The sequence below is a fragment of the Camelus dromedarius genome, chromosome 4 (assembly GCF_036321535.1).
Source record: "Camelus dromedarius isolate mCamDro1 chromosome 4, mCamDro1.pat, whole genome shotgun sequence".
Classification (NCBI taxonomy): Eukaryota; Metazoa; Chordata; class Mammalia; order Artiodactyla; family Camelidae; genus Camelus; species Camelus dromedarius.
Genome location: NC_087439.1, coordinates 6,728,289 through 6,872,467, shown reverse-complemented (window position 1 = coordinate 6,872,467; position 144,179 = coordinate 6,728,289).

Below are 144,179 nucleotides of genomic sequence, written 5' to 3'. Positions count from 1 at the left end.
ACAACAGACAGAAAATCAGCAAGAAAATAGACTTGAACAGCACTATACACCAGCCACAACTAATAGACACCAGTAGAACACCCCACACAACAACCAAACATACATGTCTCCCTTAAATGCATGGAACATTCTCCAGGATAGACCATAAGCTAGGACATAAAATAAACCACAGTAAATAAGAAAGGATAGAAATAGTATGAAGTATATATTCTGACTAAAATGAAATAAAATTAAAAATAAACAGCAAGAAAAATATGAGACACAAAATATGTGAAAACTAAACAGCACATTTATAAATAACCAAAGGAACAAAGGCTCAGAAAATGCCATCAGTTGAAATAAAATGAAAACACATCAAAACATTTGTTAGGCATCTGAACTGGTTCGAAAGAGTAAATTTATCAATGTAAATGTCGACATTAAGATAGATTGAAAAAAAGATCTGTTAAGAAGGCAGTATCTGTGGAGGGGTTGGCTGAGTCAAGGGCTGCATAAGCTGTCTGAGTTTAGAGGTCAAAGCCAAGAAATAGAAGGACAACTGAACAGGTTATACAGGAAAGGATCAGTATCCACTGGTCCAGGCCACTCCAAGGACATGGATAAGAGAGGAAATCTACCTATATAAAAAATAAACATGGTTTTCAAATATGCAAAAGAAATGAAATGTTAGACAATAGATGAGATTGGAAAAGAATACAAAGTTTAGATGGGTATGATACAATGCACACAAAATTGCCACTGGCTTCTGACTTCTGGTGAAGAACAAAAACCTGCATTTTAGGACCCACTAAATACGCACAGTGAACCATGGGGTCTAGCTTCCTTGGAGAAGCTACTCTTAATTCTGATCTGAACTGGACATTAGGTGCCTTTCTCATTATCCATTTTGTTCTTTTAATATCCTTACTAGACCCCATTCTCTTTCTCTCTTTAATTCCCAAATTCTTCTTAGCTTTTCTTGTTTCTGGTGTTGTATATCCATGGATAGATGAACTGGCAATGCCCCTTTCCAGGACAACTTTCAAGCTCTCCTCCCACCTCCCCGTCACTTTTGTTGGCAAGTCTTCCCAGGTATTCCTGTCCTTAAAAGATGTTAATGGACTCCTGAGATTGACATGCTGCTAGTCACATTCTAGTTTGGTTAGTCTAAAAGGACACAGTGAAGTCAACATTAAGGAATATGAACTATTTAAATAGTTACTATTTACTGAAGGTTTACTGTGTCCCGGGTACGTTTAGTTATCTTGTTGCTAGTTGCAAAGGACCCTAAAAAGTATCATTGCTCAACTTTTAGAGGAGCAAGCTGAGGCTTGTAGAGGTCAAGTGACTTGATCAGGTCACAACTACAGCACAGAGTGACTCTACCTGTACCCCTTGCATTGCTTTCTCCTGAACCTTCCACATCGCTCAGGAGCCTCCTTTAGCTACTCCAGTATAGAAATGCTGACCATGTTTTCTCCAAGTTTTTCTGTTTTAACAGACCAAAGATGGTATCATTCCCTGAGCAGAAAATCACTATAAATTAATTCATTTCCTTTGTGACTATGTAAGAACTATCCATCACTTTTTCACACCCACATGTCCTTTAATAAACCTTCCTGGGAGGCGACAGAGCAGACGTAACATACTCAGGTGACGAGGCCGAGTGGTCACAAGCACATCGCGATGAGTATTATTTGCCTCAGGTGCTGCCACAAGGCACAGTAGCTGCAGACTCAGGAATTTTAACTCCATCCAAAGTGTCGTAATTTCTGCAAACGGCCCAGCCTGTCATGTTTTACTGAGATTTTGAAATAGAATTTATAAATTAAAAATAAGGCAAACAGCGGGCACCACCACATCATGGACTTGGGCATGACTTTAATGGCGGCCAATCAGAAACTTCCATTAGGCAACTCTCAGAGTTCCAAAGACGGTACCCCTGGGAGTTCTGAAAACCCTATCTTGAAATACGTATATATATAAAATAATACAAATGGAAAAGGAATCCGCTGGGTCTGAAATATGCTTGCTCTGTGCCACATAACTATTAATTTGCACAGTGACTGTTTAAAAAGACAAGTACCTTTCAGGCAGTGCCCATTTTCGTCAAAATGACTCTGTAAATTAATTGAAAACTTGGTTGATGGGGAAGCATGTGGCTTGGGTCCAATTAACGTGGTCAACTGTGTTCTTTTACAAATGGACTTGACAAATGTTGACTCTCCCCATGCCCTCAGGTTTGAACTTCTTTCTTAAATGTTCCCCTTCCTCTAGCTTCCCAAGGATCTCCCTTCCCTGTGAAATACAGATCCTGCGTAACATTGTGTCCACTGCTAACTGTCCGTGTTTTGGGAATATTTAGTTCCCATTCTCACTTCTGCATCTTCACCTGGGTTTTTTTCCTCCCACTTGGGATGTTTATTCATCTTTTAGGAGAATTACTGAATGACTGAATGAATGAATGAAACACGTGTTCATGCCTTACCTTTCCAATTTCCTCTCTATGTACCTGAAACAGTCAACTTGTACTTCCGTGTTTCTAACACACTCTTTTAACAGTAGCTTCTTGAAATGTGTTCATTGGTCTCCATTACAAAAAAAAAACCTCTGTGGAAGGCAAAGAATAAAATAAAATAAAATAAAATTGGCATTACCTCTGCCTTCTTTGAGAAGATGTTTCAATGTAATAGTTTTTCCAATGTGATAGAACTTTAGAGAAAGGATTTGGCAGGAACCAGAAAGCCTTAGAACTAATTTGTCTACTTATTATTTAATACTTATTAATACTAATACTAATTAGTTAATTATTAATATTAGTACTACTTATTACTTAGTATTTAATGGCACATTTGCTATGAAACCTCCCAGAAAGCATAAGTCACACAGTGGTTGTCTCTGCATCCACATGATTATACATGTACAAATGGAGAGTAACCACATTATATATATTGAACAAGGAAACGCAATGACTAAATGAGAAACAGAATCGTGTAGTTGAAGACCTGGGTTTTGAAGAAGAAGAAAGGAAGGAATATACCACTGGAACTTTGAAGAAACTACCTGATGCTTTGTCTGATAGAAAGGGCCTCAGAGGTCAATTGTCTTAGCACAAATAGGCTTAGAAAAAAAAGATGTGAACACCTGAAAATGTTTCTGGTTTGTCTTAGGGACAATCTTTAGGCATTACTGACTGAAGTAGGCCAATTCTTACATGATCTACATTTTTGTCACCTGGAGATCTCATTGGTGTCTCAATCTTAGTACTTCTGGAAATGAACATACCATCTTCTCTCTGAAGTACATTCACACCCAATTCCTCATACACCCAAATTATTCTTTGGGACAGTAGTAGATGGCACTCCATGCTCAGACGTTCAAAACTTTAGACCAATTTGACTTGATCATTCATGCCCATTTCCACATCCTATCAGCCCCTGAGACCTGAAATAATTATCTAATCGGATCCTACACTTCTATTTTTATCAACCTCATCCTAGGGTAGCGTGTTAAACTCACCCTAGTGTGATTTGATAGCCATCACCTAGATATTAAGAATTAATGTGGAAAGAAGGTATGGTTGTGTGGATGGATACACTAATGTACGTATTGGCTGCAAATGCCAAACATCTGCCCTCTAAGGGCATACATATTGGAAGAAGGGATCAGTCTCTAGTCTTCTAGGTACTCCACATAATATTTCCTATAGAGCCTTGTAGGTATAATCACTTGAAAGTGTTCTGTTTCTTGCTCTTCTGAGAATGGCCATTATAAGTACCATGTAAAAGTACCTTGATTCAAAGAAGATGAATCAGTGCTTTTTAAATGCCTTGAACAAACAGCTGTGAGAGCAAATATGGAACTGTATCCATATTTAAAATGGTGACATTCTGCAAGGGAGAGAAACAAATTACATCCCATGAAAGTATGGCTTTAAGTGGTCATTTGTTTGCTCAAATTGCTGTTACAGTTGAAACAAAAATCAGCAATCTGCCTGCGCTCTTTTAATAAACAAAAGTTATTTAACAAAGCTATAAATTACATTGCTGTGGCAGGAAAACGGGATCAGCCATGCTGAAATGATCCAGCTGTTTTGGGTTTTGTCATTTCAAAATATTTTGTTTCTATTTCTTCCCACATATATTTGTATTTGTTTAAATAGGGCTCATTGTGGTGCGGATTGAAAGAACAGATTCTAATTCTTTCAACACTGTGATTATGCAGCTTCTCTGCTGAGTTCTATTTGGTTGTCAAGTAGGCAAGGCTTTTTGTGTTGAGCCGTCTCTGTACAGCCAGGCTTTTAGAAAGAACGACACGGATTTCATCAGGTCTGACAAAACGCCATGCGTTTCACATCCTGGAGCTCATCAGGGCCCTACTGCATAGCATGTTTTAACTTTCAGTATATGTGTGTTACATTTTCTCACTTGTGTTCCCCCAAAGTGTTTCCATTTATTCTTTCTGTCATAGGGATAGAATTAGTTTTAACATTTGCAGATGTGATTTGAAGATGATTAATTCATTCTCCCTGTCAGCAAAGACAGAGTATAATCAGGAGGGACCATTTTCAAGGGGAATGCTTTGGTTTATGATATTTGGAGCAGTTTATTCTTAAATAAGTAAAGTGTTCTGTGGAGGTGTCAGGCAACATTAGAGTGTCCATGGGTTCTCTCATTAACTCATACATAAATAACATGTCCCCAAACCTGCTCTTTGAACTGAATCTCAGGACTAAAATCAGTTTCTCCTACATGGATTGGTCACACTCAAGGACTGGACTGAGAGGTTGTCATCTGTCTCTAGAGGAGTGTGGAACATAGGAAATCAATCCTTCTGTTCATCGATAGTCTACATAGAGATCCTTAGAATCCACCAGTACTATAAGTTAGATCTCCAGAAATGATCAGCTCTACAGTGGGACCCATCAAACAAAAATTGGCTGAGAAATTGCCAATATGTGACTATAAAAGAATATTGACAGGTAATATAGGTACCCTTGATAAGTAGGAGGTAAAGCCAAATATGGGAATCAGAGCTAGAAAGAAAGGCAGTTAAAAAACAAAAAAGCAGTAGCCAGGAAATAAAGAGAAGGAAATATGGAAAAATAGTAACGTAAAGTAAGGAAAATGAGAACACTCAAGAGAGAGGTACATAGGCAAAACATTATCTGACATACATCTTAAAAATGTTCTCCTAGAACAGTCTACTGAAAAAATAGAAATAAAAGTAAGAATAAACAAATGGGACCTAGTGAAACTTACAAGCTTCTGCACAGCAAAGGAAAACATAAGGAAAACAAAAAGACAACCTATGGAATGGGAGAAAATTTTTGCAAATGTAACCAACAAAGGCTTGATCTCCAGAATATATAAGCAGCTCATAAGACTTAATAAGAAACAAACAAACAACCCAATCCAAAAATGGGCAAAAGACTTAAACAAGCAATTCTCCAAGGAAGACATGCAAATGATCAATAGGCACATGAAAAAATGCTCAATATCACTAATTATCAGAGAAATGCAAATCAAAACTACAATGAGGTATCACCTCACACCAGTCAGAATGGCCATCGTTCAAAAATCCACAAATGGCAAATGCTGGAGAGGCTGTGGAGAAAGGGGAACCCTCCTACACTGCTGTTGGGAATGCAGTTTGATGCAGCCACTGTGAAAAACAGTATGGAGATTCCTCAATAGACTAGGAATAAACTTACTGTATGACCCAGGAATCCCACTCCTGGGCATATATCCAGAAGGAACCCTACTTCAAAATGACACCTGCACCCCAATGTCCATAGCAGCACTATTTACAATAGCCAAGACATGGAAACAGCCTAAATGTCCATCCACAGATGACTGGATAAAGAAGAAGTGGTATATTTATACAATGGAATACTATTCAGCCATAAAAACTGACAACATAATGCCATTTGCAGCAACATGGATGCTCCTGGAGAATGTCATTCCAAGTGAAGTAAGCCAGAAAGAGAAAGAAAATACCATATGAAATTGCTCATATGTGGAATCTAAAAAAAAAACAAAAAACAAAACAAAGCATAAATACAAAACAGAAACAGACTCATAGACATAGAATACAAACTTGTGGTTGCCAAGGGGGTGGAGGGTAGGAAGGGATAGATGGGATTTCAAAATTGTAGAATAGATAAACAAGATTATACTGTATAGCACAGGGAAATATACATAAGATCTTATGGTAGCTCACAGAAAAAAATGTGACAATAAATATATATATGTTCATGTATAACTGAAAAATTGTGCTCTACTCTGGAATTTGACACAACATTGTAAAATGATTATAAATCAATACAAAAATGTTAAAAAGAGAGAGGTATAAACATAGAGCTTCCAGCACAACACTGAGTTTATCCAATTTAGGGAACACTTTTCTCAGAAGTTGAGATGAGCTTGCAGAGGTGAGGTGAGGGGCTTCTTGGAGTTCCTATGCTAAGCTGATGCAAACAGAAACAGTGACAATTTCAGAATGTCAAAAATCAAACCTGGGTATTTTGTCCTACTTTTTTTTATAAGCAAAGGCATCTCAAATATATTCTATACCTTTTGGTCAGATTTTAGCATCTATTTGAAGTTTCTTATCGTGGGGAAGAGATGCACTTATGTTATCAAAGAGGACAATGGCATCCTGGTTCAGTTTTAACAGCACTTTACATAAAGTCTTCTTATTTTAAATCTTCCTTTTTAAGAACCACCCAACTTAATTTTCAATAAAATTATTTTTCCAAGTAATCTTACCGAGAATATTAGAGAAAATGAATCTTTTTGTCTTTAATTGGAAAAGCCATGAATTAAGTTACAAACAGATGTGCAGGAAATGATTTGTCACCTCCCTGCTGCCTAACTAGACCTTCTCCCACTTCATATTAGTGATGCCACATAACACATTTAAATTCCAGAAAAAAACTAAAAATGAAATTAAGAAATGGAATTAAAAAATTATGCCATATAATACTATAATCAATATAATAATATAATTAATAATTAATATAATATACATAACATTTTTTATTATAAATGTTATAATAAAATTTATACATGTTCATATCTTTTCCTTTACTGGAAAACTTTACATTTTCATATGGTTTTGAGTTACTGTCTAGAGCCCTTTCATTTCAATTTAAAGGGTTCCCTTTAGTAATTCTTTTAGGGCAGGTCTAGTGGTAATGAACTCCCTCCGCTTTTGTTTATGTGGGAATGTCTTAAATACTCCCTCATTTTTTAAAACGACAGTTTTCTGTGTCTGTGAGTTTGTTTATGTTTTGTAGATGAGTTCATTAGTAACTGACTGTACTTCAATAAAAAAAATAAAACACAAAGCAAAAACCTTGGGGGAAAAGGGACATTTTTGGTGGATATACTATTCTCAGTCAATAAGTTTGCCTTTTTCTTTTACGCTTGAATTGTATCATCCTACTGCCTTCTGGCCCCCAAGGTTTCAGCTGAGAAAGCCACCGGTAACTTTGCCGAGTACTTCCTGCACATGATGAATCACTTTCTCTTGCTGATTTCAAGGTTCTCTCTTTGTCTTTGACTTTGACAGTTTGACTGTGATGTGTCTTGGTGTGAGTTTCTTTGGACATCTTAGAGTTCATTAAGCTTCTTGTATTTGTATATCCATGTCTTTCTTCAAATTTGGAAAGGTTTTGACCATTATTTCTTCAAATAAGCTCTTGGTCCCTTTCTATCTCTTCTCCTCTGGAACTTCCACAATGCGTATATTGACCTACTTAATGGTGTGTATCATGAGTTCCTTACACTCTGATCTTGTTTTTTCTTTTTTCCTCTATATACACAATAATTTCAAATAATCTATCTTCAAGTATATTGATTATTTTTCTGCCCCTTCAGGTCTGTTATTGGATTCAATTATTTTATTTTTAGCTCCAGCATTACAGTTTTTAAATAATTTATATCTCTTTATTTATATTCTCCTTTTTATATGTTTTCTTCATATTTACTTCAGTTATTTTCCTGTGTTTTCCCTTAGCTCTTTGAGCATATTTAAGACAGATGTTTTAAAATATTTTCTAGTGAGTCTGAATTCTATGATACTTTAGAATCAGCTTCTGGAGATTGTTTTCTTCCTTTGAATGGGTCACATTTCCCTCTTTCTTTGTATGCCCCATAATCTTTAGTTGGAAATTGGGCATGCAATGGAGAACCACTAATTAGCTTATCATGAAGGCTTAAGTTCATTTTATGTCTTTCTGGGGATGCATCTTCTCTGGGCCTGTGTGTGTGTTTCCCAGTTCACCCACATACACTGTGGCTTTTAAATGTCTTGATTTCCCTAGAAGTCTTACTCTTGCTTCTTCTCAGGGCCTTAGGTATTCTATGTACTCTTCTGCCTGTAATCTTTTACTCTCAGACATCCGTGGGTCTCCATTTCCCTGGCACTTTTTCACACACTGGAATACCTTCCACTGCTGTCAGTGGTATCCAACCTGATATCCAAACTAAGTTTTCATTCCTGTCTGAGTTCCACATCAGGTAAGGCAGAAATAAATCCCCTGTGCAGCCCAATCAAGCCAAACATTGCAAACTAGCTCCACTCCTCTCTCCCATTTTGATGGAGGAACAGACAATTTGATGCATTCTTCCCAATAGTTCAAGATGTATTGCACTGAGGAGGGGGTGGGAAAAAGATGATTAAGAAAAAAACACAAACTCTTCTACTGTTTTTGTTTGTTTTGTTCTTGATTGGGACTTCATTTGTTTGTTGCAGAAACTGGAGTGGTTTCTAGGATTCCCACACAGTTATTTCAGTTAGTGTGTTGTTGTCTATTTCATTTTTCCACATGGGAGCAAGGGCCTGGAGCTTCATAGTCCGTCATGTAGCTAATATCATTCTCCTAGAGCAAATTACTTCTGAAAGCATATGAAACTTTGGGAAATGAAAGGCTATACTCCAAATTGGCAAAAGACTGATTCAGCTGGTTCTACTGCATGTTGGGAGCAGAGAGAAAAAAAAAATATGATTTCCCACATGGCCTATATAGTAGAGAAAAACTGAAGCGGCAAACCTCTCAGATAGAAAATAAAAGAGTTAGAACTTCATGTTTTCAGGAATCTCAAAAAGAGGGAAGAGGTGGAGTTCTCCATGCTTCAGATGTAGAATGTGAATTTAAATTGTTGCAGCCATAAAAACCCTTGTCATAAAAAGAGCATATACAATTTTATGGAAAAAAGCCTGAACTTCAGTGGAAAGTAAATTTAATTGTGATATTCCTGTTGGTGATGGTATATGATAACATAGGGTTCTCATTTACTGAAAATGGTAGTGTAAATTGATATAGACTTTCCTGGGAAACACTTTACAATAGAGAACCAATCTGTTGGCTCATTCATTCATTTATTCATTCATTCATTAAATATTTACTGAGTATCTGCTGTGAGTTAGGTCTTGTGTACAGCATGGGGAAATGAATGGTCTCCGTGCTATCTTTGTGCATCATCTTACTACATGTGGAAGAGAATGTATATGTTAAAGAACCACACAGTTACATATAAAATTACGTGTGAAATGAAAAAAAAAAAAAAAGATACACCAGGCTGACAAACGGTAGCATAGGAGACTCTTCCCTGAATGGGATGATCAAGGAAAACTTCCTTCCCACAGGGTTTGAGTTGAGATCTAAAAGAGGAATGCTACTTATTGTAGTAAGAAATAAAGGAAGAACTTCTAGTGAAGGGAATACTACAGTCAAAACAGAACATCACATTGAAAGATTTAAAAGTACTGAGTGACTAGAGAACATATAATAGAGGTTGGAAGAGTTGTTCTAAATGAAACTAGATTATTCAGAGTGTTGTAGAATCATGGCACTCATCCATCCTAAGTCAAATGACTAAAAGGTTCTAACTGGGGAGGAAGGTAAATGTGAGGGTAGGAATGGACCAAACATAATGAGATTTTCATTTTGCAAGTCCTGGAAATGGGATGTAGAGTGGATTTCATGGGATGGATAGCGAATGTAAGAAGTGAAAATGGAGACTGCTTTAGTCCAGGAGAGAGTTACTGGTGACTTAAGGAGAATGGGAACGGTAGACGTGGGGAAGTTTGGACAGATCAGAAAGACAGGTAAAAGATAAAACAAAGACCTGGTGATAGAATAGAACTAGGAGTTGGAAAGGAAGAGTCACGAGTTCTTAGTTTTGGGTTTGCACTACCAATTAGATAATGTCGCTAATTATCTAAGTAGGACTGAAAGAGTGCTTGACTGGGATGAAAAAGTTTTAGTATTTTGCATTGGGGTGGGGGAGGGGGTGCATTTGAGACAATATATTTATCACGTTTCCTTTCCCTCTTGAGCAACTAAGAAAAGGACATTTCCCAGCTCATTAGGATCGGAAATGCTACTTCCGGCCAACAGAATGTGAGCAGACATGCTATAGTCACATCCACTTTGGGTGTCTATCAAGTCCCCTGGGCTCATCCACTCTAAGTTTTTTCTCTTGGGCACAAGTTTGAAAGCCCAGGATTACAAAACAGCAGAGGGATACTGTGGAAAGAGACAATCCCTAAGGCAGTACGTGGAGAACATTTTCCTAATCTTCCTAATCTTGTCAAACTCCACAGATCTATGAGTTGACATGTATAACGTTAAGTGATTGTGATGGCTGAATGTACTTGCCTCATCATAGACATAGAAGGACCTCCAAGAAATTCTTATCTCATTGTTACCAACCAGGGTTCTTGGTCTCCTGAAAAGAAACTGATAAGAGGCCAGAGGAGAAATTCAGGTAGGGCTTTATTTGGACTCGTACTGCAGCACAGGGGAGAGAAAACAAGTAACAGGTGCCCTTGCTCACTCCCTGAGCGTGAGCAAACTGGTCCCTCAAATGTGGTGAGGGTAGGGACAGGTCCAGGGGTCGGGCCGGAGGAGTGGCTCAGGTGGCCTGCCCACCCCCTTGGTGGTGCTGTGTGCAGGGGCCATACGGGGTACTCTGCTTTTGCTCCCAACTCTTCAGAAGTGGCAGTTGGGTTTTTTTGGTCTTTTTGTATCTTGTTCCTCATAATTTGCCCCAACTGCACATACACACATTTATTTTTAGCCCCTTATAGATTCTTTGTATTCTGCTGCTGCAGGAGACATTTGTTCAGGTGCAAGCACTGCAGCACAGGGTCCCAGGCCCTGGGTCCCAGCCTGTCTCATGTGCATAAAATGTGTGCCTCAGTGGAGAGATTAAGGCTTAAATAATATTTGGGAGTTGTCAGTATGTGGGTGATAATTAAAATTATGAGTACAGATGGGATAGTCTGGTAAGGAATTATAGGGTGAAAGATAAGAATTCGTGTTCAATATTGTTCAAAGCTGTTACAAAGGCAAGTGAGGTGGAGTATAAAAAATATGCATTATTTTTATGGGCAAGAAGGCAATTGGTGATCTTTGGAAAAATGTGGTAATTTGGACAAAAGCAAACTGGAGTAGATTGAAGACTGGAAGATGATCAAATAGCAGCAGTATATACAGTGTTCAATGAATTTTTACCTTAGAGAGTATTCTATTTGTCATATAAGAAGAGAACCAAGGAGGTTTAAATATTGAATATTTAAAGTGGGTATAAAGGACATGGAAGAACTGGTTAACATTTCATATCACTAAGATGATAGGGAGTTATGTGATGCAAAGGCACTGTGGAAGATTGACCTCGGGTAGGAGGAAAGCAGCTTCTCCATTGCAACCAGAAGAAAAGAGGAATATGGCAAAAACATATCTTTCTCAGTAGGTTACACAGCAAAAAATGGAAGATATTCTTCCTCTCTTCTCTGTGCTTTGGTGGGACGGACATTTGCTGAGAGGAGGTGGGAACAGAAACATGATTGAAGACCCTTAAAATAGAGAAATGATGAATTGACTGGAGAAATATGGCTTGTAATGGTCAGGGAATAAAAAAATTATATTACTTCATTTAGAAATTCCTCTCTTAAGAATGAATTTTACAGAAATAATAAATGGATGCAAAACCCTATCAATAATTATGTTTTATTTTAGCATTATATAATATTGCAAAAATAGGAACATTCTAAATATTGGAGAAGGAAGACCACTTGAAGTATAGACCAATATAGATTCACTAATATATATAGGAATATTTAACATAAAGAAATGAATTTTTATTATGTTAAATACAGGGTTGAAATTTTGTATGAGCATGTATATATGTTTACATGAAAAATACAAGACTGGATTGTAATTACTAAAATGTTAACAATTAATGTATCTTGGTGATGAGATATTGGGTGTTTATTTTTCTTTTACATGATTTTTATATTTGAAGTTTTTAAAATGAGTATGCACTACAAAAGTTATAAAAATATGCTTCACATGTCTTTTATTTAACTTTCATTTTATTTTCAGACTTGCAGAAAACTAGCAAGAATAGCAAAAATAATTTTCTTAAATTGTGCATTTAGATGCCCCAAAATGTTAACAGCGTACTCCACTTTCTTTTATTTCCTTTTTCTCCATATACATGTGCATGTTTTTGAACACATGATCCCTTTTAATCCCTAACTTGTGTTTTCTAAATAGAAACTTTATTTAACTGGAGTAAAATTAACAAAATCCAAAATTAACATTGATGCAATACCATTATCTTATATAGATTATAAAAATTTAGCCAGTTGTTCAACTAGTTTTATAAAACAAAATTAACTCTTAATTTGTGTTGCATTTAAGTTCATGCTTTTTTTCCTTTATTCTAGAACAGTCCTCCAGTCTTTCTTTATATTTAATTTCGATATTTTTTGGAAGTACAAGCAAGTTATTTTACAGGATGTCCCTCAGCTTGAGAGTGTCTATTGTTTCTTTATGACAAAACCAAAATTAGATACTTTTTCAAAGATGCTACAGACGTGATCCCGTGTCTTTCTCAGTGCATCACACCAGGAGGCACATGACGTTGGCTTAACAACTTAGTTTGAGAGTGTTCCTTGGGCTTCTCCACTCTCACGTTCCTATCCATTTGTGATTAATAAACCTCTTATAGGGAGACACTTTGAGACCTTGAAAATAATTAATTTGAAAAATACTTGTTACCCCTCAAACTTTTACCTATTAGAATAATTGACTGTTGATTCTTGACTCAAACAATTATTATTATGATTGTGTCCAAATGGTGATTTTCTAATTCCATTATTTTACACATGAAGTATGAAGTCTTCCTTCTTTCAAGTTAGAAAATTAGCCCCACCACCACTTCCATGATCTCCACTTTTAGGAAAGTCTTAGATTGTCAGGTCACTGCTTGATGACTTACCATTTAAATAAATTCCAGAATTTGCGAGATGCCTTCTCCTGTGTGCACTTGATTTGGTCTGTGTGGACAGCAGTAAGGAAGTGTCTGCACTGACACCAAGACTGACCCCATCTGTCTCGTCGGTTTTCTAATAGCCACGTGTGCTTACTTCTGCCCTCCTCTGTCACCCCAGGGACTTGTCATACTTGATTCGCTCGTCTGTGCTTTTCTCAACTGTGAAGTCTGTAAGGACAGACAACATGTTTCTCTTCATCTGCAGAGTCTAGCCTGCTGCCTGGCTCTTAATGGATGGTCAGGAGATGCATACAGAAGGGACGGGCAAATGGCCTATGGACTCTAGGACAGCAGAATTCTGATTTATTTGCCAAGGGGATAACTGGGGCTGAGTGACATGAAAAGGAGAAATGAGGTAAAAGCCCATGATTAAGGAACACCAAAAAGTGGATCCTAAGAATCCAGATGTCATCCACATTGGGTGATTGGAGGTGACATGGTACCGTGGTGCACTAGAGAAGCATCAGATTGTGAAAACATTCCAACGCCAGTCTTGCCACCCACCAGCTTTGTGGCTAAGCTCTCAGGTTCCTTAGCCTGTCTCCGCTCATCTAGGTAATGTATTAGAGGACATAATATCTACCTCAGCAGTTGATTTACATTTCCAAGGTCAGGCATTCAAGAGGTAAAAGAAAGAATGTGACACACTGTACAAAGAATGTTTCACTTTACAGTAATAATTTATTTCTAATCAATATTGGCCATTCAAATAACTTACTCGATTCCTTATAATGTGCACAAATATTAAGTCATTTTTATTGAAGTATAGTCAGTTACAATGTGTCAACTTCTGGTGTGCAGCATAATGCTTCAGTCATATGTATATATATATGTATATTAAAAAGAGTAATGCAATGGTAAAGATTTCCTGATGTAATTAATATAGACGGGAAATGAGAATGTGTTTAGTGTCACCCAGAAAGAGTCTGAGACCTGATTCAGAAAGGCAATGTCTTCCTCATTCATCGTACGAAATGACAGCAATCCAAGCAGTGTCCATTTTGGGGGTGGGGGTAGTGTGGACACCTATAACTAATGTTCCATGGACGTGAATTCTAGTTCTGAAGGAAATCAAACCCAAGACTTAACGCAAATCACCTAGGTTCTTGGTGTACATGCTTACCTGTATCATTTTCACTGAATCATGAACCATCTTCCAGGAAAATGCAGAACTTAGGTAAAAATTTATTCAGTGGTGAGCAAACTTTAGGAGCCTCAGCTAGTACAAAAATCCAGAGGAGTGGTGACTATGCCTGCAGCACGAATAGGACATTCTGCTAAAAGATTTTGTCATTTGCATGCATGAGGGAGAATCAAAGCCCAGAAACAATCTGGGAATCACTCTTACAGTTCTGGTGGGACTGTGAACAAAATGACAACCCTTTAGCAAGTATCCATCCTAATGATTTTTTAACAAAACTTCATTACAGATATATCTGAAAACCAGTCGCCTCCAACTTACAAAGGTACATATTACTAATGCAGGCATGCTGAATACACATGTGCATATAAACTATCCTGGGATAACCTATGCAAAATATTCACATAATTCTCACTTTTCCTACACTAACCCATAAGGCTGACTTTATAATTATTGCATGCATGTTAGAAATTAGACAGAAGGAGGGCTGGAGGAAATCTTTGGATCTTTCCTCAAAGCTTTCCAACCTGTTACAAGGAAGTAACAGAACTGAGATAAAAAGTCTACCTGCCTGACTCAAATATAATTGCTGTACTAGGTTTATATGAATTGTTTTGTTTTTCTATTTTCCCCAAATTTATTAAATACTGTAATATTTTCAATATTGATTAAAAAGAACATAGGAGGTTACTTTTAACTCAAAACATTTTCAGAATGCATTCAGAATCAGAAGCATGCTGGTTTAAACAGATCGATGCTATAAAGGAATATGATTTTAGAAATAGATGACATTTAGAACTAAGATTGGGGGGGCAATGATCAGATATCCAATTTATAAAACATTTTGTAAAAATTGAAATGTGTCTGTGAAGTAATGACTCTTTTTTTGCTTGTTTGTCTGTGTTTCTATTTCTCCATTTGGCATACTGTTTCAAAAATTCTGTTAAAAGGGACAATCACAAATGTTTGAATAAAGTTATTTCCCAAAAGCAACATTTTTTTGAAGGAAAAATCTTATGGATGTGTAATTTCCGGGTTTTTTTTTGTTTATTTTGGGGTTTTGGGGGGTTTATTGTTGTTATTTTTTTGGTGGAGGGGTGAGGGATGATTCATACAATGAAAAGTTTGTGTTTTCAGATGAAATGAACTGGGTTCAATTCCTGATTCTTTCACCTTCTACTTCAAGCTCCAGTTTTATCTGGAAAGTGTTGATAAATAATATATACCCACAGGCCCTGGTGGGACTTAGTGATGGGACATGTAAGTCACTGAGCACAGAGCATCATCTAAACACCATACAGACATTTGTCATATTTTTAAAAATCTAATTACAGGTTTTTAAGAAAAAGTATGTTATGCTTGAAAGGTGACCCAGCTTCAGAAACAATGAGTGATAGAAACTAGTGTTTAATAACCTAAATACCCATCAACAGATGACTGGATAAAGAAATTATGGTATATTTATATAATGGAATACTACTCAGCCATAAAAAATAATAAAAATGCCATTTGCTGCACCATGGATGGACCTGGAGATCATCATTCTGAGTGAAGTAAGCCAGAAAGAGAAAGAAAAATACCATATATCACTCATATGTGGAATCTAAAAAAAAAAATCCACAAATGAACTTACTTACAAAACAGAAACAGACTCACAGACAAAGAAAACAAACTTAAGGCTACTAGGGGGAAAGGGTATGGGAAGGGATAAATTGGCAGTCTGAGATTTGCAGATACTAACTACTATATATAAAACAGATATACAACAAGTTTCTTCTGTATAGCACAGAGAACTATATTCAATATCTTGCAGTTACCTATTATGAAAATGAATATATGTATGTGTATATATGACTGAAACATAATGCTGTACACCAGAAATTGACACAACATTGCAAACTTCAAGGAAGAAAAGAAAAAAAAAAAAAGGGAAAGAAACTCGTGTTTGACCAAACCTGTAAGTCACTTAATGTTACATCTGGATTAAAAAAAAAATACAACTTGGTCAATTCCCAAAACATATGTGACTTGGATTTACTCTCTCTTTGGTAAACATGTTGATATAATGGACAGAGGGTTAAAAACTGGTTGAGCTGAATGCAATGCAATTGCCTATACGAAATCCTAATGGCGATTCAAGAAAAGTCACTTTTCATTAACATACATGGGGGAGTTAATCTTGGCAATAGGCTCTCCTTCAATAATAAAACACTTCATTGTTCTCGGTTGTTTTAAGTGTCTTCTTGTTTGTCCAGTCGAAAGTATTATTTTATTGTAGAGCTAATGCTAAAGTTATGTCCTCGGAGATTTTCCGACTAGGACAATACAGCTCAGACAAGAAAGTTGATAGCAAATCAGGTAGCACGAATGTTCTTGAATTCAAGAAATGTTTTTTAATTAATCCATTAATTAATTAATTTTAACATTTTTTATTGATTTATAATCATTTTACAATGTTGTGTCAAATTCCAGTGTAGAGCACAATTTTTCAGTTATACGTGAACATATGTATATATTCATTGTCACATTTGTTTCTCTGTGAGCTACCATAAGATCTTGTATATATTTCACTGTGCTATACAGTATAATCTTGTTTATCTATTCTACAATTTTGAAATCCCAGTCTATCCCTTCTCACCCTCTTCCCCCTTGGCAACCACAAGTTTGTATTCTATGTCTAAGAGTCTGTTTCTGTTTTGTATTTATGCTTTTTGTTGTTGTTGTTGTTGTTATTGTTGTTTTAAGATTCCATATATGAGCTTTCTCATATGGTATTTTTCTTTCTCTTTCTGGCTTAATTCACTTAGAATGACATTCTCCAGGAGCATTCATGTTGCTGCAAATGGCGTTATGTTGTCGGTTCTTATGGCTGAGTAGTATTCCATTGTATAAATATACCACATCTTCTTTATCCAGTCATCCATGGATGGACATTTAGGCTGTCTCCATGTCTTGGCTATTGTAAATAGTGCTGCTATGAACATTGGGGTGCAGGTGTCATTTTGAAGTAGGGTTCCTTCTGGATATAAGCCCAGAAGCGGTATTCCTGGGTCATACGGTAAGTCTATTCCTAGATCTCCAGAATATATAAGCAGCTCATATGACTAATAAGAAATAAACAACCCAATCCAAAGATGGGCAAAAGACCTAAACAAGCAATTCTCCAAGGAAGACATACAAATGATCAATAGGCACATGAAAAAATGCTCCATATCACTAATTATCAGAGGAATGCAAATCAAAACTACAATGAGGTATCACCTCACACCGGTCAGAATAGCCATCATTCAAAAATCCACAAATGGCAAATGCTGGAGAGGCTGTGGAGAAAGGGGAACCCTCCTACACTGCTGATGGGAATGCAGTTTGGGGCAGCCACTTTGGAAAACAGTATGGAGATTCCTCAAAATAAGTTTTTTAATTTTTGCAGTCAGAATATAGTGTTATACTTCTATTCTGCTTAACTTTAAATTCTAGGGGAAATAGGCTATCTTTAATTTTTGCTTCAGTAGAAATGATACACAGACATGACAATACAGACATGAGATGTAACTGAGACATGAACACACTTGCTAATATTTTCATGCTATATCCAGAATAAAATCTGGTCTTTTCCTCAATTTAATGTGCATTCCAGCTAAGTAAGCATTTATTGGGAGTCTACTATACTTCAAGGCTTCACCTATAAGTTGATAATAGAGAAATGCAAAGCCTTACCTTTGCAGTGGGTATATAATATAATAGATACATATTGTCTATTGTATAATATGTATATATAATCTATTATACAGTCTTATTGTATTACAATATGTACATATCAGCTATTACGTTATTATATAATAGTAATTATATTGTTATATAATAGTATTATATAGTACTATAATTATATTAAATATAATTACTATTCTATAATACTAATAATAGAAATGTTATATTCAAGCTGAAATATTCAAGGAGAAATGTTCTTCGATGTCTGGGAGAAATTTGGGCTAAAGATACCGATTAGAAATGTTAGCTATTTAGGCTAATGCGTAGCATGAAAATGGGGGAGAATAGCCAAGGGAAATATGAGATGAGAAAGCAAGAGGGCCTAGGGCTGAACTTGAAGGGAACCAATATTCAAGGGCAGGTGATGTCTACAGAGCCTATAAGATAGTGAAATAAGCATATTACCTGGGTCATGTGATGTGGCAGGTTGCAGTGGGTGGAATCTTTAAAAATCCACCTCAGTTCCTTAATTTATCTCCAAAGGACCCCAAATCTAAGTAGGTTATGTGGTTTTGCCATATTCGATCCCTGGAAAGGAAAGGAAAGAAAGAAGAACCTTCAACACCTGTGAATTTTGCTAGCCCAGTGCCTTTTTCACTTCATTGTAAAATATCTCACACCTTTATCAAAATATATTTAAGTAAATGAACTATTGAGGGTTCCAGTTTTGTGACTGCAGCTCAATAATTACTATATGCTTCAGCTTGGCAAAGATTTGGTCTAGTAATTCTCCTTAATCTTTACCCAGTCTTCAGAACCAACGCTACTGTCACTTTTCCCCAGCATGAAAAGCTACTCTCTCTGTAGGCTGTGTTAGCCATTGTCTCCATTTGGCTTCTCCACATGAAACATGTCTACCCTTGTTCAACTACCCAAAACCTGTTCATCCATCCCCACCCACGTATTCCCCAATTTTCTCCATGCCTTACATCCTAAGGCTTTTCCTGTAGAGACAATGAATGTACACATATATGTGTTTCCTCATCCAAATGTCATTGAGAACAACAACAAGAAAAATACTGTCTGCTTCTTCACAATCTACACAGAATGGGAAGTTTTTGCACATTTTGTAGACATGCCTTTTGGGGCCCAGTTTATTGATTCTCAGCAATCTAGCGCTATTCTCTTTTGTTGACAAGTCTGAATGCATATCCCACTTAATATGCTCTGGCCCTCTCAGTATTAGGAATTTTTAAGGATTTAAGATAATTTCACTTGAAATCACTTTCTTGGTTGCCTCATTACCGTTGCCACACGTGGCATCGTGAACTTCTTGGCCAAGATTCGGTTACTTTGCTCTGTCCTGCCTCCACAGAGAGGCAAGATTTCCTAAGCTGTTCATTAGCAGGGACTTAGAAATGCCATCTCTCCAATAAAACAGGGATTTTGGAAAGTCGTTACTTTACCTTTAAAATTGGAAATAATATTAAACACAATATAATTCTGTTTGTTTTCACAAGACTTCAGCATCATGACCAATATATCCATCAATATATCCTGCAATACTTAGGCTCAGATGATGCAAGACTTTTCGGTCAGGCTAGTTTTATATTTCCATCCTCACTTTGCCTCTAAAAATATCAAGGCAGCTCGGCCAACTTGTCAATATTTTCTCTAGTTTCAGGTTAGCTTGGCCAATAAGGAAAACAGCTGAGCGACCTGCAGCCTTACAGAGCTTCGAATGTGAATTCCAGACAGGGTCCCCGTTATTGATACCCACATGGTCAGCTGTACAGGAGTGCTTGCAGCTACTAAAAGTCAGAGTTTCATTAAAAAAGAAACAAAAACAAAGCGTCTTTGTTCTTTTTGTGTTATATCCCCAGAGAATAGTGCAGGCCCAGAAACTCGGCGTGCCTTCAGTGAATGATTATAGAATAAAAAGTTCACAGAGTTATTTGTGGAAACAGCTAAATCTGTCCATAGAGGAATTGGTGTTTAGACTCTAACACCCCCTAGCAAATCGTGTGCCCCACCTTTTCCCCCAGATATCAAGTTAAGGATGGTGATGTCTACTTCCTTAACACCACTAAAGATCCTAGCAGGAAAAAAATAATAGTAATGCTGATTGCTAACATGCAATGTAACAGCTTCTTTTCTTCCTTCTTTGTCTCTCTACCATTAGAAGCAAAAAACTGGATGTAGATTTTTGCTCTTTGCTCTTAATTAGCAGCATAACCTCATCTAATCTGCCCCAGAATGTTTCCTCTTTCTAACATGGAGTGTATATTAGTCTCACTTTTTTTCCTTCAGATGATTTTCTTTCACAGGTTATTATAAGATATTGTAATATTGGATATGGTTCCCTGTGTTATACAGGACATACTTTTTGCTTATTTATTTTATGTATGCTAATTTGTATCTGTTAATTCCATACTCCTAATTTATCCCCCCTTTCCCTCTTTGGTAACCAGAAGTTTGTTTTCCATATCTGTGAGTCTGTTTCTGTCTTGTATATAGATTCAGTTGTATTAATTTTTAGATTCCACATATAGATGATGTCATACAATATTTCTCTTTCTGTCTGACTTACTTCACTTAATATGATATTCTGTAGATTCATCCATGTTGCTGCAAATGGCATTATTTCATTCTTTTTTATACCAAAGTAATAATCCATTATATATATATATATATATATATATATATATATATATATATATATATATATAAAAACATCTTCTTGAACCAATTGTCTGTTGATGAGCACTTGGGCTGTTTCTATGTCTTGGCTATTGTAAATAGTGCTGCTATGAACACTGGGGTGCATGTATCTTTTTGAATTAGAGTTTTCATCTTTTCCAGATATATGACCAGGAGTGAGATTGCTGGATCATATGTAGTTCTGTTTTTAATTTTTTAAGGAACCTTTATATTGTTTATGTTCCTGCCAACAGTATAGAAGGGTTCTATTCTCACTTTTAATGTAAAGACCATATTACTTAACTCACAGGGTTTCTGTGAGAATCAAAGGAGTGGGTATATGTGAAAATACTAAATATCTAATAGCTTATTAAATGTTAGTAAATCCAAATATGTGACTGATAAATACCGGAACAAATACCATGGACAAATATTGATAGTCATGACTCATATTAATTTTGTATCTCAAGAAGTTGAAACTCAGGAGAATAAATTAAAACATGATTAATGTGACTGCTTTTTCATTAAGCTTTTTATTTTGAGACAACTGTAGATTTTCAGCAGCTGTATATAATAATACATAGGGTTCCCCTGTACTCATTACACATTTCCCCCCAATGGTTACATCTTGCAAAACTGGAGCAGGGTACCACAACCAGGATGCGGATGTTGATACAGTCAAGATACAGAGCAGTCTCATAACCACCAGGGTACCTGATATGGCCCTTTTACAGACACACCCACATCCCTCCCACCTACTTCCCTGACCTCTGACAACTACCAGATTCTCTACAAGTTTGTCATTTCAAGAAAGCCACATGTGTGGAATCATACTATATGTAACCATTTAGGATTGGCTTTCTATTTTACTCTGCACAACAACCTGGAGATTCATCCAAGTTTTCTCGTGCATCAAAGACTCATTACCTTATTTCAGAGTAGCATCCCATGATGTGGATTTACCACGTTGTTTAGCCATTCATGTTGAAGGCTTTGTGGGTTGTTTTTGGTTTGGTTCCATAATGAGTGAATTATCACTCTAACATGGTAGTTGCATGTTTAGGTTATGAGTAATTGACAAAAGTGTTTTCTATAATGGTTGTATCATTTTAGATTCCCACCAGCAATAGATGAGTGATATGGTTTTTCTGAATGCTCTACAGCATTTGGTGTTTTCACCAATTTTTCACAAAAGTGTTTTTGTTTTACGTAGTGCTATCTCATTATGGTTTTAATTTGCATTTCTCTAATGATGAATGAAGTTGAACAGCTTTTCTTGGGCTTATCTCTCAATTGGATATCCTCTTTGGGGAATTGCCTTTTCACGCCTTTTGCTCATTTTCTAATCAGATTGTTTGTTTTTACTGTCCAGTTTTGTATTCTGTATCTACTCTAGATACTAATTCTTTGCCAGATATGTGGTTTACAAATATTGTATATCAGTTTTCAGCTTGTATTTTTATCCTCTTAAGAGAGACATATAGGCACCAAAAGGTCCTTTTTTTAATTTTGATAAAGTCTAATTTATCAATTTACCACTTTTTATGCATAGTGCTTTTGATATTAAATGGAAGAGTTCTTTACCTAGCCCTTGTTCCCAAGGACACGCCCCTGTGCTTTTTCTAAAATGCTTATCGTATTAAGTTTTATATTTAAGTTGTGACCCATTTTGAGTTAAATTTTCAGGTGTGAGGTTTAAATGAAGGTTCACTTTTGTGTGTATGTTGGTCTAATTATTTCAGCACCATTTGTTGAAAATGCTAGATTCCTTCTGTTGATTTGTTTTTGCATCTTTGCCAAAAATTGGTTGAGCGTACATGAGCAGGTTGATTTCTTAGCTCTTGATTCCATTCCATTGATCTATGTGTCCATCCCTCCACTGATAACAAATTGTCTTGATTGCATAGCTGTGTAGCATTAACACGGGATCGTGGCTTCTCCCACGTACTCCTTTTTAGCCATTCTAGGGCCTATGCCTCCCTGTGTATGCTTTAGAATAAACTCATCCATCTTGTGCCACAGAGCCTCCCATGGGTCACCGCAGGAAGCTGAGGGCCCTGATTCGTGTACAGAAGCAGAAGGAGCCTGCTCAGGCTGAACTGCCTAGTTCCTCTGGGTGGAGGCAGAAAGTCTCCAGTCTGTAGGACCAAAGAGCACTTCCTGGACTAGGAGCTTATTTTGGCAGGATCACCACTGCCCGCGTAGAACAGAGGGCACTTTATGAGGCAGAATGCCCCTCTCTGGCATCCTCAGCCCTGCTTTTCTGGGTGGAGGAGGGGAGTCTCGAGGCTAGCAAAGAAAGATGTGATGGCTTTTATGATGTGTGCATTTGCGTTGGCTACAATCCTTAGTTATTGCAATCATACACTTATCTGGGTGTTGCTGTGCGTGGATTTTGCAGGTGTAATTAAAGTCCCTAATCAGTTAACATGACGAAATGGTAATTATCCTGGATGATAGGGTGGTCCTACCTGAATCTGTTGGAAGATGCCAGAGCAAGGCTTTGGTTTTCATGGGAGAAAAAAATAGAGTCTACCTGCAAATAGAAGCTTTTTTGCACATGCGTGGGGGTTCTAGTCCTGCTCAGTATCTCGCTTCCTGACTTCTCATGGGTAGCAGCTTCCGTCTGTGCCTGTGGGTGTGAACTCGCATGTGGCCTTCCCTTCAGACTGCCTGCTTTGATGGTTCTGCTTCTCTGGTTGAACCCTAATTGATACAGTCAGTGACTCTTTAATTTCATAGTTTAGGTCAAAGTGAATCCTCACATAATCAAACATTCACCTCATGGCTTAAAAATAGCCTATCCCAATTAAATAAATAAAAAGCAATTGATAAACAATGGATTTAAAGAATGCATTTCTGTCAGTTTAGCCTTCCAAAGTCCACTGAACAACCAATCTGGTACTTTCAGTGTCTTAATTGCAAGTTTAGGCAATTGCACCGTCAGTCAGATGGGTAATGTGACAGGCAGGCTGCCTTGGGAACAGCTGAGCAAGGAAATCAAGCACAATTGTTACATTGATGAATCCACTGTTGTCCTGTGTCAGAGTCCAGTTTTCTTTCTGAATCTAAGTATCTACTATTCAGTAAATAATTGGCCTTCCACTACTCTTTTTTAATTTATTAGATGCTTCCCAGGAAATAGAAGCCAACAGACAGATTTCTAGCTTCATGGAAATTTCCTTCTAACAGTGCACAAACCCAATGCTAAATGATTTCATTGCTTAGATAAAAACATTCATTGAGTATCTGCTCTCAAGGAAAAATGTCATGCCAAATGCACAAGTATAATGAGAGAGGTAGAAATAAAATTGCACCATATTTATGCCGGGTTAATTACTATTTTTAGCAGTGCAGTCATTTCCTGGATCATTCATTCATTCATTCATTCATTCAACAAAGTGGTACCTCTCTCAGCATAATCTTTGCATAATCTTGACACCTTGGGATTTCTGCAGTATAAAGTCAAAGAGAAAATTCTAGGTTTTCAGTAGGACAGGAGTATTTATTAGCCACATAACTTCTGGTAGAATCATGGAAACTTCAAGGTTGCATCAAGCCTAACTAAAAAGATAAAAGAGACTAATGTAATTTAAAAAAAACGCTCTCCAATATTGGCTGAGTCCACTAGCTCTACGCTGGTTTATTGATTGGGTTTTTTGTTTGTTTGTTTGTTTGTTAAAAAAAATGGAACTGTACTCTTGTTTGGTGCTAATTAATAGTTCAAAATATATTGGGGTTTCCTTTTTCAAATTAAGTGTGCATGATTGTATACGGGACAAATACTAAGATCCCATTGTGGGAGGGCTGGGGGAAGGAATATGGAGTTCTTACTTGACTCGAATGTGCACCTAAGGGTGTGTTGTGTAATATATCATACACTACAACGTCTAAGTTTTAGGGGTTGAGTTTCAGGAAATTGCAATATTTCACCCCCAAAAAACACTCTCCAAACTGCAGTGTTATGTTATTTACTTTCATTTCCATCATGCTTCTAAGCCTCCCCCAAACCCTCTCATCTTGACCCAGTAAGTTGTGCTATGTGACAGTTGGCAAGGGTGTCATCAGCAGATACAGGGACATTGATATCAACAATAAAATCTTGTGGAAATCTTATAATGCTGTTCTCCACTGGCTCTCAGTTTATCCACTAGCAACCACCCCTGACTAGCACAGAGCCTCTGCAGGACCCTGGGTCATACTCAATAACCACCATTAGACAAACGGAAAAATTATGCAAATCTACATAACAACCAGTGGGAAACGGTGGTTACAAACAGCACGAGAACATGCTGACTTGCCCCGGGTGGCCCTCGGAGCGGGGAAAGCTATGACAGCCAGTAATCTTGGAGAATATAAAGACATGCTGATCAAGAGTCTGGCCCCCGTGTATTGCCGTATGCTTGGGGAGATAATATAGTTCCCTTAATTTTAAGTGAAGCCATGTAAAAATTTACAGAGCATCTTTTTAAAGCCAAATTTTGATCTGACATGTGAGCAGTACACAGATTAATGAGACGATTCCTGTCCTCAGAAATCTCTTAGTGTAGTAGGGTGAGTGCCAATCTAAGTTAAGGAATTTCAAGCTGTGTAGGTGCTGCTACCGGGCTGTGTAACGGATGGATCGCAGTGTAGCGCTCGGCTCTGCGTGGAGAGGCTCACGGGAACCTGCACCGAGAAGGACCTGTTGGATCTATGGTTTGGACAATGAGCAAGACTGTTGGGAGGATGGTTCAGGCAGAGGAAATAGCAAGAGCGATTCACAGAGACGGGAAGCAGGGTGTTATCACTGCGATCATTTTAGAAGTGAAACAAACAGCCTAAAACAATTGGGAGTCTGCTGCCTTTACAATTTAAGGGGACATTTGGAAGAGCTCCCCCCAGCCCCCACTGAATTGAGGAGTTTTGGAATGCTACCATAATTTTAGCTGTGACACTTGGACAGCTTTCATTATACATCACTTGGTAAGTGAGTTAATTATCTGTTAGACAAAATGAACAATTGATGATGCTGTTTATACACATACATCTGCCAGCCCAACACAGTAACACACTGAGGCAACAGCAGATACGTCTACCTTTGACCTTTCTACCTGGAGGAACCAAAACAAAACAGAAGCTCAGGAATTACTGATCAGGTTGCACTTCTTAGTGTTACAAGGTAGGAGTATAAAGTGGTGGTCAGTCTCCAAGCTGAATATTCACTTTTTGACAATAGGACAGTGTTTGTAAAAATGAATAAATGATTTGATGATATATAACTAACAAGTAAAATGTAAAAATAGTTATTGAGTCAGAATAATAAAAACCGATGCCTGCATTTTCAGTGATAAAAAGGTACTGACTTAAGAGAAATGAATAAATATTTTGTCCTTATGAGTATATTTGAGAGGTATATGCTTATATATTTTTGAAGAAGAAATTGGTTGATAAACTCCTTAAGAGAGCAAAATTCTTACGTACTGAGATAAATTTAAAAAAGTATAACTGCTAACATAGCAATCTCACTTCAGGGAACTATCCTAAGTAAGTAATAATAAAAAATACAAGTAAAGGGAGATACAGTATTCTAATAATAGTTTTTAAAGACAGTTTTTAAATGTGATATGATTTAAAAGTCTCACAATAATAGTTTGATGAACTAAAGTGTTACCCATTAAATAAAATAGGTATATCAAAATGATACTACTATTTCTAGCAAACTTTTTACTTACTACATATCAGGAATTGTAATAAGCCCATCATGTACACATATTATGTATTTTCTCATTTGATAATCCCAGTTACCCTATAAAGAATGTATTATTTGTGCTACCATTATAAAAGGAGAAAACCGAAATTTAAACTAGCTAAAATCTTGTCCAAGGTCAGGCACAGAGTGTATGGGAAAAACTCAGATTCAAACTTGAGATTTTTATTCCCATGGCCTCTGATAATACAGAGAAAGTGTTTTTGCTTCAATACGTGGAGAAAGCTGATTATAAACCAACGTATGTGGGATAAGCACCATTCGAAAGAATATATACAAAGAGAAATATTGAAAGGAAGCAGCTTTAAATGTTAATAGTATATATTATTTTTGGAGGGTAGTATTATGAGGGTTTTTTTTCCTCCCTAACTTTTCTCAACTTTAAAAACATGTCTGCTTTAGTAGGAAAACATTTGAATGAGTTTCTGTCAAAACATGAAATTATACAATATTTGGTAAACATTCCAAGCAGATACTCTGGTTCATGCTGGACCATTAGGCTGAGGGGACACATTTTTCCACACCGTTCCTCTAACTTCCTAAGATTTTGAACCATTCCATTTCCCCTCTCCCCAAGATTCCTTTCTTTTCTTCCTGTCAATCACCACACTAAAGACCCAGGCTCTGCCCCTGTCAGAGAAACTCATTTCAGAGCATTTTGGGGCAGTCGAGGGTCCTTCTCCTCTTCAGAGAGTGAAAAGATTAATTTGCTTTCAGAGTTCTGGCTGGAAAGACCTCAAACCCTGTACTCCTCCTCTTCTTTTTCTATTATGACTGAAGACTTTCAAGGTCATGGGATTAAATGTGACTGGAGAGAAGTTGATGGGGTACCAGGACAGAAAATGTATTATGTTTTTAATTATGTGTGGAACAGGAAAGAACAGTCCCGTTCTTGCTGTGTCTGTTGGCTTGTGTCTCTTTCCACTTTGCAGCAAGGCCATCTCCAGAAAGTAGATGGAATGGATTTTACTTGAGAAAAGCACACAAGAAATGAACAAAAAATTTTGGTCACAGAAAGGATTTATTTCATTTGCCTTCTGAATCTAAAGTGTTTTAAGAATATAAAAAACACACAGACACACACCCCCCCCACATATATATGTGTGTATATATATATATATATATATATATATATATATATATATATACACAGCCTACATATATGCACATGTACGTCTATGTGTGTATATAGACACGCATGTATACATATATTAGGGGAATACACACATACATATGCATAAATGCCCCCCAAAGGATCCAAACACATAAATATTTTTTAAAGAGCAATGTGTTATATACTTGTGCAATTAAATTTGTGAGATTCACTGGGGAAGTGATGAATGGCAGCCTTCCCTAAATCTAAGAGACAAGGACAAACTTGAACGCAATTTTCCTGCTGGAGGAGGCACTAAAGCACTGCCATGGTGACTGTGTGCACCACAGGGTCAGGGATGCTGGCCGGGTAGATGGCTGCATGATGTTCTTAGAGAGAACCTGGACCTGGGACTTCAGCAACCACGCCGGTAAGGATGACCTTGAGCTTGGTTACATCTTTATAAAACTGTAAGGGACCACGTGGACCTGTATAGAGGGTTTCCTAGCAGCCACTAGTGGAAGAAAGACGAGTGAGGTCACCCTCAATGTCATGTTCAGCCTCAGAACAGAGATCTTGGTACGAAATCTGGGATCCATAGACAATACCTTTGATCCTGTGTAGTAGAGTGGTTTTCAAACCATGATTCACAGAATTCTAGGGACTCTGTAAAATATCATAAAGGAGGCAAAAATACACGGTGGAGAGAAGACAGTCTCTTCAATTCGTGGCATGGGTAAAACTAAACAGTTACATGTAAAAGAATGAAATTAGAACATTTTCTCATACCATATACAAAAATAAACTCGAAATGGATGAGAGAGACCAGAAACCATATAAAACTCCTAGAAGGAAATATAGGAAATATATTCATCTTGTTGTAGATCAACTGACCACATGTGTGTGGCTTTATACCTCGGCTCTCAGTTCTGTTTCGTATGTGTCTGACTTTGTGCCAGAGACATGCTGTTTTGATTACTGCAGTGCAGTCCGAAGTCAGGGAGTGTGACACCTCCAGCTTTGAGCTTTTGCTTTTTTTCAAGATTGCTTTGGCTATCTGGTGTTATTTGTGGCTCCATACAAATTTTAGGGTTATTTGTGCAAGTCCAGGTTCCCCTAGGGGTGTCTACAGATGCCAGAAGTGTGCAAGTTTTGTTACATCCCAGTAAAGATGGAAATCTAAGCTTCTGACTCAGACTTTGCTGAAATGAGGAAGAGTTGCCAACATTTTTCCTGGGTGTTTGGCTCTAGGAGTGTGGTTATTTTCTGAACATTTCCTGTCTTGCTAGGCTGCCCCTTTTCTTGGTCTTGGGCTAAGGATAAGATGCTTTTGTCATAGGAGTCTTGTCTGCACCCATTAGAATTGTCATGTTTTTGGCTGAATAGTATTCCATTGTATAAATATACCACTTCTTCTTTATCCAGTCATCTGCTGATGGACATTTAGGCTGTTTCCATGTCTTGGCTATTGTAAATAGTGCTGCTATGAAAATTGGGGTGCAGGTGTCTTTTCAAAGTAGGGTTCCTTCTGGATATATGCCCAAGAGTGGGATTCCTGGGTCATATGGTAAGTCTATTCCTAGCCTTTTGAGGAATCTCCATACTGTCTTCCACAGTGGCTGCACCAAACTACATTCCCACCAGCAGTGTAGGAGGGTTCCCTAAACCGACAACAAAACACCATTTGCAGCAACATGGATGTTCCTGGAGAATGACATTCTAAGTGAAATAAGCCAGAAAGAGAAAGAAAAATACCATATGAGACTCATGTGTGGAATCTAAAAAAAACAAAAATAAAAACAAAACATAAATACAAAACAGAAATAGACTCATAGACATAGAATACAAACTTGTGGTTGCCAAGGGGGTGGGGGACGGGAAGGGACAGACTGGGATTTCAAAATGTAGAATAGATAAACAAGATTATACTGTATAGCACAGGGAAATATATACAAGATCTTATGGTGGCTCACAGAGAAAAAAATGTGACAATGAATATATGTACGTTCATATATAACTGAAAAATTGTGCTCTATGCTGGAATTTGACACAGCATTGTAAAATGATTATAAATCAATAAAAAATGTAAAAAAAAAAATAATTGTCATGTTTTTGGCATCTCCAACACTCAATGTGGGATATTTGGGAAACAAAAGGAAAATCCAGGAAATTCACTTTTATGTAATTCTTTGGGTTCCGAGGTCCCTGGCTAGTCTTCCTTCTTTTCTCCATCTTTCAGAATCTTTTTATATTTGTTTTATATCTAAAGTCCAGGATTGTAGTTATACTTAATGGGAAAAATAGAGTCTGTTTGCACCCATTAGATGGGAAAAATAGAGTCTGTTTGCACCCATTAGAATTGCCATCCCCCTAGAAGTTGAATTGCATGCAGCTTTTCTTTTTTACAAGAAAAATTTTATTTTTAAAATAATTTTCAGAGTTAGGAACTTCTGGTTTTACAAAAGAGAAAAGGGAGACATGGAGTGAGTGACTTGCTGGAGAAATCTGAGCTAGTTAGGGTAACAGCCAAGACTGGAATCAGGTCACTTATTCACCATTAAGTTACTTCTGCTTTTCTCTTGTAATATCTGGTGACTGTTGCTATGTCCTTATATTCTTCTTTTCAGTACCCCTCCCCAATCTATTGGAGTTTGAAGACTGGAAGTGTCTCAGGGGACACTGACTGAGTCTCAAGAACCATCTACACTTAATAATGAGTGGAGTTTTCTTCTCATCTCTGAGAATTGCTTCTATATTACACTTCTCTCACTACTGAGGAACATGGAGTTCACAAAAATCTGGATAATGCTTTAAGTAATTTTTTCTGCAACTTCACCAGCTTCCACCCATTTCTACCCCTGATCATTTATTTCTTCTTATTTAGATCATGGTGATTGTCTTTTTCCCCATACATTTTTGTTAAGTACCTACCTTCCTCCAAAATTATCTATTCTTTTTACTTCAGCCATAGTCAGTTTTTCAAAATGCGGTTGATTGTTTAATCGTTCTTAAAATAAAGTTAAAATACTTTGCCCGGTAACAAAACAGAAATTAAAGCAAGGAACCCCAGTATGACCTCATATCTGGCTGAGCTCCAGTCTCATGGTTCTTTCTCTGGGCTCTTGTTCATGCTGTACTCTTTCATCCACTTGGGTCATTATGCCATTGCACCTGCCATTCAGTCATCTAAAACGTACCTCAGACCTTCACACATCCCCCCCTTTTCCTAGTAAATTTGCTCACCTCTCAGATATCAGTTAAAACATCAATTTCTCAGAGTGTATCCGTTAGCTAGACATTCCTTCCTGCTGCAGAATCATGTTCTTTCATTACATGGATCTTCTTCCATGTGTTATCTGACATGTGTGGGTGGAATCTTTTGATTTATGTTCATCTCCTCAACTTTAGAGTCACCTCCACGGCAGGTGTTCCCGTAGGTTTCAACTCCCCCATTCAATCTCCAACAGCTAACACAGGACGTATTTTATAACAGATGCCCAATGAATGCTGGTTTAATTAATGAAGGAAGATGGAAAGGAAAAGAAGAAAGGAGGGCGGAGTGCGGGGGAGAGAGAGAGTGAGAAAACAAAGAGGTAGGGAGGACCACTGTGTGGACTTCTTTATCCATCATAGGTCTGTTTTGATTTAGCCTCTCAAATCTCAGTATTCTCAAACCAATGTGACTAACTTAGCCCATTGGGGGCTGTTGTGAGAATTATGTTGTTTCACATCTCAAACACCTGTGGCAGAGCCTGAAACACTGAGTTCTTGTCAAGTCCACGCTGAGTCATATCCTTTCCTACCTAATGAACTTCCTCTTAGATTAACTTTAATTCAATCAGGTCTTTGTTTAATTTGGAGACCTCGTCTATCAAACAAGTTATTAAATTGTTACTGCTTGATGATTTACCACAGCTAAGACAATGTCTTTCACAACCATCAGGCAATACACTGACACAGTTCAGGGATAAGAACTAAAATTTGCAGTGGTCCTAAAAGTCTTTAATTATGGAATGATGTGCAGTTTCATGTTTAGCTCACTTTGAAAAGTGGAGAAAGCAATGCTCCCATTTTGTATGTATTACACGGAATCCCATGAAATACTCCATCGATTTTTATAATCCTTGCCATTAGCAGTTAAATGTTTACATTATTCTGTTCCCTGATAGTTAGAAAACTTGTTGGGGCATTATTTCCTGCGGCTTTGCTCTGCCCCAAGAATGGCTGTCCCTCACACATGTCTGGATTTTAGCAGACATATTCTTTATTTTTGACATTTTATGCTTGAGGGTTTTTGAAGTGGGGTGACTGGACCCTGAAGACTGGCTTTTTCCAGCATATAGCTGCAAACACAGAATCATTTTATTGAACCCAAATGGTATTACGATAAAGCAGATACGCCCCAGGCTTTAAATGCAGACCGCCAGGGCTTGCGTGCCACATAAGCCTCTTACAAAAGATGTAACCTAGGGAAAATTATTTTTTCTCTCTGCTCCTCAATATGCCCATGGAAGTACCCAAATATTCTAGTATTGTTTTGAGAATCAAATGAGAGCTAACTAACGATGACTATCTGCCAGAGATCTGTTTCTAAGTGCTATGTCTTTATTAGTTCACTTAGTCTGTGCCAAAACCCTGTGAGATTGAAACAGTCACCGTTTCCATTGGGCGGATGGGGCACTTGCGTGCAGAAGTAAGGTTCCCAAAGCCACACCGCTGGAGAGCGGCTGCCCAAGACGCGAACCCAGGCAGTGGGACTCAGAGTATTGACCTCGTAGGTCCTCACTTGGCACAGAGTGGCCGTGGAATGCTCAGGTCCTCCCAGTCTGGCCACCTGCTGGCGTTGGTCTGGAAGGCACGCCTATCGTGCTTTGCCTCTGCACAGCTCTCAGATTTGGTAGGAGGCAAGCCACGAGGATAGGCCATTGTTTTCTGGCTGTCGTTTGTCGTTTGTCCCAAAGGGCTGAGCATGTATGTGCTCATGCCACCATAGTACAGCTTCCTCTGGACTATGACAAATTAAGCAAAAAAAATCAGACCAACTAGAGAGATTCATAATCAAGACAGAATCATGGAGTCTAAGCTGAATGGTACCATGCAGGTAGTAACTAGAAATTCTTTTAGTTTAAACTATTTTCCTTTTTCGTGTGTGTATATATGTATGTATTTAAGTATAGTCAGTTTACAATGCTATGTCAATTTCTGGTGTACAGCATAATGTTTCAGTCATACATGTACATACATATATTCATTTTCATACTCTTTTTCAGTGTAGGTTACTACAAGATATTGAATATAGTTCCCTGTGCTGTACAGAAGAAACTCGTTGTTTATCTATTTTACATAGAGTTGTTAGTGTCCGCAAACCTCGAACTCCCAATTTACCCTTCCTTCTCCCTTCTCCCCCATAACCATAAGTTTGTTTTCTATGTCTGAATTTGTTTCTGATTTTATAAATAAATTCGCTTGTCTTTTTATTAGATTCCACATATAAGTGATATCATATGGTATCAATTAAGATGAATTACTTGCATCTCAAAGACAGTTTAGGTCTCATAGCACTATCCGGGTCATAAAAGTGCTTTCCTCACATTTCACCATCAAGATGACTCTTTTAGGAAGGCACCATTAGTCCCATTTTACAGCTGAAAACACTTGAGGTCCCTAAAGGGTGCAAAATTTGACAGTGAAGACTGAGGTAGTAAAGGCAAAACTTGGGTTTGAAATCTGGATTTTTCTTGTACTAAAGGACAGATATCTTGTCTTAACAATGTGTTCGTGTTTCCACGTCCTTTTTTCCCTGTGTGTTCAGGGCCACATAGCCGAGCAGAAAGAAGTGGGGCTTTGGTGCAAAAGGAGCCTAAGGTCAAATGCAGAATGTTCTGCTGACTTTTCCATTGGCTTAACACTGTTACTCCCCTGGGTCTCAGGTTCTCCTATTCATGAAGAAGCATCTACTCAAATGATGCTTGGGGCATATGTAGCCTCTGAAATGCAGCTTTATCAGTGGCAGTTCTATATTTATGAGGATATATTTATTCCACATTAAGTTTCCAACCACTGCCTTATCTCTTGGAAAATCTGCATGTGACTTGACCTCGGAGCTGGAGGCTGCAGAGACACTGTGTAGAAATATCCTAGGTGGAGGGTGAACACAACAAACAACACACTAAGTACCCAGGGAGGAAGGAAAATGCTGGCTGCTCCCAAGGCCAAAAAAGTCACGTCTCCTTCAAGGGGAGCGGGAGGCAGCAAGGTGCAGTCCTTCTCCAGGACCCCACGCTACTTCAAGGATATGAATCCGTGTTTGGTGTCTTAGACACCTGATCTCCAAAAGCAAAGCTGTGCTGAGTCACCAACGAGTGTGGAGTAAGACTGGAAAAGCGAAAACTGCTCTAATCATGGAAGGTCTGCCAAGTTGTGTTGTGTCGTGTTGATTGTGTTTCTAAGTTATTTGTTTGTTTGTTTGTTTGCCTTTTCAAAGTAGATGAGATTTTCTAAGCACCACTAGAAGACCCGAGCAGGAGGCAAATATCACACGTTTTGTCACTTCTCCAAAAATCCCTCCCATCGAGCAAAGAAAGGGTGTAACTGAAGACTGGGTACCTGAAGGATCAGAGGAAAGAACTGGTATAAGAGGAGGGCAGAGTGAATATACAGCATCCTTTCACAAAGACCTGAACATTGCGTAAAGCCATTATCCTCCCTGACCAGAGGAAGCATTAGAGAGATTTTTCTTTTTCTTTTAGAAATTTATTTCTCACAGTTCTTTTTTTTTTTTTAAAGGAACGTTTACTTATTTATTTATTTAATGGAGGTACTGAGGACTGAGCCCAGGACCTCATGCCTGCTAAGCATGTGCTCTACCACTGAGCTATAAACCCTCCCCACTGAGAGTTTTTTTTTTAATTACCATATAAAATGACTTTTTGTTTTCTTTTGAAGTAGATAAAACATTGGGCAAAGTAGTTGAGGACCTGAAGGGAAAAGTAGCAGAAACTTTTCAAAGATGTGAAAATACAAGGAGAGAAATTAGACTACAACCACAATCTTAATTTTTAAAAGGAGTGAAGGAAAAAGCTACTTTTTGGGAACTTTCTATATGCATTTTTTTGGCATGTTTGTTTTTGGTAGAAATGAATTTTATTTTACTTATTTTATTTTTAACACCTTTATTGTGGTGTGGTTTCTGTACAGTAAACTACACACATTTTGGACGTACAATTTGATGAATTTTGTGAAACCGCTACCACAATCAAGATAGCTGACATTTCCATCACTCCCCAAGAGGTGCAGTTTTCGAATTCACGATTTATTCCTTCCCACCCCCTTTACCCTCTGTGTTTTTACTCAAAACCTCAGAGAGGAGAATACGATGTAAGAGGCACTTACATACTTTGATTCTGAGAGTAGGGAAGAGAAGCAGGGAAGGCCATGAGCGACGAAGAGCACCAGGTGAAAGGCGAGGAGAGCCAGCCTCAACTCTGGCACAAAACAGCCGCGTAAAACTAGCCAAGGGAGAAACAGAAATACCCTCAGTTGGGCCTCATTTGTAAAATGTTGATTGTAGCACTAGCCTCTCTACTTCAAAAAACTATTCAAAGGATCATATTATATCAAGTACAGCTTTACAACAACAACAAAAAAATGATAATTAAGAACAACTGTCATTAGTTTTAATTGTATTTGCGGTAACTTCTCAATTGACACGCAAGTGGAATTTTCAGGATACAATATCCCATTTCAGGAAGTGACAGAGATTAAACTTTTTTAATTCATTATGGGAGGATCAAGACAAAAAACCTTTAGCAACTATTCATAATACAAACTGAAGAAGGAACATGTAATGTAAGTTTCGATTCAAATACAGAATAATAGGTATCATTTTTCTTTGGATTCAGAAGAAATTCGTTGCATAGTAACTACCTCATTAACATAAATGTGCAGAGAAGAATGCTCCCTCACTGTCTTTGAAAGAAAATCCTTGTGATTATTTTTTAAATTAATTAAAGCTGACTGTGTTGAGACTAAGTAGGAAGTTCCTACAGACCAATGTGGGTATAATTTACATTTTGCTCATATACAATTTTTCAGTTCTGGGTCTTAATTTAAACAATACAGCAGCTAGAAAAACAAATCATTCTGTCAAATTCCTAGCATTTTCCCTCTATTTTTAAAATTGCGGTAAAATACACATAGCATAAAATTTATCATCTTAGTGATTTTCAAATCTTTTTGAAGTTTTTTTTTTAATTGAAGTACAGTCAGTTACAATGTGTCAATTTCTGGTGTGCAGCACAGTGTCCCAGTCATGCATATACATACATATATTTCTTTTCGTATTCTTTTTCATTAAAGGTTATTATAAGATATTGAATATATTTCCCTGTGCTATACAGAAGGAATTTTTTAAAATCTATTTTTATGTATAGTGGTTATCATTTGCAAATCTCAAACTCCCAAATTTGAGCGCACAGTTCAGTGGTATTAAATACACTCCTAATATTGTACAGCCATCACCAACATCCATCTTCATTTCTTTTCATCTCATAAAACTGAAACTCTACACCCATTAAATAATAACTCCCATTTCTCCCTTTCCCCTGTCCCTGGAGACCCCCACACTACTCTCTGTCTCTGTGATATAGTTAAAGTGCCTCATGTAAGCGGAATCATAAACTATTTGTCTTTTGATTGGCTTACTTCACTTAGCATAGTATCTTTTATGACCATCCATGTAGTAGCATATACCAGAATGTACTTCCATTTTATGCCTGAATAATATTTCCTTGTGTGTATAGACCACTTTTGCTTATCCATTCATCAATTGATGGACACATTTTAGCTGTTGTAAATAATGCTACTATAAACATGGGTGTACAAATATTTCTTTGAGATTCTGCTCTCAGTTCTTTTGGATATATACCAAGAAGTGGAATTGCCAGATCATTTAGTAATCATATTTTTAACTGTTTGAGGAATCACCATATGGTTTTCCATCATGGCTTTACCATTTTACATTCCCATCAGTAGTGCCCAAAATTCCAACTTCTCCACATCCTTGCCATTACTTGCTATTTTCTGTGTGTGTGTGTGTGTGTGTGTGTGTGTGTTTTCCTTTTTGAGTAGTAGCTATCCTAATGGGTGTAAAGTAATACCTCACTGTAGTTTTGATTTGCAATTCCCTAATGAGGTTGAACAGACTTTTCATATGCTTATTGGCCATGAAAATATTTTCTTTGGAGAAACATCTGTTCAAGTCCTTCATCCATTTTTCAACTTAGTTTGTTTTTCAGTTGTCATGCTTAAGTTTTAGGAGTTCTCTATATATTCTGGATACTAATCCCTCTCATATATATGATTTACACATATTTTCTCTCATGCAGTGAGTTGCCTCTTTGCTCTGTTGATACTGATTTTTGATGCAAGAAGTTTTTAAATTTTCACAAAGTCCAATTTGTCTATTCTTTTTCTTTTGTTGCTTGTACCATGGTCTCATATCTGAGAAATCACTGCAAAAGCCAATGTTGTGAAGCTTTTGCCCTATCTTTTCTCTCTAAGAATTTTATAGTTTTAGGTCTTTGATAAATTTTGAGTTAATTCTTTATATGCTGTTAGTTAAGGGTCCAACATCTTTTATTTGCTTGTGATTATCCAAGTTTTATCAGCAGCATTTGGTGAAAAGACTGTCCTTTCCCCATTGAATGATCTTGAGATCCTCATCAAAATCATTTAACCACGTATGTAAAGGTTTATTTCTGGGATCTTCATCGATTCCATTTGTCTACATGTCAGTAGTTTGGCCAGTACTACATCATTTTGATTCATAATAAGTTTTGAAATCATGAAGTGTGAGTTCTTCAGCTTTGTTTCCTTTTTACGATTGTTTTCACTATCAGGGTCGTTTGAGATTCCTCATGAAATTCTTGGTATTTTAAATCACATTGTTTCTATGTGGTTAAAATGAGTGTTTAGTCTTCTCCCTCCATCACCCATATGCACATATGCAGACACACACAGAGAATAGTAATACTCAGTACTTCATATAAATGGAACTCCAGATACACCTGGGGGTGCCAAGGATACTAAGATGGTGTAGGATATGTAAGAATGTCATGGAAGAATTGTCTTATATACTATGTTGAGGAGTTTTTCTGCCCCCATGCCATCTGCCAATCATGTCCCAAAGACACCAAGTGCTTTCTGGTGCTGTGCCCCAAAGGAAAAAGATCATCGTCTCAACAGGTAAGACTCTGACCGGGTTGCGGGTGGGAGAAGTGTAACACACAACTATGTAAAAGCAGTTTACTGCAGCCCTCATTTCCCTCATTTTATTACCTGTTTTCACTTTGTCTGATTAACCAGATGACCCTCAAGTTCCTGCAGAGAAGTATCTTTACGGTTGGCTTGTTCTTTACTCTGATCCAAGCATCCAAGATTGTGTCTGGTGTGCGGTAGGTACTCAAAAAATATTTGTGGAATAAAAGATGAGGAAAATGTCAGGGGAGGAGAACACTGACTATCGGTTTGTATTTGAAGTACCAAGTACTCTTTCTGATCAGCCATGGACCCAGTCCATGCTAGGCGGTAAGTTCAGGAAGAAATAAAATATTTAAGGAAAAGCTATAAAGTCTGCTCTCAAGAAAGGGAGAAAAGGACTTATGAAACTCATATACTCTGTCAGGAACTTGGCTAAAGATTCTCCACATAGTGTCTCATTTAATCCTGTAGCCATCCCATTACATGGACACCATTAACCCTATTTCACAGATGAGAAACATGTAGATGAGAAGGGAAAGTAACTTGGCCAAGGTTACTCAGTTAAGAAGTATCAGATGGAAGATTTATTTTTTTAATCTTTCTAACTCTACATCCAGTGTTCTCTTTTATAATACCATTTTTACCTTTCAGAAGATTTCAAAATGTTATGGGTAACAACAGCTATAGAAAATGATAAGAAAATATAATGATGGACCATCTATTTTAGAATGGGAATTGATTATTGGGGCAGGGAGAGGCAGAGAGATTTAGCATTTTTTTCAGTGTCTACTGACATGCTTAACCCTACAACACCCCATTAGACAACGATTCCCTAGAAACAGAAAACTCAAGAAATTCACACAGTCATGAGTCAGAGTCGAGATTTGAGCTGCAAAATGTATACCCTTCTAATACATTGTGAGGTTTCTACATAAAGCATGGCAGGGGAGAGAACTCTGAGATTAATCAGCATACTTGCTATAGAAATCCTTATACAGATGACTGTGAAAATCACAAAATAAACCATAATAAATGCCTCATTGTATCTTAGTGAGATTAATTAAGAGAGAAAACACTGAATCCCACAAAGAATGTATATTGAGCATATGATTTTATTACAACATTGAAGGATATTACCATATAGAGTGAAGGTATAGATAAATAAACAACAAACAAACAATAAACAAGTCTGGCTTGGATTTCCACTAGGGTTTTTGGGATGTCTTTAAATTATGCTGAATTTCAATTAATTTTTCTTCCTTCAAATTTTCTATCAGTTGTTGCCATGTGTGCGAGCCAATAACAGTAACAAAATGCATTGCATTCTGGTTACTGCATCTTATACTAGGATTTCCAAGTTAATTTATTTTAAAATGGTGCTTTATCTCTATAATTAGAATGCTAAATAATTACCATTTCAATTAGTTAGACAGATCTGAATATTTCCTATTTTGGTGCTTTCCTCTTCCCTGAAATGTATTCAAAGCTTTATTTATTTATGCATTGATTCTCTTATCTTTGCACTAGAAGTATAAATTTTTAACAGCTGATATGCGTCTCATAAAAAAAAACTACACAAACAAATACACATAAACATGCACATGAAACTGTCAAGTTCTGTGATATTTTCTACTCACCTTCTAGATATCCATGCCATTTTTTGTTTATCTGCTCAATATTGTAAATAAAACTTTATCAAAATAAATCTATTTACAACAATATACTCATGAGTTAAATACTTCAGATAAATCAGCAAGCATAAAATAACTACTTTTTTTTCCAAATTAATTAAGGATATTCTTTTAGCACTTCAGAGAAGACTCTGAAATAGTTTATCTGTCTGATTGATTGCCTTATTAATTAGTTATGGACTTAGATTCTAGATGTTGTCAAGAAAAAAATCAGAAATAATTTTAAATAAAGTTAAGTTGCTACAAAGGCAATTTAATTGTTTTGATGGGCTAAATCACTTGGTTTCACTGAAGGGCATCAGTATATTCTGCTAATTTCCTTAACATACCAAGTCAGATGCATCTGGTAATAGCTTACTATAGAAACTGGTCCAATCCTCCTGATGAGAACAACTAAACCAAAAAAAAAAAAAAAAAAAAAAAAAAAGAAGTAAAAGAAAAAAATAAAATTAGAGTGAAATATTGCTGGATAAATTCCAGGAAAAAATTATCTTGGAATGTAAGCTATCATTTGGGATCACATTAATTTTGGAAACATCTGCCAAATCTGGAAAAGTCTGCTGAGACAAGAGAATGTTAAAAGTTTAACAGAGCATTTGATGAACTCACAGGATGGGGACAAAAATTAGGATTCAGGAAGTACCAAGACAGGCGGGCAGACAAGCCTTGACAATCTTTAAGATAAACTACATAAGACTAAATTGAAACTAAAATTGTCAAAAGAAATACATTCTTATAAAAATGAAATGATGAAAGCCAGTTTTGAATAAGTTCAATGACTAAAAATTAGATTCACATGATCATGGAGTGCTGGTAACCTCACTTCATTAGGTTCAAAGGTGAATTATCTCCAGAGAAGTGTAAGGTCGTTCTGGATCTCAAATTATTGCTATAATTTTTACTTCATCAAACGTGAACAAGTAAACAAGGAGACAAAACCATGTGACTGTAAACTAAGAAAATGAATACAAATCAAAAATATACTCAGAATATCTGTAATGAAGTTATCAGTATCATTTAAAATAGCTAGATATAATACGTTAAGAGAAATTAAAGAAAAGATGGAGAGTTTCAGTAGGGGACTGGGAACTATAAAAATTAACTCAAATTCTAGAATTAAAAAAAAGATAAATGACTAAAATTAAAATTTCAATAGTAGTTTTAGTGGCATAAGTGACAGATTAAGTGAATTACTAAACTGGAAGGTAGGTCATAAGAAAATGCACAGAATAAAGCATAGAGGAGACATTAAGAGAAAGAATGAAAAAGGTAAAGACATGTTAATTTAAGAGAAGAGAAATGGAGAAGAACCCATATTTGAAGAGAAACTGGCTAAGAATTTTTCAAAACTGATGAAAGACATCAAATTACTGAAGAAAAGAAGTACTATTAACTACCACCAGTGTAAATATTAGAAAAATCATACCTAAGGAAATCATGCTAACTCTGCTGACTACTAAAAAGAAAAATTAAATATAGAGAATAAGACTAATTACAGAAAGATAAATTAAAGTTCAACTTTCTTAAGAGAAAAAGTGTAAAGACATATTCAAATTATACATTTTTTAACTGTCAACTTCAAATTCTATAACCAGAAAGAATTACATGTCAAGTGTAGACATGATAAAATCAAAAACTAGTTACATGTGATACCAAGAAACCTATAGCGCAGAATACACTAAAGAATGTTCTTCCAGCAGAAGAAAATGATTTGGAACAGGACCTTGGAGATTTGGCAAGGAAGGAAGAGAAAGGATGAATACGAATGAATATTGACCTTATAAATTAACAGAGCAATGTCTGTAAAGAATTCCGTTTTTCTAGAGTGCATGTGTGTATTATCCAGGAATTAGTAAAACTACTAAATTTTACTGGATTTTAATCAGCCAAGGTTATATGTTGCAATATCTAAGGTAACCATTAAGTGAATAGTAAATAAGATATTAAGAAAAACTAGTAAGGAGAAATACAAAATGATAAAATATTTACTAATGGAAAAGTGGCAAGAAAGAACACAAAGAAAAATAAAGAAGTGAAGCAAACAGTAAGAGTGGCTTTAAACCCACAGATAGCAATATTTAAACCAATATCAGGAGATTAAAGTTCTAATTAAAACACACTGTTATCCTATTTTGTTAGGATTACTGAACCACTATAGATCAGATAATGATATATTGCATAAATCTCATATATACTTTTTTCACAGGTTCTTTTCCTGTGAAAGATGAAAAAAATTTTGCAGTATGTCCTTTCCTGGGAATGCATTTATATTTAAGAGAGCCCCATATGCATTCTGGTGAAAAGCATTCCTTCAGCGTATGGCATTTCAGGCATTGCATCTGGTCAGGAAGGGAAACATATTCGGGAGAGAAAGGACTCAGAGACCATCACGTGACCTTGCAAATATCAGTTGTCATCTCTGCCTTCACATAGTTTAGGGCTATGGATGGTTTTATTTAACTGCAAAGAACTTGGAGGAAGCTACTGCGTAAGATAAAACAGTTTGTTTCCAGTTTAGAAAGCCATGAATTAGAATCACAGTGACATCACTTATCTTCACAAAGAAGCACAATCACAAATTATGAAGAGCATTCGTTTTGTTAATACATAAAATACCTCGTCCAAATACGTGCATTATTGTAGGCACTTCATAAGTTAAAAAGAATAAAGGAATAGAAATGGAAATGCAAAGACTTCCAAAGTGTAACTTGTAACAATAACCTACTTGCATGTATGTGGAGGTGAAAGAGGGGGGTTCTGTTTCAAACCACCCAGATCAGTATGACAGACTCAATATATCAGAGGATGTGCTATGAAATAGATTGCTGTAAAAAAAAGGATAAAATTAATTTTACAGTAGAGTGCTCCTTCTAAATGTGTGTGTTTGCTGGAAGAACTTGGTCCTGCTTTTTGAATAAAAAGTGACTTTTTATTCATGGTATTCTACCAAGTTTGGATCCTCAGGGAAATTAGGCAGACTGGTCACATTTTATCCATATGTAAATTCAAGACACCAGACACTCTTGTAATATCTCCAGCAATTTAGCAGAAATGTTCGTAAGTTGCATCATTGGTAGCCAGGAGAGTAGGCATAGGTACGTTCATTTGGGATTTGATTGGAGTCTTAACAAAACTTCTTAATGTTAACTTAAAAATACTTGAAAGTCTTCTCGTTCTGACACTTAATTTTTTATTCCCAAGTGAATCCTTAATAAGTAAATGAAAATCACAATTCTAAATAAAATTCTAAATATAAATTCAATAGTATATATTTCTTTGTTATATTTTTAGTGGAAATTGATAAATCGGTGTTTTTTGTTTCTATCGAGGGACAGAGACTATGATTTTAGATTTTCTGGAAATAAGTGTTTTATCACTGAAATGACAAAGATCCCCAGTGAAGATTTTCATCTTTCCTCTGGCATGCTCTGGCCTGGTGAATTATTATATTATTTTTCATCATAATGGGGACTCTGATCATTGTATTAAATAAATTCACAAGTTATAAGCAAAATGTAAGTACTTGGCTATAATTAATATAGCATAATCTTCGCTGAAAAATAAACTGATGGCAGTGTACCAAATCCTCAAAAACCCTGTAGATTCCTATAATAGAAGGCTTCTTTCTTTTCTTCCATCAATTTCTATTTTTCTTCCTTCTTTCTGCCTCTCCCTTTCTCTTCCTTTCTTTCCCTCATTTAAAAATTTTCTCTCTCCTTTCTTTCCTCATGCTCTTTCATTCTGTCTTTTCCATCGTGCTAGTGTTTGGACGTACAGTAATAAATGGGACGTAGTTCTGGTCCTTAGATCACCAATATGTTCTAAAAAAAATTATTTTTAATAATAAAACAGGTTTACAATTCCAAGACAACCACTGTCCTGGACAACCTCAGCTCTTTACTATATACTGCTGAAAATTTACCTATTTACCCTAATTACCTTCCTCATGGCAGACTCGCCACTCCAGAATCTCACCTACTGTGTACTGAAGTCTAAAATACTGTTTGTGAAGTCTGGAAGAGTTATTCCTCTTTCTTTCTCTTCAGCAATGCTTTGGCAATTCTAGGTCTTTGATGGTTCCATATAAATTTTATTATGACTTGTTCTAGTTCTGTGAAGTATGTCCTGGGTAATTTGATAGGGATTGCATTAAATCTATAGATTGCCTTGGGCAGTGTGACCATTTTGACAATATTGATTCTTCCAATCCAAAAGCATGGGATATCCTTCCATTTTTTAAAGTCTTCTTTAATTTCCTTCATCAATGGTTTATAGTTTTCTGTGTATAATTCTTTCACCTCCTTGGTTAGATTTATTCCTAGGTATTTTATTACTTTTGGTGCTATTTTAAAAGGGATTGTTTCTTTACTTTCTTTATCTGTTGATTCATTGTTAATGTAAAGAAATGCAATTGATTTTTGAACGTTAATCTTGTAACCTGCTACCTTGCTGAATTCTTTGATCAGCTCTAGTAGTTTTTGTGTGGACCTTTCTACTTCAGGATGACACCTGCACCCCAATGTTCATAGCAGCATTATTTTCAATAGCCAAGACATGGAAACAGCCTAAATGTCCATCAACAGATGACTGGATAAAGAAGAAGTGGTATATTTATACAATGGAATACTACTCAGCCATAAAAACCGACAACATAATGCCATTTGCACCAACATGGATGCTCCTGGAGAATGTCATTCTAAGTGAAGTAAGCCAGAAAGAGGAAGAAAAATACTATATGAAATTGCTCATATGTGGAATCTAAAAAAAAAACAAAAAAGCATAAATACAAAACAGAAATAGACTCATAGACATAGAGTACAAACTTGTGGTTGCCAAGGGGATGGGGGGTGGGAAGAGATAGACTAGGATTTCAAAATTGTAGAATAGATAAACAAGATTATACTGTATAGCACAGGGAAGTATATACAAGATCTTATGGTAGCTCACAGAGAAAAAAAGGTGACAATGAATATATATATGTTTCTGTATAACTGAAAAATTGTGCTCTACACTGGAATTTGACACAACATTGTAAAATGATTATAAATCAATAAAAAATGTTAAAAAATAAAATACTGTTTGTGTGTGTGTGTTTGTGAGTGTATTCCCTTACCTACAGATCTTTAATGGCTCCCCACTGCCTAAAAAATTATAATTATGTGATGAAAATCATCCAGAAATTGGTTTCCGAGACCATTCTCCAATAAAAGTAACCAGAGCTTCTTGGAGAAATGGCTGATTCTAGAACTGGAGAAAGAAATAGACAAGGTGAGTATGGTATCTCCCGTTACCTGTTTGAAAACACTTTGAATACTACTGCAGGTAGGAACTACTCCAGGCTGAAAGTGGGAAGTTCGTTCCACCCCTGATGATATGTGTGTGTGTGTGTGTGTGTGTGTGTGTGTGTGTTTTAAGATTTCTTTTTCTTTCTATGAAAAAAAAATTTGAGCAGACTTATACATAGAAAGAATAATATGATAAATACTCACGGTGGCATCACCCAGTTTCTACGTCTGCGGGGACAGCATGGAATGCAGGCATAAACATCCCTGACCTGGGGAACAGGGGTCAACTCAGTGTGCTACGCCCTTTGTGGACCTTTTTTAGCGGGTGATCTTATCCCATTTTATTGATGGAGAAAGTGAGGACAGAGCAACTGTCACGATCTAGATGTGAAATCAAGTCTAGCTGATTGCAGAATTAATGTTTTCCTCTCCATGCTCTCAATCTCAAGAGTACAGCGCACATGGTGATTGAATGGCAGGGAGGATGAGAATGACCACAACTGCAGGAACCACAGTAGGCACTGTCTAATCCTTCTACTCAAGGGGCAGGAACCTGCCTGAATGATCAGACATTGCACTTAAAAGATCTGTTTTCAAATGCTGACTCTGACATATGATCTTGGATCATTTTCTTCTTCTTTTTTATTGAAGTATAGTTGATTTACAATGTTGTGTTAGTTTTTGGTGCACAACATTGTGTCTCAGTTATATATATATATATACATATACATATATATTTTCATATTCTTTTTCATTATAGGCTATTACAAGATATTGAATATAGTTCCCTGTGCTGTACAGTAGGACCTTGTTGTTTATCTATTTTATATATAGTAATTAGTATTTGCAGAGCTCAAACTGCGAATTTATCCCTCCACTTCCCTTCCCCCCTGGTAACCATAAGTTTGCTCTCTATGTCTGTGAGTCTGTCTCTATTTTGTAAAAAAAGTTTATTGTGTCCTTTTTTTTTTTAAATTCCCCATATAAGTGATATCATACAATATTTGTCTTTCTCTGTTTAGCTGACTTCACTTAGTATGACAATCTCCAGGTCCACCCATGTTGCTGCACATGTTGTTATTTTATTCTTTTTTATGGCTGAGTAGTATTCCATTGTATGTTTATACCACAACCTCTTAATCCAGTCATCTGTTGATGGACATTTAGGTTGCTTCCATGTCTTGGTTAGTGTAAATAGTGCTGCTATGGGCATTGAAGGGCATGTATCTTTTTGATTTAGAGTTTCCTCCAGATATATGCCCAGGAGTGGGATTGCTGGATCATATGGTAAATCTATTTTCAGTTTTTTAAGCAATCTTCATACCGTTTTCCATATGGCTGCACCAAACTACATTCCCACCAACAGTGTAGGAGGGTTCCCTTTCCTCCATACACTCTCCAGCATTTATTGGATAATTTAAAATTTTATCTTTCTAAACTTTAGTTTGAAACATCTTAAGTATATATCCAAAAACACTAATTCAGAAAAGATACATGCACCCCAATGTTCACAGCAGCATTATTTACAATAGCCAAGATATGGAAGTAATCTAAGTGTCCATCAACAGATGAATGACTAAAGAAGATGTGTTTTGTATTTATGTTTTGTTTTGTTTTGTTTTGTTTTTTTAGATTCCACATATAAGCGATCTCATTCAGTATTCTCCTTTCTCTTTCTGGGTTACTTCACTTAGAATGACATTCTCCAGGAGCATCCATGTTGCTGCAAATGGCGTTATGTTGTCAGTTTTTATGTGCTCTATTCTTTGACACAACATTGTAAAATGACTATAACTCAATAAAAAATATTAAAAAAAGAAAAAAGAAGACGTGGCCTGTATATACAATGGAATACCACTCAGGTCATAAAAAAGAGTGAAATTCTTCCATTTGCAATAACATGGATGGACTTGGAAGACTGATTTAACTAACTGAAATCAGTCAGACAGAGAAAGACAAATGCTGTACAATATCAGTTACATGCAGACTCTAAGCAATGCAACAAACTAGTGACTAAAATGAAAAAAAAAGCATTCTCACAGATATAGAGAACAAGTTAATGCTCACCAGTGGGGGAGACAACATAGGGGTAGGGGAGGCACAAACTTCTGGGTGTAAGACAGGCTCAAGGATGTATTGTACAACATGGGGGAAATAGCCAATATTTTGTAATAACTGTATATGGAGAGTAACCTTTAAAAATCACCCAACATTTTTTTAAAAATTAAAATGGGGTTTATTTAAGACTAGTCCATAAAAATTAGACAGTAACTTTTTAACTCTCATGTTACTCTTACTGTTATAAATACACCTGGTGTTGACAGAGCTGGGAAGGCAGGTGTGGGGTCAGTGGTCATTCTACCTGTTTGTTCCAATCTGGGATTTACCTGTGCACTCCTGGGGGCTCTGGTCAGGTCAGTTGCCTAACAGAGTCATTTCTTCTGGTATAATAAGATGGATTAGATTCTCTTGATGTGTCCTTTGTAGCTAAAGAGAGGGAGGTGGAAGCAACAGCCCTGGGTTTTCAACAGCAACGGGAAGAGGGAATTTTCTGTAGTGATATTTTTATTGACTTACGTTGTAAGACAGTGGCGGAGCTTTGCTTGCACACACTGACGGAGAGAGAGAGACAGCTCTTGATCAAGTCTGGTTTGAGGCTGACGTTCCGGAGCTGCTGATTTGCACGTGCTGGTGGTCAGTTCCCACGGAGGTGCTGGTGTTGCTCGCTCAGATAATTACTTAAAATATGCGTATGGGAATTCACCGAGCCAAATACACTCAGCAGCCCACAGGCTCACACCAACACTCCAGGCTGTGCACAGCCAGCGCGGAGCCCATTAGGAGCTGACGGAGGAAGGGAGGTGGGAACTAGGAAAAGTCATTTAGGCATGAAAATTGGGAAGAACCAAGTCCTCAAGCCCAGGGCCCCAAAGAAATTAGAGCGGGTCTAATGAAAAGCAGGCAGTAGAGCTTAAGGAAATGGAATTCCTAGCTCCCCTCCTGCTTCTGCAGTTAGGGACCACTGAGGGGCTGATTTGAGTTTTACAGCTGTCATAAGAGTTAAGCGCAGGGCAATCCATCATCCCATTTCAGTCTAAGTCCAGCAGGTTCAGTAAGGATGCTGTCGATTCGATGCTGACAGACAGGGTCTCCGGCACCTTCCCTGCCCCTCCCGCACTCAGGTCCCCCACCTCCCACAGCGGGTGTTAGTCTGTCCAGAGCACGGCCGTCCGCTGGGAAGGAGAGGAGTCCAGGTCTGTTCACAACCAGTGTCTCTGGCTTTGTGTGTGTGTTCAGATAAAAAGAAGAAGCCCAGACAGGTGAAAGGACAGTGTTTCCTTTGAGGTGTGCAACTCTAGGCTGTGTTTATGTGGGAAGTAACTACTTCGACCTGTCCTTTTTGTTTTTCACATCTCTGGTACCCAGGCACCTCTCGTTAGGAGGTTTTTTATTTTTTCAGTGTTTCTCAAAGACTCTCCAGGTTGCAAACTGTGTAAAAGAAATCAGACTCTCTTTGATGTCAGCAACTATGTTCACAGGTGGTACCTTCGCACTGAAATACCACAGCCCTCTTTTGTCTGCCCTGGCAGTCCCCGTGCCATGGTGCACATATCACCTCTGCACAGTTAGGTCCCTGGCCTACCCCTCCACCTGCCCTAGTCTACACACGCATGCTGGCAATGCAATCTGCAACTTTTCTACCAAAATATGGTAACAACTTTTCATAGATTCTCTGCTCACAGCCAGCTCCTTTAAGCAGCACCTCAATCTCAAATGTTCAAAACCGATGGTCCGTCATCACCCTCTCCCTCCCACACACACAATCCCAAACTGTCAGTGTTCTCTGTCACCTCTCTGAGAGATCATTGCCAACATCCATCCAGGAGAGAAACTCGACCTCATCTTAACTGCCCCTTATCCCTGATTCCTCGTATCTGTCAAGTGCTGTCCATTCTAACCCCTTCACATCAGCGGGATTCCTCCACTTTTCCATAAACCAATCACCAATCCCACATTCAAGGCACTGGGTCTCCCAGGGCACACTCTTCCCTGGCCTTCCTGCCCACAGGTGTGGCTCCTCCATCCATCTGCAGTGTCTGTGGATCTTTCTAGGGCACAGATCTGGTGCTGTCACCCCTGGGAGTTGCAATGTTGGTCCCTTCCAGGGTTCTGAGGATTAATGTCCAACGTGGCTTATGTGGCCTGACATGATCTCTGTCCTGTTTAACTCTGTAGACCTCTCTTTCATGTCTTCTTAACTCCATGATATAGTCATCGAAAAATTATAATTTGACTTTCTCAGGTTTTTTTCTTCCTTTAAAAAAAAAAATGTTTTGAGCCTTTCTGCTGGGAGACCCTTACTCTCCTTTTCTGATTTGCTAATTCCTTTTCGTGTTCCAGGTCTTTGAGTTTGGAGGTCACCCTCCAAAGAAAGGCTTCCACCTCTTGGAAGCCAGCCCTGGCTCTCTTACACTTGTTTATCGGGTGCCACACGGTCTCCCCTAACATGACTGCATCTGTGCGCTGTCCCAACACCTGTCATTGGTCAGGGCTTTGTCTTCTTTCAATGTCTGTCTCCCTGCTCAGCCACACTGTCTAAGGGTGGGGACTGGGTGGTATTATTCACTGTTGCAGCCCCAGAGGCACGTACACAGCTTGATCAGCAGATGCTGCTCTAATGATCTTTCTCTGTATTCAACTCTGCAAGGCATTATCTCCATTTTACTGAGTGGAAATCTGAGGCTAATGGAGATCAGGGCTGCTCAAGATCACGTGGTTATTCAACAGTGGAGCTGGCATTAGAAATGAGCTATTTCTGATCTCAAATTACATACTTCTCTCCTGTGATAAACGGCCTTTCTAACCTGTAAAGTGTTTTGCAGTAAATAGTATGTGCAGAAGACTGAATCGTGTTCTCCTGGATATATCCACACCCTCATCCCAAGAACCTGTGATTGTGACTTTATCCAGGAAAGGAATTTTAGGGATGTGATTACTTTAAGGATTTGGGAGTATGTAGATGAGTCCAGACAATCTAGGCAGGGCTTAAAAGTAATCAAGTGTCCTTATCAGAATGAAGGAGAGGTGATTTGGCTACAGAAGAGGAAGCAGGAGCTGTATGAAGTTAGAGTGATTCTATGAAGCAGTCGCAAGCCAAGGGATGCAGGCAGCCCACAGAACTTAGAAAAGGCAAGGAGACAGGTCTGCCCTAGAGCCTGCAAGGAACCAGGCCTGCTGATGCCTGGCCTTCAGCCAAGCGATGCTGATTTTGGACTTCTGACCCCTTTAAGAGAATAGATTGTTATTTTAAGCCACCCTGTTTGTGGTTACTTGTTACAGCAGCAGGAGGGAACTGATACAGTACGTTAACTGAGAACAATGCAACATACACAGCATGTGTTTGACACATACGTGATCAGGATGTGTTCTCCTTGAGTCCAACCTTTTGAGAAGTCACTGCTCACCAGCGTAAGGCAGATTCAGCTGTCATCACTAACTGATGGAAGGCCACAGAATTCACCAAAGAACGTTAATCAAGAATATTACTTATAAGAAATTACTTTTTAAAGAAAGTTATTTGCTGACTTTATTCTTATTTTCTCTCATAATCACATCCAAAAGGAATCTGAAATAGAATTGGGCTCTGGCTTTCAAAAAAGCATGTAAATTCTTTAATAAGATGATAGAATTAATTTCAGTTGTCTCAATACTTGTGTAAATACAATGTGTTGCTTCAATTTAGAAAACATAAATAGATAGAAAAAGTAAAAATAAAAATAAATAAAATATTTGCTGTGGGCCTCCCTGCTTAATCAAGTTTCACATCACGGTATTCAAAGGGCACTTCCTAAACTTCAGTTAGAATTCCATCCTATATGTCACTTAACCGCATGCATCTGGCTGGCCTCGTGGTCAGGGATGGACTATTTCACAAAGCTACAGCCTAGAGGCAGGGCTAGTGGTTATCTGCCATGTCCGCTGAGCAGAGAGCACTCAGCTCAGTCAACCCCCTGCATTTCTTCCATTCTCTTTCTCACGGGGCCGGATGCTCATCTGCACACTCAGCCCCTCCTCGGAAGGTCCTCACTCATCCTTGCCTCTCCCAGTGTCCTCTTTGCCAACATCTTAGTTCAAAGCCACATCCTCTCACTGGATTTGTTTTAAGAGTGTCCTACCCAACACCCAGTAGCTCCCTATGCTTCCAAGTGAAGTCATAAACCTTTCAGTTTCCCACAAAGCCCTGCACCACAGGTTCCCTCTCACACCTGCGGAGCCACACACGTGGTCCTCTGGCTGGACCTGGACTCTACAGGGTGCACTCCTGCCTCAGGACACGTGCATCTGCTGTTTCTCTTCCTGCAGCCCAGGCAGATGCCCGCGCGGCTCACTGTCTCACCACCTCCAGGGCTTTCCATAAGTGTCACCTCTCAGTAAGGCCTCACTGGCAGCCATGCTAAAATCACAACTTCCTCAAATGCCTTTCCCCTGCCTCCCATGTTTTTATTTTCTCCTGAGCACTTACTGCAGTCCAGTATACCAAGTAGGACTTACTTACCTTGTGTGTGGTGTATGCCTTCTCTCCAGAAGCTAAGCTCTCTGAAGGCAGGGGTTTTGTCTGCTTTCTTCACTGCTGTATCCCTAGTTCCCTGAACTAGGCCTGGAACAAAATAGGGATAGGAAAAAATGGATTAAGCTGTAATTCAAAAGGACACATGCACCCTAATGTTCACAGCAGCACTATTTACAATGGTCAAGACATGGAAACAAACTAAATGTCCATTGACAGATAACTGGATAAAGAAGTTGTAAATGTATATGACGGAATACTACTCAGCCCTAAAAAGGAATAATATAATGCCATTTGTAGCAACATAGATGGGCCTAGAGATTATCATTCTAAGTGAAGTAAGCCAGAAAGAGAAAGAAAAATACCATATGATATCACTCATATGTGGAATCTGAAGAAAGAAAAAAAAAAGACACAAGTAAACTTATCTATAAAACAGAAACAAACTCACAGACACAGAGAATAAACTTAAGATTAGGGGGGATAAATTGGGAGTTCGAGATTTGCAGATGCTAGCTACTTTATGTGAGCTAGATAAACAACAAGGTCCTACTGTATAGCACAGTAGGGAACTACATTCAACATCTTGCAGTAACCTTTAATGAAAAAGAATATGAGAATGAATATATGTATGTATATGTAAACTGAATTATTAGGCTGTACACCAGAAATTGGCACAACATTGTAAACTATATACTTCAATTTAAAAACCTGTATTAGCTGAAAGAGTTTTATCTTTATCAAAGAATGAGCCAGAAGGCAACAAAAGTGTGAAAATGCAAAAAATGTAAATAGTTACTCAATGCCTAAGAGATCTAGTCTAGATCTTTCACAAATAGTACATTTTTTTGTGTAATGAAAAGTAACTACTTTATCAGATGAAATGCAACCTGATTTTTGTGTAAATCCTGCCTGTGTGTTGTGGTTGCATGTCACCTTGGATTGCATTCTTATTTACTGTTAATGACAAGCAAAGGATACTGTTTATTTTGTGTTACTAACCTCCCATCCAAATGAGATCTGTGACATTTACTAGAATGTTGAACACTTAGACTGAAGGCTATTATGTACTTCACTCTTCCATTTATAAACAACGTTAAGCCTCTAAAACTCTAAAAATATATCCCACTTCTCTGAATTTCCATATTCCTTATTAGTCTAACTATGTTAATGAAGAGAAGGCTCCTGAGCACTCTAATTACATACACGTCCATTCTGTAGCATCTCTGACGAGGTCTCACAGTTTTCTCTAGAATCCTGATCTTAGTATTATAATATTATTTTTCTTTTTCAGTTAAAAACATTTTTATAAAAAAGGTATTCTAAACCAGACAAATAGAAGCAACATAGTGTCAGCATAAAGGACAGACTATTTAGACGTTTAGATTACCTGTATTCAAGGGCTTAAAAATATCTTCACCAGCATGGAGCTATAGATACAGACACACATGGATCTATCATAGCATATCTATGATAGATTTATATTCATCTATCAAATATAAAGGCATATATTTAATTTTGTGAGAACTTTTTCAAGATCTGCTTTTTTTCTGAATGTGACTGATTTGCTCGTAGCTTAATGACATTCATACAATCTTATGGAACATTTTCCTCTAGGTTGTGGGGTGTCTCCTGGAAGCCAGGTGCAGGAATGCAGGCAAATTCAGGGAACAAGCACCAGAACTCACAAGTCCAGAACCTTCCTCACCTCCAGTACTTCCCTCTGTAAATGCTCCATGCTCCTCTCTTACTGCAAACCGGCCTTCCCTGTGCTACCCCCAAGCTAGACGAGTGCTGTGCTCTATGTCCAGAATTTGTCACGTCTCCTCCATGCAATCAAGAAGATCAGGCTCAGATGAGACACTCTTGGTATGGATTCCAGATTCCCAGGGGAGGGGCTCTGACCAGCTCAATCAAGTGATGTCTCACACCAGGCCCCGTAGACAATGGTGTAACTGGTGACTTCTGGGAACAACCAAACTGTTCTCTTACACTTAGTTGGTGGCCTGGGGGGAGGAAGTCAGTAAGGGAGTCTCTAGAGAAGGTAAAGCATGAGTGGGACCCCCCTCGACAAAGGTCTGCCGAGCAAAGGGGTGAGGAGGCGTTTTGAGCAGCGTCACAGAGACTGGTCTTCTTATCCACTGCCCTTCCTAACCCAACAGAGAGCTGTCCATAGTTCTGAGAGGAAGAGGGTTAAGAAGAATGAGGTCATTTTTATGCAAAATATGAAATGTCTACATGCGGACTGAATACATAGCAGTGTTCTTGGAATGTGATTAATGTGATTGTGACAAAGGGTAGATCAAAGATAGATGGTTTTGTGTGTGTGTGAGTGTGTGTGTGTGTGTGTGGTGTGGCAGGAGGTAGCGTGGGACGTGCTGACCCTTGGCTGAGTGACCTCAGTGTGGGAGCAGCATGGTCTAAAACCCTGCCCTTCAGTAGGAAGTAGCTACAAACTTTCACAGGTGACATCAGTAAATGTTTACTTAATAAGCAACCATCCTTGCAGCCCTTAGACTTTCGGATCTGCTAATCTGCAATGGACATTTGCTTCTCGTTGGAAGCTGAAAAGAGGTGAATGTGCTTTCCTTCTCAGTGACAACAATGATGCACCTGCCAGTGTGGAGCCAAGCAGTGGGTGGCGATGTGGAGGGCTTGGAGCCCAGCACAGGGTTGTCATCTTGACTGGGGATAAGCCTCTGAGATTCTCAGCCTCATCTCACATAACCTGGTGGCACAGTGCTAAGCCAGAAGGTTCCAGTCCAGAGAGCCTCTCCCTTGGCCGTTCAGGAGAAGTAAGTTATCTGAATTCTCCACTGCAGAGCAGTAGTGTGGTTACTTTCTACATCCTCTTTGGGAAACACTGCTCAAAACCAAAGGGGATGACAGACATGTGGAAGGGGTCGTGCTATTGTACTTAGTAACTCACCAGTAGGTTTTGTCCAGAGAATCAGATTTCTCAAAGCCTCTGCAAACGTTAAATCACTTGCAAGGATCCTAAACCAAATCCCATTATTTTTAAGCAAGACTGATGAAGGCAAGAGGAAGAGAAAGAAGAGACAGGCCAAGATGAGAATTCCTTGGGCACACGGCTCTCTCTGGCTTCATGTCTGCTGATTAAACAGAAAGCACTGGGGACCTATAGAGTGGGAAGGAGGCATTATCAGATCCCCATTTGATTTAAGAAAAAGGAAAAAAAAAAAGGTCTAGACTAAGAGGTTAGCAGATTGAAGACTTAAATAGCTATGAGGGAGAATTTTTTGAAAGATAACCTTTCATCAGAAGACTAGGAACCTACTAACAATAGGTTGGAGCATCTTCTCCTAAAAAGTAAAGTAGCTAAAAATTCTCTTGGGGATTGAAAAGACGAGAGTCTTCAGTGGGGAACGTGTCTTCATCTTTCACCATGGCAAGACCAAGAGCAAAGTAAGGGAGGAGGTTGTGGGTTGTTTCATTTGTGCTTCTGTTCTTTATTTGATGTCTCTGAGAGACAGCAAGTGGCTAGATGCATCCACTACCTACAGAGCTCATTTCAAAGTTGTATCCTGGGTAAAGGGTTTGTCTAGCTAAGAATATGTGGGCTCCTTTACCCTTTAGCTTTATAGAGAGACAGAGTCAGTTCCTCTAGCCTTGACCATGAGTTAGCAGCAACTGACAGTACCTACCCTCCCCTAGCAGCATGCCTACCTGGACACACATACTTGATTCTAAAATATTTCAGAAATGTGAAATAAAGCACCAGCATATTCAGTAAGCATGTTGGTAATTAAGACAGAAATGGATCTACAGAAATGCGGTGGTTAACTCTACATTGGACTATAAAAAGTGGTGATTATAATACTCGATGACATTTGTGGAGCATCAACTTGGTACCAACACCATCATATTGGTGTTGCCATATTCAATCCCCTCTAAAAACCTGTGAACTAGATAGCTAATTGCTTCCTGGCCCGACAGAAAGAAATTGAGATGCTAAGAACTGAGCCCAAGGTAACACCACCAGGAAGTCACACGGCCAGGCTGCATCTCACCGTTAGGTCTATCTGACCCCACAATGCACGTGGTTTCACTCGCACGGGCCACTCAGGAATCCCTGCACATCGTGTCTCAGGTTCACCCCCAGTTCTGTTTAAGCCTCACTTTGAATGTACTGACTTTCCACTGTGAGGCCAAATGTTTGCCATCGATGGTCGCTGTCTGACTTTCTTCTGATCCTAGAAATCCCCTTTGCTGAGGCTAAGGGGCCATCACCAAATAAGTGGAAAGTTTGGTGAAGGGATGGCTGCAATTTCTTTCAATTGTGTTGTGTTGTGAAATTATTTATCTTCCCAGTCCTTCGCACATGTAACACTACACTGAACTTCATAGAAAATGAGGATATACAGTCATTTGCAAAACTTTAGCACATATCCGTGCATTTCAAAATAATAAACTGAAGCATGAGTTGTGATAACCAGAAAGGAAAAAAAAAAACACCGTATATGAAAGTTCTTTGCAAATTGTGGATGTGAGACCTTCACCTTGAACCTTGCCAGCAATGAGTTAGAAATAGAAGTTAGCCTTTTTGAAAACCATCAAGGAGGAAGTACCTGGCTGGAACAAAGCACAAAGCTCCCAGGAGCTGGCCGTTGTGGTTTTATAGTCATTAATTCATGTATTCATTTGTTCAATATCTTTGGGCAGATATACTGGGATTACATTTAAGATAGAATATTACATAAAACAAATATTCGACTTCAAAACGCCCCAGTACAGCTCAAGTGACAGACACATGTGCAAACAATAACAGTGCAGCCCCAGAAGCACTGACACAGAGGTAAGTCTAAGGGCCAGGGCGTGTCAAGTAGGCAGTGGCAATACTGAAGGAGACTGATTCTCCACTCCTCAGGAATTAGTCTGCCATCACCCCTCGGTGGAAATCATACCATGACATCTAAGACTCCGAAGTTATTTTTTAAAATCCTGGGCCTTATTGCAAATATTAATGGGCCGCTTTGTCTTCCTGCTGGGTTGAACAAGAATGATGGCAAATGATAAGAAAATCGCTGATGTTCCCTAGCTGGCGGGGGTTTCCTCACCACTTACTTTTTCAGTACATATGCCACATTTATTTGTGCCTTTTATTTTTTCTCTTAACTCTTTGGACGATGTATTTCCATCAGGGAATCTAGGGGGCAAGCGAGCTATAAAATGAGCATTTCTTGAACTACGGCCCCAAGCTGAGACTCTGCGGGAACACTGTGTCTATATTCACAACAGATTTCAGAGGGGATTACAGACACACACTTAACCGTGAGCCCACAGCTGGCTGCAGTCTCTCCTGGCAGGGAAGAAGGAAGATGGGACCAGGGAGCTTCAGTGCAGGAGCCTCACTTGAGGTACAAAGGAATCCTGAGCCAGGCTTGTGAGCAAATCTACCTGACTTAGAATCCTGGTGCTTCCCCTTGAATCCTAATGGCAGTAACAGTGACAACAATAACTGTATACCAAGACATGTGCATCAGCACATTCAGGTGAAGCTCTTAGAACAGTGCCTGGCACACAGTAAACACTGTATAAAAATTGGTTATTGTTATCATCACCACTGCTACCATGATCATCATTATTGATAATACAGAATGAAGACAAAGGTAAATAAGTGGAAATTTTCATTTTTATATGTATGTGTGCGTGTTGAAGCCAAGGCTTCCTACTACCTGTATTCCTGAAACCGTCCCCTCCTTTATGCATGTACAGGTGCATCCTCCTCTTTGAGCTGTTGGGGCATATGTCTTCATTTCAAAAGATACTTGCTAACAACCACGGCTAGAGAAGAAAACAGGGAAAGGCTGTAATCCTCTAATGGGATGAGGTGTGGTTGAGTCAGGACCCTTCTTTACAAACACTAGAGATTGACCAAAGGGATTCAGCATTGAGATTGTTGAGAATATTCCAATATGGAACCAATATGATATTCTACCAACCAACCCCTCACCCATGGGGACCTCCCCTTCCAACTGTTCTGTAGTTGCCTTTTGACCAAGGTGGAAGAAATAGGACCTTCTGGGGATTTCTTTGAGCCATGACACGAGTTTACATATGGCCAGATTGCACACTTCAGTATCTCACAGTGTCTGGCATTCAGGACATGCTTAGACATTTGCTGTGGCTGAATCAATGACGTGGCTCTATAACCAAACTTTTTCTGTCTTTCAGGCTTGATAAGGAAGAGTCACAGAGACCAAACCTAGAATGCCCATCCCAGGGCTATCTTGTCAAGAGGGATCCTGGGTGCAGGGACCACACCTGCTTGGACCACAGGGCGGGTACCAGGATGGATGTTGCCATAGTGCTGGACGTGGCAGGAGTTCAGCATCTGAGGTCATCAGATTCCACTAGCATATTTAACCTGCCCACTCTACTCAGAGTACCTGACTTTAAAACAACTTTCTCACAATTTGACTACTTGTGTAACTCACCTGTAGGGTTGGGGAGCAGAGTCCAAACTCCTACAATTTCTAAGATGTTACCTACTTTGATAATGAATCCATCTGTATTATGTTTCCTGCACCACACTCTGGTGACTTGGGCTAGTTCCTGTGAGTTATTCCGACAGGAATCAGCCTCCTTACCTCAAGTTTCCTCTGGGACACTGAAAAAGTAAGTAAGATAAAAAATAAGAAATGAAATGACCAAATTTGTGAAGCTGACAGCCAGACTCCAAATTAGCGATGATACTGCGATGTCTCCTGCTGATCATTTTGGTGGCATTTCCTGGTGGCACCTTGGTCTTGCTCCAACCTTGTTTTCAGAGCACAGAGTAGCCCCTCAACAGTCCCTTCCTCGTTGTCTCAGGCTTTGTGAGACTGGTTTGTAAGGGTCTCGAATAACAGAGATACAACTTCCAACTTTGTTCTGCGGTTGTCTTTATCTTCTCAAAACACACCCCCAGGGCTGCTGTGCCACTTAGGGTATTGACTTCCAGGAGGGAAATTCTCCCTCATTTTTATTCCCTTAAAACAGCTCTTATGTAAAATGTGAGTGATTAATAAGGACCAATAAGACCCCAGAAGCGACCAGTCTAAAGCCAGAGACAAGGAGAGGCAAGAGAAGCTCCCCTTCCCATCCAAGTCCACCCTGACACTGCCATTCCTCTGGCTCAGAAGTGTCCAGCTTCAACGTGGGTGCCCAGAGGTACGTGTTCACCCAGGCACCATGTGAAAGATGGAGATAATTACGTGGCCACATTTTCACTTTTCAAACAGTTGTAATTGAGCTCTCAGACAGTTTCACTTCACAGAGCTTGGTGAAAGCAAACATGAGGGAAAAATTGGTCGGCGGTGGCCTCTCCCATAAAAAAAAAAAATTGTGGGGAGAAAGAAAACAATGTACTGTCCCCTGAACTCCGTGATGCATCCTTCTCTTTTGAAGGCAAGAAGCATAGGATAAGACAAATGTGCAAGTACTTTTTGACTCACTCTTCCCAGTTCCTCATTTTCATGAGATGCCACAATTCATTATTTGCATTGATGTATACAGAGGGTGGGGATGCTTGGTTGATATTCATTTATTCAGCAGTCTGTAATCTGTATTTAATGGAGTACCAGACTGTGGCATAATAAACCGTTTAGGAAGAGAGCTGCTGCGTACACAGGGGTTATTGCTTGCATAACCTGTACTTATTTTTCATTACAAAACTAAAAGAGCAAAGCATAATTCATACAAGCAAACGAAGTTAACGTTTAATGGCTTGAAAAATGATAGTATGAGCTTGTACCATGTGAGGCACTGAGTGCTGTAAAATAAAGGAAAGGAGTTGCCCCCAAATTGCTAAATAAAAAGCTGTTTTTCAGTGCCCCGTGAAACACGGGTGCCAAAGCCGACTATGAGATTCCACTTCATCAGGTAACTAAGCAGCCCCTTAATTGGCCTGACTTGAGTCCAGGGGAGCTGTTCTCCCTCCAGAGGCAGCCTCTCCAGGAAAGCACACCATGTGTTCAGAGCCCGGAAGGGTCCTCCTGCTGGCTGGGAGCATGGGACACTTCAGCCTGTGTGCACCTGCTGCATACGCACCAGCTCCACGCGCACCTGTGGAGCCAGGTGTGGAAACTGAAGTCACCAGGAGCCAGCGATGAGCAGAATGTTAAGTCCTTGCTGATGCTGAAGCACCAGCACCGTCCAAGGCCAATGTCGTGGCTCTCAAATGCCGCCATGGGAAGCGGCACGTCTGCCATAAACTCCTGTGAGTCTGAAGCAAAGTTAAAATCATAAGGGCAACGTTATGAGTTTTTCGGAGAGTTAAATTTATTCAGTTTAGAGACGTTTCAATTTTTCTGAAAGATGTTTTTCTAAGTCACTGTTTCTATTATGAAATAATAAGGCTAATAGACAGTAGGTGTGATTGTCTTTTTCATATTATGTGACCAAATAACAGAACTGGCCAACCAACCTCCATTCTCTAGAAGCCCAATATTTAGAATTCTCATTCTCAAAAACTAATATAGATGAATTCCTCTATGCAGAAGCCACCTTGGTAGTCATAGAAAATACTAAGACTTTAACCAGCTTCACTGATGAGGTGACAATTTTTTGTCTTCTGCTACGAATGATACTCCATTTTTAAAAATCTGGCTGATAGGAGAATATTTATACATTTCACACATTTTCTGGCCCCTCATTTCCTCTACACACCGGCGATCTCCTTTGACATAGTATGTACATAGTATGTCAATAAAATGTTTGATTACACGATCTATTATAACTTCCAGAGGGTATAAACAGTAGCAACAATACATCATTGGTTTATTTCTGTAATAGCATTTCTTTTTCATCTTGCACTCCAGGAAATAGAAGCACGTGTCTCATTGTGACAGGGAGTAACCACACACTAGGCATGTGCCGATATCAGACCCTCTGTGACAGCTGTGAAGTCCACAGCTGTAGGTGACCAAGGACCACCAATAATGCTCAAAATCTGGGCTTCAGATGCCTTCATTTATTTTCAATCCATTTTATTAGGGATTTTATTTGTTCTTATATATAACTCCAACCCCTTATGTTGTTTGAGTATGAGGAATTAGAAGTATATCAGACCTGTCCATAGATGGTCACTGAACTTTGTCCTTTTGCCTTGATTTTCAAGGTTAATGCTTCCTCTCATTCCTGATTTCCACTAGAAATTGTACATCCTCTCTAAATACATAGCAAGCTCAAATCCTTATAGTTCCACGCTCACCCCCTTTCCATAAGCCTGCTGGCTTCAATAGGTTTCACTTGAGCAATTTATGTTCTTAAAGATGGAGAGAGTAGAACATATACCACGTTCTCCACTCACTCTGTTAGTGAATTAGTAATCAAATGTCACCCAGCAAACAGGACGGTTAATGATTTCCTTTGAGCTGAAACAGAAGTTGATCACTGGAAAATGGAAACAATGTTCTTTCTACTCCCTGCTCTGGATGTGATACAGTGTTGACTGAGGACTCTATTTAAAATTCAGCAACGCAATTATCACAAACGCTGGGCAAAGCAAATCTTCAAGCCTAGAAAATGAGAAATGCAGAAAGTAATGACTAAATCAATAGTATCCATAACCTGGGATGGAGGGAATGCCTTTTTTGCAGTATTGATAGTTATTTGTAATACACAGAGACTTACTTAATGTTCAGATATAGATGGGAACATAGCACTCATCAGCTGAATTGGTTTAGAAATACAACAGAAAGGACAGGAAAAAAAAACATACTTAATTCTCTACTTAGATAAAGGCAGTTAACATAATTTTCAATCCTGTAATTAGAGACAGAACTGGGAAATTAGTATAAATAGGTGGGTAGCTGGAACCAAGCCCTACTGGGTTAAACTATGGAGAAGTGCATTCTTTTTGTCAGAAATCAGTGTCAGAGACTGGCAGGTGGGTGGGGTTGCAGGTGGGGACACGTGTCTGTAAGTGTGAGCAGCTGGGAGGGTGGAGGCAGGAAGAGGAAAGAAAGATCGCCGGTGAAGAAACTAGAAGCTTATAAATTCACCTCTTGGGAACAGGGCAAGAACATGAACTATTTACCAAATTTTGCCATGTACATTTGGTTAATTAGCATTTTGGGAATTATGGTGTGGGGACCTATCCTGTGTTCGTTGAAAAAGAAACTAAGAAGATGGGAAATAAGTATCTGTAATGAATAAAGGATGCAAAGCATTTACTATTACCAAGTAGAAATCATCTAGGTCAAACTGCTCAAATGCGTTAAAACAGGGTGAGTATTTCATGCCCCCACCTCTTCAATCTAGAGTTATAGCTCCCTGGATCAGAGGATGCCTAGTTCAGAATCTCTGTGGCAGAACAAGTAACTGCAAAGATGGAAGGGAGAAAATTCTCTGGTAGCCAGCAGTGCCCTCCACGTGGTGGTGTACCTAGGAGGGCGGCTCCCTCTGAGCAGACAACCTTTGTGCACACTCCGCTTTTCTAGCCTCTGGGATGCCTTTGCCCTAATTCTTTGTGGGAAGAAGTGTGGTTTCCCGTTCAGCAGCAATGGCTTAACTGCACAGCACACGATGATGGAAGACAGCGTGAGAAGAAAAACACCAGGCAGAATTTCAGCCATGAAGGCAGGACTACCTTGTGACACAAGGGATTTGAGGTCTTAGACTTCTGAGAGAGACACTGGTTGCTGATGCGAGGAGAGGCATGATGGGGTTCATCTGGCTGACCCTAGGAAGAAAGTGTCATCCCTGAAAAGCTGTGGTCCTAACTCAGCATTAGGGTCTCTCTGCCACTGGTACGTGGAGGCAGGGTGTGCCTTGTGAGTGTACGTGTGTGTGGTGGGGACTTGATTGGTATGACTGCCTCAGAAACAGAAAAATCAAAGCTTTCTGACTTTCCTCAAATCACACAGTGCCTGGAGGTGGAGGCAGGACCAGGTTCCAAGTGTCATGACTCTGAAGCCTACAATTCATTACTGTTCCTCAATTATAGTGTCAGCACATCGATGTGGCTCTATTTCAAATGTAAACTCTCCCAAAAGTAACTTCCCAGACAACTGAACATTAATAATTACCCCAGGATAATAGTCATGAAGTGGAGCTGTTTCTGGCCAGTCAGGACACATGGACACCCCACCTTTAAATCTATTATTCTTCTAGCAGGCCTAGTGAATTTTCTAAAAGTCTAAATAAGATTTCACCAGTTTTCTTAAAGCCCTCCCATGGCCAACTATTCCATCAAGAATAAATTATACTGTATAAATATATCACAGCTTCTTTATCCAGTCATCTGTTGAAGCTATGGTATATTTATACAATGGAATACTACCCAGTCATAAAAAAGAATAAAATAATGCCATTTGGAGTCACATGAATGGACCTGGAGATCAACAGGTCCATTTACTAAGTAAAGTAAGCCTGAAAGAGAAAGAAAAATATCATATGGTAGCACTCATATGTGAATGCTAGGAAAAAAAAAAAAACCCACAAATGAGCTTATCTACAAAATAGAAACAGACTCAGAGACATAGTAAACAAATTTAATGGTTACTGGGGGGAAAAGGGGTGGGAAGGGGTAAACTGGGAGTTTAAGATTTGCAAATATTAACTACTATATATAAAACAGATAAACAAAAAATTTCTTCTGTATAGCACAGGGGACTATATATCTTGTAGTTACCTATAATGGAAAAGGATATGAAAACAAATATTTGTACATATATGTATGACTGAAACGTGACACTGTACACCAGAAATTCACACATTGTAACTGACTATACCTCAATAAAATAAATAAAAATAAATTTTTTAAAATAATAAACTACAAACTCCATACTGGGGCTTACAAGTCTCCTTCTGAGACCTCATCTCACTTTGCTGAATGCACTCCATTCCCGTTTTTTGTCCTAATCCCTGAAAATACCCCTCTTGGCTGCCTCCCAAGGCCTCTATATGTACCTCCTACTCTGTCTGCAGTGCTCTTCCTGTTACCCAACTCAGATTTGGCTGTTTGCCACTCAAAAGCCAATAATTGAGAAGCAAATGTTAACAGAAAGCAAAGGTGCTTTAATCAGAAAAGCCGGCAATCTGGGGAGAAGATGGACTCAGGTCCAGAAACCAACCCTGAATATTTGGCTCAGTCATGACTTTCTTTTTTTTTTTTTTTTTTCCTTGACCTCTGATTTGCATTTATTTGAAAAATCCAAGTAGATCGTAATTTGGGGGGGGACTTTTTTTAATGAGGTATAGTAAGTTTACAATGTGTCAAATTCTGGTGTACAGCATCATGTTTCAGTCATACATATACATACATATATTTGCTTTCATATTCTTTTTCATTATAGGTTACTGCAAGATATTGAATATAGTTCCTTGTGCTATACAGAAAAAAATTGTTTTTATCTATTTTATATATAGTAGTTAGTGTCTGCAAATCTTGAACTCCCAATTTATCTCTTCTCACCCCCTTTCCCCCCAGTCACCGTAGGTTTATTATGTCTGTGAGTCTATTTCTGTTTTGTAGATAAGCTCATTAGTGTCTTCCTTTTCTTTCCTTCTTTCTTTGTTTCTTTAGATTCCACGTATGACTAATATGATATAGTATTTTTTCTTTTCCTTTCTGGCTTACTTCACTTAGAATGATGATCTCTAGGTCCATCCATGTTGTTGCAAATGATATTATTTTATTCTTTTTTATGGCAGAGTAGTATTCCATTGTATAAACATACCACAGCTTCTTTATCAGCTCATCTGTTGATGGACAGTTAGGTTGCTTTCATGTCTTGGCTATTGTAAACTCTGCTGCTATGAACATTGGGGTGCATGTGTTTTTTCAAATTTAAGTTCCTGACCAGGAATGGGATGTCTGGATCACAGGGTAAATCTATTTTCAGTTTTTAAAAGAATCTCCATACCATTTTCCATAATGGCACACCAAATAACGTTCCCATCAGCAGTGTAGGAGGGTTCCCTTTTCTCCACACCCTCTCCAGCATTTATCATTTGTGGACTTTTTAATGATGGCCATTCTGAGTGGTGTCAGGTCATACCTTATTGTAGTTCTGATTTGCTTTTCCCTGATAATTAGTGATATTGAGCATTTTTTTCATGTGTCTATTGGCCATTTATATGTCTTTACCAAAGAATTGCTTGTTTAGGTCTTCTGCTCATTTTTGGATTTGGTTGTTTTTTGTTGTTATTGTTGTTGTCATTAAGTTGTATGAGCTGTTTATATGACAACTTTTAAAGGGAAAAAGGGGGAAGAATCTGAGTGAATCATCAGGGCAGAAGGTTGGGTTCTGCATCATCTCTATTGCGTGCAGACTGGCTGACTCTTCAGAGGTTATCCTGCCTGCGCAATCTGCCTGCAGGATTGCTAAGGGGGAGCCAGTCATTCTTTAACTGCTTGATTCTTCATTCTTACTTCTTTTAATCTAAGAAAGGAATGAACAGGTTAGGCAAGGCATAGTGTGCATCAGGAGTTAGTTTCAATTACCTCGTGACCTCATTCCTATAATTAGGTGTTTTCCTGGGAGTGAGGAACAGAAATGGGCAAACAGAAAAGGGGCAAGAGCTGCCATCATTTTCCTCTCTCTTTTACACAGCTGACTTCTCCGTCTTCAAATCTGCTCACACAAACACTCCTCTAAGTAGCCTTTGTTGATTATTCTTTCAGAAACAGCCTGGCACCCTTTTAATCTCTGCCATGTTAACCTGATCAATTGCTTTCTTGGACTCGGCCTCATCCAAATGTCCATTTCCAGTTGCACTGACTTACTCTCCCTCCTAGAATACAGGCAGGAACCTTGCTGCATCTTCAGTACTTGGATCAAAGTTTGTAACTCTAGGGGAGAAAAAATAAATTTCCTTCACCTTACTAAGTTCTTGGCTGGGAACCTCGAAGCAAAAGACAGATTAATGAAAGAAAAACAAACAGAAATGCATTAACATGTATACCTCAACTCTTCACAGGAGACACCCAGAAAAGAATGAGTATAGCTTTCAGAAGTAACTTAGAGTTCAGGTTGAAATATCATCTTCACCTACAGACAAAAGAGAGAAAGGGGTGGAGGAAACCAGTTCTGGGAGGGGGACCAGGAAAAGCGAACAAGAGTGAGGCTTTGTGATGCAGAGTTAAGTCAGTGCCTTCTCCTCTGATAAGAGTCTTGTGATTTAGTCCCCTTTGTCTTGGCACAGAAAGGTAAATGCTGTAACAAAAGGAGATTTCTATTACAGATGGAAATTTTCCTTGCAAAAAGGGTAAATTTTACTCTATTGTCAGAGCTTCTCCTGCATTTGCTGTTTCTCAAAATAATCATCTCAAAATAATCCTTATGCCAAAGAGGTGTATTTTGGGCTGACATATCCCACTGCCCTCAGCATTTACATAATATTTGTAGAGGCAAACTGGCAACCCGGCAACTCTGAGAGATAATGTGGTTTCAGCTCCAGACCACGGCAATAACGCATGTACCACAATAAAATGAGTCACAAGAATCGTTTGTTTTCCCAGGGCACAGAAAAGTTATGTTTACATTATCCTGTAGTCTATTCAGTGTGCAATAACATTATGCTTTAAAAAAAAAAAAAAAGCAATGTGCATACTTCAACTAAAAAACACACAAAAAACTACAATAACCACATCAAAAATCACTGATCACAGGTCACCACAGCAAATATGATAATAATGAAAAAGTTTGAATTACCACGAGAATTACCAAAATGTGACACAGAGACACAGAGTGAGCAATTGCTGTTGGAAAAATGGCACCGATGGACTTGCTCAAGGCAGGGTTGCCACAGAAATTCCACTTGTTTACAAAAAAAAGCATCTGGTCAGTACAATAAATCAAAGAGCAATAAGCTCTGCCTATACAGAGAACGAATAGATAAGATGTTAAATTATGTGCAATGATATGATTATTATAATGAATGAAGCAGAATGTGTCAAAATTCTTTGTAAGATAAGAAGAGATGTTTGAAAGTGAAATGCTCTTAGGTAGATCTATCGATCATTCTATATGTGTATTTATTTAATGAAAGACAGGGGCTATTTTAAAGTTCTAGGTCTACAGTTTTATCATCCACAGGCTACACTCAGAGAGTGTTACACTGTCTGGTTGGCAGCATACGGTGCGGAAGGAGTTAAACCTGGCTGATGAGGAAGAAAAGTTGAGAAACACCAGAGATGTGTAATCAGATGCCTGATCTCTGGGGGAGGCAGCCTCTCTATCTCGCATCTATTATGAGTGATAACAGACACAGAAAACTGTATTCTTCATCTCATTACACTTACATCCAGCATAATTTTCCTCCCAGAAATCCTAGGCTGCATAGCCCGAAGGTATTCAGTAAAACTGCGAGGGAAACCCAGAAGTGAATCACACCAGGTTGACATTTCCAGTTCTGCTCTGACCACCAGGCCGAAATATAGTCCGCAGGCCTCTTTTTCATTAGCGTGAAACTGCCGGGTTTTCAAACACTCTATCCGTTGAATTAATCTCCAACCTGTCTTTCACACAGGGCAGAAAAAGCTCCCTGCATCAGTCTTCTTATTCCAAAACACTTTTATTTTTATTTGTATGCATTCTGGGTGATGAATAATGATCCTTTGTGTTTAGAGAGTGCCATTTTCTAAAATAGCTCCTAGCATTTTGTAAATGTTAACTCATTAGATCTCATACGGTCCAGTGTCATCTATCACACTCAGGCAGGTCAAAAGCACCATATTTCACATTTTACAGATGGAAAAATTTGAGAGGCTTCAACCCAAGGTCACCTGCCGTCAGCCACCAAACAGGAGAAGAAAAGACTCAGAAATATGACCCCGGAATCAGACGAGTCTTGCTCTGCACTTTGGCAGGGCCAAGCTGGTCATTGGAGTCACTTGAGGGCAGTGGTGTGTGCATTCTGCTCAGAAATCAAGATCTGGGTGGAGCTGGGATGTAGGAGACTAACTACACTGTAGGCCCCCTACTCACTTTATTCTGACAAAGTGTGATTCAAAAGTATAAAAGGCAAACACTCCAATTCCATGATATTTGAGGAAATTGAATTCAGTTCCATGCAGCCCTCTGGTCCGGGCACTTGGCTGGGATTTCCAGTTTCGTTTCTCACCCTGTTTACCATCCTGGGAAGGGACGGTGCTACCAAGGGTATCTTCCAGCCTCGGGAAACTGACCTGCCCTCTGTGATTCCCAGTTCCAGCCTTGAACCCCTTTCTGTCTTTCAATGAAGCAAGAGGTCCAAACACTCTGCACTGAGTGCTTTGCAGTTTTCCTGGCCCCATGCCCCTTTTTCCTGTCCATTACCACCCTGGGCGTGCATCTTACAGATAAAGAGCCAGTAGTTTAATCCTGGCCTCAGTCTCTGCTTTCTAGAGGATCTGGTCAAAGTGACGAGCCAGGGAAAAACATTCAATAATGACGAAAGGTGTTTCCCAGTGCCTTCTCCCTAAGACAGAAGGGAACAGCAGACATTGAGAGATTCATGGCAGAGCACAAGAGAACCCAGAAGTGTATTCTATTTTGGCCCTATCAGCTTAGTCATCTGTATCTTAATTTTCCTACCAAGAAGGACACAATTTCATTCCATTTCCCAAAGTACTGAGAGCAGGAGGGAAAATGCAGGCTGAGAGAATTTTCATGTCCTATTGTCTCAAGTTTACATCCTGAGTCTGTTGTTGGGGTGCTTCAAGTGTCAGAAATACAACGGAACTCAAAATATGATAGAAGTTGTATTAGTTACATAACTTGTGAGATGTGTCACAATTATATTTATTTTGAGGCAATGTCAATAGCCAAAATGTCCCCTCAAATTACAAACTACAACAGAACACCAAATTTCCTGCCATTTCAATGGGAATATGTACTATTAGACATGCAGTGGCCCCCCTTCTTCTCAGGGGATACGTTCCAGGACCACCAGTGGGTGTTCAGGACCGTGGATAGTACCAAGCCCTATATATGTATGCTCTGTTTTTCCTGTACATGCATACCTGTGATAAAGTTTAATTTATAAATGAGGCACAGTAAGAGATTAACAAAATAATTGACAGTGAGATAAAACAACTGTAACAATGTGCTGTAATAAAAGTTATGTAAGCGTCGTCTCTGTCTCTGTTCCAGAATATCTTACTGTACAAAAGCAATGCCTTCTCCATCTTAAATAAATGCTTCACGAGCATTTATCAAGTACTGTGACTACATGTTTGCAGTTTGAGGTACAACAGCAAAACTAGTACAAATTTCTTTTCCCTTCTTCACCATGGATAGAAGATTCATTCTTACTGTAGATATTAGCAATCTCAGCATATAGTTTTTTTTGTTTCCTTGTTTAAGACTAGAACTGTCACCTTTTCACTTAAAGGAGACATCCTTTGGCTTGGGGCCACTGGTCAGTAGCATAAGGGTAACCTGTACACGAGCACTGCTATATGTGAAAGTCAGTCTGATACCTAGATGGTTACTCAGTGACCCAGGGGCAAGATACTTTGGGCAAAGGGATAACTCATGCCTGGGCAAGACGGAGCCATATTTTATCACGCTATTCAGAAAGGTGTGCAATTTATTGTTCATTTCTTAAAACATATGAATTGTTTATTTCTGGAATCTTCCATTTAATATTTTTGGACCACAGTTGATGGAGGTTAACTGAAACCACGAAGATCAAAACCCTGGATAAGGAAGCACCACTATATAGCGTCTACACACAGCCAACAAGAATGGGAGCTACAATGTGGCAAATGGAATAAATGGACACATTTTAAAAATTTTATGTGGCAAAAGTCTATAAATAAAATAAAATGATAGACTTGGAAAATAATTTGAAATCCCTGGGCAAGTTGTTACAGTACATTGAAAAGATATTAAATGTCCTTAGAAACCCAGGAAACCCAGCAGATGGGGTTGAGATGCATAGGGAGAGGCCCAGGCACTGCTAACTGATCATACTTCTCAACACACATATTTTTGAGCCCTGTGCCTGGATCTCTCTGCGACAGAGAGGGATGATACTGGTGATGATGATAATGACAATGGCGACAACTATTCCTTTTTAAAAAATCATGGAGAAATCTGTTTTAAAAAGAGTTTTGAACATGACCTAGTGATTTTAGACAGGAGGCATGACTGGTCTGGGGCTCAGAAGTTAGCCTAGCATCTGGATTGCCGTGGGGTCCTGATATGTGGACTGGTGCCCACAGGGATGAAGTGGGGCTGGTTTGGATGGACGTGGAAGAGACCAGAACCACAGGGGCCGATGATGTAAGAGTCCTGCAGGGATGTGGGCATTGGCTTGGGGGGACAGTCCAGGACAGGTTGCACCTCTCTTTGGCCTTTTTCCTCCTCTATTTTCTGGAGCAGAAACTGCAGGATATCATAAGCTTCAGGAACATTAACCAAGGGATTCTGAGGAGGTGCTAGAAGCCAGGCATGGGTTATTTGGAGATAGTGGTGCTCCCAGGGCCACAGAGGTAGAGAGAGCTCCACTTTCACAGATGTTTCCTCAAGGAGCTTCACCAAGACCTCACAGGGAGGACAGGAGTGAATCCAGAGAAAGATCCCCTACCTCCTGGTCATCCTGATAGAGGGAGGGGAGGACGGTCATACTAATTTTCATATCCTTTCTTCCTAACATGGGACTTGGTGCACAACAGAGCCTCAGTAAATATCTGCAGACTTGAAGTACATGGAATGTTCATATTCATCCTCAATTTCAAAAGAGAACAAGGCCTTTTTGTCTCTCACCAGTGCCTAACATGGCGATGATCAACTGAAGGCACCCAGTCATCAGCTAACAGCCCAGCTAGAATACTCTGTATTTCCATAGATTTACCCCTGCCAAAAAGTCCTTTTGTCTCTTACAACTGTTTCTGTAAATACCCTGATGCCTGAAATTGCACCTTTATGGTGGAACTCCTTTCCTGCAAGGTGTTTATGCCTGTTTCAAGGTGCACCCTCTTGGGAGAGAGAGTATTTGATGGTGTGATCAGTCTTTTATATCCTTCTTTTAAAAAGGATTGGATAAAGAGATAGCAGAAAAACTGCTGATGACTGAGAAATAGCTAAGATAAAAGCCAAATTTGAAAATCTTTTCGTGTTGGACTGGGAGGTAAGTCAAAGTGATCATGTTTACTGAGCACTATGAAATCTCAGGCTTGATGTAGGATGACATTGAAAGGTGACCCAAATGGCTTCCAGAGAGTCCCTTGCCCTTGAATTTCTGTGTGTACTTGCCTCAGACTCAGGCAAAATCCTTAGCCCGGTTTGTCTAGTTTCTACAAAGTCCGAGGTCATGTGTATGTATCTCACCTCATGAGTTTACTTCCCCTGTGCATTTCATCTCACAATGCATGGTGCATGTAACCTGGACTTAGCTTGAGTGGAAACTTGGAGTGGTGCTAGTTGGAGCAAGTTCAGTGTCCTTGTTATGCCACAAGGACTAGGGTTCCTATGCAAAGGATCCCAGATTCAGAAGACACATTTCAATCCTGACTTCGAAATTTACTCTGTAACTCTCTCAGCCTCTATGTACCTCAACTTCATCATCTTTAAAAGGGGATAATGGCTTTACTTTAACACCTATGTGGGGAGTTAAGGGGGTTGAGCTGAATGATACCTTATATAATTTTACAAAAATACATGATGGGGATCTAAGGTGACCTTTTTGTATCTGAATCATATTGCTGAGTTTCTCAGTCAGGAAATGGTAGAAACAGTAACTGAATGAGAAAACAAAACAAACAAAAATTGAAGCTTTATTCCTAGTAGAGGAGTGACCCCTTGGAAGGATCTGAGAGAAGCTCCTCTGAAGAGAGGACTAAAGGAAGGTGATGAATTGCTGACTCCTCCCCCCACGTCCCAATCTAAATTTCAGGACAAACATGCACCAGAATAAGAAGAGAGATGGCAGGAGCAAGAGGACCACCGAGCTGATCACAGGTGGAGCACAAGAGAGGAGGACAAGCTCGCAGCTCAGAGCCTGTGCCCATCAGCCCCCTGTAAGGAGGACTCGCAAAAACAAATTAACACATGAAGACAAGAAGCGGAAACACAGAAATAGCAGCCTGGGCCCTTGTCTGAAGAGTCAAGGAGCTCCTCCCATCACAAATATGGAGCAAGGGGGTCTTAGAAGGTTGGAGATCAGTCCTCTTCCTGTGGACTGGGAGGGGCAAGAAAGGGATAAGGAATAAATGTCTCTCGACATAGAGTGAAGGGGTGAAACTTCCTCCTTCCTACTGGCCATGGTGAAGGGAGGATCAAAGAGCAGAAGCAGACATGGCTGTAGCCCTTTAAGAGGAAGCTGTTTGCACAATTTTTCTAGAGCAGGTAGAGTTTAGATTCAGATTCAGTACTTGCCAAGATGCTTTGGCTTCTGCTACCTTTTTCCTTTGGGTTTTTCTAGAAAGAGCTCTTCAAATTCATGAGCCTTGGAGAAGGAGGAAAGCCAGGTGAGGAATATCTACTTTGGGTCTATATTGATTTGATGTTTTAGATAACCAAAATAGGAAACTTAGTTTAACTTAAGAAAATAAAGCCAACTTGATTCATGCAATCTAAAGTCTAGTTTTCAGGTTTGAGTTCAGGTTCAGCTGGGTCTAAGGGCTAAATAATGTAACTAAGGTTTCATCCCTAGGCTACTGTTGCTTCATTTTATTTTTTAAAAAGTGTTTCCAGCTTTATTGAGATATAATTGACAAATAACTTTGCACAAGTTTCTGAATCTCTTGGTTCTGTCTTCTCTTGTCTTGCTTTCATCCTTAGGCTGCAAGTTCACAGCTCCCTTCCTGTGATATGTCCAGTGGGAGGGAAAGATGAAAACACAGAGAATGCCTCTTCTCAGTAAGAGTTGTGCAAGTCCTGGGATTTACCCTGATGGGGATCAACTTGGAATACAAGCCACCCTGAACCAGTCGGGGATCAACTTGGAATACAAGCCACCCTGAACCAGTTGTTACTATTGGAGTCTATTGAAGTCCTTCCACAAAGGAAGTTTGAAGGCCTACTGCCAGAAGAAACAAAGAACAAATGCCAGAGATCCTAAAACACATATTGTACTATAAAGCCATCACAGCATTGTATTTCAAAGGATGTATTTCTATGTTCGGAACACTTAAAAGAGAAAATTAGGCAGACCGTTGCATTTGTGAGAATGATAACCCCTAAGCTGCCATTTAAAAAAAATGTGTGCACGTAGAATGGAAAAGGAACCTCCCTCTGTGGGAAGTTGCTGAGGGAAAAGAGGCCAATTTTTCTAGTTTCTGGTTCCTTCTCCAACCTGTCTCCCTGGCAACAACAATTGCTGTCTCTCCATATTTCCTGTTTCTTCTCTCTTAGAAGGTTTAGTCAAAAAAAAAAAAAAAAAAAAAAAAAAGAAAGAAAGAAAGAAAGAAAGGAAATAGAAAATAGTATGCATGTACACATATATGTATAAAAATATATTTTATATATATTTATGTAATGTAATTACTATATTTTATAACACTTATAAAATATATTTTAAATTATATATGTCTGTGCATATATTCAGCCCATAGAATCACTTACATTGGAAAAAATCTAATCCAACATCTTAACTACTGTATAACACTGCATCACTTAGCCCTGCTGGAACACACTTACTGACAGGGAGATTAGTATTTCACAAAGCTGCCTGTTTCCTTTTAGGCAACTCAGGTTATCAGAAGTTACATGATACCATGTTTATGACCCTGTGTACTGAACGTTGGCCCTCTTCCCCTGACAGCCTTTCAGATATCTGAGAACAGGACCCATTGAGCAGTTTGGAAAACTGACTTTGTTATTCCCTTCTCCACATCTTTTTTTTTTTTTTTTCTATCTCCATCAGTGTTTTTTCTCCCAAGAAAAATTTAAAAGAAGATTCTCAAGAAAAATGCCCATTAAAAAAATTGTAAGAAGAAAAATAAAACAAAATCCCCATCAACACAGTGTTTTTTCTCCCAAGAGTCATCATGGAAGGGGAATAAAGAACCCCAGTGAGCACTCAGGAACCAAAAGGTTACTTTCACAAAGAGTTGACTGAACTCATGCGTGGCGTCCCACTCCACAGCAGCACTGGAGAAAGTCTGCAGAGGTCTCTACGGGGTGACTGGAGAACATAGAGACCTGTTTCCTTCTGAGGGAGAGAGAGTGCACACTTGCTGAACTCAGAGAACTTGTAAGAAAAGCATTCCTACTTCTCAGAATGTCTTTGTTTACTTGAAATAGGAGGAGAGGGGGCAGGGCACAAACACTGAAGGAAGGACACAGCCACTGAGGACAGGACCAACTGGTTAGAACCAAGATGGCAGAAGATGCGACCTCAAGTAGACCTTGAGCCTCCTGGCGCACCCACAGGCGCCATGACAGGTCCTAGGCTGACCACAAAAGGTCAAAAAGTAGGCACGGGGTGGGGTGTTTCCTGGAAGTCCCTGTCCCTTCCCCAAAGTAGTTGGAAAAATCCTCCTACTCATTAGCATATAAAATTACCGAGCCCATAAAACCTAACAACTCCGCACCTCGTGGTCACTCTCTCTTGCCTTCTGAGATGCCTGCACTCTGTCTATGGAGTGTGTATCTATTTTTACTTTAAACTAAACACCCCACACCTCTCAGCTTCTCTCCGTCTCACCTTTCCGAGATGGCCCACATTCTGTCCGTGGAGCATGTATCTCCTAAGCTGTATTCCCTTCTGAGTGAGACCAACTGCATTCTATCCATGGAGTGTGTATCCCTCTAAATAAGCTTCCTCTCACTTTACCATGCCTTACTCTTGAACTCTTTCCTGTGGGAGGCAAGAACCTGTTCTCCCACAACATAATCAACCTTGGTCTTTTCTTTTTATCCTTTTTAAATTTTTATTTATTTATTTTTTGTCTACCACTTAGATTTTCTTACAGATGGCTTGTTAAAATGCAAATGCTTCAAGTCTCTTTTTCCCACTATCTCAGTGGAAGAGAAAATAGCCAGTTTTCTACTTTTATCTCACCTACATGGGATGCATGTATTCCTCCCATCATGCAGAAACACTGCTCATTAATTTTAGGTAGTTTGTGTATGCTTATAAGATACAGATAGAGTTTTTTTTTATTGAAGTGGCTGGCAATGCTTGTCACTTTTGTACTGGAAATGAAAGTGTGTCACTTCGTGTTCTGAAATTGCAGGTCTGGACCCCGGTTCATCAGCCTGGTATCTTGAAGCACAGTAAGTAGATCATGAGTGTCAAAGAACCCGTCCCCCAACCTCCACCTTGTATAAAATAGCCGTGATGGTCCAGTGATACTCTATGAGGCTCCTGGAGGAGCAAACACCTCTCACTCAAATATCTTACATCAAAATATTAACCCCAGTTTACACACGGTCACACTGAACCTCACAAAACCCCCATGCAGGTATAATCATCATCACTCCCTAGGTGAGAAACAGGCTTACAGGGAGGAAGCCATTGCCTGAGGTCACATAGAGCTGGGAAGTGTGAAAAATAGACTCAGAAAAGTTCAGAACATCACTTAGCACTAGAGGGTGGTCACTTTGTGCCTCATTTAATGATAAGAATCAGGTCTGTCCTTGAGACCAGCAGGTAGCCTTGGAAAGTGTGTGTAGAGAGGGCAAGGGAGGGAGTGGAAGACATGTGCTAGCTTAAGAGACCGAGTGCTTGGAAGGAAGCATGATCACATTCATTTATGAAAATGAGGGAACAGAGCTTCTAGAGCACAGAAGACTTGTCAGTTTTACATAACCACGGCAAATACTGAGGGAAAGAATCAGGATTTAGCTTGAGTTATTTCTCCCACCGAAGGGAAATGTTAGGGAAGTTGAGTGAATGCATGAGCCAGCGTTTTCACCCAGAGCCATCCTCAACTGCATCAGCGCCTCCCATCCCTCAAAAACTCAAGCTCTCCCTTGTTTTCAGGCTGAAATAATTACCATCTATTCTTCTGGCAAGTCTATTAAAATTGAAATACCCTTTGCTTCAACATTTTTGCAATCACTTTCAATTGCATGATTTATTTATGGCTTTATTCATTCATCAAACACAGTCTTGTAAACTAGGTACTTGACACAGAGATAAATAAAGCAAAAAGTCTTGCTCCGAAAGAAGTCACTGTCTCATCAGGGACAAAATGTGTTAAAATAGCTACAAAGGAATGGGATAAACAGATCTGGGAGGATGACAGACGAGGGGAATCTTTGGCTAAGTAGATCAGCAAAAGCATAAAAAAAAATGTCAGACGAGAGTCTTACGGTGTGAATTTTAAAAGGAATTAAAGAATCAGTTGATCAACAATATTATTGAATACATACTGCATGTAGGAAACTATGAGTTGGTAAAGGCACAAAGACATCTGATCACATGAGTGCCTTAATTTACTGAGCCCCTACTCTGTGCCAGGATGTTTATGTGTATTTATTCTTTATCTAACATCATATTTATTAATCTTCTTTAGAAACAAACAAACTTAAGCTAAGACTCTGAAGTTCAATAATCTACATGAAATAGTAAAACAATACATTTGGAATTCAAATTCACTCCTAAAACCATGATCCTTCCACTTTTCCGTGCTGTTCTGAGATCCCTGAACTGAGAGAATTTACACACCAGTTGGAAGGATGAGACTTACAGATGGAAAAACAAATGGCTAATAATATGAGACAGTAAATCAAAATGAATGATAAACATAATTTATACTTGGAAAAGGCAGTCATCCCTGTGGATTATAAAGACTCCACAAAGAGCTCAGATTTGAGTTCAGCTTGAAAAGACATTAGAAGAAGACAGCGCTCGCACCCGCACCCTCCCTGCGGCCCATGTATCTCATGTGTGGAAGCAGTAACGCTACGACCGCCTCCTCCCAGCATTCTGTGGGGTTGCTGGTTCCGCTCTGCAGGGGTCGTCGGTTCAGCTGAAAGTTACGGGAAGGGTTCTGGGCATGGGTTAGCTGTTTTTTCCTACTCAGAAACTCACCATGCTGAAGTCAAGGGGCCCCCCAGGGCTGTGATTTCATCTGAGATTTAGAGTCTTCTCCTAAGTCATGCATTTGCAGAATTCACTTCCTTGCAGGTGTAGAACTGAGGCTCTCAACTCCTTAAGGCCACCCCCAACCCTGCCAAGAGGCCCTCTCCACAATATGGCAGCTTGCTTCTTGAAGGCCGGCAGAAGGGTATCTCAACTGCTTTTTGTCTTTCACCCCAAGACCTTCTTTTAGAGTGTGTATATGATTAGGTAAACTCCCCCCAGGATAATCTCCCCATCGATTTTCCAAGTTGTCTGATTAGGGACCTTGATAATATCTGCAACCCGCCCCCTCACCATCCTTGTCATGTAATCTAATCCCTGGAGGGGTGCTCGGCAAGGTTACAGGTCCTGCCCACACTCAACAGGGAAAGATTTACCTGGAGTGTGGACATTAGGGGCCGTCTTGGAACTCTGTCCACCACAGACAGGACAGAGGAGCTTTTCTCCTTTACCCATATTTATGCTTATCGTCGTGATCAGCTTGAAATGCACAGGAATGTCACATCACTAGGTTGTGTAACAGTTACTAACATAGCATTGTAGGTCAATTATATTTCAAAAACAAGCAAATACACAAACAGACTCATAGGAAAAGAGATCAGATTTGTGGCTACCAGAGGCGCTGGGTGGGGGAGGGGAGGGGGAACTGGATGAACGTGGTCAGAAGGTACAAACCTCCAGTTATAAGATAAAAATGTACTTGAGATGCAGTATATAACGTGATGAATATAGTTAGCACTACTGTATGCTACGTATGAAAGCTGTTAAGAGAGTAAATCCTAAATGTTCTCATCACAATTATTTTTTGATTTTCTACCTATAGGAGACAATGGATGTTCAACAAGCACTGTGATAATCACTTCTTGATGTATGTGAGTCAAATCATCAAGCTGCACACCTTAATACTGCACAGTGCTGGATGTCAATTATATCTCAATAAAACGGGAAGAAAGCACACAATGCAGTCGTTTTTAGGACATTCACAGAGCCATGTAACCATCACCACTGTGTTCACTAGTTCGTGAACTGCAGCAGGTGGAAAACACAAAGAAGGTCAAGGATTTGGAGGAAAAATCTTGTAGGACATGCCAACAATTCAAGAAGAGATGGAAAATGGATAGTAGGTCTTTGAGGAGTTCCTCCACGAACCATGTTAGTACTGGCAAGGTTACAGTCTCAGGAGGAAAATGTTCATTTATTTCATGCCAACTTTAAATCTTTATCAATGTTCTTGTTGTCTCTGGGACATAGTGCCCAGTTCAGTGACTGGTGTATTGTTGGAGCTCATTAAATATTTGTTGAATGAATGAATATACAGTTCACATGCTTCTAGCCAGGTAATCAGACTTTGGTGTGTGTTTATGACTGTTTTTAAATGCAATCAATTTGGAGATGGATAGAAATTGCTCCCTACTTCCTGCCCCCATTCACCCTGGACCACTACTGGGCATTGCATTTTATTTTGCAGATTTTTTCTTGCACTATAGTTCAGTTAATTTTATACTGATGATTTATGATTTTCCTCATTAATTTAGCACCTGTGGTGCTAGAAACTTCCTCCAAGATTGTTTAATGACATCCTGATCTTTCTCCCTCATTTCCTTCCATCTCCAGGTACACATCACCCTGACTTCCTTTATTTTCAGACTTGGGTCTTTGATTAGAGACATCACACAAACTAGCATTGAATTCTGCTGTTTCTCTTTTAAGATCTCCTGATTGTTCCTACTTCTTTAAGCTCAGTATCTCTGGATTCAAAGATGTGGGATTCCATGAAATCCTTATTTCATATTATTGTTTGATTTTCTTTTCAATCTATTTTGTCTTGGATTACATGTTCACAGATGTGGGAATTAACTATTGAGTCAGTGCAAATGTAGACTGGAACACATGCTATTGGCTGCCCACTCAACATCCATTTCCATCTATTTATCTTCAGTTTCAGAGGGAAGGCTTATACATTGGCTCAAGGAAGGATTTTTACACTCTCTCCTACTTGGGAAAAATAAAATGCAAAGATTCAGTTGCCACTAGCGTCCACATTAGGACTAGGAAGAAAACCAGCCTTTGGCTGAAACTGACCCCAAGCAAAGCAGTGGAAGGAACCTGGGTCCTTTTGACATCAATAAGAGTCTCTCTACCATTCTACTTTTTATTATGTGAAATCATCCAAATTTAAACAATTTAAACCAGAAAGTAAGAAAGTGCTCCAAAAACAAACCAATGAAGATATGTCAAAGGGACACAGGTGCCAAATAAAAAACTCCAAATGGCCAATGCAGGAAATATTTGAGAACCCAAATAAAGAACGTGGTATTGGACCATAACCCAAGGAATAAAATAAATATCCATCAGTCCATACTGATATAAATACACAAATGACTGCATAAAGAATAGACAATTCTCCAAAAATAGCAGACAGTGGAATTACAAATAATTTATGTAAACACTCTCCCCCTCAAGATGGTGAGGCACAGCCCTACACCCTCACCTGCATGCTGCACACAGTGACACACATCGGAAGGATGGAGGACAGAGTGATTTTACTGTGGAGAAACGTCACCAACACTACCTCAGCCATGGGACCAAGCTGAGCACCAGCGGTGATGTCATGTTGGCGGCATATACCCTTAATGTGACGTGATAGGAATGGTACCTTATCTCTGTGCTCTTCTCCTCCCAAGCCATGACCCTAGTCTAACCTGAGAGGAAACATTAAACAAACTCAAAATGAGGAGCAGTCTATGAAGTTTATGACCAGCACTGGCCCACACAGTCAAGGTCATCAAAAACAAGGCGAGTCTGGGAAAGTCTCCCAGTCTACAGACACCTGAAGTGACAGGATGGCTCAATGTTGTGTGGTACCCTGTGGAGCACTAGCACACTAGAAGGCATTTTACCGTTGAGTAAAGTACAAACCCTGGTTAATAATCAGGCACTAATATGATTTCCTTAGTTAGGACAAAAGTGTCGTATTAATGTAAAGTGTCAACAGTAGGGAAGCTGAGTGTGGTACATGTAAACCTAGAACTACTCTAAACATTATTTTTAAACAGTGCAAAGTGTTAGCATGTATCCCTAAAGGCCTCTTTTTGATGAACAGCAATTCTTATTTTTAACATAATCAAATCCATTGATCTCTTCCTCTGTCCTTAGTAATTTTCTTTCTCCTTTTTAATAAACTTGTCAGCCTCTCTTTCTCGATGTGATGAAGATATCTTCCTAAGACGCCTAGAAGATTTGATTTTTTTTACTTTCATATTGAGACAGATTATATGACTTATTTTTATGGATGCTATGAGGTGATACATGATCTCATTTTTTTTCTATTTTTAATATTTATTGAAATGTCTTTTCCCCAGTTGAGGCATTGCTGATTTTCAGTTTCTTCATGTGGCATGGTTTTACCATTTCTGAAGAAGTAGGGGTTACCTCTCAAATGGCCCCTTCATCAACCTCCCAGTCAACAGACCGTCTAGAAGAGCCATCCAGTTGTTATTAGCAAATACACAGTGGAATCAAGTCAATTCTTGATGGGACCCAGGCAGTACCCAGAATGACTCATTCTGTTGTGCGCAGCTCTGGTTCTGGGAAAAGGACCTGAGGCAAAGCAACTGTCCAGGCCCTTATGTAATCTCTCCCTTTTCTCTAAAAGTAAATAAAAATACTCCATAAATCTCAAAAGCTTTTCATAACATGCCCCCAACCTCTCTCTCTAGTCTCATGGATGATTTTTTTTTTTTTTGATGGAGGTACTGGGAATTGAACCCAGTACCTCATGCATGTTAAGCATGTACTCTTCCACAGAGCTGTTACCCTCCCCTGACAAGGATCAAAAGTCTTACCACCCATTCATATTAACACTACCCATGCCTCAAAGATATCACTATTAAGTGACTCAGTATTTCTTCTACCAGACAGTGTGACCTACTCTCCCTGTTCCTTATTGTCCCTGGCTAATTGTTATCCTTCCTTTAAATTTCAGAGTAAATCATATTTCCTCAGAAAACTCTCCCATAGTCCATCAGAAGTGCATTCTCTTACTACAAGTCTCATGGCACCATCTTCCTCTCCTTTGTATCCTCTACAGCAGTTATACTTGGTTAACTGCATATGTATCAGGTTAGCCTGTTTCTTTCAGTAAATCGAGAGTTTCATGCAGTATCTGCTTCACAGTCTACTATAGAAATGGGTCCACGGTGGATTTCTTAAAAACACTTACTGAATAAACAGGAGGAGGGTGCTTATTTGAAGAGTTGTCTCTGGAATTTATTTTAAGGAATTAACTCATTAAGAAAATATCTTTAAGAAATCTCTTTAGGAAAAAGAAGTGCCTGAAATAGAAGCTGAATCCTGAGGGCACTAACAAGCAGTGGCGTTGGATAAACTGTTCTGAACCACGACAGCAGAGATGAGCTTGGAGATGGAACAGAAGTGGGGAGGAGACGGGAAGAGTGAGTCTGGGAAGCGGAAGATAGCAGATCTTTCTAAAGAACAAGACTGTCTAAAACAGTCTTTTCTCTCTCCTTCTCATCCTCTCCTCCTCCTCCTCCTTCTCCTCATTCTTCCTTTTTGATATATCTTTCATTTAGCCACCCTCCATCCCTTCACACTGATGCTCACACTGGCATCTCCAGTATATGCCTTGGTGCAGGGGTGTGGGTGTGTTGCAGACTGTAAATCAAAGAACTGGCCCACGTCTTGGATGCTCAGGACATGGTGATGACCCATGACTGACCGACTTCTACATCATTAGAAGGTGCTCTAGCCTTGGTATCCTGGGTGGTGTAACACACCTGGGAATTCATTGACATCTTGGAAGGGAGAGGGTGCTGAATTTCCAGGGACTGTGAAATGGGCGCACACACCAGTCTTATCTAAGTATCAAAGGGCAGGGAGACCCTGGTAATGTCCCTTTCAAAATCCAGCAAGATTTGGCCCCTTCCCTTTCTTTCTCTGAACTTGTGGCCTCTCACTCCTCCTGCCTCACTCTGCCCACCCACCCTATCCTCTCTGCCTGAGATGTTCTTCCTGGAGAACTCCTCAGGGTTGGCTGCTTTTCACTCAGGCCACAGGTCCACAGAGCCACCATGTCTACAAGTAGTGTCCTTCCCACAAATGAACTTATCTACAAAACAGAAACAGACTCACAGGCAGAGAACAAACTTATGGTTACCAAGGGGTATGGGTGTAGGAAGGGATAAATTGAGAATTCAATAACTGCACCCCCTGGGGAGTGATGGAAATGGTAAGATTCCAAGATCATCTTGACTGTGGTGGTGGCTTCATGGGTGTACACATCTATCAAAATTCATCAAATTGTACGTCTGCAATACGTGTGGTTTACTGTACAGGAATCATATCACAATAAAAGTGTTAAAAAAAATTGTGTCCTTCCATCCCAAATCATGCTTTTACACCTTACCCTGTTCTGCTGCCTTCAATGCATGTATGAGTATTGATGTTATCTGTTTTATGCATTTATTTCCACCCGTGTTATGTACAATGTACTCTACGATAACAGGGACTTTTCTGTCTTGTTCTGCATGGCAAGTCCAGAATCTACATATGTGCCTCGTAAGGAGCAGATGACGTGGGAGTAACTGGTGAATAAATGAAATAAGCAAGGCTACAAATGAGTAAATGAATGAGGAGGTAAGGAACTGACTAGTAAGATCTGGACAAGTTGGAATTACTTGAAAGACAAAAGACATGGAACTTAAGGGAAGAATGCAGTTGTTTCCCATCCTTTCTGACCTTCCTTTACTCTCTTTCTCTCTGTCTCTTCCTGCTGGCAAGCACAGGACTGTCAGCAAAGTGGGCTATGTGGGCGTATGTGTCTGGGTCCCACAGGGGAGGGTGTGTGTGTGTGTGTGTGGCAGTCAAAACGCTTATCACAGGCCTTCTGGATGACTGAGTACTAGAGAGTCTTATCTCCTCAAGTAAGGGCCCCAGGGTTCTTAAGCAGTGGGTCACTTGTGTGTCTGCTGGGGTGGGCATCAGTCAACATCTTTGGCGTGCCAGCTTGAGACCAAGGTTGCAGACGTAAGGCAGAGTTCACGCTGTGCACACACTGGGAGAGTGAAAGCACAACATGGATGCAAAGTCTTATGATTTTCAGAGCTAGAAAATGGTTAACCAGGAACGTCCAGTAGGGACATGACTAAAAGAGCAGCAGGAAAGACAGACATGTCAGCCTCATACGTGTATGGCTGAGCTCTCTCGGGCTGTTAAAAGGGAAGTGACATCTGATTTTTTTTGTATCAATCCTTTAGAGTAGGTAGTTCTTTAGCTGTGATACATGCAGAAGGTTTTACTTTTACCTTGTGTGATGGTGCATTTTCAAAACCTATTATTTCCTTAATTAAAGACCACAAGGGCATCAAAATGATGGAATGTTATTTTGGCAGTTTTGTTATGTTAGAAGCAACAAAACTGAAACCTCAATACAAACATACAATTAAGCATCTTCCCTTAGTTTCTGAATATTAATTGAGAAAAACACACAGGAAAAATACGACAAAAAATAGAGTCTCCCAGTATTTTTTTTAACATTTTTTATTGATTTATAATCATTTTACAATGTTGTGTCAAATTCCAGTGTTCAGCACAATTTTTCAGTCATTCATGGACATACACACACTCATTGTCACATTTTTTTCTCTGTGAGTTATCATAACATTTTGTGTATATTTTCCTGTGCTATACAGTGTAGTCTATTCTACAATTTTTAAATCCCAGTCTATCCCTTCCCACCCTCCACCCCCCTGGTAACCACAAGTCTGTATTCTCTGTCTGTGAGTCTATTTCTGTCCTTTATTTATGCTTTGTTTTTGTTTGTTTGTTTGTTTTTGTTTTTGTTTTTTAGATTCCACATATGAGTGATCTCATATGGTATTTTTCTTTTTCTTTCTGGCTTACTTCACTTAGAAAGACATTCTCCAGGAGCATCCATGTTGCTGCAAATGGCATTATGTTGTCGGTTTTTATGGCTGAGTAGTATTCCATTGTATAAATATATCACTTCTTCTTTATCCAGTCACCTGTTGATGGACATTTAGGCTGTTTCCATGTTTTGGCCATTGTAAATAGTGCTGCTATGAACATTGAGGTGCAGGTGTCATCCTGAAGTAGATTTCCTTCTGGATACAAGCCCAGGAGTGGGATTCCTGGGTCATATGGTAAGTCTATTCCTAGTCTTTTGAGGAATCTCCACACTGTTTTCCATAGTGGCTGCACCAAACTGCATTCCCACCAGCAGTGTAGGAGGGTTCCCCTTTCTCCACAGCCTCTCCAGCATTTGTCATTTGTGGATTTTTGAATGACGGCCATTCTGACTGGTGTGAGGTGATACCTCATTGCAGTTTTGATTTGCATTTCTCTGATAATTAGTGATATTGAGCATTTTTTCATGTGCTTTTTGATCATTTGTATGTCTTCCTTGGAGAATTGCTTGTTTAGGTCTTCTGCCCATTTTTGGATTGGGTTGTTTATTTTTTTCTTATTGAGTCATATGAGCTGCTTATATATTCTGGAGATCAAGCCTTTGTCGGTTTCACTTGCAAAAATTTTCTCCCATTCCGTAGGTTTTCTTCTTGTTTTACTTCTGGTTTCCTTTGCTGTGCAGAAGCTTGTAAGTTTCACTAGGTCCCATTTGTTTATTCTTGCTTTTATTTCTTCTAGGAGAAAATTTTTGAAATGTATGTTAGATAATGTTTTGCCTATGTTTTCCTCTAGGAGGTTTATTGTATCTTGTCTTATGTTTAAGTCTTTAATCCATTTTGAGTTAATTTTTGTATATGGTGTAAGGGAGTGTTCTAGCTTCATTGTTTTACATGCTGCTGTCCAGTTTTCCCAACACCATTTGCTGAAGAGACTGTCTTTATTCCATTGTATATTCTTGCCTCCTTTGTCGAAGATGAGTTGACCAAAAGTTTGTGGGTTCATTTCTGGGCTCTCTATTCTGTTCCATTGGTCTATATGTCTGTTTTGGTACCAATACCATGCTGTCTTGATGACTGTAGCTCTATAGTATTGTCTGAAGTCTGGGAGAGTTATTCCTCCAGCCTCTTTCTTTCTCTTCAGTAATGCTTTGGCAACTCTAGGTCTTTGATGGTTCCATATGAATTTTATTATGATTTGTTCTAGTTCTGTGAAATATGTCCTGGGTAATTGGATAGGGACTGCATTAAATCTGTAGATTGCCTTGGGCAGTGTGACCATTTTAAGAATATTGATTCTTCCAATCCAAGAGCATGGAATATCTTTCCATTTTTTAAAGTCTTCTTTAATTTCCTTCATCAATGGTTTATAGTTTTCTGTGTATAATTCTTTCACCTCCTTGGTTAGATTTATTCCCAGATATTTTATTACTTTGGGTGCTATTTTAAAGGGGATTGTTTCTTTACTTTCTTCTTCTGTTGATTTATCTTTAGTGTAAAGAAATGCAACTGAGTTTTGAACGTTAATTTTGTAACCTGCTACCTTGCTGAATTCGTCAATCAGCTCTAGTAGCTTTTGTGTGGACCTTTTAGGGTTTTCTGTATATAGTAGCCTGTCATCAGCATATAATGACACTTTTACCTCTTCTTTTCCAATTTGGATCCCTTTTATTTCTTTCTCTTGCCTGACTGCTGTGGCTAGGACTTCCAAGACTATGTTGAATAGGAGTGGTGATAGTGGGCATCCTTGTCTTGTCCCAGATTTTAGTGGGAAGCTTTTGAGTTTTTCACCATTGAGTACTATGCTGGCTGTAGGTTTGTCATATATAGCTTTTATCATGTTGAGATATGTTCCCTCTATACCCACTTTGGCGAGAGTTTTTATCATAAATGGGTGTTGAATTTTATCAAATGCTTTTTCTGCATCGATTGAGATGATCATGTGGTTTTTGTCCTTTCTCTTGTTGATGTGATGTATTACACTGATTGATTTGCGTATGTTGAACCAGCCTTGTGTCCCTGGGATGAACCCCACTTGGTCATGATGTATAATCTTTTTTATGTGTTGTTGGATTCTATTTGCTAAAATTTTGGTGAGGATTTTGGCGTCTATGTTCATCAGTGATATTGGCCTATAATTCTCTTTTTTTGTAGTGTCTTTGCCTGGTTTTGGTATCAGGGTGATGGTGGCTTCACAGAATGAGTTTGGGAGTATTCCCTCCTTTTCAATCGTCTGGAAGAGTTTGAGAAGGACTGGTATGAGTTCTTCTTTGTATTTTTGGTAGAATTCCCCGGTGAAGCCGTCCGGTCCTGGACTTTTATTTGTAGGGAGGTTTTTAATTGCTATTTCTATTTCCTTTCCAGTGATCGGATTGTTCAAGTGTTCAGATTCTTCTTGATTCAGTTTTGGTGGACAGTATGTTTCCAGAAACTTGTCCATCTCCTCTAGGTTATCCAGTTTGATTCCATATAGTTTTTCATAATATTCTCGTATGATATTCTGTATTTCTATTTTGTTTGTTGTAATTTCTCCATTTTCCTGTCTTATTTTGCTAATTTGTGCTCTCTCTTTTTTCTTCTTTGTGAGTTTGGCTAGAGGTTTGTCGATTTTATTTACTTTTTCAAAAAACCAGCTTTTGGTTTGGTTGATTTTTTTCTATGGTCTTGTTAATCTCTATTGTATTTAATTCCTCTCTGACCTTTATTATTTCCTTCCTTCTGCTGCTTTTTGGGGCTTTTTGTTCTTCTTTTTCTAATTCATTCAGGTGGTGGGTTAAATTGTTTATTTGAGATTGTTCTTCTTTTTTGAGGAAGGCCTGTATCGCTATAAACTTCCCTCTTAGCACTGCCTTTGCTGTGTCCCATAGGTTTTGAGTGGTTGTGCTTTCATTATCATTTGTCTCAAGGTATTTTTTAATTTCAGCTTTGATTTCCTCATTGATCCATTGTTTTTTCAATAACATATTGTTTAATCTCCATGCTTTCCTTTTTTTTCTCCTTTGTTTCTCTGTTGTTGATTTCCAGTTTCATGGCATTGTGGTCAGTAAAGATGCTTGAGATAATTTCTATCTTCTTAAAATTGTTGAGGTTTCTTTTGTGCCCAAGTACATTATCGATCCTGGAAAATGTTCCATGTGCACTTGAAAAGAATGTATATCCTATTTTTGGGGGGTGTAATGCTCTGAAAATATCCACCAAATCTAGTTTTTCTATTGTAGTATTTAATTTCTCTGTTGCCTTGTTTATTTTCTGTCTGGAAGATCTGTCCAGTGATGTTAATGCAGTGTTAAAATCTCCAACTATGATTGTATTCCCATCAATATCCCCCTTTATCTCTGTTAGTAATTCTTGTATGTACTTAGGTGCTCCTATATTGGGTGCTTATATATTAACAAGAGTAATATCCTCATCTTGTATCACTCCTTTAATCATTATAAAATGTCCTTCTTTATCTTTCTTTATGGCCTTTGTTTTAAAGTCTATTTTTTCTGTAATCAGTACTGCAACACCTGCTTTTTTGGCTTTTCCATTTGCATGGAATATCCTTTTCCATCCTTTCACTCTCAATCTATATGTGTCCTTCTCCCTAAAGTGGGTCTCTTGTATGCAGCATATTGATCCCAGTATTTTTAAGTATTTCATTTTGCTATATATTCTCTACTCAGGAATAATTACTACCCAGGTAAGGTACTCTTAAGAAATCTATTTTCTTGGCCATGTCTTCTTAATGTCAAGATTTCATTCCCTTACCATCAGGAAACATCTGCTATAAAGGTTATTTCAGCAGTTTTGTTGAACTTCACAAACATATGCAATATGTACCACTTTCCGTGACACATACAAGTATGACCTCAAATGCTGGTTCAATTCTTTATAATTATAATTAATGAGGAAATGTGTCACAGAATTTGCAGAGCCATTTAAGCTCCTGCATAAGAGAGAGGGGAAAACTGGTGAGAAAAATTAGAAATCTAAAAAATCACCCCAGAAGACACAATGTTTACTTACACAAATTTCAGGAAAAGAAAACAAAGTAAGAATAGGAGGAAATTATCAGAGAAAAAGAAATGTCAAGAATATGACTCAGTCATGGAGAATATGGGGTTATGGCCTACCCTCAGTCTCTCTTGCAACAACTCAACTCTGTATTATCAGCCACAGGCAATCCAGAAACAAATGAGCACTGAAATTTGAACTTCATGCAATTTTCACTTGTCATGAAATCTTCTTCCTCTCATTTAAAAATGTAATCAACTTGTTGGTCACGGAGACTCAGGGAGCAAGGCAGACTTGGCTCATGGCATGTGGTCTCCCAGTCCTGGGTCAAACTCTAAGCGCCCGGTGAGGGCCCAGCACACCACACTGACTCTCAGACTCACCAATGTGAACTGGCAGATGCTCGGGACAAAAGGAGGTCATTAAAAGCTACTGGTTATGTTATGATCAGAATAGAGCATCTGAAGGTAAAATAGAAACAAGAGTTAATAAAAACGCTTATTAATCTCATAATCCAACTGAAAATTCTTATTGAATTTCTTAATTATATTCACAACAGAATTTTGGTGTGCTTTTGTTTTTAGAAGTTCAAAGTCTCTCTCTCTCTGTCTATGGAACTTGATGAGAAGATTGTAAAATTCATATGAATGCAGAGGGCCAAAAATAGGCAGACCAATTTTGAGCAAATGCACAGTGATAAAAAATATCAGCATAATTTCTAACAAATGAGACTGACTATACAAATAGGAAATGGCCAGATCATGTAGAAAAATAGAATTCTAACCCACAATCTGCAAGAACCAGTCTGGGAAGGCCACCTGCCATCTCTCAGCCAGAGCTGTGAGAAAACAAATCACTCCCGCTAGAAACCAGTCCAGGGAGCCTAGTAATAACCCTGTAACCACCAGCCCCAATGCAAGACTTGGTTAACAACTGACAGCTTCCCTCATTTGTGTTCCTGCTTCCAACTCGGGCCCATCCAGGGAAAGCCAACCAACCCCGTCCAACCAATCACATAGGATGCCCCACTCTCAGTTATCTCAGCAACACCCTCCACCCAGGGCACACCTGACACCTCCTGTTTTTCCCACTGCAAAGCTCCCTGCCTTTGAATCTCTGCCGACTCAGGTGATGGCGGCTGGCTCCTTTGCTATAGAAAACTCTGAATAATTAGTCTTTGCCGGTTCTCATTAGGCTGGCTTTTGCTTATTTTCATGTAAGTAAAACTGGGAAATGCATCCAATGATAATTTGTAAATAAACTGTGATAAATCCATGCAATGAAAATTAGCTGAGGGAGGGGAGTGCCATGGCAATTGCAGCCCAAGAAGATGCATGTGACTTCTGATTCCAAAAACTTGCCATAGAAATTATAAATCTCTTTAAAAAAAAGAAGGCATTCTGGTATTTCCAAGATGTGCCATGGCCCCACGTCAACTTTGGCTACTGTAGGCAGCTAAGTTTCACAGGGTTAATTCTAAGTCCAGAGAGGGTCTCCACGCACTGTCCTTACCTCCCACCCCACCTCAGTGTTCAGAGAGTAGAGAATCTATAAAGCAACGTAGCAGCAAGTCTGCCAAAGTGTTTTTTTTCCAGCCCACAGCCAGACCTCCCACAGTGCGCAGCGTCTTGTGGTTGGTATTTGACATTCAGAGACTCCTAGACATAGAAAAGAAGGAGGGGGAGTAGGGTTGGCAGATTAAATACGGTTAAAACTGAAATTTCAGGTAAACAACAAATACTTTCTGGGATAAGTATATCCCAAATATTACTCGGGACATACACTAAAACCTATCACGTGTGTGTCTGAAATTCACATCTAACTGAGAATCCTGTTTTTATTTGTTAAATCTGTCAATCCTAGGGGAGAGGGTCAGACTGCCTTTTCTCTACTCCTTTTATGGGATACTGACAATCACTGTTAATATTCTCACCACGTGTTATTTAGAGCTGTGCTATTTAACTTATAAATGTCTGCTTCCTTAAGACATCTTCTACTAGAATTTTAAAAGAATACTGATGACGCCTCAATGTCCTTTCAAACTCAGTGCCCCTATAAAGTAAGATGTAAAATGAAACCTACAAATATTGAAGGAATGCCTTACCACGTAAGGTGTAAACCAGGACCACAAAGAGATAACACGTGGAGGGAGTTCTGGATCCTGTAATGGTGAAAAAAGTTGTATAGGACTACGAATCACAAAGACGAGAACTCACGCATAGTCGTGGGAGTCTCCCTGTATGCACACCGAGGGGTGTGTGCATGTCAGGACTGCAGCTCAGGAAGAAAGTCACAGATTTGTTGTCTTATGGTGTCAGAAGGAAAGCAAGCAGCAGCTGGAACAGCTGGAGCAGCTGGAAAATAAGGAGAGATTCCTGGACAGGAGGGAACTGTTAAGAGTCGGAGAAAAAGAAAAGAGAGATAACAGCGCAACAGCAGAGTCAGGTCTACTTCTGGAAACCCAAGGACGAGTCTACAGATGCACTGAAGCCCGGTTTTTTATGTCCAAACTTGGTTATTTATCTCCATGGGTAGGAGCTGATTGGTGGGTTCTTATGCAAATAAGGGGTACTGAGAGGTAAGTTTTGATTGGTGGGTATACTGAAAGTGAAAGGGGCGTGTCCGAAAGAGACAGGGGCAGGGCTGAACTTTCCCACCAGTAGTCCTCACTCAGGTCCAGGGAGGCAAAAGTTGGAATGCAGATGAGGTATGCTGAAGGATAAATGCTGATTGGTGGGTTTTGCAGAAGGCGGAAGTTGTTACTTGCGGTAGGCTCGGCTTGTCCTGAAATAGCAGCGGACTGGAGAAAGGAGCAGTGGATGCGCAAAAGGGAGGTTGGTCGTGTTTATCAGGAACCACAGAAGAGGAAACTCGCAGGCAAAACTTCGAGAAGCCCAAGGGAAAGCAAGAGTTTCCACGCAAAGAAGAAAGAGCTTTGACTCAAAATTCTGCCAAATTCAGGGTCTTGGTAAATATTTTGAGCATTCTACTGACCTGCCCCATCAGGGTGTAGCCCAGCCTCTGCAAGTTCAGTCTCTAGCCAGTAATAATATGGCATCTTTACAGTTCTGAAAGGAAGAAAAAAATTCATAGAATTCTATGTCCAGTGATAGTATCCAAAAATTAGGACAAAATACAACATTTTCACATAAGCAAAAACTGAGAGACTCCATCACCAGCAGACTAGTTATCAATTCTTCAGGAAGGCATTAAAATCATAACTACGTATGCACTGAATTACAGAGCTTCAAAATATATCAAGAAAAAACTGGCTAAAAGGAGGAACAGACAAATTCTCCATCACAGCTGGAGATTTTAACACCCCTCTCTCAGCAACTGATTTAGCAATTGTCCACAAATCAGTAAATACATAAAAGATTTAAACAACTTGAAGACCCAATTAAACCTAACCAACAATTACAGAGCACTACATTCAATGGCTTCAGAATACGCTTTTTTTTTTTCAAGTGCACATGAAATGTTCACCAAGACAGACCGTATGCTGATCCATAAAACGTGTCTCAATAATTTTTTAAAAAATCTGACATCTTACAGAGCATGTTATTTGAACATGATTAAACATAGCATTAAAAGATATCTAGAAATATTGGGAATTAAATAGTACATCACTAAGTAGCTCTGGTTCAAATAAGAAATTACATGGGAAATTAGAACATATTCTAAACTAAATACTAACGAAAGCACAACATATCAAAATTGTGAGATACAGCCAAAGCACAGCCACAGAGAAAATTATACCTTGAAATGTTTATAACAGAAAAAAGTTTTAAAACCAATTAACTAAGTTGACATCTCAACATCATCACTATTCAAGGAAATGCAATACCAAACTGCCATCAGATACTATTTAAAGCCACTGGTGTGATTAAAATGAAAGCAATTGACATTACCAAATGTGGGTGAAAACAGGAAGCAACCAGAACTCTCATAACATTGCTGGTAGGAATGTATAATAGTACAACCACTGCTGAAATACATTTGGCATTTTTTTAATAAAGATATACGCCCTTGGGGAGGAGGGTATAGCTCAAGGGTAGAGTGCCTGCTTAGCATGCACGAGGTCCTGGGTTCAATTCCCAGTACCTCCATTAAATAAGTAAATAAGTGAACGTAGTTACCTCCTCCCCAATAAAAAAGTAAAAAAAAAAAAAAAAAAAAAAAAAAAAGATATACACCCACTTACCCTATGACCTTATGACTCTACTGTTACATATTTACCTAATAAAAATAGCAATACATATCTACAAAAGCATATGTACAAGAATGTTAACAACAATTCTAGTTATAATATCCAAAGTAGAAACAATCCAATTATTTATCAATATATGATAACGGATAAACAAACTGTAGAATACAATGAAATACCACTCAACAACTGGGGAAAAAAAGAGCTACTAATATAACACAGCTATATGGATGAATCTCAGAAACACTGCATCCCAAAGTCAATAAAAGATAAGTGAGGCTTTAAAGACTATGAGGATCAAAATCAAAAAATGGTTGCCCGTGAGAGACTGGGGCTTTCCAAAAATGGGCATAAGGCAAGTTTGTTGAAAATGTTTGATCACAGTGCCCTATCAATTCTAAAAGAACAAAGTTCTAGTTGATGCAGATTTACTGACTGCAGACTGTCCTTCGGAATTCCCACGACTCAGAGCGTGTGAGCTCTTTTCTGAATAGTCCGTTGATTAGGGTTCTAGCCTGTCTTTTCTGTTCATTCTGTGTTCCATTTGCCACTTCCGTCTGCATCACAGCTGACGAAGGCTTCTGGATTCAGCCACATCCTGGTCCATCACTACTCCAGAAATCTATTTTTATTTAGCAGAGAAATGAAGTAAAATGACAAAAAGAATACCACATCAATGTCTGTAGGTATTTATTGACTATTAGTCTGTAAAACTCTATAGCAGGCATTGGGGAGAAGGAAAAAGAATAATACAGGACAAAGCATTACTAATACCTAAATTTTATTGAGTATTTCACATATGCAAAGTATTTTCTAAGCACTTTGCATAAATACCATCACTTAATCCTCACAACAGTTCTATAAGTAGTAATGAACATTCCCCTCGTATTACAAGTAACAAAAGCTAATTATGAAAAGAATAAATTTCTCCAAGACATGTAGCTAGTAAACAGTAGGACTTGTATCTATGACTTGGCATCTAGCTTCAGGTCCTATGTTCTCAACCCACTATGCCCTAAATATGTGAATCCACTGGTCAAAAGTGACTATTTGAATTTGAATTTAGTTAATTACAGTTAAGTAAAATTAAAAATCCATTTTTAGTTATAATGGCCACATTTCAAGTGCTCAGTAGGCTCATGTGACTAGTGGCTACCATATTGGACAGCACAGATTTAGAACATTACCTAAAATATGAGGTAAGCCCTGTCCCAAACCAGAGCCTGATATTTGCATTGAGTCTGTCTAGTTTCACGGTGAAAACAAGGTCCCATGAATGCACTAATTAAAAATTGACTTCTTATTATGCTCCCCTGTTCATGCGGCACCTCACCTCTTCTGTTAAGTGTCCCTTCCATCTGTTTCTTGGAGGTGCCTTTCATGTGCTGCTGGTGCATTGCCACCCTAAAATTGTCACTGATCTTATGGGAAGTACCATTATTTCCCAGGGTTCTAAAACTTAAGAGAACCAGTGGTAAATCAAATTTAGAGGGAAGGGGAAGTGAGAAATGCATGAGAAGTGTAATGACTTGTTCATTTTTTGTATCATAGTCTGTTCAAGTCATCCTAAAACAATATTCTTAGAACAAATGCATTTCAGAGTTATTATCTCTTTTACTTTCTTTTTCTTTCTCCCTTTGATTTTGTATTCCTCTGTGTGTGTTTGTGTATGTGCGTTTTCCTCTTTTATCACACAAACATACACACACACACTCTTCCTATAGTTTTGGAGGTTCTTACATGCCCTGAAGCCCATCCATGAACCATGCGAAGGCCATTGTAACTCTCTCTTTTCTTCATCTTCTTCTACCTCTGCTTTCTTCTTCAACTGATGCATTAGGTGTACCTTCATTCCAAGTTGAGACAACTGAGACTCAGAAATGTTAAATGACCTTCAAAAATGCACACGTCTGACCCAGCTAGTAACTGAATTCATTTCTACTTCCTCACATCAAGGCACCATGTCCTTTTTACCGTTTCCTATTGCAGTCATTAAGAGCAGTGGTACTTAAATATCTGTAGCTTGGGGAAAAAGCATACTTGGAATTGTAGCATTTCATAGGAGAGCACAAAATATTGACTGAATGGGATGGTTTCTTATCCTGGATTTACAGATAGATGGAGATCAGGAGTTTAAGAGAAAATACGAAAACATTAAAGTCAAAATATTTTTTGAAATTTCTTCTATATGACAAAGTCATTATTCAATATGAGAAGGCAAAAAGCATCAGTGGTTTATAAATATTAACCTAGATAACTGATGCATTCACACAGCTTATCTCAGTCATCCACACTTCCCATATTCATTTTCATGCCTGGCATATATTTTTGACAGAATATTGGAGAGGATATCAGTACAGAATTCTTTAAAACCCTTACAAAAATATTTAAGATATGTGTGACTTTTCATTCATCCAGTTGTTCAGTTAACATTTGTTAGGTACCTACTACCTGCCAGCACCATGGTAGAGTCTGGGCATGGAAGAAGTGAAGAATATCCTCCCTAGTCTCAAGAGTTTTGTGGTCTTGTAGAGATTCTTTAAGAAAGAAAGGTGGTCATATAGACAAGAAAAAAGTTATGGTTAGATTGACTTGCTGTTGAGGTGATAATCACGGCTTATGGTAAAAGTGACGCCAACTGTAGGCTTACTCACGTTAGGTAGGTGACAAGATGACCAGCTGAAGAAGCACCATTCTTGTGGTGAGACTTGTAGCATGATTGCCCACATCCGGGAATTTGTGTAAAGTGAAGCCACAAAGACCAAAGCGACTATTTAATTCTTGACAGCAGCTTATGATCTGTCCTACCCATGCTCTGAATTTTCCTTATGTAGGCTCTCGTGTTTACATGTGTCAATACATGTGACCATAGAGAAATAGATGCAGAAAGAGTCTGAGTAATGTCCTGCGGGGCTGGGTCTTGCTGAGAGTTTTCATTGTCCATTCTCCTCATCCCACTTCCTCTCCTCCTTCCCTCCTCCTCCCCCTCCCTCTTCTTTGGTTTCTGCTTCTCCTCTTTTTTTTCTTTATAAAAATTATATAGCCTTTATTAAGTTTTGTTGTCCTTTATCTTCAAGCCTGTTTTTTTTTTTCAATTTAAAATCGACAGGAAAGGTAGATCAAAAATACAATGAACACCTAAAAATTCTTATCACTCAACCATATCCCCTCTGTCTCTCTCACTCTTGACTTCTCCTCATTTAATTATTGGTGCAGCATTCAAAATTAAGTTGTAGACATCTTCCCACTAAATACATCAACATGTAACTGCTGAGGACAAAGACATTCTCCTGCGTAATGAAAATACCAGCACCAAAGGAGGAGAACTTTGGCAACTCATACTACCTAACAGACAATCTACATCACCGTTTCACCAGTTGTTGCAATGGTGTGCTTCACAGCAGTCTTCACTCCATTTGAGAAGCTCACCCTTCATTTGCTCACCAGATTGTTTTAGCCTCGTTTAACGTGTGAGTGTAATAACATCAACATTGCAAGTAGGCTGATTTTCTTGTGGAGTGTTTCAGATTCTTGGTTTGTCTCATGATCAGATTCCACTTGCACTGTTTTGTTGCCAGGCTGTGTACTTCACATCCCAGAGCACATCAGAGCCACCTGTTATGACCCTTTATGGGTGATGTTAACATAGTGCCCTTGGATAAATTAGTACCCACTAGCCATCTCCACAGAAGAGGTCTCTCTTTAATTTTAACCAAGAAACAAAATTTGAGGTGGTGCCTTGAGCCTCTGTGAAGATTATTTGGTCCAAAAATCTTTCACCCAATCATTTATCATCAGTTGATAATCCTTGCTTAGATCAATGATTACAGAAGGTTTAAAATGGTGACTGTATAATTCTTTAACTTTGTTTTTAACATTTTTAATTGATTTATAATAATTTTACAATGTTGTGCCAAATTCCAGTATAGAGAACAATTTTTCAGTTATTCATGAACATATATATATTCATTGTCACATTTTTTTTCACTGTGAGCCACCACAAGATCTTGTATATATTTCCCTGTGCTATACAGTATAATCTTGTTTATCTATTCTACCTTTGAAATCTCAACCTGTCCCCCTTTGGCAACCACAAGTTTGTATTCTATGTCTATGAGTCTGTTTTTGTTTTGTATGTATGTTTTATTTTTTTTAGATTCCACATATGAATGATGTCATATGTTATTTTTCTTTCTCTTTCTAGCTTACTTCACTTAGAATGACATTCTCCAAGAACATCCATGTTGCTGCAAATTGTGTTATGTTGTTGTTTTTATGGCTGAATAGTATTCCATTGTATAAATATACCACATCTTCTTTATCCAGTCATCTGTTGATGGACATTTAGGCTGTTTCCATGTCTTGGCTATTGTAAATAGTGCTGCTATGAACATTGGGGTGCAGGTGTCATTTTGAAGCAGGGTTCCTTCTGGATATACACCCAGGAGTGGGATTGCTGGGTCATATGGTAAGTCTATTCCTAGTCTTTTGAGGAATCTCCATACTGTTTTCCACAGTGGCTGCACCAAACTGCATTCCCACCAGCAGTGTAGGAGGGTTCCCTTTTCTCCACAGCCTCTCCAGTGTTTGTCATTGGTGGACTTTTGAATGATGGCCATTCTGACTGGTGTAAGGTGATACCTCATTGTAGTTTTGATTTGCATTTCTCTGATAATTGGTGATATTGAGCATAAAATGGTGACTGTGTAATTCTACCATTCCTTTTATATTACTTAGCTGACATTCCTCTGTAAGGGATAATGCTCTGTCTTTTTTTCTGTTTCTTTACTATTTCTATGGACTTGTATTTTGTTTAATATTTTCATAATTCATTAATATCCTTATCTTTTAAAATGTTTTGTATTGTCTGTTTTTTGGTCACTTGGAGCCCCTTCCAGTGAATCTCATGATATTTTTTCACGCATCTCTCATACTCCTGAGAATTCTCTTACTTTCAGGCACAACAACAAGTTCCAAAGCCATTGTATTTTCCCTGACCCAGACCTGGAGCCAGCATTTTCTTCAAGGAATGCTGATTCTTTTTAGTGTGTTATTTAAACCAAGAACTGAGCACTAAGTGTGTTCTTTGCCACTGGAGTTTCTTCTTTCTTTTCAGTGACTTTCTATGACACTTCCATCCCAACCTTGCTCTATACTTGAATCTCTTTCCTTCCACCTGGAAAATATGGGTGCATGACAACATCTATCTGTCTGTCTGTGTTTCTCACTCTGTCATCTATCTGTCTGTCTATCTATCCATCTATCTGTGTGTCTGTCATCTGTCTACCCACCTGTTATCTATCAATCAATCTATCAATCTATCTCTATCTATCTATCATCTATATATCTCCTACAATACACAAAAATGAATAGTTTGAGAATTACTACGTCATGACCTCTACTGACATTAAATCTACTAAAGTTAAGTTCTCTATGACTCAGCCATTATTTTGGGTCCTTTGACTCTATTCCACTCAAAATTAACACAAATTAATTCTTTTTATTTGTACTAATGCTATCAACTTAATACATATTTAAAATTTTTCTTGTTTTCAATATTGTGAATTTCCTCACTGATCTTTTTTATTTGACTTTTTTTACAAAACAATTTGACATTAATAGTGTTCAAAAGTCACAACTGTAAAAATGTACAGTGGGAGGGAGAAATTTATCCCTATTACCTCTCTGCCACTCCCACTCACCTGGCTTGGGAAACCATTTCAGTATCTTCTGTCTTATCCTTTTATGTTTATTTTTGAAAAATAAAAAAGTCTCCCTTTTTCTTGTATAAAATCTGCACATGTATGTGTTTGCATGTGTGTGCACATGTGTATGTATCTTGTTTTTTTTTAATTTAGTAGTATATCCCTTAAATCACTACCTCTCACTTAATAGAGATATTCCTCATTCTTTGTTCTTTTAACAGTGCAAATGTATCAGTTTACTTAACCAATTTCCTACTGGTGGGAACTTTTGGGTTTTGTAATATTTTGCTATTTTACATATGTCACAATGAATCGTCTTGTGCATCTGATGCTTCATATTTCCAAAGGTGTGTTTTCAAGGTAAATTCCTGGAAATACCATCCTTGGCCAATTCGTAGTGTTTTAAAATGCTGCCAAATCCTCTTCCTTAGCCTGGCTTTACCTTGTGCCTCCATCAGCAGCATAGGAGAATGATGGTTTCTACACTAAAGCCCAGCAGAGTGCATCAAGACTTGGAACACTTGACGTTTGACAGGTAAGAGATGGTATCTCAGTGTAGCCATAATTTGCATGTGCATAAATGAGTGCACTTGAACCCTTTTTCATATTTAAAGCATTTGTAGATCTTTTCTTGTAAATTGTCTGTTCACATTTTCCTCCCATTTCTTTCTATAGAGTTATGGATCCCTTTTGTTAATTTAACAGTTCTTTATGTATTTGGGGGGCTAGCTTTTTATACTTGATGTAAGTTTAAAACATTTTCTCTCAGTAGGCCATTTATCTTTTTGACTTTGCTTGCTTTTATACACACACATGCACAGACACACACAGAAACTTTCCTACATAGCCAAATTTATCAGATTTTCTAAACTATTTCTCAGGAATTTCTGACCATTAGCAGCATGCGAGTAATCTAAGTGAATCCCTAAACCTGAGGCATTCAGCTTCGAACCAGAGAGCCCTAGAGACAGCAGGTAAGTGAACAGCAGGTGAGGTAAGACAGACATGCCAGTAAGTGAATGGGGGCTTGGAGCACGTATCCCTCCTGTGCTTAAAGATGAGAAGGATGAACAGGCTTGTGCAAATGAGGTCTTTAGTATGTCACAGAAGTGCTACCCAAAGGGAGAGCTCTGTGCATGAAAACAGTTTGTGAATGACAGTCATGAAAATTAGGTCATTAAGATGGAAAACAGATCTTGTGCACATCTTAAAATCAAGGATCTGGGTATTCGTCTTTGTCGTGCCTGCAAGTCGAGCACCTGCAAAACACTTCATAAATATTTTCAGAAGCCAACGAATTGGATCTGAAAGGGAACAATAAGGCATAATCATAGCAGCAGAATGAAAATATTAACAGTACTAATTTAGATACATCCTTGTGCGTGGACTTCTAAGTAAGCCTGTTTTTCTGGAATGTTCAATACACATTTCATTTAGAAAATCAATCACCGCGTTAATTCAAACTGGCCATGCAGACAACAGGGCTTTGCTCTGTTCATAATCAAGTATCTCTCACGTGTGTCAGGGATTGGGAATTAGAGAAAGCTATTGTTCTTCTTTATTCCAACAGCACTGAACATTTTAAATACCTACAAGGAACCGTCATACATTCTTGTGGATTGCTAAACACATCCTCTGATCACTGGAGAAGTGACTAGCCACCTGGATTTTGAGCTCTTGCTTACATCTTCATGGCCACTCTCTCAAAACTCAGGCTGATTTCCTGAACACAGACCATAGGCAGGCCCACTTCTGGGAAACACAGCATCTGATTATTGAACAGTGCTCGTAGGGGAGCACTTTACAGGAATCTTTTCTTCCTTCTAAAGCCCAGTGTTTGGCTTTTGAAATAAGGAGAAGATAAACTTTGGTTCGGTTGTTGTTGAGTTTCCTTTGGGCCAAGGGTATGCATTCTTGCACAGCTGGCCCCAAGTCCATTTTGAGACAGAATTAGCACAAATACAAATATTTACCAGCCCAGCTCATAAGCTGGAGAAAACCCGGGAACATCTATATCCCTGTCAGACTGGTGGTTTTGTCCCTTTATTGGTATGATTCCCTCCTAAATAGACAGAGTCCACTCTGGGCCCAACAACTGCTTACAACCTTTCAGTGCACATCATGGAGAATAAACATATGATTAACTGATCCTGACAGCCTTCAACAAAGCACATCAGATCTTTCTTTGCTCCTTGGCAGGCATCAAAGAGGTAGCCCCCTGCTGCTGACTCAGAATATCACCCTCCAAGAAAAGAGAGTAAAGGAAAAAATTTTAAAAAGCAAGTTCCAGCCTATTTATGTTAGCAAGCCTTGTCAACACCAATGTCCACATCTACAAATCCTTGCCTCTGCACACCAGACCCCGTCTCACCAGACCTCATTTCAGAAGACCCACTGTTCAGGTGTTAAAACAGAGGGAAAGAGAATAGACAGGGGACGTTAGTGTTTTTGGGAAACACCCTTCCTCTGTGAGCAAGGACTAGGCTGTTGGAGAAGCAGCTCTCACTGTGCAGTTCATGGTTTATTTTTTCCATGAGAAAGTAATTCAGAAATGCCTTTGCACTGTAAAGGGTTTGCTGGATTTGAGGTGCTATTTTCATGCATGTGGGACTATGTCTTATTCACTGCTGCAACCCTGAGATCCAGCAAGGATGGACACCTGCTTCCAGGTTGATGCTCACAAACATTTACTAAGTGGGTCTCAGACTGTGGGTCCTGGATTTGCACCAGCAGCACCAGGAGACATGCAGATTCCAGGGCCCCCTCCAGAAATGATGACTCAGAAATGCTAAGTGAAGCCCAGAGGTCTGGGTTCTAATAAGTCCTCCAAGTGATGGTGGTGCATGCTTAGGTGTGAGAACACTGATTTACTAAAAGGAAAAAAACTGGCTAAAAGGAGATGGTGTGTGAGTGGATGTTGGTCAGATTAGATTTTTGAAGTGCAGACCTAAATACTCCCGTGAGGCACCGGCTCTTCCAGGAAGCTCTCTCTGCATCCCCTGCTCCCAGCCTACTGGCCAGGTTAGCTGTACCTTCCTGTGGTCCAATATCTCCTTTTTATCTAACTGCATCATTGCCTCAACCAAAGCACTGACTCCTTATTTATGTGCTCTGAATTCCGTAACATCCTGACAATTCTACTAAGCTCTGTTGTCTCAATGCTAGCCCAGTTCACAGTTCACAGTACACAACAGGCTTGGGTATTTGTTAAACAAACGAGTCTACACAATGTTCCTTTGCCAACATGCCTGTCCGCAGTCATAGCCCTAGTTTTTGGTGTAAGAGTATGGGTGTGACTGAGAAACGGCAGAAAGAAGAGTGTCCTTTTAGAATGATCAGTGAGAAAATATGACTACCAATACATGTTTCTGAAACGTGCTTTTCTTTTCAATTGGCCCTGTATAAAACATGTGGGCTCATGGAGACACATCCTTCCTTCCCACATGTGGAATGGCACAGTGAGCCTGTTGATAATTAAGCATTCATAACATACCCTGTATTCATCTGCTGGGGCTACCGTACCTACCAAAATACCACAAACAAAGAGACTTAAATGACACACACATGTTAATCTGTCTCACAGTTTTGGAGACTGCAAGTCTGACATCAAGGTGCTCTCAGGGTTGGTTCCTTCTGAGGCTGTGAGAGAAGGATTTGCTCCAGATCTCCCTCCTGGACTTAGAGATGTCCGTCTTCATGTTCACCTGGCATTCTCCCTGAATGCATTTCGTGTTCAAATTCCCCCTCCTTATAAGAACGCTGGTTGTCTTGGATGAGGGCTCCCCCGGTGGCCTTATTTCAACTTGATTCACCTCTGCAAAGACTGTATCTCCAAACAAGGTCACATTCTAAGATACTTAGGACTTCAACACATAACTTGAGGGGGACGTAGTTCAACTGATGACATACCCCGGCTGTCCTCATGCTCTTTAAGGATACGAGGCCTGAGAAGAAGCAGGAGGAAGACTCCACGTCTGGTGGGGTTCCCAGGAGGATTAAGTGTTTAATGGCAGTGCTTAGCATGCAGTAAGCTCCAGAGAAGCACTGGCTACCTTCCTTTTGCTCTCTCTGGCCATCCACACTGGACCAGAGGACACGCCCCTTCACTCAGTCCAAAATTCACTTCCTGTTCCCATTTTGCAGTTTCTAAAATGCATCTCATATGACAATAAGAGGTACATGATCATAAAGGCTTTTTTTCCCCTTCTGAAAACTTTCTACCATTTCAAGGGTGCATCTTAAAATCAATGTCACTTTAGAATTGAAGAAATAATGTCATACATCTTGCCATTTAATGAGAACCTATTAAAGCACCAGATTGTAGACACATCCTCATAAATCTTAAATCAGTTCTGCAAGGGAAGTTTTAGTATCCCCTTCTCGTAGGTGGGAGCAGGGATCTGCAGACATTGTAAAATTTCTGAAGGCCACACAGTCAGTCAGCTGGCAAAGCCAAGGTCTGCAACCAGGTCTGTGGAATGCCTGGACCATTCCTCTGTACACAGTGCTGGGAAGATAGACGTTTGTGTGTTTGCTTGTTTTCCGTGTGTTGTGCTGTGTTGGTTGCATGGTTCTGTGGTGGTTTGTGAGAGAATCCAGCTCCATTCACTCTGTGGACAAACCTGTTTGCCTCCAATGTCCTTTTGGTCAGAACAGCATCTGGTGTACAGGAGAATTAACATTTGTTTCTCAGACCACATAATTAACAATTTACTCTCTTCATCATCTTTATTACATCAGTACATAATTCTGTCACAGTGAATAATGCTGTGCTCGTTAATTCCCACTTGTCTGTATACTTTCTCTCCTGAGTGAAACTATCAGCCTCTTACAATCAGGAATTATGTCCCATGTTTTCTGCATCCACGGTGTTACATGAAAGGCAGAAAAAACAAAAATGAAAAACAAATCAAAACACAACTTACAGGCATTTAATAAATGCTTATTCTCTATGACTAGGTTTCAAAGGCCTTCTGAGATAATGGTGAGTCACATAGGAGACCTGATAACATGCTAATACACCAGCAGAATAGGGTGCTCTTTGTAATATATGTGTTCAGGTGGATAAAGGTCGTCTCAAAGTTGTTCTCTGCTTCTATCGAATTATTCAGAGATGACAAAACCTGTCCACACGCTGCCACTTCTCACCCCTAGTGCCCATGGCAGACATTACTAATTGAGCACGGAGCTCTTACTGCTGGGGTTAGATGCAGACTCCGACTGTTTTGCAATACAGCACCGTAGGCAATCACTATCGATCCATTTGAGGTGACATATACACCGCAGCCAATTTGACATCTCTTGTCTCACTTCCCTGTGGTTTTGAAAGTGGAGAATGCATGGCATTTAGGAAGAGGAATTATTGCACTAGCAGGTGGTCAGCAGGGATTCATGCCTTGAGGGTGGGGGTCCTCCAAGTGGCCACAATATAAACACAATATAAAATATATAAAAATATATTCAGCTCTGGTGAGACTAGGCCTGATTTGCTAATAACATCAGTGTGACATCAGTGAGGGTCTTGTGCTAAATGGAATAAGTCAGATGGAGAAAGACGAGTGCCGATGGGTTCATTATTATGTGGGACACTTTAAAAAATAAATAAGTAAACAAAAAACCAAAATAAAAGCACATAGATGCAGAGAGCAGATGGGTGGTTACCAGGAGGGAAGGGAAGTGGAGTCGGGTGGAATGGATAAAGGGGGCCCGTTGCATGTTGACTGATGGAAATTAGACTTCTGCAGGTGAGCACACTGCAGTGTACACAGAAGTCAGTTGTAATGTCATACAGATGAAAATTTATGCAACCTTATAAACCAACGTTACCTCAATTAAAGAAAAATCCTGGATATGCCATATGTTCAGTTTGAGTTAGCCCAACGAGCCAATATTGCTATTAAAATTCTAAGGCTCTCTGTACCTGTTAATGATGAATGATCATGTCTATGTGTGCTTTCCACTTTATATTAAATACAACATAATTATGTTGACAATTTACATTAAATTCTTTTTTAAAATAAAAATGACAGCAGTGCTGGAGGAGGCAGAGATCGGTCCCCCAAGACGAGCTTATGCCATGATACTCTGTTCCTCAGGAGTTCCGTTGTTCATGCTTCTCCAAACTGTCCCTGCTCAGGCCTTACCTCGAATCTCTTAAGTCTGTCCAGTTTACTCATAAGTCCCAAGGAAGGAGTCCAGGTAGTGGTTTTTTTACAAGAGTTTCCCAAGTCACTTAAAATATGCATTCAAGGTTGAGGACCAATGTAGAGGGCTAATAGTGCTGCTGAAAATAGATGCCTTCTAGGGGTATTTCAAAGGAGGCTGTTGGAAAAGAGAAGTCCTCAGCAGACTTCCACAAATGTATATAAAATAGTGAGATTTTAGGCCATAAAATCCCACACAATTCCTGGCTTGCCCACTTGGATGGCCTCCCAGCCATTCCTACCTCACCTCCCCACGCCTGACCACAGTGCATCTGTTAATGGGAACACATCATCACACATGGCGATGAACACCTAGAGTCACAGGGTTGATGAAATCTCAGGTTATGTATAGATATTTCCACACAGCATTTGGCCATTTTTTCCTGGCCTATTACAAAGTGTTTTCCCAGACTGAAAAAACAATTACTGGCTTTGCAGTCACAAATTACCTTAAGGGACTTCCTTCAGAACCGCCACTTGCATTTCCTCTGTTGATTTGCTGATATTTAGTGTCAGTGAAACATGAATGATTTTTTCATGAGAAAAGAGTATCTTGGAGCTTTCATGGAGGGTAAGTTTCTGTGTGGGTTGTTTTTTTTTTTCTCTCTGGTGAAAAATGCACAGCGTTGTTGTGGATGTGATGTTGTGTTTTGTTTTGTTTTAGTAAATAAAAGGCAACTGCTCCCCAGATCTGTTCATCTCATCACCTTGGATACTCCACTGTGTTGGCTTTCTCAGCGGCAACTTCACCTGCAGGGCACTGACAGGGTCGGGGCCACCAACAGAAGGCCAGAGAAACTGGGGCCACAGGAATGGAGGTGCAGTGTCCAGGTATGAGCCCCTCCTTAATTGCTTCGGCTGTAGTACCCCTACCCCATCACAAAAGCCTTCTGAAGATACCCTAACCCCATCTCCTATTCCAAATATTCATAGCCAAAGTTGTTACTTACACTTAATGCCTCTTGACGTTTGCCTCTTTATATACTTTTGACCCGCCTTCCACTATTTTGCCTCCATCCTTGACATCCTTGGACAAGTGTTTTAGCTTAGAACTGGAAAACATTGCTAATTGGGAGACCCCGCCCTCCCCTGTTCCACGCTGGTTGATAAACATTTACCAGTGCATAAAATTGAAAGAGGAAGATGTGCAGATTTTGGAATGAAACTCAGAAACATAGCTGTAGAAAACATTGGGGAAAGGAAATAGAGTAACTAAAGTTGACATTATTTTGCCTAAGTATAAAATAGGATTTGTGTTAGGTCTAGCCACTCCATGGCAGTGGGGTACCATTTTCCGGTCGATATCCCAAGAGGATCTCAACCATTTCTTGAGGCTGAATTTACACAGCCACTGAGAGACGTGACTTCCTACAACCAGAGGCATTTAAGTGGAGGCCACCCCTCCCTCTTTAGAGATTGGTGAAACCCATGTGTCCATTACTTTGAAGATGCACTAGACAATGCTGGGCTTTGGAGTCAGTCTGAAGGCAAATCCCAGCTCTGACACTGACTATTTGATGCTATGAGATTTGATAAAATATTTCCACACAATTCTGAAGGCAATTTGTCAAGGGAAATACCTAAATCCTGCTTGATTCTTGAGTCACAGTGCCTGGTCAAGGAGCTTGAAGTCTAATGCAGGACTCTGATTGATAAATGGACAGGTGCGTGTGGGTAAGGGTCTGATAAGAAAAACACAAGATCTTCCGTGGACCCATAAACAAGACACTTGTCTTAAACCTAGGACAAAGGAAGGTTTTTTAGAGAATATTAACACTCACCCAGATTTAGCAGAACAAAAGACAAGCCAGGGCCTCAGAACAATACATAATTTTGCTTGGGGCTGGGAAAATTGCAGGCAAGAGTTGCTGGGTTAGCCTCTCCCTGGGACTGTGAAACTTTATTCTCCTCATTGCTTAAGTACAAACTGTGGTGAAATCATGAAGACTTTCTTTTGCAGAAAATTTCTTTGCAGAAAATGACCTGAAGAGAAAGCCACCTGCCAGTGTTTCCTGTGGCGATGAAGAGAAGAGAGTGATGCTTAACCAGAAAATAGCTTTATAAATTACTTTGGTTTTATATTTATAGAACAATTCAGAGCCTCTAGAGTTCAACTGCATTTTCCAGTTATGTTTACTGCATCTAGGGTTGGAATTACACACTACAGTGTATGCAAATTGGGAAAATTTAGAACACTGTAGAACATTTCTTGTAAATGACAAGGGTCTGCCCTAGTTCTGATCATTATGGCTGAAGTATAAAAAAAGTCATGCACTGAAGCTCAATTTCAAGCAGTGCATCTTGTTCTGATGTATTATTTCCCCACCAATATCATAGCCCCTATGATGGCTGGAGGCTCACAGTGGAGAAGTCGATGAGAAACCAAACCAGGCTCACAAGGACACACCACAGTGGCTTTGTGCTTTTCCTCACACTTACACCTCTTGAATGAAGCCAAAACTAATTTTCTGAAAATAAATAGAGATTTACTCAAATCAGTTTTCGAATGGAAAAACACATATCAAAAACATCCATTGTGATTTCCAAGTTTAATGTGTCACCTTGCCAATTCTCACTGGTCTCTCAAGCTTGGATATTTAAAGAGATGAATTACTTGAAGGGTAACACAGGCTGAGGACTTCGTGCAGAAATCTTTAGACCTGCAGGTTCTTTTCCTACTGTGCGCTAAAGAGATTGCAACTAGTTTTCTGTTCCGAGGTTTAAGGCCAGTCTAGAAGTCTTGTGGCAACTGGGGTCCCTGAGGCTATGACAGATTGTGAATGAAGTTAACTTGTGAGGTTTAGTATAGACATAACCCACAGGATAAGGGTGAAGAGAAAAGAAGTTAACATCGACAGAAACGGAGATGAGAGGAATATGGATATGTGTGTCAATTTGGAGTGAAATCGTCACCATCTGTGAATTTTTTTCATGTGTGGTCAGGGGCTAATGAGCTACTGTAGGACTTTTCTCTTGCAATGTTGGAGTGAGAATGGGGGTTCAGTGATTTTAACTCGACCTCATCTGACGCTTATAGTACTTAGTCCAAGATGTTGAACAATGATCTTTTAGAGAACTTGGAACACTGGATTTTTACAGCATACCCTCCCAGATATGAGCTGAATACCGAATTCTATTCTCCATTTTTGGAGGCAGAGACTTCTCCCCACTCTGCTGTATCCCTTGTAGCTTGGTGTGGAAACGTAACCGAATTGTCTCCAGAGAAATGGATGAAGGATACTTGCCAATCTCCGGAATGGCCCATAAGACACCTTCCACAGTTGCACCTCTGTGGTCTTTCCTTCTGAAAGTAGGATGCCAACATAGAGAAGCACAAGGAGAAGATGGAGTCATAAGCTGAGTCCCTGAGTCACTGAGTGGAGTCAAGTCACCTGCTAAGCAGGAAAATCCATCCTAGACTATTATCTGAGGAAGATATAGACTTCTATTGTATCTGAGCCAGAACACATTGGGAGTTGGTGTCTGACAGCCATCCTACCTTGCTGGAAATGCTTTGATTGCATCTCAGAACTTTTTTTTTTTTCAACTGAAGTGTAGTCAGGTACAATGGATCAATTTCTGGTATACAGCACAATGTCCTAGTCATGCATATACATGCATATATTTGTTTCATATTATTTTTCATTAAAGGTTATTACAAGATATTGAGTATAGTTCCCTGTGATATACAGAAGAAATTTGGTTTTCATCTATATTTATATATAGTGGCTAATATTTGCAAATCTCAAACTCCCAAATTTATCCCCTTTGCCCCAGTAACCATAAGATTGTTTGCTATGTCTGCAAGTCTGTTTCTGTTTTATAGATGAGTTCATTAGTGTCCTCTTTTTTTCTTTTTTTCTTTTTTTAGATTCCACCCATGGGTGATATCATGTGGCATTTGTCTTTCTTTTTCTGGCTTACTTCACTCAGTATAACAATCTCCAGGTCCATCCATGTTGCTGCAAATGGCATTATTTTATTCTTTTTTATGGCTGAGTAGTATTGCATTGTATAAATATACCACAACTCCTTTATCTAGTCATCTGTTGATGGACATTAAGGTTGCTTCCATGTCTTGGCTATTATAAATTGTGTTGCTATGAACATTGAGGTGCATATATCTTTTTGAATTAGAGTTTCCTTCAGATATATGCCCAGGAGTGGGATTGCTGGATCATATGGTAAGTCTATTTTTAGTCTTTTGAGGAACCTCCATACTATTTTCCATAATGGCTGCACCAGACTACATTCCTGATCCACACTGGCACCTTCTATGCCCTGCTCTGTGCCCCAGAGAGGCCATCTCTATAGACTGCATCCCCAGACCCCTTTGCTCTCCAGCTTTTGTTTGACCGTAGCCGACAGGATGCACTGCCAGCAAATTAGAAGATTAGAGGACCCAGCAGGAGATGAGCAAAGAGGAGAAGGGAGGAGGAGGGTTTTATCCTCCTGCTCCCTCCGGGTTTTTCTCAGGCAGCTACTCTAACACAGACATGACTATCCCAAACACTGGAGACGCAGAGCCTTCCCATCCTCCTTCAAACAAAGAGTGTTGGCGGACTCCCACTGTCACTAGTACCTGGGTGACTTGCCATGTTTTATTTGTTCCCTTAGCCCTGCCCACAGCCTTGTAAATAGGTCTTTCCTTATAAATCTATTCATTTAAACCTGGTGGGCCATGCCATCAGTTCTTTCTGGGACCCTGGGAAATGTAAGCTATGTAACTACATCATCCTCTAACCGTGGCCTTGCCCAGCCACCTCCCTCACCCCTCACCCGTTACTGCTGATCTCCAGAGAAATGCAGAAAGAGAATGCTTTCTATTCTACTCCTACACTCACCACTAAGACTGTGCAAATAAGGGCTCAGAGGAGGAAATGGACTTTCCCAAAGCGTCCAGCATTTTCAGTATGGAACCAGGACTCTGGCTGCAAAGGGAGGAGTGAGGATAAAGGGACAACTTTCTACAAATGAACAGAGTTGGAGCTAGCAGCATCACAGTTCACTCTCCACTGACATCTCCTTGCCTGACTGCCAGGGAAGGGTCACTTTGGGAAACATTCCTTGCCACCTGTTCTCAACCAGTTAGGAATTCATTAGGAATGTTGGCAAGAAGTGTGTTGGGACCCCCATCCTAGACCTGGGAAGCTGAGCTTCCTGTTGTGAACCTGTAGGGATCCCTCAGAGCCCCAGTTTCTGCATTGATCTCCATGGCAGGTGTCCCTGAAATCAGCATATGGGATTGGCCTCCATCCCTCCTGGAAGGAATCCCTGCTCTCACATTTTGGCAATAGAGACATTCCCACCCACCGTCATCAACATGCCTCCCAGGTGGAATCTGCTCTGGGGAGATGTGGGTGCTGGCTCAAGGTTATCTTGGTTAGTTGGAGGGAGAGGAGGCAGGGAGTAGGGTCCCCAGCCCTCTTATGTAGCTGCAAGCAGATACTAAATTTGGGGATAGAGGTGAAAACCCCATCTTTTAGTTCACAAAGGAATTGCGGTTGCTTTTTCCACCTTGACCTTCCTCATCACCAGCTTTATATTTTAGGAACACTGGGGAAAGAGAGATGTCAATGTGGCCCCTTTGAGAGGCTTGGCACACTGACCTTTTGGTGCCTTCTCTCCTAAATGCCTCATTTTCCTAGTCCTGTTCCCCTGACCTCTTCCAAATAGCACTCAAGGTAACTCCTGGGAGAAGGCACTGTGGGTCCTTTGGTAGGCAGGGTCTGTAACATGTGAGTCTCTGTATCTCTGGTGCCCACACCAGGACCCAGCAGGTAGTAGGTTTGCTCAGAGTGTTTGCATTCTTAATGACATCCAGTGACTGTGGCTGAGAAGGCCCAAAACATCAGGATGCAGGAGTTAACTTTATAGTTTTCTCAAAGTGTGAGTTTTAAAGTTAGCCCATCTTAAGACCACATTTAGAAAACTTCTTAAGAAAGAGAAAGATCAAATGCCCTTTTACAGGAGATTTAATGCGATAATAAAATATACATTCCATTGCATTTATAGGGATCAAAACTATAAATTTTTGTGGTGAGCCAAGTTGTGAGAAATTACATTACACCTAATATGCCAATTACTTAGCCGTAGGGTTAATCATCAGCTATTTCTTTATTCTTATTTTATATCCTTGAGGTTCCCAAATACTACGAATTCCCTGCATCTTTATTATGTTTGGCAGATGATTCTGTTCCAAGTGCCCCTGACTCCTAATTACCTGCCCTTCATTCTGTTTCCATCAGGATTTTTATCTCTGAATCTCTGTTTCCAGGAGGAGGGAGAAAATGTTACCTCAGTTCTTAGTCACCTGAAAAAAATGACTTTTTAATGAGAGACAGAAAGCTTGATATAAAGAAGATTTTATTTGCAAAGTACAAAGGCAGTAAAATAAAGTACACCCCCGAGAATTGGGGGTGGGACAACCCAAAAGAGGAAGAATGATGCCACACCTTTGTTTTTCCTGTTCTTATATCATGTTCTTATATCCTGGCTTAGGGGGCCTTTTCGTGATTGATTCATTGATTGGCGGCTTATGTTCCCTGAGTGCTTAGACTGATTGACTGACAGCTCACGTTCCTTGTGCTCAGGTACATCCATTCCTTTTGTGCCTTTTCTTATCCATAACACACGTAGAGAAACCTATGGGAAGAGGGCTCAAACTGCAATGTTAATTACATTATAATGAACATTGGGTCAGGTTAAGCCTTCTCTCTATTGCACAGCTGTAGCATTGGATACTTGCTGGCTTCTCTGCTGACCTCATTTAGAGAAAGTAAAAATTTTTGGAGCCCTTATCCTGAGTGCAGGTGTACTGTTACTTTCTGGGTTGCTCCCTCCCCCTCCCACTCCCCTTGCCCAGTGTTCATTTCTATGTAACTGCCTAACATCTTCACCAGAATGCATCACTGAAGCTTTAATAAACCCCAGCAACCTAATATATACATAATATATACACACACATATATATAACTCATCTTCCCTGACCTCTTAGCTCCTTCCAAACTTCAATCTAAAACCTCATCAAACAGTTGGCCCCTCTCTTAGCCCTGTCATCTGCTGTGCTTCACGTGTTTGCCTGTCTTTCTCTCTGGAATAGCCCCCAGAAAGTATTCCAATCCAATCTCATCTGAAAGTTCAAATAATATTTTTCTGGTTGAATTTATAGTAGATGCCCTGCTTTTCTAAATAGAAGGAGAGAGTCAGAGAGAGAGGTTTTTTTTTTTTTGGTTTGAAAAGAAAATTGAGATTTATAACATAATTTTAGAACTGATATATAACTGAAATGTCAAAGAATCCAGGTTCCTATTAGATAAGGAAGTTATGCTTCAGAGAGATTAAGTGAGTTACCCAAGCTCACACAGCAAGTTATGACAAATTTAAGATCATACTAGGGTACATTAACTCCCAGCTGAGTCCTCCTGCCACTCTTTCAAGGGTCCATTGGTTACTGAATGCAAGTCCGTGAGCTTGTGGCACCATGAGGCCAAACTGAAATGTCGGAGTTTGGAATAGAGAAAAGTTTACTGCAGGGCCAAGCAAGGGGAACTGGGTGATTCATGACCAAGAAAATCCCAAACTCCCCAAAGGATTTCAGCAAAGCATTTTTAAAGGCCAGGTGAGGAGGGATGTCCCAGTGTACAGGATCGGCTCGTGCACAATTCTCTGATTGGTTGACAGTGATTAATCCTTACGTGACATAAGGTCTGGGGACCACGTGCTCATGATCATCAAGTAGTTAATTTCTTCCTTTTGGTGGATTCTACTGTCTGGGTCCTTCAGAGAGGAGCTGCAGCAGAGAATACGGGGAGGTGTCTGACCCTGGAAGGCCCCACAGGGTCCTGCCCGGTTGCACATATATCTGACATTTGTTCAGTACCCACCACAAACTAGAATTAGGGTCAATTGGAGACAGGAAGCAGCTAACACAGGACTCTCTCCTTGAAATGCATGCAGTCACCCAGCAACTAAGTAAGGCCAAAAAGTACAGTGTTTTAATTTACACATAATTCACACTAATATCAAAATTCAAATTCCCAGTAGTCTATTGAGTTTTATAGTTTTCAAAGACCTTGAAGTTCCATGGTTTCATTTCACCTAGTGGGAAAATCATTCCTGTCATTTAATTCCTCTTTGGGCTTTACCCTTTTGCAGTATCTCATTCTCACTGGAAGGTAAAGCAGCAATCCTGAAAAATCCTGACAAATTCTGACAAATCCTGACAATGTCTAGAAAGGGTTGTGAGTGCAGACACACACATCCACGCCCTGGTGCGAATTGGAGTCAGTTTGTTTCTCCCATCAGGGAATCTAGAGTAAATCACACCTTCTCAGACTCTGCCCTTTCACACACTGCACTCGCTGCCTCCAGCAATAGTTCTCAAACCCCAGTGTTCATCTGAGGGCTGGGCCCCACCCACAGAGTCTCCAATTCAGGTGGGACCTGAGAATCTGCTTTTCTAGCAAGTTTCCTGGTGACGCTGGTGCTGTTGATCTGGGGCAGGCATTTTGACAACCACCGGAAAAGCAGTCTTTTCTTGCTTCTGCTTACGACTCCACTACTACTGCTCTCAATAGGCACACGTGAGAGTGGGGAGTTATGTTTTATTTGGGCAAAATGAGGACTATAGCCCGGGAGACAGCATCCCAGAGAGCTCTGAGGAGCTGCTCCAAAGAGGCAGGTGGGACTCAATAATATATATGATTTCAGTGAAGGGGGGGCATGCAATCAAGCACACACTCAGGCAGAGGCTGCTGCTAGTCATGAGGAGCAGATGTCACCATTAATGATTTTAGTGCTTTTCTACATATGAGGAGATGCAAGACTTGGACTCATAAAATCTTCTCCTGAAAATATCCAACTACCTGAAGTCTTGTTCAGCCAGTTTTCCCAGAGCACAGGGTGCCTCATTCCTGATCTCCACCCTGAACTCCTTTCAGGAAGTGTTAGAGGTCAGTGGCCGCAACGACGTGTGACCCATTCCTCGTAGAGGCAGGTGGCAAGTGCCAGTTTTTAAATGGCACCACTCATGCTGAAGTGGTTTGTCCATCTCCTTCTCTTTGATTCTGGGTTGGCCTTGTGACTTGCCTTGGTCAGTGGGATGTGACAGGAGTGACACTGAGCTAGTTCTGTGCCTCATCTTCATGCTGTGAAATCAGACATCGTTTAAGAAACCCCACTACCCAGAGCCTTCCATGTTGTGAGGAAACCCAAGACATCTCTTTGGTGAGAACACGTGGAGAAACACAAAAACAGAGGGTGAAGACTTCTCTGACTCTGGGCCAGATCAGACATCAACTTTATGCAGACAAATGAGTAACCCCCACCGATGTCACTTAAATACAGCTGAGACCAGTGAGTCAAGAGAATTCTAAAGAATCACAAACATTTTTTTAAGACACTAGTTTGAGAGTGATTTGTTACACAGCAAAAGATCACTAAGGATAGGATGTGAAATTTGGATTCGGTGCCCCACAAGTTTTAGTATCAATATGATTCTTTCTAGACTAATATTATGTTACAAAACGTCAGTAATATTTTTGGAATAGAACTGGATTCACACACAATAAATACAGTCCAAAAAAATAGCTCTGTTTCTCCCCAATGGTCAGCCGTTCAAAAATAGCTTATAACATAGTCTACTTATAATAAAAGATAAAGTGCTACCATACTTAAGATTATGGATTCAGGAGTGAATAATATTAATACTAATGATAGTAATTATCAGTTATTGTACCCTTATTATGTACCATAGATTGTGTTGAACAATTTTTACACTTAATCCTCACAAAATGCCATTACATAAGAATCATTATTTTCCATTAAGTGTAGAGAAATCTGAGACCAATTATTTGGTAAAGTACAGTACTGATCTAAAACATTCAAATGTAATTATTTCTATTTTTCGTTAACTGTAGATATAGATCTTGCTCATATAACAAAGTATGAAGATAGCCCATTCTCTTAAATCCACTATTTTCTATTCTTAGGTATCAGTAAACCCCACATACTGTCAACCACAAAAGAAATATTGATATGCTTTTAGTGGCAAGAATGGGTAGACAAATTCCTGATTCAATTAAGGGGGAAATGGTGTCAGAAAATGTTAAACATATTTCTTGAGTCCAGGAACTCTCAGAAGCTTTTCCATGCTAATGAGCTCTGTGAGTACTACGACATCTTTTCTGCTGGAAATGATGTGACCTTGAAACCCTTTCAGACCATCAATTAGCAATACATGTAGACAGTGGTATTCCATGAAATATAGTTTAGAAAAGGCTGTTCTAGACTAGTCAGTGGATTGACTTTTAACTGAAACCACAATACTGGGGAAAAGAAAAAAAAACAAGTCAATGTGTAGACACAGCCCTATTGAACATTAAGTTTTAAATTTTGCATTACTTTTTTGTTGGCATATATTATGTTCTTTTATACTAAAATATTAAACCTATACAGATACAAATGTTTAAAAAATAATTTCTGATATGGAAGGACAGGAGAGTGACCCACTGCAAACACACGTTAGTGTTCTCAGAAGGATTCAGAAATATGGATTTTATTTTCCCTGTAACCCCAGCCACGCTGGCCTGTGACTTCCAGAGAGGATGCTCAGGGATGGCATGCAGACCTTCTGCTCATTGACAGAATGTCTTTGTAGCTAGATTCCATTCCAGAAGTGGTCTTCTCTGTTAAAGAGAATGGAGTAGAATGCCCCCCTTGTAGGACAGTAGAGAGTGCACAGTGGCTGAGTGACCAACAGGAGGGAGAAATCATTCTTGTACAGTATGTAAAGCAAAGGCTACTTCACAGAGCCCATTGAGAGAATCAGAATCAACTAAAAAAGAAGTTTTGAAACTGAATTTTAAACAGTTGTTTTAGTGGGGAGTAAAAACAAGCCTAAGTCTGTGATAAAGTTCTGCCCTAAAATAAGTAATCAAGGAAAAGATATGAAAAATCTGAATTGCTACAATTGTTCCCCTAGATTTTTTAAGAGAAAATGAGTGTTACCATCGGAACCCAATCTATTTTATTTTGAGTATATGCTTATGTATGATTGAGAAATCATCAATTATATAGATTTCTCAGTCAATATTGATAGTTGACTATCTTCAAGTTAAGTTTTTTTAAATGAAATTACAAAGACTTTAATTTGCCTTTTGGGTTATTTTTATGGCCAGTGAAGACCTTTTCTGAAAATTGCAGTCAAGGCTCCAGTGCCCAGTGTGTTCCTGCTTTCGTAATGTTTTTTAATACAATTTATTTTTGCCTGAGTGTATTTAACATTACCACGTCTCTCTTTTGGGCAACTGGATTAGTGGAATATTCAAAACGCTCCATTGTTAAAGAATACACAAGGCAATAACTAAGGTTATTGTTACGAATTACTGTAAACTCAAATAGAGTGGTATCCAAGCTATTTGGGTTGTGTATTTTATCCCCAAAACAATATTCAGTTTCTCATATATATATATATATCTACACACACACACACACATATATACACATGCATATATTATGTCTGTATATAGTATAGCAAATATATATTATAGCATTTATAGTATACATATATACACATACATATATACATACATCTGTAGCACATATGAGTATATATAATATACATATATTTTTATAGACATGTGAATACATGTTCCTAAACCCTAATCCTTGACAAAGCTTCCATGCAGACAGTGCAAAATATATAAATTACAATTCAGGGTTTTCAATAAACAAACCTGGTGTTTTAAATAAATGTGTTTCATTAAAAGGTAATTTATTTATCCCAAGATTATGTGTTTTTATGTGTAGGGTCAAATCTTTATTTCTCTCTCTTTGTTCTTTTGAATGTGATACCAACGTACTGTGACTAGCAACTCAACAACATTGCTCTTACAACGCTTCAGTGTGCAGAGATTTGTGAAACATAATACTTCTGCCAACAAATTATATTGGTTTCTGTTATTTGGGCTGTTTTTTAAAAATATATATTTTAACTGGAATTCTCTAACAGTTTAAGAAAAGGAATGTTTTTCAGTACCTTATTTATTTTGTGGTGAGAAAAATATGTATGTACATGTAGGTGGGAACTAATGTTTTAAATTCTTCTTAATGGAGATACAATTTACACATGATAAAATTCATCTCTTCAAAGCATGCATCTGAGTGAGCTGTGTCAGGTGAGTACAGTGGAGTAACACCACTATGATCCAACTATAGACTATTTCCATCATTCCAATAACTCCCTCAAGCCCTTCCCCTCCCATGCCTGGCAACTACTGATGTGTTTTTTGTCCCCCTATTTTGCTTTTTCTAGAATATCCTATGAATGGAATCTCCCATATGTAGTAATTGGATTTGGTTTCTTTAATTTAATGTAATACTTTTGAAATTCATCCATGCCATTGAAAATATAAGTATTTCATTCTTTCTTTTTGTTAAGGAATATTTCATTACTTATTCATCCATTCACTAGCTAACGGGCATTTGAGATGTATTCAGTTTGGGGCTATTACTACTAAAGCTATGGACATTTATGTTCAGATCTTTGTGTGGATGTGTTTTCATTGTTCATGAATAAAAGCCGACGATTTGGATTGCTGGGCAGTAGAGGTAAGTGTGCATTTAACTTTAGGAGAAATTGCCTAAATGTTTCCAAAGTGAGAGTTTCCAAGGACCCAAATTCTTTCGCACAGTGTCTGTTCATAGCTTTTGACTTTTTTTTTTTTTTTGAGATGATGGTTTTATTACTGATTTATAAACATTCCTTGTATATTTTTGGCTACAAGTCTATTATCAAACTATATGTATGGCAAATATTTTCTCTCATGTGTAGCTAGAATTTCTATTTTCTTAAGAATGTCTTCTGAAGAGCAGAAATGTTTGGTAGTTCTCACCATGTACAATTTATCATAATTTTTACTTTATGATGCATGCCGTAAGTGTCCTCTCAAGAAATTTTTGCCTCGTCCATGATCACAAAGATTTTCTCCTTTTTTTCCATCAAAAAGTTACAAAAGTTTTATAGGTTGTAGATTTTTTCATTTGTATCTATAAGCCATTTCATGTTAGCTTCTGTATATGGTATGAGGTAAGACTGGTAATTTAATTTTTATTTTGAACATGGATGTACATTTGTTCCTGAATCATTTGTTGAAAATAGTGTTGTCAATTTTATTGTTTCCCATGTTGAAATGTTTTGGCACTTATGCTGGAAATCAGCTGACCATGTGTGTGTGGGTCTGTTTCTGAACCCTGCATAATTTTTCATTACCCCAGATGTCTGTCCTTAAAATAGTACCATTCTGCTCTGATTACTGTAACTTTTAGAGTGAATCTTTAAACCTGGTAACCAGGGGATGTAAGTTCTCCAACTTGTTCTTCTGTTTCTTGGTTTCAATATCAAAGTCCTTCACAGTTTTATATATATATATATATATATATACACACACACACACATATATATATACACACACACATATATATACATATATATATATACACACACGCACATATATATATATACACAGATACACATACACATACAAACACACACACACACACACATATATATATATATATATATATTAGAAGAACCTTATCAATTTCTGCAAATATTCTCTGGGGATTTTGACTGGGACACATTGAGTCTACGGTTCAATTATATGTTACTAACATCGAGTCTTCTGATTCATGACCATAGAATATATCTCCATTGGTTTAGATAATAAAACATTTTTCTTAGTAATGTTTTATAATTCTCTGTGTATTGTTATTGCACATTACTTATATTCATCCCTAAGTCTCTCAATTTTATTGCTATTATGAATTGTATTACTGTTTTAATTTCTGTTTCCAAGTGCTGATGTGCTTCCTGCAGAATTTCGATTCATTTTGTATTCTTCTTTTTATCTTGCAACCTTGCTAAGGTCACTTACTCTTTCTAGTACCTTTTTGTAGTTAACAGGATGTTCCATGCAGACTGCAAACAAAGACAGTTTTATGTCTTGCTTTCCGAAATGTGTGCTTTTTATCATCATCATCATCATTATTATTATTATCCTTATTACACTCATTTAGTGACTCCAGGCAAGTGGCTTTTAAGCACTTATTCATAGACTGTTAGCTTTTTTACATCTATGATTATATTTTAAATTCATAACACTACACAAATAGATATTATTGTTTCCATTGTAAAAATGAAGAAACTGAACTTCAGGGATGTTAGGATACTGACTTAGTATTAATCCACATTTTATTTTATTAAAAGCTATATTAGAAACAAAGTGTAAATACAGGACAGAAATAGACTCACAGACAGAGAATACAGACTTGTGGTTACCGGGGGGTGGAGGGTGGGAAGGGATAGCCTGGGATTTCAAAATTGTAGAATAGATAAACAAGATTACACTGTATAGCACAGGGAAATATACACAAAATGTTATGATAACTCACAGAGAAAAAAATGTGACAATGAGTGTGTATATGTCCATGAATGACTGAAAAATTGTGCTGAACACTGGAATTTGACACATTGTAAAATGATTATAAATCAATAAAAAATGTTAAAAAAAACTATATTAGCATTAAAGCTCTATTCTAAATGACCCTCCCACACCCCAAATTCAGTTATTCCTAGTAGCCTATGAGGCATCCTTCCTCCCCTGTGAAAGTGCCCCCTAATCTCAAATGTATTTGCCTCCTCCCACCATCCTTCCTTCCCCATCTCCTTCCTTCTCACCTTCCTCTCTTTCCTCAGACACTTATACAGAGCACCTGCTGTGACCACACGGTGAGTCAAGAGCTGGGAATTATTGGAATGCTTGCTAGCTAGCAACCTCAAGCTACTTAACAGCTAGTTTGGAGACGGTGTGTTGTTGGACTGACTTCAAGAGGCATGATGACGTGCAATGGGTTATAGAGAAGAAGGTGTATATGTAACTGCATAACCCAGTCAGAAAGGATCTACTACACAAAGGAAAGTGTGCAGAAAGGCAGAAAAATCTCATTCGTGGTGTGTTCCAAGAAAGCAGTGGTGCCAGGTAGAGAGGAATGAGAAACATGTTTGGAGGGTGTGTTCATCACAACTCAGACAGGAAAATGCAAATGACTCTAGGTGTTTCAAACAGGAAGAATTTAATACAGAGAATTAGTTAGTAAGGGGTGGTAGAATTGGAAGTATGAGTAGAGAACAATGAGGCAACCCCAGATTTAGAAACAGTAGGCACCCCCTGACATTCCAGGGTTGGAGGAGTTTAGAAAAGCACTGGCATCAGCAGGCTTAAACCTGTAGGACTGCCCACAGGAGCTGAATCATGAGCGGGAGTCAGAACCTTCCTGTAAACGTGCTTCTGGGGATGCTGGTGGAGCCAGAGACAAAATTACCAAGAAATCAGCCCTCTCTTCATTTCCTCCATCTTCACACCTTCTGTTGGTGCCTCCTATTGAAGGAACGTAGCAGGAAGCCAGAGGGAAACGGATTCTGGGAAAGGAAGTTGACTGGAACAGAAGGATGAGCAGATAATATAAGAGAAAACAGGCAAATGACACAAATGGCAGGCCCCAAGAGGTAAGTGAAGGCCAGGAAAAGAAGACCAGGGAGTCTTGGAAGACAGTGACCCTGTCGCACTGTGTTCTCCTCTGCTTCAGCCCATTCTCTGTCTGCATTTCCCAGCTGCTAAGGACACAGAGGGCCAAAACAAGACCGAAAAAAGTGCATTATACAATTCACATTGTATGATAGATATTACTATATAGCATATCAAAGTGTCCATGTTTTTAAAATAATTACAATGAAGTTTCCATCAGAACTTCAATAACACACGGAGAGATTGAAGACAGAATAAAGAAGTGCCTGAAAGATCAAGTGAAAGTAAGAATTCGTGAGAATACACGAGGATATCTTGAAATTTCTTGTGAACTTTGAGTTGCTGCTACAGCAAATCAGGACTACGGAGACACTGGAATCATGTGGCTGAGGACCAACCTTGGAATCCACATACAGATCAGGAGAATATAAGAGAGAATCATGTAAAAGATCACCTTGTATGGAAAAATATGATAATTGGTAATGATGACATTTTAAGTCAGTGGTAAAGGGTGGATTGTTTAGTGAGTGGTACAGACACCGCTGGCGAGCCATCTGGAGAATAAAAAACTGGACTCCTTTTCACATCATGTTAAAAATAAGTTCCAAAGGGATTAAAGACTTAGTTGTGAAAAATGCAAGAAAACCTGGGAGAGTCTAGGGAAAGTCTCTGGGTGAAGTGGGGTTGAACTTATTTGAATTCATAAAAAAGTTAAAATTATCTATGATGAGAGAGAAACCAAATCAAAACACAAAAGGAAATAGGAAATACTTGGGAAATTATCTACAATGAAGAAAATATATAGATGCCCAGTATCATTAAAATACAAGGATCTTTAACAAATTTACAAGAAGAGAACAAATAATGCCAGTAGGGGGTTAAAAAAAAAAACTGGCAAAGGATTAGAAGAGGTGATTAACACGGGAGCAAATCCAAGTGGGCAGCAGATATGCGAAAAGATGCTCACATAATTATTATGAATGGAATACAAACTGAAGTAACAATGAATATTTCTTTACATTTATCAATCTAGTGTTTTTTTTTCTTTTGGAAAGGAATACCTTCTGAAGGCAGACAGGTGAGGAACAGGGACTCGTCACACTGTTAGAGTATGTGACCACTTTTAAGAAATAGTTTGTAAGACTCGAAAAATCAAAAACATCTCCTTTGATCCAATGAAAAAAAGACAGCTCTGGGAATCTGTCCTGTAAAAATAAAAACTACAGTTCACAAAGAGATTGTCCATCACTAGAGAATGTTTGAATAAAATAGTGTACATCTATAGCAAGGAATGTTAAGAAAGCATCAAAAAGCATACATTGGAATCATAAAAAATTGACTTGGAAGGATTTCCACAAGATTAAGAAAAAGAGTATGCAGGAGATGTCACTTTTGTGGAAGAAAAAATTATGTTGAGTGGAAAAAAAATCCTACATATATATATATGTATCTATGAAAGGTTATATCATGGAGGAACCTATAAATTTGAGTATATTTAGGCTACATATTTGGTTTACTGATAAGGAAGGGCTTTGGGTTCGACAGCAAGGAGAGTGAGACGAGGAGACAAGTCTGAAGGATGAGGAAGACAATTAGAGCTGTGCTGGTCTCCATCTCTGTGCACGACATGACTGTGTTGTTACAGTTACATGAAATGTGTGTGTGTGTGTCTACACATATATACATATATGCACAAAATTGCACATGTTGGCTCATAAAGACAAAAAAAAAATCTAATGGAATCTGAGCTTCTTAGCTCAGCTTGAGGGGCCTCTTTCCTGCTTAGACCTGCGTGTGGGCAGGTCTGCACACCATCCTCGCCTGGTGGCTGGTGCCCACAGCGGGTTTTTGCTGTGCAGGTGGCAAGAGTTTAAAGAGTTTTGCCAGACAGCCGACTTCTACAGTTCACATGGCTCTTTCTAAACAAACCATGGGATTAATTAGGGTGTATGACACTGTTTATCTTTATCATTTATTTTCGTTTGTGGTTTTCCTAAGTGATTACTCAAAGGCTTAGTCAATTACACTTCTCTTTCCCTTGGGTTTCCCTGGTGTCCGACTCATTTGCATCTGTTTCAGAGACACCAAAAAGCAGACATCATTCATCCTGCCCAGTCCTTCATGTCTTCATCTGTGAAATGAGATCTTTGTCCATCTTGAAGGCATGTGGTGAGAATTAACATGATAATTAACTGGATATCGGCTCCTCGTAAAGATGGACATGTAAATACAGCTTCTTACTGTTCACAAGTTTTCAGCCCCACGTTTTCATGAGCCTTTCACTTTTGGAAGATTTCCTTGGAAGGAAGCAGTGCACCAGGTTTGCTATAATGAAGCAGAAGGTAAAACATAGGGAAATTAAGAAAAACAAGGTCAATTCACTTATTTATAGATGGATAATCAACCGTTGTGCAACAAGGCTTTGAGGACTTGGAAAATCGACTTAAACCCCAAGACTGATTTTAGGGTTCTGCCTAAAACAAAAACAAACAAACAAACAAACAAACAAATCTCAAAACCATCTCCTCTTCATCCTCACAGCTTTAAGTTGTAATTCAAGGCCCTTGTTTTCTGATTCACAGGCTGCTGAGGTCAGCCCAACCTTCCATCTCTCCCAGATGCAGCCTGGTCTCTATGCTTTTCCTCAAAGTCATCCTTTGTAAAACTCTGAATGCGCTTTCTGAAACACGAATCTGACCCTTTAACGCCCATGCTGAAAATCGTTAACTGGTTCTTCTTCCAGACCAGACACAATCCACAGGCTTGTACAAGATGTCAGGGTGTGCTAACTGACCAGACTCCTCCCCACTTCTCAAAACTCACATTCACGCCTCATCAACCACTCCCGTTGTTCACGGCCAACTCCAGGAGGAGGGCTGGGAAGGTGTCCTGTCCCCGGCAGTATCCAGAGTGGCCCTGTAGGACCCCCACACACATCATTCATCAGTGAGGATGACCCTGGGTCCCTGTTCAGCCTCAGGAGCTGGGATTTGGACTCCAGGGCTGTGATGCACTGGTCCATGTCATGTGGCTGGGAGGGAGGCTGGACCTTCACAAGCACGCTGGGTAAGGCAGTGTGCCAGTGGGCGTGCACTGCAGGTGCCTATTCATAACATGCCTGGAGAGGGAGGGAGAAAACAGGTGTAGAATCCGAAATGGGGTCAAGAAAGTCTGGAACTCAAGGGAGAGGTGGAGTCTAGAGGGAGCCCCTGAGAACGGTGTATGGCATAGTTTTTAGCTGGCTCAAATTTACTTTTTTAAATATTTATCTTCCATTTTCTTTTGTCCTCAGAGCTAGCACCAGCCCTACCAGTTCCCTCTCCATCTCTTCAAATGCTTGGGGCTGACAGTGAACCTCAGCTGTTATTTACAGCCCATGAGTCTTAACAGTGAGCAAAGCATCTGTTAACCCCAAATCCACCATGGCAGATCCAAACAGAAATGGGTGTCCAGTTGCAGGAGGATGTGCATGTTGGGGTGGAAGTCACAAATCGTGGCTAACCTGACAACATAAGAGTCTAAACCAGTGGTGTGCTGGCAAAGATACAGCAGCCTGTTCTCAGAGGGAGGAGCTCTGATTTTGTAGCATCTGATGATTTCCGTGGTGTAACTATCCCTATTATGGTCAATTCCAGGCTGCCAATTTTTTGAAAGTTTTAAAATTCATGATAATTTAAAAATCAGTTCTTTCAAAGCAGTGCGAACCAGCAACAGCACAACCACACGGCAAAACCAGCCACTCCCAGGACACACACAACTGTCTTCCAATAGTCTTAGTTGGGCACTGTGAGAGTGAATAAGCAGATCAGAAAGCACAGCCCGAGCCTGAAGCCAAAATTAACCCCAATCTGAGATAAGCGTGGGAGGAGGGCGTAGATGAGATCTTCTCTGAGACAAAGTCCAGGCATATGGAGAGGTTCCCTGCAGACGCCCCACATGCAGCCGGAGGTCGCTGATGCTGTCGGAACTCCCTTCATCCCTCCCAGGGCCGCAGGCTCTTAGGGGGGGACTCTGTGACTGGTTTTCTAAAAGGCTATGTTAAATACTTCATCTCTCACGACCCTCCCAACAACACTAGAATATGGGAATTATTCTTCCCATCTTGGAGGTAATGGAACTGAGGCTCAGAGGGCGCAGGTGAGTTTCCACAGCAGCCATGCCCACAAACACTTTATGCTGGGATATCTGGGTGCTGGTGGCGCATGTTTCATGAGATTGTTTGAATCTGTCCGTTACATGCGATTTGATAAACTCTCAGAACTTGAGATGAGTGACTGTCATCTATTTTACACAAATCTGTTTTCAGTCGATAATTTCTAAATGAATTAATTCCAGATAACATTTTCAACAGCACAACGAGGAACAGCCACCTGACAGTAAAAATCACCCCCACTTTCCTCCTGATTAGAGAAGACCGTTGGGTGAGCAAGGTGACAATCGCTGTTCCTTTTAGTGCTGTAAAATGTAAATTCTTAGAACGCCTGGCATTTATGAAGCCCTTACCCCGGTACCAGCTACTTTAGATATTTCATCACTCTTCATCTGCAGGAGAATCTTAAAATAAAGCCTGGAGATCGTCATTCTAAGTGAAGTAAGCCAGAAAGAGAGAAAAATACTATATGATATCACTCATATGTGGAATCTAAAAAATGACACAAATAAACTTATTTACAAAACAGAAGCAAACTCACGGACGAAGAAAACAAACTTACAGTTACTGGGGATGGGGGAAGGGGATGAAAAGTGATAAATTAGGAGTCTGAGATTTGTAGTTACTAACTACTATACATAAAATAGATAAACAACAAGTTTCTTCTGTATAGTACAGGGAGCTATATTCAATATCTTGTAGTAACCTGTAATGAAAAAGAATGTGAAAATGAATACATGTATGTTCATGTACGACTGAAACATGATGCTGTACAACAGAGACTGACACAACATTATAAACTGACTATACTTCAAAAAAATTAAAATAAAAATAAAAACACAGTAAAAACAAACAAACAAAAGAAGCAAAGCCTCATCACAACCACACAGTTGAGAAAGAGATGCTCAGAGTGTTAAGCCACTTGCCCAAATCCATACAACTTGTAGGTGGTGGTGCCAATATTCACACCCAGGTCTGCCCACTGGCAAACTCTGCACTCACCCTTCTTGATGATGTAACCTCCCCAACTCCTCGTCTCTGTCACCTCCCACCCATGAGCGCACCCCCACAGTTCCCTCCTCCTTTGACTGCGGTCCACGAGCACAACTAACAGCACTGTGGCCAAAGCCATTTATCCCACTGGAACCCTGCTGTTTTCAACACGTTTAAATCCAAAACCCAAGACCCAAATGTGTGCCACTCTGCACAGTAGTCACCTCTGCTCCCTAAACGCTGATTACAAAGTTCAGGGAGTTATGACACGGCGTGACCACTGGACCCCGTGTCACAGCCTTAATCATAATTGGAGCTTGTCTCAGATCCTCCTTTCATCTGTACTAACATATAAGCTTTTAATCACAAATGTGCAGCTCCATCTCATGATGAAGAGGAAAAATAACCCTCACAATGTTGTTAATTGACCTTAATCTAATGTGATCTGTTATACACTCAGCTGGGCCTCAGGCACTCTAGAAATAGAACAGTAAAACACCTCTTAAATCTAAATTGTATTTGAAAGAGCAGATTAGATTACTTCCAGCGTCCTCAAACAAACCATAGCCTGCTGAAATTTATCTTGTGCTCTCCAAACAAGGCAGACGCTCCAGCCTGACATGTCAGATGCTTTATGAGTTCGTCTACCTTGAAAGTCACACCAGTGTCTTCCTAAGGGGCCACATGGTTGATGTTTGGGAGGGCTGGGTGGTCGGACACGAGGGCCCTGACCTCACATCTGTGCCGGCTCTGAGGTCAGGCGGACCTGGAGGGATCAGGTTACGTGTTTCAGACTCAGATGGACGGGGGCTCATTGTCAGTGTGGCATTTACCACTCTGTGACCTTGGGTAAGTGACTTTGTGTGGCTGAGGCGTGGACTCCTCGTTTATAAAGTGCCGCTAATTCTACGTGCCTTGCAGACTTGTTCAGGGAGAATGTGTGGAAAGAGCCAGGCTCATAGCAAGCACTCAAGGTGTTACCCCAAAAGGAAAAGAAAACAGACCCCAGTTCTTGCCAGACCAGAAAGATGAGATTACAGATGGGAGACAGTGTTGTGTAGCAAAAGATTTTAAAGGATTTACTTAGAAAAAGAAAAGTGCACCCCCAGGAATGGGAGGCGGGCTGATCCAAGGGGGAAGCGTGGCGGTTTTTGTCTCCCCTTCTCTTATACCCTAGCTTAGAGGTGGTCTTCTGATTGATGGCTCCTGCCCCAGGATTGCTTAGTCATGTTTGGCCCCTTTGCGCACATCCTGACCCACGATGCACACAGGAAAACCCATGGGGGTGGGGGGGCTAACTGCAATGCTAATTATATTACAATGAGCACTGGGCCATGTCCAGTTAGGTCCTTGTCACTACCTTGCAGTTTCAGTGTTGAGTTCTAACTGGTTTCTTGCTGACACTCATTTAGAGGAAATAAAACCCCTTTATGGTGAAAGCAGGCATAGCACCATCTTCCAGACCATCCTCCCTCTCCTCCACCTTATCTGCCCGCTGCCCTCACTTATCTAACTACCTAACAGATAAATTATACAGATTATGATTCTTGTCATCATTATTATTATAAAAGTGGACTGAGGATTTTAGAGACGTGTGCTCACAGCCATAGGAAATGACTGGGGGTTGATGGCATGGCCATGGAGCCATCAGAAATCAACTCTCCTTCCTTTTCTGTTTTTCAGTAACAATATTTTTGAGAAAATATAGATAAATAGGTGTAAGAAATTATACAAAGACATCTTGTTTAGCCCTTACTGAGTTTTCCCCAATAGTAATGTCTTCAAAACTATATTGTAATACCACAGTTGGGGTACCAGTATTGTGACAGCCAAATGAAGAACAATCACGTTACTGCAGGCACCCCCACATCCTGAATTCCCCCTATGGTGTCCTTAAGCCCTGGGCACCACTAGTCTGCTCTCAATTGCTATAATTTTGCCATTCAGAAATTTTATGTAATTGGAACCACACAGTATGTCAGCTTTAGGGAATGGCTTTTCTCACCCATCAAAATTCCGGATTGCCACATGTACCGTAGTTTATTTTGACTCGTTGCTGAGTAGCATTCCCTGGCATGGATGGACCAGAGTGTGTTTAACCATTTACTTACTAAAGGACAGCTGGGTTGTTTTCACTTTTTGGTTATTTTAAGTAAAGGGACTATGACCATTTGTGTATAGATTTTTGTACGGAAGGAGTTTAATTCTTGGGTAAGTGACCAAGAGTGCATTTGCTGGGCTATATGGCAACTAGATGTTTTGTTGTATTTGATGCTGTCATTATTTTGCCCTTTCTCCAGTCTGATAGGGGTGTAATCATATCTCATTGTGGTTTTATTATGCATTTTTCCTAATGGCTGAAAAGGTTGAACACTTCTTCATTTGTTTATTTGCCATCTGTATATTCTCTTTGGTGAGATGTCTGTTCATGTCTTCTGCCCATTTCTAAGTAGATGGTTTGTATTTTTTCTGTCTAGTTTGAGATTTACATTCTATACTCTTCATTGACCCTTAGTTAAATATGTCTTCACAAAAATTTTCCTCAAGTCCGTAGCTTGTCTTTTTATCTTCTACCAGGATCTGTTGCAGAACAAAATATTTTAGCTTGAAGTCTTCCAGTTTATCAATTTTGCACTTATGGATTGCATTTTTGGTGTCAAGTCTGAGAACTCTTTGCTTAAGCCTAGGTACAGAAGATTTTCTCCTATGCTTTGTCTAAAAGTTACATAGCATTTCATTTTATGTCCATGATTGATTTTTAGTTAAATTTTGCATGAAGTATGATATTTAAGCAAAGGTTTGCTTCTGACCAAAGGATATTTAATAGTTTCAGCACCACTTGTTAAAAAGGCTGTGGTTCCTCCATTGAGTTACTATTGTACCTTTTCCAAAACTTAGTTGAGTATATTTGTGTGGGCCTATTTCTGGTTCTTTATTCTGTTCCATTGATCTATGTCAGTCTCTCCACCAATACCACACTATTCATCATTGTAGCTATGGGGGGGGGGAAGCTCAATATTGGGTGAAGAGATTCCTCCCAGTTTATTGTCCTTTACAAAATTTTTTTCAGTATCTGGGGTTTTTGCCTTTCTGTATAAATTTTAAGATAAGCTTGTCTGTGTCTCCAAAAATCCTTTCTGGGATTTTGATAGGAATTGGAAGAAACATAGAGATCAACTTAGAGAGAATAGACGTGTTTACTAGGATGAGTCTCCTAACTCATAAACATGTCACGTCTCTCCATTTATTAGGTCTTCTTTGATTTTTTTTCAACAGTATTTTGTCATTTTAGTAAACTGATTATGTTTTGTTAAGTGTGTACCTAGGTTTCATCTTCATTGGAACAATTGAAAACAGTGCTGTGTATTTAATGTTGGTTCCCTCGTGTTCATTGTTAGTACCGTATAGAAGTAAAATTGATTATTTTGCATTGATCTTGTGCCCTGTGACCTTGCTGAACTCACTTAATAGTTCTAGGAGTGTTTTGTAGATTCTTTGGAATTTTCTACATAGACAATCATATCATTTTTAAATAGAGTGATTGCTAAGAAAAACGTGTTTTCTGTCCCTTTCTCTCTTGTAAGTCCATCTCTGCAGACTCCAGACCTCAGTCTCTGCTTTCTTCTGAAGCTTACACATTAGTAGGCAGGAACTGCCAGCAGCTTTCAAAACTCAGTTTCATTAATCCGTGCACATGGAGGGGGTAGTCCACATTTATTTTTCCACTCTGTGCATTACATCACATAGAACATTTCCAACTCATGTAGGCAAAGTTAGCTACAGTCAGTTTGATATTTAAATAGTATTTTTTAAATGATGACATTATAAAAATAAAAATACAAGAGAAGTCCACCTTACAGTTCTACTGTGAATGCCAAATGACAAAAAGTATATGAGAGAGCTCTTGGCACGCTATAAATTGTTCAACAGCTGTTAGCAATTGTGGCCAGCTCAAATTATCCCCAGTGATGAATTTGCAAATCCACAATCCCCTACATTCTCTACTGCAGAACACAGAAAAGTGGGGGCCTTTCTTACATGACTAGAGACACCAGGATCTTTGAGATTCTCTAGACAGTAACCAAGCAAAAGCATTTCTTAACATATAAAAATCACCAAAGAGGCTTTATTATCTTCAGATTTACATGTATATGTGGTAACATTTGAGTAGGAGATAAATCAGCATAACAACACAAAAACCCTGTATAGAATCAAATAACTGTAATGTATCCTGCCTCTTAGGAGCCTTTTAGGTAGGTATTAAACTGGACTAAGACACTATAAATCCTATAAAAGGTGATTCTGGCAATGATAAGTTTAGCTTAGGGACCCTTTTTTATCGAATCAACCCACTGATATCCAGAAGCGAATTACGTCACAATCTGCTGGACGCTTCCCTAAGCAGTTTCCGAGATCCCACTTGACACCTTCCCTCTACCCCACTTCCGTTAGATTCTGATTGTGAGATATTGGATACCTCCCTGACATCTTCTCTTAGCGCTAGTTCACAGGCAGCTCTGCTTCAGAGACATAGCTGGGAATGACTAGCCAAGCCAACTTTAGGTTCCCAAAGGTAAGAATCTTACAAGACGGGTCCAGTGTTCCCGGGAGTGAGGATGCCATTGTGGAGATCCGAGAATGAGTAGAAGGAAGATGCTGGGGTCTTGCTGGAGTGCCTCAAAACAGAATAGGAAAGGACCCCCGAAGTCTTCCCCTGCGGAGTAGAATCATACTGTCCGACACCTCCTGGTCTGTCCAGCATGAAAGGAAGGCCCTGTCTGGGTAGTGACCTTGGCTTTTCCTTGCTTCCATTTCCAAAATGGCCTCTAAAGATGAAGCTGTAAAACAAGGGGTTTGAGGACCCACTGCTGGCATTAGTTTTCTTTGGCAAATATTCCTTATAATAAATCACAATTAATTTGTTAAGCTCAGAAGGAAAATAACTTAAGGGAATGAAGATTAAAAAGCTGAATTTATTATTTTAACCATAAAAACAAACAGACAAAAAGCCCTCCTCTCCTTTTTGTGAACACCGTCTTTTCTGTGTAAGGAAAAGACATATCACATATGCACAAAAATAAATGCATCTGTATTGTATGCAAACAGTGCTGATGGAACTAGCAAATGCATAATCATTCTAGCCCATTCTTTTGAAAATAAATTGATTTTTCAGCACTTTTCCCCAAACTCTGGTTGCTTTGAAAATAAAATCACTTGCTTTCTGACACCAGTACATTTTAAATGTGAGCATTTTCTCATCTAGTGATTGTTTTTGTGGTTTTCTCCCACTGAGTGGACATATCTAATTATCCAAATAGCTATTTAAATAGGATGCATTTTCAGTAATGTCGTTAATGTGCAGCTTGAGGAGAGGAGCTTTCCTGACCTTTAAACCACAGCCACCTTCCTAAGCTCAGCCCTGAGTGAAATACGGCACCACGAACAATCTCAGCACCAACACTCATGTCTTGGTCTCGAGATCTACATGGCTTAATTTTTCAATTGCCAAACACGGCAGTGACACAGCCATAAAAGGTGACTGAAAGTGTTTGTATGATATGTGAAAGCGGCCGTTTTCCACTTGTCATCGGCTGTGAACCCAGATTCATCACTGATGCTTGTTTTCTGTTGACATCTTTATGAACATAAACGTAGTTTGGGAGGCTTTGCCCCACTCTGCTCACCCGTGACTGAAGACCGCATTGTAGCATGTGACTGCCGTTCTCTCCACTTTGAGGAGGAGCTCCCTAAATGGAAGTAGAATAGCTTTTCCAAAGACACCTAGTGTGACTTTGGGGCGAAGTTCTGGGTCAGGTGACTATTAAAGCACATTATATTAATTGATTATCTTATTTGTGTATGTGAGATTGCCAAACTCAGTATTGCTCAGCCATAAGGAGGAGTGAAATAATGCCATTTGCAGTAATGTGGGTAGACCTGGGGGTTGTCATGCTGGCCGGAGTTGGTCAGAGAGAGAGGGACAAATATCATATGGTATCACTTGTATGTGGAATCTAGGAAAGTGATACAAGTGAACTTATTACAAAATAGAAAGAGACTCACAGACATAGAAAACAGGCTTGTGATGACCAAAGAGGAAAGTGGAAGGGAAGGATAAATTAAGAGTTTGGTATTAGCAGATGCAAGCTACTATATAATAGATAAACAATATGGTCCTACTGTATAGCACAGGGAACTATATTCAATATCCTGTAATAATCTATAATGAAAATATGAAAAATATATGTAAATAAATCACCATGCTGTACGCCAGAAAATAACACAACATTGTAGATCAAATATACTTTAATAAAAAAGAATTAAAAATACGTATTTCCAAATGCATAAGTATATGTGTGTGTATGTGTGTGTATGTGTGTGTGTATATATATATCTGTGTATGTGTGTGTGTATATATATGTGTTTGTGTGTATGTATGTGTGTGTGTGTATATATATGTGTGTGTGTGTGTATGTATATGTGTGTGTGTGTGTATATGTGTGTGTGTATGTATATGTGTGTGTATGTGTGTATATATATGTGTGTGTGTATGTAGATGTGTGTGTGTATATATATGTGTGTGTGTATGTGTGTGTATATATATGTGTGTGTGTGTATGTATGTGTGTGTGTATATGTGTGTGTGTATGTATATGTGTGTGTATGTGTGTATATATATGTGTGTGTGTATGTAGATGTGTGTGTGTATATATATGTGTGTGTGTATGTGTGTGTGTGTGTGTGTGTGTGTATGTATATGTGTGTGTGTATATGTGTGTGTGTATGTATATGTGTGTGTGTGTGTATATATATGTGTGTGTGTGTGTGTGTGTGTGTGTGTGACAGTTGGGATTTTATTGCACTTTCTTCAGTTTGAACCAGAAGAACTGGGTGGAATCTCAATGTTTGTGTGCTGTGTCCTCTTGTCATGGACTGGAATGTACAGCAACAATAATAAGTTCCTGATTTTTTGCTTCTTGCTTTTTCTTCCAGTCACATCGGTCTTTCCACGGTTTTTATGATTTATTTTTTTGTTGAAGTATAGACAGTTCGTAATGTTGCATCACTTTCTGATGTACAGTATTATGTTTCAGTCATGCATATACATACATATATATTCCTTTCCATCTTCTTTTTCATTATAGGTTATTATAAGACATTGAATATAGTTCCTGTGCTCTACAGTAGAAATGTTTTACCTATTCTATATATAGTACTTAGTACTTGGAAATCTCAAACTCCCCACAATTCTTTGAAAAAGCCCAACTCCCTCCTGCCACAGGGTCTTTGCACATGTCATTCCTTCACCCAGAGCCACCCCAGCCTTGCAGGCCATTTTCTACACTTTCCTTAATTAACTTCTACTCAGCCCCTAAATTGAAGCTCAACTGTGTTTTTTTTCAGTAAACATTTCTCTGCTGTCCACCACCCTATAGTGCACAGAACTAAAACCTCCCCATAAATCATGCTTGTCTCAGCCACAGGTAGTTACCCATTAGATCATGAGGTGGCAGGGGTGGGTGGAAGCAGAATGGCTGGAGCCTTGAACATACAGATTTTATCTCTTGTTAGTGATTTTCACTGGGAGTGGGTAACATGGTCAGATTTATGTTTTAAATAAATAACGCTGTTAACAAAATAGTTGATGAAATCACATTGTTTTAGGACATTCAGAAGTAAAATGGGGGATTAAGATTTGGAGGCTGGCTTGATGTGGGTAAAGGGAGAGGCAAAACTCTGAGGCAACCTGTGGGTTTCCCGCTGGGTGACTGGGTAAGCTGCGAGGTGCTGAGACAAGGAGAGATGACACAGATGAGGGTGGATGGGACAGGAGAATGACAGTTCTGCTAGAACAGCCCGAGTCTGAATCCCTGACAAACAGCCAACTGGGGGTTGGGGGTTGCACACAGACATGTCACTGTCATCAACACAACTAGTAGCTTACATCACAGTAACTTCAGAACTCAACCAGAAAAATAAAATGTGAGCATGAAGACAGGGCAAAGACAGAGACTAGAGACTGATAAGTAAGAGATAAAGACAGGAAAATGGCACAATGACCTCCAAAGCGCATGTTGCCAAAGCTACTACAGGGTTTTGAAGCAAGATCAAAATTGGGACAAACAGTAACTCAGGCAGAAGAATGATGCAGTGAAAGTATAGTTTGTGACAAGGATTCTTTGATTGACCGAACTTTAGTCAAGCTTCTCAGTCTTCTCCATCTAGACGCTTTCTTGTAAAATCCAGTTTCAGCGAGAATACTGCTAAAGCAGTTTTTAACCAGAACCTCCCACCCTTGATATCTGATCATGACCCTCATCCTCCACCATCCCCTGGGGGTATCTGGTCACCTCGTTTTGTCCTCAGCAGGAATCCTGTTAGGTCAGTTTAGCCAGACGCCCCCATCCCTGATGGTTCTTCTCAGTAATTTTCATCCCCTCACCCTTCCTCCTGCTCCTTTGGTATAGATTCCAACCAGCCCAGGTTATATTCAGAGTTGAGTCCAATCTCCCTCCCTGACTGCAAAAGCCCATTGCATTGGTCTCTATACCCATCAAAACCATCTTGAATAAAGCTGCCTTACCATCATTAACAAGTATCATTGAAATGTTTTCTTTAGCAGTTGTCTTATTGTGATCAGAAGTTCTAATGGTCATTTTTTAAATATATACCCATGTTGTAGCAAGAATATTATGATCAAAACAGCAATATGATGAAAAAATTTGGAGACTTGGCCATGTAATCAATGGGCAAATAAGAAAATTGAGGCTCAGGAAAATGCAAGCAAGAGCTTCAGGAAACAGGGTTGGTGACAAGCAGAGGCCAAGCTTACCTCTGTTACACAACTTCGTGACCAGCAGGTTCCCCCCTCCCCACATACCCCTTTAGTAACCCCAAGGAGCCCTTAAGACAACTGTGTGCCTTTCAAATCTCAGCAGCTTTGCTGTTCTCTTGACAATGTTGGTACCTGAAAGGTGACTGGACACAGAATCAAATCATAAATAAAGAGAAAACCTTTCAGTGAGATTTTGCGACTATCATTGCAATGTTTCCCCAAGAGGTTCTCCACATTTAATCTCTGTCAACATTGCAAGTCCTATCCTATTGTGCACACCTCGTGTTATTATCAAAAGAGACGGGGAGTATTTTTGTGACTGCATTTTAAAGGTTCTGTTCAAAACTTAGCACCTTCATTAAGATATGTAACTTTTCAAGACAATCTTCAAAATCAGTTCTTCAGCGCCCCCCCCCAAATTTTTTGAGGGCCATGCACACTGCTTCTCTCACATCCAGTACCTTACACAAAAGATTCACTTCCACGTAAATCCCTACTTGAAAGAGATGAAAGGCAAAGAAAAGCAAAAGAAGAATGTAGATACTGTGATGTTAAAAAACCATACTGGGAGAGAAGCACTTCCAGAACGGTGGGGTCAGGACCTCCAGAATTATGACCATTCATAAGAATGACAAGAACACTGGCAAACATTGTCAAATCTTTTTTTTTTTTTTTTGAAACTTTGGAAATTAACAAAAGGTTTAAAGCCACCTGAGGAACAATTTGTTCAAGAAAAGCGACTGAGTCTCAGAACCGGCAAGCTTCGTGATGCTTCAACCCACCCTGCTCCCATCCCCCTCTTCCCAGCTCCTTGATCACCTTGGAAACCAAGCGCCTCCCAATCACAGAAGCTCAGAAAACTGGCAGCCCAGGGAGCAAGTGGAACCGGCAGGAGGGATTCAGAACTCCAGAAAGGTTCAGTTCCCAGAAAACTGTCCTGATCTAACCTGTCTGGCATCTCCATGGCTACTCCCGCTTCACAAGGTTTGTCTGTTTATGACTCGACTCAGAACTTGCTCAGTGAGAACAGCCATTTCCCCAGGACAGTTTTTGGAAAATGCAAGTTGCAACTGTTTAACGTTAGAACTGCCTGGGGTGATGGCTAAAGTTGGGGCAAACAAAAGGGTAACCAAAAAACTGAAAAGGAAAGCTGGGGAATGAGATGTCCACAGTGGACCTTGAAAAGCTCTGAGATATTCTGAAAATCTAGAACACCGGGCTCACGCATAGGACTAGACGCATGCATGTGAGGTTCTATGTGAGCAGGAAGTGAAAACTAAGGCAGAGCCGTGGACCAGCAGAGTGTGGAGAATGGACCTTAATATACACACACAGACTGGGAGATTTGTTGGTTCAAGGAATTTAATCAAATCTCTGTCCAGAAATTTGCTGGCCCTAAGTTAACTGAGCAGAGACAAGAGTGACCACGTATTACAAAGAGTACAAACTTTACAGAATTAAATAAAAACTCACTAAACAAAAAAATAAACCAGCAACAACAACAACAAACTCTGGATGGAGGGAGAAAATATGATTTCCAGGCTCACCAAATTATATTATTGTTATTTATATATCATGTCTATTTTTCAACGAAATTATGAGACATGCAAAGAAATAGGAAATGCTGGCCCAGACACTAACACTAATATGAAGAACAACAAGGCTGTCTACTCTTACCATTTCTATTCAATATTATACTGGAAGTTCTAGACAGAGTATTTAGATTGAAAAAAACAATGAAAGGAATATAAACTGGAAAGGAGAATTGAAACTATTGTTTCCTGTAGGTATGTCTATATACCAGACATGATTCTGTATACAGACAATGTAAATTTATCTTCAAAAGAAACTGTTGGAACTAATAAATTACTGCAACAAGATAGCGGGATAAAAGATGAAATACAAAAGTCAATTGTCTTTCTCTTCCAAAGCAATGAACAATCTAAAAAGAATTTTTTAAATTACGTTTACAAAATATCCGAAAGGCTATTTTGTAAAGAATACATTTAAGAAGAGAAGTACAAGACTTGTACAATAAAAACTACAAGGTATTGTTAAATTTAAAAGAAACTAAATAAATGGGAAGACATCCCTATGTTTTGGATGAGAAGAGTTGACATTAAGATGTCAATTCTCCAAATCTAATCTACAGATTCAATATATTCCTTATTAAAATTTTGGTTGGTGTTTTTTTCAGAGGGTAGCATTTTCATATGAAAATTCACATGGAAGTGCAATGGACCCAAAATAATCAGAACAATCTTGAAAAAAAAGAACAAAATTTGGATGACCTATATATATCCTTCCCAATTTATAACCTTACAAAGCTACAGTAACAAAGGCAGTATGGTACTGTCAAAAGGCTAGACATAGACATTAATAAAATATAACTGAGGCCCAAACCAAATAAACTCAAGTTTATAGCAATTGATTTTAAGACAAATGTCTTTTTTAAGAAATGGTACTGGGACAACTGGATATCCATGTGTAAGTAAGGAGAGCTAGACTCCTACTTTGTCTCATGGGCAAAAATAACTCAACCTAGTTCACAGACATAACTGTAAGTGCAAAACTAGAAAATTTTTAGAAAAAAATGAAGCCATAAAATTTTGTAAATATTGATTAGATTGTGGACTCTTAGCACAAAGAGCATACTTACCAAAGAAAATGTAGATAAATTGAACCTCATTAAAATTAAAGCTTTTGAGATGCACCATCTAAAAAGTCAGATTGAAAAGTTGATCCACATAATGGGAGAAAATACTTGCAAATTGTACAACTGATGGCATCCAGCTTTTGCAAATAATCCAATTTTAAATGGACAAAGGACTTGAATAGATACTTCCTCAAAGAGGATATACAAATGACCAATAATCTGAAGAAAAGTGCTCAATATCATTAGTCACTAGGGAAATGCAAATCAAAGTCACAATGAGACATTTATCCACACCCACTATGATGGCTCAAGTTAAAAAGACCAGAAACTCCATGTTACACTGAGGATGTGGAAAAGAGAATCCTCACACATCCCTGTCGGGATTGTAAAATTGTGCAACGCTTTGGTAAACAGTTTGGCAATTTCTGAAAATGTCAAACTTAGAGCTACCATATGATCCAGCAATTTCACTCCTAGGAGTGTACCTAGGAGAACTGAAAGTTAAGGTCTACACAAAGCCCTGTGTGCAAATGCTCAAAGTAGCACTATTCATAATAGCCCAAAGTAGAAACGACCCAAATGTCCATCAACTGATGAATGGATGAACAAAATGTATTCTAGCTGTACAAGTAATATTATTCGGCAGTGAAAAGGACTGAAAAAAAAACACATGCTAGCACAGATGAACTTTGAAAACATTTTGCAAAGAAAAAAAGCCTGACATAAAAGACCATGTATTGTATGATTCCATTTATGTTAAAAATGGCCAGACTTGGTAAATCCATAGAGACAAAATAGATTGGTGTTTTTGAGGGCATGGAGGGAGCAAATTGGAATTGACTGCTGGTATATACAGAGTGTTTTTGAGGGGGTGTGATGAGAACATTCTGAGATTATTGGTGATGGTTGCACAACTCTGTGAGTATACCAAAAAAAATTGAATTATACACTTTGAAGGGCAAGTATTGGACTATGTGAATTGTGTTTTAAAAAAGCTTTTATTGGGGAAATAAAGGAGAGGTAGGTGTTCTCTGGATCAGGGAAGGCCATGGAGACATTGGCCTTGCAGTGTCTTGTTTTGACACAGTGAAGGGGGGATGACATGGTGGTAGGAGCAGCCTTCAGGAACTTCATCTCAAATCTGCTTGACGTCAGAAATTACTACGATCACCGCTAAAATAGATTTGATCAGTAAAACATCTGTAGCTTTACCCTTTAGGGTTTTCCAGATAATAAAATTGTCATCAATAAAAATTGATTTTAAAATAGATAAAAATGGATTTTGATGACTGAAACATTATGCTGTACACCAGAAATTGACATGATGTGGTAAACTGACTATACTTCAATAAAAAATAGATTTTGATCAATAAAAATAGATTTTGATCAATAAAACATCTATATCCTTACCTTTTAGGTTTTCTGGGTAATAAAATTGTGCAATAATCCACTTACAATAATCCCCTCTTTTTGGTCTGTTCTCTCATGTTACTCCCCAAGTCATTTTTGGGATCTGTGAAACACACTGAACTTAAAAATTGTTCTCACCAAAACCAGGCAAAGACACTACAAAAAAAGAGAATTATAGGCCAATATCACTCACCAAAATTTTAGCAAATAGAATCCAACAACACATAAAAAAGATTATACATCATGACCAAGTGGGGTTCATCCCAGGGACACAAGGCTGGTTCAACATACGCAAATCAATCAGTGTAATACATCACATCAACAAGAGAAAGGACAAAAACCACATGATCATCTCAATCGATGCAGAAAAAGCATTTGATAAAATTCAACACCCATTTATGATAAAAACTCTCGCCAAAGTGGGTATAGAGGGAATATATCTCAACATAATAAAAGCTATATATGACAAACCTACAGCCAGCATAGTACTCAACGGTGAAAAACTCAAAAGCTTCCCACTAAAATCTGGGACAAGACAAGGATGCCCACTATCACCACTCCTATTCAACATAGTCCTGGAAGTCCTAGCCACAGCAGTCAGGCAAGAGAAAGAAATAAAAGGGATCCAAATTGGAAAAGAAGAGGTAAAAGTGTCATTATATGCTGATGACAGGCTACTATATACAGAAAACCCTAAAAGGTCCACACAAAAGCCACTAGAGCTGATTGACGAATTCAGCAAGGTAGCAGGTTACAAAATTAACGTTCAAAACTCATTAGCATTTCTTTACACTAAAGATAAATCAACAGAAGAAGAAAGTAAAGAAACAATCCCCTTTAAAATAGCACCCAAAGTAATAAAATATCTGGGAATAAATCTAACCAAGGAGGTGAAAGAATTATACACAGAAAACTATAAACCATTGATGAAGGAAATTAAAGAAGACTTTAAAAAATGGAAAGATATTCCATGCTCTTGGATTGGAAGAATCAATATTGTTAAAATGGTCACACTGCCCAAGGCAATCTACAGATTTAATGCAATCCCTATCCAATTACCCAGGACATATTTCACAGAACTAGAACAAATCATAATAAAATTCATATGGAACCATCAAAGACCTAGAGTTGCCAAAGCATTACTGAAGAGAAAGAAAGAGGCTGGAGGAATAACTCTCCCAGACTTCAGACAATACTATAGAGCTACAGTCATCAAGACAGCATGGTATTGGTACCAAAACAGACATATAGACCAATGGAACAGAATAGAGAGCCCAGAAATGAACCCACAAACTTTTGGTCAACTCATCTTCGACAAAGGAGGCAAGAATATACAATGGAATAAAGACAGTCTCTTCAGCAAATGGTGTTGGGAAAACTGGACAGCAGCATGTAAAACAATGAAGCTAGAACACTCCCTTACACCATATACAAAAGTCAACTCAAAATGGATTAAAGACTTAAACATAAGACAAGATACAATTAACCTCCTAGAGGAAAACATAGGCAAAACATTATCTGACATACATTTCAAAAATTTTCTCCTAGAAGAAATAAAAGCAAGAACAAACAAATGGGACCTAATGAAACTTACAAGCTTCTGCACAGCAAAGGAAACCAGAAGTAAAACAAGAAGAAAACCTACCGAATGGGAGTAAATTTTTGCAAGTGAAACCGACAAAGGCTTGATCTCCAGAATATATAAGCAGCTCATACGACTCAATAAGAAAAAAATAAACAACCCAATCCAAAAATGGGCAGAAGACCTAAACAAGCAATTCTCCAAGGAAGACATACAAATGATCAAAAAGCACATGAAAAAATGCTCAATATCACTAATTATCAGAGAAATGCAAATCAAAAGTACAATGAGGTATCACCTCACAACAGTCAGAATGGCCGTCATTCAAAAATCCACAAATGACAAATGCTGGAGAGGCTGTGGAGAAAGGGGAACCCTCCTACACTGCTGGTGGGAATGCAGTTTGGTGCAGCCACTATGGAAAACAGTGTGGAGATTCCTCAAAAGACTAGGAATAGACTTACAATATGACCCAGGAATCCCACTCCTGGGCTTGTATCCAGAAGGAAATCTACTTCAGGATGACACCTGCACCCCAATGTTCATAGCAGCACTATTTACAATGGCCAAAACATGGAAACAGCCTAGATGTCCATCAACAGGTGACTGGATAAAGAAGAAGTGGTATATTTATACAATGGAATACTACTCAGCCATAAAAACTGACAACATAATGCCATTTGCAGCAACATGGATGCTCCTGGAGAATGTCATTCTAAGTGAAGTAAGCCAGAAAGAGAAAGAAAAATACCATATGAGATCACTCATATGTGGAATCTAAAAAACAAAAACAAAAACAAACAAACAAACAAAAACAGCGTAAATAAAGGACAGAAATAGACTCACAGACAGAGAATACAGACTTGTGGTTACCAGGGGGGTGGAGGGTGGGAAGGGATAGATTGGGATTTCAAAATTGTAGAATAGACTACACTGTATAGCACAGGGAAATATACACAAAATGTTATGATAACTCACAGAGAAAAAAATGTGACAATGAGTGTGTATATGTCCGTGAATAACTGAAAAATTGTGCTGAACACTGGAATTTGACACAACATTGTAAAATGATTATAAATCAATAAAAAATGTTAAAAAAAATTGTTCTCAAGCATATTCTCAAGATTAAACTTTTAAATTAATTAAAAATTCAACATAAACCTCTATTTTATCACACTTTTGATTATCATAATTTCCTTATTTTTAAACCCAATTGTTTTTCAATTAGAAATTCAAATGATTTTTTAAGTTTCTATCTTCACCTTTAAATGACAGAGACACTCTCCATAGATTATTTCGATTACAATTTAAAATATTGTGGAATGATGGTATTTTAAAATGTCAATTAAAATATTGTGATAAGAAAACCAAATTCATTAATGAAATATAAGATGATAAATATCTAATTATTTCTGGATGAAAATCTCCACTAGATGCTTTAAGCATTTCATTAATGTGTGGAAGGAACAGAATAGAGTTTTTAAAACTCCCTTAGCATTTTTAATCATCTCCTTCTATTCTCCAAGAGCAGTTAATTCATTTATAGTCTGCTTGGACCTCATATCATTAACAGGTGAAGCAGGGAAAGGGCTTCAAGCAGTGGGGACAACATGTTTCAAAAGACTGAGGACAGGGAAGGAAAGTTATGTTAATGTCAGAGAACTTGATTGGTTTAAGATCCCTGGACTCCATGGTGCATAAGGAAAAGCACAAGAAATTTTTAATTTTTTTTAATTGAAGTATAGTCAATTTACAATGTTGTGTTAGTTTCTAGTATACAGCATAGTGATTCAGTTTTATATACATATATATGTGTGCATGTGTGTGTGTGTATATGTATATATATATTCTTTTTCATATTCTTTTTCCTTATAGTCTATTATAAGGTATTGAATACAGTTCCCTGTGCTGTACAGTAGGTCCATGTTGTTCATCTATTTTATATATAGTCATATGTATCTGCAAATCCTGAACTCCCACTTTATTCCTCCCCAACCCCTTTCCTTCCTGGTAAGTTTGTTTTCTATGTCTGTGAGTTTGTCTCTGTCTTGTAAATAAATTCATTTATGTCCTTTTTTTCTTTTTCTTTTTTTTAAGATTCCACATATAAGTGATATTATATGCACATATCACCCTGAACACACTCGATCTCCTCTGATCTTGGAAACAAGAACCTTTGTATTGATCTCATTTAATCCTCTAAAAACAAATCTGTAACATTAATTAATTACAAACAAGAGGAAATTATGGTTCAGCAACGTAGGTGTCTTGCATCAACTCACAAAGCCCTGAAACATCAGAGCTGAGCCTCAAACTCATTTTCATAACTCTTCTATAAGCTTTTGCCTCTATCACAGCTGCCTTCCTTAATGCTACTGCTGTGGAGAAAACGTCGTAGTGTCGAGTGAGGTGGGAAGTGGACAGGGACTTGGAAAAGAAGGGACACTGCAGGGCTATACATCTCACTCATCACGAATAACTTTGTGGCCAACCCTACTTTGCTTGACTCATAGAATCCATTCCTGTGAAGAATTACTGAGCTAAAAGGGGAGCTTCAGGTTGTGTTTCCATACAATTGGATGATCCCAGCAAATGAACCCTTTAGTCAAGAGAAAATTCCAGGCAATGATTGGTGACTATGCTATGCTGCCTTGCTATTTGATTAATAATCGAACTATATTGCCAACCAGAGTTGAGATGGATGTTCATACACAGGTGGCCCCAAGCTTTCAAACCAAGCCATTTCTTCAGGAATGGCCTAGTGTGTGTAACCTTTGCTATCACACTGTGGAGGCAGAAATTGAAATACCCATTCACTCTCTCGAAGAACATTTCCTAAACATATGTTGCACATCCAGCTTTGAATTAGATTATTTTGTTCGATAGACACATCAAAGGTCCAACTTACCTCTACAAGTCACCTGTAATGTAACCAGTTCACATAATTCAGCACATACGAAGTAACAGACTGATTCTAAGTAAGTAATTAAGGGAACTGTAAAATTTTAATAATAGTGGAAAAGGTCTTTACCACTTACTAGTCACAAGACTTCAAGCATTCTACTTAGCTCTCTGTCTCAGTTTTCTTGTCTATAAAAGTGAGATAATATACTTTATTTCCTACATTGTAATTATGATAAATGACACACATGCAAAGTGCCTCACACAGCCTTTGAAAAAATATTCATGCACAATAAAAGCCAGTTATTATTTAGTAATTAATAGTTTGTAATTACAACAAAATGTTTATGATCTCAAACTAGTCCTTCATCTTTTGTTAGAGTCTAGTCACCATAAATGTGGGAATCAATCTAGGTAGAGGATCCTACAGATTCTTTCCAGGGGGAAATCTTCTGGCCCTGGTTGGAAAGATCCAAAAGATTGTACAATATAAAATGCCATTTCACCCCTCTGATTATCCACACCCTTGCCAGAACTTTCAGTATGTTTTCTCCTCCTCACTTCGTTTAGTATCCTAGACTTGTCAAACATCTGCCCTTGTGTGCTGATGAGTGTAACTTGAGCTGGGACACAAATTATCTTGGCACCCTGTTACAGAGATTGGAAGTTCTATTTTCGTGTATTTGCTAATAGCTGTCCTCCTTTGTAGCGCCCATGTGACCTTTAAATATCACAGAAGCTAAGTGGCAAAGGAGAATAATAATGGCATTTTAATTGATTGGTAAATTATTGAGCAGTGTTAGCTAATACTGCTAACACCTCTTCCCTCTCCCTGCCCCACTCCATCTCACTGGGACAAGGCATTATGCTCTCTGGAGGGTTCCTACTTTCTGATATGTGAATCTATGATCCATTTGACCCTGTCTTCGGTGGTGCAACATACAAGTTAGCTAAAAAAAAAAAATTGTGCAGGTAAATGTGAGGGAAAATAGCTATGTGAAGATTGTATGCTAAAAGGCAAATGTCGCTGTAGACTACACTTCACTGTTGTCCTAAACGTTCAGAATAAAATATAACTGATAGTACATTGAATTTATTCTTGCTATTTTAAAATATGATTTAAGAAATAAATTTAACAATGAATTTAAAGTTCCTTTGGGGCATGGTTCTCTGGGGTGTCTAAATTTTTGACCCTGGTAGGAATTACTAAGTTCTGCGAACTGACCTCAAGGGAATAATACATAATTTTTATCCCATAATATGACATTACAATACTTTTGGAATCATTTTGTTTGTAGAAACCCAAATATAATCCTCCCAGCCCAAAGAAACTCTGGGTTCATTTAAAACTCACAAAGCATCTCAATCCACATTGAGTTCACCTTTCTTGGAAACAGAATTTTGACCACACTAGATGTCTTTAGACCCTTTTGCACCATCTTGTGTTTTTTAATCTTTTCTTCCCAACGAGATCTCAGTTTTCAAGAAAGGCAGGTCTCCAACCCTTTTCATGTTGCACAGAGGAAAGCAGAGGAAAGTGTGGAAGAAGTGCAGGGACACAGATACAGCAGGAACAGCCTGCGTGGCCATGAGAAAGGGATTCTTTGAGTCACAGTCTCTTAATCTGTAAGGTTTCATGGAATCATTGTAAGGAAGAAATAAGAAAACCTGGTGTTCCCTATACTAGGTGTTTTGAGGGCACAGGAATGTGCAGACCAGAGCCCTTCAAGGACAGACTTGTTGCCACATTATTGAGAGTGTGGTCCACAGACAGCCCCAAGACCCTGTGGGGTTTACCTCAGCTGCAAAGAGTTGCCTGTCCAAGGACACATCTGTCCCAGAGCAGCCCACATCTAATGCCTAATTGTCAATCAATTCCAATTCAAAGCGATAAAGCTCTGCTTGTCCTTTCAGGGTTTCCTTGTGCCCACTCTCAGATCCTCACCCTCTCTTCCACTGATGTTGACTCCTAAATCATCCCTTGCCTGCTTCATCAATTCTGTCTCATCAATGCTGCCATAAAATTCTGCCATTAATGCTGCAGTGGGGCTTGATACCTACTAATCTTAAAGTTGAATCTTTATCTCTTTCCCCAAGGACAGGATATCCACCCTTCCTGGTCCCCTATCTTCCCTCTTTCTGCATTATTCTCTCTTGCTCCTCAGATAAGATCTTTTAAGCTGATATCACTGTGAAACTCTGCAGTCTTACTGTGCTTCATTCCCCAAACTCTCACACCCACGCATCCTCCATCACCAACAACATAAGCACAGAACAGATGGGGAGAATATAGCTCAAGTGGTAGAGTGCATGCTTAGCATGCACTAGGTCCTGGGTTCAATCCCCAGTAGCTCCATTAAAAAAAACTAATAAGTAAATAAATAGACCTAATGATCTCCCCCCACCCCCCAAAAACATAAGCGTGGAACAATCTAGGGCATCTCCAACGGTCTCTCAGATTTCTTTGCTCTATGTCACATGTCCCCTTCCCGTAAAATGCTGTGATAATTCCTCC